Source organism: Zootoca vivipara, chromosome 13, assembly GCF_965207765.1.
Source record: "Zootoca vivipara chromosome 13, rZooViv2.hap1.1, whole genome shotgun sequence".
Lineage (NCBI taxonomy): Eukaryota > Metazoa > Chordata > Lepidosauria > Squamata > Lacertidae > Zootoca > Zootoca vivipara.
The window spans coordinates 36,981,663-37,125,841 of record NC_142596.1 but is presented as its reverse complement, the minus strand read 5'-3'; the positions used below and the strand labels follow the sequence as shown (position 1 = coordinate 37,125,841).

At 45.5% G+C, this 144,179-nt stretch overlaps 1 protein-coding gene across 1 annotated transcript; it reads right to left on the bottom strand.

Annotated features, from left to right (window-relative positions):
- Positions 1-24,946: 24,946 nt before the first annotated feature.
- Positions 24,947-143,473, bottom strand: NTN3 (netrin 3). Its single transcript, XM_035131239.3, has 8 exons — positions 143,343-143,473; positions 143,117-143,205; positions 107,914-108,925; positions 84,912-85,100; positions 56,966-57,115; positions 54,626-54,679; positions 32,394-32,468; positions 24,947-27,997 (listed from the first exon to the last, which is right to left on the bottom strand). Exons 3-8 carry the CDS (start codon positions 108,878-108,880, stop codon positions 27,669-27,671), a joined length of 1,764 nt encoding a protein of 587 aa, XP_034987130.1. The 5' UTR covers positions 108,881-108,925; positions 143,117-143,205; positions 143,343-143,473; the 3' UTR covers positions 24,947-27,668.
- Positions 143,474-144,179: the final 706 nt, after the last annotated feature.

Below are 144,179 nucleotides of genomic sequence, written 5' to 3'. Positions count from 1 at the left end.
CCCCCTCACAATGCCTTGGACTACATCTTCCATCAGCTCCAGAAAGTGATGGCTGTAAGAGTATCTATAGCCCTGGTCACCCTGTGCCCACCACATTGCTGACACATGCTTAGAGGTTATCACTTCTGACTTTAAACTTGGAAATTGCACTCCAGTCCTTCAAAGGAGCTAAACTGTTGACAGTTGTCCCCCCCCCACCCGAAACAGTTGATTCCCTTCAGAGACCTGCTTGAAATCTGTGTTTCAGGGAACCTCGAGTGCACTGAGGAAAACCTTCTGAGGTGGGCCCCTCTCCCAGCCGCTCCAAATATTCTTCCCAACGCCCTTTCCCTTTCCCATAAGAAACCCTTAAAAATGACACGCCTATCAGGAAACCTCAAATCAGGGCCAATGTTTTTGAAAGACTTGGGGGGGGGGGAAAGAAAAAAGAAAAATACACATCTGCCAATATAATCTGACTTTTCCAAATAAATAAAACCGGCTCTCTCCAACTTTGATCCGGTGTTCTAGCCTTTTTTATTTACTTAATTGTCCCATCCAAGTTCTGAACGGGCTGGTTGCCCACAGCTGCTGAGCCTGCATTCCTCGGGGCTTATCACGGGCTGCCTCACCTGTTTATTATTACCCCAGCAGGCTCCGGTAACTGAGGTCTGTCTGAACATTGCACCCCTGCCTGAGCACTCACCACAGGGGTTCCACCTGCCTCTGCTTTTCACAGCACACTCCATATTTGTTACCTGCTGGCCTCGCTGCTGTGCAGAGGTGGCTGTTGCCTGTTGGAACTAGTGGGGCAGAAGGCAGGGAGGCCAGCATCAAATGGTGCTGCAGCCAATGAATGGAAGAGCCAGAGCCAAATAATTCTGGTTTTGTCCCTATCCTCCTCCCTGCTGAGTTCTAGAGGGCATCACAGAGACTAAGGAGGAGGAGAGTGACAGGTAATGACACCCCACCCACCCCATACTGATTGCAAGCAGAAAGGCCAAAACGTTTGAGGTGATGGGGTAGAGCCCCCCTTGCCCCAATGGACCAGCCTCCACTGCCGCTCTGCCGCAACTGATAGAAAGGGGCGTGTTGCTGTATGAGAACACAGACCCATCATGTCTTGGGGCACCTTGGCATCTCCAACTGGACACCAGCACATTGAGCACAAACTGGGCAGGGGGAAGCAAGGTAAATTCTGAAAGAGAGGAAGCTGCCTTCCACCAGGTCAGGCTAGTCCAGTCTTACTTACTGTGACCAGCAGTACTTCTCTAAGATCTCAGGGAAAGAAGGTTCTCTCCCATCACCTGCTATCCCAACTTTCACCAGTGTGGAAGTTTCACCCATCAGCTCCATCCACACTTGGAAATGCACCAGAAAGTGTGGAATGAACCAAGGATGAATGGGAAGGCATAGAAAAAGCGCATCACTACTACATGTGCCATATAATGCCCATTCCGCATTTGTAAGAACTCAATTGATTCGTGTGGCAGCGCCTGCACTTTGGAACTCCCTGCCTATTGAGATGAAGTGGGTGCCTTCACTATACTCTTCTTGGTACCAGTTTTCATAGAAAACTGGCATATAGGGAGAGACCTAGGCTTTTTCTTTCTCCCCCTGTATGTAGGGTTGGGGTGTGTGTGTGTGTTTAATCCAAGGTATATTCATTTTGTATCCCACCGTTCCACTCAAGGAGCTCAGAGCAGTGTTTTAGCCTCATAACATAAGAACCCAAGAGCCTGCTGGATCAGGCCAATGGCCCATGTCATCCAGCATCCTGTTCTCACAGTGACTAACCAAATGCCTATGGGGAGCCCCTAGGCAGCACCTGAGTGCTCTCCCCAGTTGTGACTCCCAGCATCAGGTTACTTAGGGGTACATTGCCTCTAACAGTTGAGGCAGAACATAGTCATTTTGTGGTTAGTAGTCAGTGACATCTTTATCCTTCATGAATTTGTCTAATCCCCCTTTTAATCCATCCCCATTGGTGGCCATCACCAACTCTCGAGGAAGTGAATTCCATCATCTAGCTACCGTATGCATTGTGTGAATAAGTATTTTCTTTTGTCTGTCTTGAATCATCCCACATTCAGCTTCATTGGATGTCCAGCTTGACAAAATGGCTCCCGCCCTCCTTGAGGCACCTGACAATTTCAGGCCTACATCTGTATCAACTAACTTCAGAGAGATGGGGGGGGGGAGGAGTTGCAGGGCTAATAATTCCTTTCCTGACAGAGGTTTCCTGGGCCTTGAAACCATAAAACAGCTGCTTTTCATTTCGGTTGGGATTTTTTATATTCTTTTTAAACCGATTGCCTTCAGGATGAGGCAAGCTGCAGGGTTAAGTAAAGAAATAAAATAAAACAACAGGGAAACGGTCGACTGCTGCAGTTTTCCCTGTCATGGAGCTGTCATGAGGAGAAAAAATGGCACCTGTTGATCTCCTGGCTACCGCGCAGCCACAAAAAGGCATAGAAGCTGATTTTGAGACTGCGTTTTACTGCTCTTTGTCCAAGTAAATGTGTTACTTTACAGACATGTTTCTCATTAAAGTCCCTAAAATATCAGAATTTTGCAGGAATGGTGGAGGAAGTCGATTTTGTTTGCATTTTAATAAGAAACTACCCAATTTTCACTTCTCAAACCAATATGTGAACCAAAACACACCTGTCCTTCAAAATTTGCAGTGTGGTGGAGCTGTCCAACCAAACAATGTGTATGAAAATTGATATATCAGGGGAAATTCCTTGCAAAGATGTGTATTTTTGTCAAAACGTCATAAAAAAATGAGTTCATTAGAAGAAATTTGCCCTAAAATGCAAAAAAAAATCCATGAATTTAAAGCTGGAAAAACTAAAAACGCAGGAGAACTGCAATGGACAGATTCTTTCAGCCTTAATCAGAAGTCCATTCCATAGTAATTTGAGCAGGGGCCTCATTTGGGGCTACCCTGTTCTGTGGAACAACATCCCTGTTGAGATATAGTAGGTGCCCATTGTTTGAACTTTCCAGAAACAACAGATGACATTTTTGTTTTGACAAGCTTTCTGCCAACTTCACCTGGTGCAAAATTCAGTGGCCAGGTTGCTTATTGGGACAAGACAATCTGCACATATAACACCAATTCTGGTCCAACTGCACTGGCTGCCAATTAGTTTCCAGGACCAATTCAAAGGGCTGGTTTTGATCTATAAAGCCTTAAACAGCTCAGGACCACAATATCCCAAGGACACCTCTCCCCACATGAACCGAGCCAGATCCTGCAATCACCATTTGATGCCCTTCTTCATGTGCCTCCTCCATGAGAGGTCCAGGGGGCAGCAACATGAGAACAGGCCTTTTCTGTGGTGGCTCCTCGCTTGTAGAATGCTCTCCCCAGGAAAGCTCTCCCGGTGCTTTCGTTACATATATTTAGGTGCCAGACAAGAACATTATTCTTCTCCTAGACCTTTGGCTAATAAAACCATCTATGGCCTTTTAAAGTATACAGAGGATATTGTTTTTGTTTGTTACTATGGTATGCATTTTTATATTGTAAACTACCCTCTGCTCCTTGTATAGAAATTTAATAAATAAAATAATACAGTGGTACCTCGGGTTAAGTACTGAATTGCTTCCGGGGTGCCATTTGCTCCCCAAAAAGTACTTAATCCAAGCGGCGATAGCACGCGTGCGCAAAGCAGCGATAGAGCGCTTCTGCGCATGCGTGAACCACGCAGATCGCTTCTGCACATGCGTGAACCACGCAGATCGCTTCTGCGCATGCACGCGCGGGGGAACCTGGAATTAAACACTTCCAGGTCCGCGGAGTACTTAAACTGAAAGTACTCAAATCGAAGCATACTTAAACCGAGGTATGACTGTAATAAATTAGGTGTTCATTCTGTATAATTTAAAAATCTATCATTAGTTGTCTTTTTTGGTACAGTGGTACCTCGGTTTGCGAATGTTTCTGTTGATGAAAGCTTCGGTTTTTGAATGCCATAAACCCAGAAGCAAATGCTTCCGTTTCTGAACGTGCCTTGGAAGTCAAATGGCTTCTGCTGAGAGTATTTGTTATTTTTCTCAATTTTCTCTATTAAATTTGCAGGCCGCCCTTTGTTCCTCGGTTTCTAAACATTTCGGAACTCGAATGGTCTTCTGGAACAGATTACGTTCGAAAACCGAGGCACCACTGTACTGTTTTCAAAGCTTTCGAATTTTAAAATGGCTGTAGGTCAGTAGTACACCATCTGCTTGCATGCAAAAGATTCTAGGTTCAATCCCTGCCATCTTCAGGTAGGGCTGGAAGAATGAGCCCCAGAGGAGCTTCTGCCAGTATATGTAGATAATACTGAGCTAGATAGACAGATCCTAGTCTGACTCGATATAAGGCAGCTTTCAACCTTCCTGTGTTTTAATTGTTTTTACGTAGGTCGCCTTGGGACTCACATGGAAGGCGATGCGTAAATGAATAAGTAATAAAATAATAAAGAGGCTGGCAGGTAACCGAAAAATTCTTTTGTTGTTGTTATATCAGCCTTAAAAAAAGAAACCCAGGACATTTTGCACATGTGTGTATTTTATTGAAGAACATTGCTGGACAGTCCAGACAAGACTCAGGAGAGCTGGCACTGCTGAAAAGAAGGGAGGAAACAGCCAAGTCGAATTGGAGTTGCTGAGGCAGGCAAAGCATTTAGGAGGGCTGAAAGTCAGGTTCCCTGGGGATCCCGATTTCTTGGAGGCTGCTCTTGTGTGCTTTGGATCTTCCTCATAAGAGATGGCTGCTCCTGCGGTTTTCCTGACTGGGATACAGCTGACGAAAGACACAGGTGAGGAAAATAAATGAATGGAACTAACCAAATAAATGGGAAGCAAATTGCCTGGGGCCTTACCTTTGGAAACAGCAACGGTGACCACACCTAAAGACCCTTCCTCTCCTGTTTTCAAAGACTTGGGCATTGGGTGGGCTGTGCTTAGAGGCACAGAAATCTGAAGAGTCGAAGGAACGGCCCATGCTTATTATCCCCCGCCCCCTTATAGGTAAAGAAATTATAGCCCAGGGCCAGTGAAAAAGAACAACAACAACAACAACAACAACAACAACAACAACAACAACAAGCAGTTCCTGGGACACACCACAGACAGTGCGATATTTCTCCCTCTTCAGGGTGACTCAGCAAATTGCCACTTACAGTAATAGACAAATTGCTCATAAGATCTGCACCAAAGTTTTGCAGTATATCTCCACCTGCTAAGGGGAGCGGTCCAGTTCTGCAGAATGGTAGAGCTGACCCTGCAGAAGGTGGTGCAGTGAGTTGGTGCATCTGGCTGTTAACCAGAAGGTTGGTGGTTCAAGCCCACCCAGGGACGGCAGGGGGCAGGACTCCTGCATTGCAGGGGGCTAGACTATATGGCCCTTGGGATCCCTTCCAACTCTATGATTCAATGATTTCTATGACTTCTGCTGTCTGACATTTCAGTTGGTCCTAATGAAGATATTAGTTTGACATTCCTTTTTTGTATCTCAAGCAATGTCTTACAATGGGACTGAAACTTCTGAACTGCTGGTAGAGCCCACCAGATCGTGGGAGCTTTAGGGCCACTTTGGACCACTTCTTTTATGGATGGATTCACAAATCTACTTGTGGAGCCCATTTATTACTCGATGGCAAATCTTGTTGGAAGTGCAACAGCAGGGATCATTCAGTTTGTAACTTAAGAGTTAATTCTATTAATGTTTAGTTAACTAAGCCAAGAGGGGGATGTGTGGAGGTGTGGCTTAGCAACCAGATAGAATGGCATAATGTTTGCTGAGGTAGCACATGCTCTGGTTGGCTATATAGTTGCAAGGGAGCTTTTCCTCAGTATGTTTGGTTGACTATCTCCCTGTTATGTGCAAGGCCTGAAGTAAGAGAGAGAAACTTCTCTGATAAGTTCTTCTCTAATTATATACCTTTTTTTGTTCGATTTTCTGAGTAAAGTGTTATCAGGATATCTTTTCTCTCTGGACTCCATATGCATTATTGGCTTTGCTAAGATTAATTGCTCTCTTATTGCATTCTTGTCCAACTCCTTTTTATTTCAATAGAGCTTGCACCAAGGACTTCTGGATGAATTGTGCCTCTCTACCTGACTTCTCTTCTCATGAGGTGGCCAAAGTATTGGAGCCTCAGCTTCACGATCTGTCCTTCCAGTGAGCACTCAGGGCTGATTTCCTTAAGAGCCTATCCATTCTTAAGGAAATCAGCCCTGAGTGCTCACTGGAAGGACAGATCGTGAAGCTGAGGCTCCAATACTTTGGCCACCTCATGAGAAGAGAAGAATCCTTGGAAAAGACCCTGATGTTGGGAAAGATTGAGGGCACTAGGAGAAAGGGACGACAGAGGACAAGATGGTTGGACAGTGTTCTCGAAGCTACGAACATGAGTTTGACCAAACTGCGGGAGGCAGTGCAAGACAGGAGTGCCTGGCGTGCTATGGTCCATGGGGTCACGAAGAGTCGGACACGACTAAACGACTAAACAACAACAACAACCTGACTGCCTCACACTTCTTGCTTATTGCCTCACAAACATGAGGAGGTGATCCTTCTTTCTTAATGCAAAGCACATGTACCTATTTTTATCTGAGCAGCATTGGAGGCCATCCATTGGGTACAGATATTCATGTTTAGTTAATCCTTTCCTACTCTTGAAAATCTGGGCCTTCTTGCAGAGGAGACAAAAAGAGATGCAATGGGTGAGGAAGGAGCATTTATTGCAGGATGATAAACAGATGCATCTCAGGGCATAACGACCTATGATATTAATTATGTGATTAGCGATCACACCATCATGTGTTTTTAAAAAATTAAATACCAGGCATTGTTGGGAGATGTTATCAAGAAAGCAGCTTGTGTGGAGGAAAAGTTTATGATGTCCCTCCCCAGTTGCAATGTCCATGAAATCTACTCTTTCTGCAGTGCAGAAAACAGCATCGGGGGCAGCACTGGCACAAATGGGAGCTCTGTTTCAAAATGATAATTGCTGCACATCGAGAGGGGTGACTCTGATGGAGGTTGTTGCTGGGGAAGGAAGGTTTCAAGACATAGCTGCCAAGTTTTCCCTTTTCTCGCGAGGAAGCCTATTCAGCATAAGGGAAAATCCCTTTAAAAAAGGGATAACTTGGCAGCTATGCTTCAAGAGCCCCTAGCTACACAATGCAATCTTGATTATAGTTCCCACCCACAACGTCTAGTATTTAATACACACTGCATTACTGCTGATCATGTCATCATTAATGGCACTTGAAGTTAGGGCCTCAGACATAAATGTCTAATTTCTGGGCATCTTATTATTGTCCCCTTTTCATCTACAACATATAGGCTGCATGCAGGTGTACAGGTATAAACATAGGAAAGCCGCCAGTACACATGCCAGCCCCAAAGGAAATCAGGAGCTCCACTCTCACTTTCCAACCAACCACAGTTACTTGTTTAATTCAAACTGAGAGCTGAGGTTAGTAGTAATGATGGTTTAGGGGAACAAGAAACTAAACCACAGTTTGTCCAGGTTTGGATGTAATGAGAAACTGTGGTTAGTTGAAAGTCTTTTGATTTCCCTGCAGCTACACAGAAAAGTAGGGAAGATGGGGAGGCTAGAGCAGAGGCTTCCCCACATTTATTCATATAATGCTAACCTCTGATCTTCTTGAAGCAGTGCCAGTGGAGGGTAGCAGGAGGGCTAGTTCAGTGTTACATACTGTCTAGGCTGCAGTTTCTCTTTTGTAGCTTCCTTCCTCCTCATCCACAATTACCCTCTGCAATCTATTTAACTGTCCCTTTGATGAACACTCCTATACTCACCTTTTTTAGTGGCTCATAATTTATCCGCACAGCACACTTACATGTGAGGAGGGGTGGGTGGAGAGAGAGAGAGAGAGAGAGAGAGAGAGAGAGAGAGAGAGAGAGAGAGAGAGAACACCACACATTTCACTCACAGGCAGTTCTTGTGATGTTCCTGGGTGTGCCTATGCTAGATGATTGATGGGCACCATGTTGGGGGCAGATGGAGTGTGCCGCGGGTTCACCAAGAGCGCTGAGCTGTCCAATATGCTGACGGATGAAGCGTGTCCAGACCATGAGGGATGACACCTCCAGCAGCCTAGCCTCCTTTTGCGTCTCTCCCGCCCCCCTCGGCTGCTGTCACGCTGGGGCGGTAAAGGTGATGGAGCGTGTCCGCTCTGCAAAGGACGTCATTGCCTGTGCTATGCAGGAGTTTTTGCTGATGGACCATCTTTCTTCCACTCCCAGCATCTTTTCCACTCTCTGGGCCAGATCCACAGTAAGATGTAAATCATCTTTGCACACTCCGGCTGAAGGAAGTGAAGCTGCGCCAGTCTACAGGGACCTTGCAGTTTACCCCTGTGATTCTCTATTCCTGTCAAAATGTGATTCAGTGAAGCTGAGCTGCACCATGATGTGTTATCTCAGAGATGCCAGCTGCGCTGGGGGAGTCACCCTGCAAGGCAGGCAGCCTGATCTTGTTCATAAGCATATGCTGAAGCAGGCCATTAAATGCTTTCTTTAGAGTGGGCATAAGGAAACTTGGGCCCCCTAGGTTTTGTTGGACTCCAACTCCCACCAGCCAAGGATGATGGACATTGTAGTTCAATGTTCAGGGATGATGGGAAATACAGTCCAACAACATCTGGAGGACCGCAGGGTTGTAGCCAGTACTACCGTGTTTTCCCGAAAATAAGACACTGTCTTATATTTATTTTTCCTCAAGAAGACACACTATGGCTTATTTTCAGGGGATGTATTATTTTTATTATGCGTCCAGCCTCGCCTCTTCCTTGGTGCCCTCCAGAATTGCGCCTATCACTATGTCTTATTTTTGGGGTATGGCTTATATTGTGCAAATGCTTAGAAATCCTGCTACAGCTTATTTTATGGGTATGTCTTATTTTGGGGGAAACAGGGTAGTCCTTTTCATGACTTAGGTCTAGTAATTTCAGTGGGTCTACTCTGAGTATAACTTTGTTGTTGTTTAGTCGTTTAGTCGTGTCCGACTCTTCGTGACCCCATGGACCAGAGCATGCCAGTATAACTTAGTTGGATTCAACTCACAGATTTTGCACCCCTGCTGTAAACTTCGTCGAGCAGGGTTGAGGAACGTACAATCTTCTAGATGTTGCTGGACCCCAACTCCCATCACCCTTGATCATTGCTCATGTTGACTGGGGCTGATGGCAGCAACATCTGGAGGGTCACAGGTATATTGAGTAATATAAGAGGACAGTCCTCTTCAAAGGCTTATAAGCCTTTTTGAATGAATGAAATTACACACACACACCCCTCAACTTTGGATGGAGCCAATCAAGTGGCCAAGACAGGTCAGGCAAAAAAAGAGGAATAAAAGTGGTGTGAATGGAATTCTACATGTTGACATGTTCACAAGCAGAAGGCCGTCTCCCAACATCTGGGCTGGGATATTGTGCGTTGCCTAAGAGCAACTCCAGATGTTCCAAAAGCCTTTTATTCATTGCCCTTTATTCATTACATTTTCTTCCTTTCCTCCTTTTCTCTCCCCACCACTATTGGCTCACTAAATCAAGGGAGACAGGCTTTTTAAAGAAAAGCTGGCCAGGGGAAATAAATAAATAAATGGCCCAATGGCAAGATGAAATGAATTCTCTGGAACCAAATAAGCAGATGTGCCTCCCGCCCGCCCCGCCAAATGAGCTGAGAGAGGAATGGCGGGTTGCATCTGAACCTTTGAGCAAGGTTGATTAGCCATGAGCTGAAAGGAACAAACCGCAATCCTGATACTCCTGAGAAGGGATGGAAAGGAAAGGCTGGTGCTTGGGCAAGAGAGATGGAGAAAAAGATATTAAGAAAAGTGGCCTGGCTGGCTTCAGTGCATATCCCCACCTTGTCTGCTATTTCTTACCAACTCTACTTGGTTCAGAGGTGGAAATGTTAAAAAGAAGGAGGGGATTTTGCTTGTACATAGGACATTTCTAGGAAGCTGTGTGGGAGGCATTTCTTAAATTGATGCAAAAGGATTGTTGAGTTATCAGTTAAAAAGAATAATGCTGCCATGCTTTATTCCAGGGATCAGGAACCTCAGGCCCAGGGCTGAATATGACCCTCCAGCCACGGTCGCTCATACTAGTGGTCCCTACACTCAGGCAGTGGCCAGAAAGGTGCCTCAGTAAGGTTCACAAGCAGACCGTGATGGTGAGTTTCAGTGCTCAGGAATGTTAAGGCTAAGCATCTCATAGTTGGAGACTGTGAGTACTCTGTGCGTGGGAAAAAAATTAAAATGTTCCAAGTGGTTAACTGGAAATCCTGCTCAGTCAAGTTGTTTAGGGCTCTGTGCATAAACAAAAGGACCTTGAACCTTGCCTGGTAGGAAACTGGCAATTTGTGATTATTGGTGGTACAGCAAATGCTTGGAAGCTGACCTTTAAAATTATTATTATTATTATTATTATTATTATTATTATTATTATTATTCTATTTATCAGCATATCCACAGCTGAGCCCTTGCTTTGAAAAGCCCAAGGCTAAGTCCTGGGGAACTATGGCACAAATGAAACATTGGATTTAATCATGAGTCATCTACATCCAAAACCAACATATTATCATCCATGATCCCATGCTGACTGATGACACAAATCTTTCAGTTTGCTGTCATTGGGCAATTTGACAATCCTTGACATCCAAGTTCTTCAATGAGATCCAAGTCCTCTGCAAAAACGTTGGACATGGAAAGATACAGGCCCACAAAGCAGGCAGGTGGAGCCTGGCTGAGAGCAGACTCAAGTTGGTGGGGCAGTGCCCCATTTGCCCTAACAGATGAGTCCTTCACTGCAATTCTTGGGTATGGTTTTTTTTTCCTTTGTAAGCCTTTCCTGGCCAATTGCTTATGGAACCTCTTTCCTCTTAGCAATACACAACAGTAAGGACAGCAGAAAGTAAAATTCACAACTATGTGACAACCTTTCATAGAATTCTAGAAGATGAGATGTAATGTTAACATTAATTGCTTTGTCACAATGTAATATTAAATGCTTATTACAGTGTTAAAATGCAGGTGTTTTGATTACAGTAAACGAACATCTTTCTTAATTTGTATTGTTTATTTCAATTGTATTATTATGAAGTTGTACACAGGGTTCTGCATCTTTGATGAACTTATCTCCTGTAGATTATATCTATTCTTATTCTTCTTTGGCGATCACTCGTATCCGAGTAAGATTGTCTTCCATAAACACTGTTTTAAAATGGGTCTGTAAGTGACTGTGGAGGCCAATTCTGGATCCGCACGTCCTTCCACAGTGGGGCATAGGTTTCCGGGCGGGAGTTGATCACGGTGTGGATTTGCCAAGCGTGCGTTCTTCTTAGCACGTTTCTCCCTTGCGTCCTGAGATCGAGTGTCTTCAAAGCCCATGACACCTTTGGTAAAGGCTGTTCTCCAACTAGAGCGCTCGCAGGTCGGGGTTTCCCAGTTGTCAGTGTTTATACTACATTTTTAAAGATTTGCCTTGAGACAGTCTTTAAACCTCTTTTTGTTGACCACCAGCATTACACTTTCCATTTTTAAGTTGGGAATAGAGTAGTTGCTTTGGAAGATGATCATCAGGCATCCGCACAACATGACCAGTCCAACGAAGTTGATGCTGAAGAATCATTGCTTCAACACTGGTGATCTTTGCTTCTTCCAGGACACTGATATTAGGTACTGCCACCCCTTGCTTGCTCTGCTTACCAACCCTGTCTACCCCTTTGTACTTCTCCCATACCTGCCAGAAACTTTTTAAACCTCACCCACCCCCATACCCATACCCACCACAGTTTGCCCCCAACCCCTCCCCTCTGGCATCCCAGTGTGGGGAGGTCTATTAGGGTAAATGGGCACAGCCCCACCAGTCTTGGTCCAATCTCAGCCATCTCCCACCTATCTTCTTACTTACATCCAGTCATTGGGGGGCACTGGCTGTCAGCTTCCTTCTCCTCAAAGTGTTGACCTTGTAGAACCTGATACTACAGAGGATGGAGACACAACTAGAATTAGACCCCATCTGCAGTATAGATTTAAAGCAATATCATACACTTTTAAGCTGCCATGATTTCCCCACAAAGGATCCTAGGAACTGTGGTTTGTTAAGGGTGCTGGGAGTTATTAGGAGACCCCTGTTCCCCTAGCACAGAGCTACAATGCTCAGAATGGCTTGATGGTCCATCGCTCTTCCCAGGAAACTCTGTCAGTGGTAGCTCTATGAGGGGAATAAGGGTGTCCTAAAAACTCTGAGCACCCTTAACAAACTACACTTCCCAGGATTTTTTGCAAGAAGCCATGAATTTTTAAAGTGATGTGATACTGCTTTAAATGTATAGTGCAAAGGGGGACTTATTTTGCTCTGTGTCTGCCTACTGTTGATATTTGTTCATTTCCACTCTCAATGGGGACCAGATACAGCTGCTAAATAAATGTCATTCTCTCCAAGCAGCCAGAGCAAATCTTTGCTGATTTCAAAACCATAGTAAAAAGCTGTTGTGACAAACAGTGGTGGAAAGAACCTGTTGCAAGACATAGTTTTCAATGGGCCATAAGCCATCCCTTGTTTGGCTCAGCCTAGCCCATCACTGTTTGCATTGGCCATTTGCAACATAGTCTGACTCAGCTCTGGGCAGAGCTTTCCAGAATCTTGTAGGTGTGGGAGGAAGGATGAACTTATGGTCAAATCACATCATCATATTACTGGCATATCTGAAGAAAGTCTTTAAAGAAACAAGAAAAGGGCCGGATTTTCAACTGACTAGTTGTTGCAAAAGTGTTGTGGATGGCTATATTTTGGAAAAACCTGCCCCATTCCGTCTTTGGATCATTGGTTGTTTAAGACGTGGGATATTGCATTACAAAGCTGAATTAAAGTACCTTCTCAAATCCGAGAGAATGCCATTTATTTATATTTGAACTGATATCTATTTATATTGTAACTTACATTGGACAATGTAACTCCCCTTTCCACACACACATGCTTCTGTTCTGCCATGGGTCCTTGATGAAAGAAGCAGGAAAGAACAGCATGCCGGAATACTGCCCCAATTTTGGTCACTTTGCTTCTGCAATTTCCCCAGGTTATTGGGGCTGCTAACTGGAGGGAGGTACAGACCTAGGCATGGAAGACTGAGCCAAACTTTATTTATTTACTTTTCCACTGGTCCTTTGCATCTTGCCTTCCCCAGAACTGATGGCTACATAAATCCCACCTCTTTGGAGACTGCTACATTCAGATGGATATATACTCTGTGTGTGTGTGTCCCTCTGGTTATATTTCAGAGAAAGAGCAGGGTCTAACCCACCCACCTCCTTTAAAAACAAAGATGACCAAGTATAAAAGGTATTTAGTGCATAGCTGGCTCAGTCACCCTTCCCCGAGGTTCAAAATATATGATGCACAATCAGATCCTAATTTCAGGCTGCTCCTAAAATTCCAATTACATCAGAGCCACCTATTTTAAATGCCGTTAAAACTGGCTCGGCTTCCCCCATGCATGTTCTGCATGTCGCCACATGTGTTTGAAAGCAATGGTCAATGTGCTTTATGGCACATTGGGACGTATCTCCCACCCCTCCCTGATCTGCTTTTCCAGATGGGAGTTTATGAGATCTCCTCGTCCAGAATATTAATAATGGGACTCAGAGGAAATGTACAAACAGAGTCACTGGGGTTTATAGCCAAAGAGGATGCCAGTGGAGATGTATGGGAAAAGGTGAGCACGCCAGATGTTTATCTCTGGTAGCTGTTCTAAGCAAAAGGGAAGTCAAGGTCATGCAGGGCTGTAGCCCTTGGGCTGATGGGGTGACTTAAATGAGTCAGGCTTCTCAGAAATGTAATGAATTCATTAATTTACCGTAGTTTAATTTACATCCTATCCTTTCAGTTTTCAATAAAAATTTCAGGCTGCAGAATAAAATGAAATAACAGAAAATAAATGTGCTACCCCGTCTCCCAACTGTTAGTTTTGTTGTTGTTTTAAGTTTCTACACCCTTTGCTTGTGAAGATATAAGGCAGAAATGGACAGGAATATGCCACCCAATTGCTTCTTACAAAACAACCCATGGATATCGAACACAATCACTCCCTCCTTCTAGTATTCTGTCAATAATTGTCTGATTGATTGATTACATTTATATCTCATTCAAGGAACTCAAAGTGACATACAATCCCCATTTTTATACTGACAACCACCCTGTGAGGTAGGTTAGACTGAAATCCTATGATTGGCCCAATGCCACCCAGTGAACTACATGGCTGCGTGGGTCTCCCAGCTCCTGGTCTAACACTCTAACCACTACACCATGAATATTATCATCATCATCACCACCATCATCATGCCATTTATTTGTTGCTCACTATACAACTTTTTCTCTCTAACAAACTTACAGATCCATAAAAGATACAGAAGCTTACAAACATTTAAACACACATACAAATGAATAAAGAAAATACAATAAAACATGGGTTTTGTGGGTGTGGGTGTGTGCAAGTCTAAAACTGCTCACCCAACCATCCTATAAGAAGTACAAATCATACCCCACCATACTCAAAGATGAGCAACACAAACAGGTTGGAAATCGTACTGCAGAATGATCCCAAATCAACAATGAGGACAAAAGCACTATAATAACTGATAAGCAGTAGGTCCTTATTTTTATATCTTATAACATTTAAATGTTATTAATATTGAATGCAATCAAATAAATTTAATAGATATTAGTTATCTGTATTTCTGTTTTGCAATGATTTCTGCCTCCTTCCTTGGCAACTGGTCCTCCTTACCACAAAATCTTTGGCTACAGGCCTCTCGGTATATGCCTTAACTAAGACAATTTATTGGTTTGAAGATGGCCTCTAAACACTTCAATAAGTAGACTGAGTAGGTGGCAGGTTACGCATTGCAAAGGGGGGGGGCAGAGGATACATTTGCAAGTTCTAATTTATATGTACAGATGCAAACTGAGGAATAATTGTTGTTGTTGTTTAGTCATTTAGTCGTGTCCGACTCTTCGTGACCCCATGGACCAGAGCACGTCAATAATTACTATAACGTTTAATATGGCAGGAAGATGGCATAGTGGGAGTGAAGCTGTATCTGACTTCCCGGAAGGAAAGTCTTTGCTTATTACTGAGACAGGAAGGGGAGAGATAGCAATGAGGTCACTGCAGTACAAATGCACCAGTGGAGCCTGGTCTCTCCCACCTCTCCCCCTTGGAACTCGGCAGCAGCTCACTTGCCAGGAGGTCATAGAATCGTAGAGTTGGAAGGAACTTTGAGGACTTTGAGGATGCAGCCTAGCATACCATTAGCTTTTTATGCTGCCGAATCACACTGTTGACTCATGTTAAGACTGTGGTCTACTCAGACACCTACAACCTTTTCACATGTACTACTAGCAAGTCAGGTGTCCCCCATCTTACATTTGTGCAGCTGATTCTTCCTGCCTAAGTGTAGAACTTCACATTTGTCCCTGTTGAAATTCATTTTGTTAGTTTTGTCCCAGTTCTCCAACCTGTTAAGGTCATCTTGAATCCCGATTCAGTGGTGTTAGCTACTCCTCCCAGCTGGGTGTTATCTGCAAATCTGAGGGGCATCCCCTCAATTCCTTCATCCAAGTTGTTTATAAAGATGTTGAACAACAATGAGCCCTGTGGCATTCCACTTGTCAGGTAAGTGTCTCTGCTCCACCATCCCATCCCCTGCTAGTGACTTGTGCTAGTTGCTGATAACCAATTTCTCCCTTACTGCTAGATTAGATCTTTGGCTCTTCTTTCATTCTTCTTATGACTATCTTCCTCAAGATATGATCTGCGGCACCCACTGAAGAACATGCAGTTTAGCGGACTGTGCTGTGACATTGAACAGAAAAGTCTTACTACAGTGGAGGTCCATGCCATTGTCTCAGGAAGAAATATTTGGCTGGGTTTGGCTCTGTTCTTTGGAAGAGTTTTCATTTTCACTAATGAGATGAAATTGGCAACTGGGTTGTCTCTGAAAGCTGTGGCATTCAGGCATTCAAAATCATTAGCCATTTGGAGGGGGGAAATTAGGTCATGGAATAAGAGTGGACAAGAAGGGCAGACACAATAATGAAGTGAATCCAATAAGCAAAGTGCTTCCATTTGTCTTGGACCCTACAATGCTTTATTACCATTAACTTTCCTCCCTACGTGCTGTGCATCTGGTAGGCCGAAGCCATTTATTTTGCACTGTGTGGGTTCTTGAAAGGGGTGGGGGAACAGGCTAGTGTTTATTTTGACAACAGAAAGCTCTGCTCCTTGGAGTTTCTGGATAATGTGATTTGTCCAAGATGAAGGAATAAATGGTTTATTTTAATCCCTTGTATACATGGGCTGTTGTATAAATACAGAATGTGCTCTTACAAAGGCATTGTGGTTTATTACACTATTAGAGGGGCCAGGTTTGCCAGTCCCAGTCAGGGGGTCTTCAAGGGAAGATGGAAAATTTCACACGTTGAGAGGCGACTCACTGAATCCACCTTGTGGGACGATGCCAGGCTTGTCCCAAGCACCCATAAATCCATGGTTTGTATCTTTCTACAACTGCAGGAGAATCCAGGATTATACTTGATTATACTTGAGATGCTGCTGAACTACAACTCCCATGCTGGCTCAGGCTGATGTGAGTTAGGAGTTCAGAAACATTTTGAAGGCCACATTTTTAGGCCAGGGGTGGCTAAGCTTTCGACCTCCAAATGCTGCTGAACTACATCTCCCATAAACCTTGGCTATTGGCCATGCTGGCTCAGGCTGATGGGAAATACAGGTCCAGCAAAATCTGGTTAGGCTCCTTTGCCTCTGTTAGGCTGTCATTGACACTTCAGTTTGGTGATGTGCAGAATCATAAGAGATCAGTCTCAAATCCAGATTTCTGTTGCTCCAGAGCACAAGAAGGGGAAGAGGGGTAATGAAACCAGGACTTGGAGCTGCAGGCCAGTCCTACCAATTAGAAGGGAAGGAGAAGCCCTGTTTTAATTGGACTGAAATTCACTGCACACAGAAATGCATTCTGTCACAGGGAACCAGCCCTGTAGGCTCTTGCTCCCACCTGTGTTGCCTCATCCACACCTTGTGAAATGTGGAACACTCTGTCAGCATCTCTTCTGTGTCCTCAAAAGCTCAACCGTCATATGTTCGCACAGATGCAGCTTCTTGTAAGCCTTGGTGCTCTTGAGGAAGTATGTAAGAGCAGGGAGAGGTCAACCGTGTGCAAGTTGAGGGACAGGGAAGCATAGTTGAGCCATGAGGTAGCGTCAACTGGGACAAGTTGAGGTCCTATAGCCTTGGTCCCTTTAACCTCATACTCTCCATCACCACAGCACTGGGAAAACACTCACAGAAGGAAGCCAGCAGGTTTTGCCAGATGGCTGACCGCGCTGACCCCAACCATTCCCCCACCTTTAACTCTTCCTTAAGAAAACAAGGAGCAGGCCAACCAATCAGTTTATGGCTTCCTCTTGTTCATCCATGTTCTTTGGCTGTAAACTCCGTCTTGCTTGGCCAGCCTCCTCTATTTTGGCTGGACTGAGGGTAGAGTATTGCTTTTATAGGTGCCTATAAAACGGCCGGTAGAATTTGGATTATTCATGGAGATGGTGCAAAAAGAAAAATTATGAAAACAGGAAGAAGAAGAAGAAGAAGAAGAAGAAGAAGAAGAAGAAGAAGAAGAAGAAGAAGAAGAAGAAGAAGAAGAAGAGGAGGAGGGACGAAGGAAAGAAAGAAAGAAAGAAAGAAAGAAAGAAAGAAAGAAAGAAAGAAAGAAAGAAAGAACCAAACTCTTTCCTTGACCCTACAGCTGTGGAGGTAAAGAAAATACAGTATGTGTGGAAACCTCAACAGGTGGCTGGTCTACGTAGAGCAACAGCCATAACCACCCTCAGTTTTGCCCATAATTAGTAAACAGAGAAACAGGAGAATATTCAGTAGTGCTGCCCTTCAGTTTCTCAAAAGTTTTCTTCCCCCTACGATTGAGGCCTCTGTTTTCTGCCTAAATGGTAGGGCACTTCGGAATTTCTTTCAATTTTTAGTAGGTTTGGGATAGGAAATGGGCGACTCTCTCAATTTCTGTTTCTCTCAGTTCCTAATTTTTCCAGTCTTTAGTTCTGCTCTCCACATTTCTACATCAGTTTGCATTTGTTTAAAAAAGCCCTAGTGAAAATCCATCAGCATGTTAGTGCAATTTTTTCCCCATTGCACACATTTTTATATGCAATTTTGTCCAACAAATGCATTTTTTGCAAAGCAATTTCCCCAAACGCCACACTTTCCCCTAATGCCATGTTATTTCCACTAATATATACATCTTAATGCAATCTTTACCCTAGCATTTGTGTTTTTGTACACATTGCTTGGCTGGAGAATACTGTACACATTGCTGAATTCAGAGGAACTCAAATATTGAATGATGGCTATGTTTCAGTTTGCATATTGTTTCAGAAAGTGTGAATTAGGTTTGCCTTTAAATGCAACTGAAATACATGTTCTCCTTCACTACCACCTATGATGCAAGCCTTGGATGTTTAATTATCCAAGTTGCCAGTTAGTTGGAAGAAGAAAATTCAGGCAAGTCAAGTGAGGCTATTAACACCACAGACCAGAATGTGGTTGGTTCACTGGTGCCGTCAGAGCAGGACTTTGGTATGGACACGCAAGGCCACAGCCAGCAGAATGACACTTAAGACTCGAAGGTCTTACTGAGTTTCACTGGGGCCTGTTAATCAGGTCAGTCTACTATGTAGCTCCAATGACTACCCCATCCCATAGCTGCCAAGTCTCCCGTTTTTCATGGGAAACCCCCGTATTTTAAACCGATTCCCGCTGGCAGCCCGGATTGGAAAAAAATCCTGTAAATCCCCCAGATTTCAGTACCTGCCAGGGAGGCTCCTTCTGCGCATGTCTGGACATGCACAGAACTGATTTCGGCTGCTCTCCCCATGTCTGGGCAACAGAAATCGGGCAGAGCAGCACCCGAAGTTGCTTCTATGCATGTCTGGAAGCGACTTCCGGTGCCAGTGCTGCTGATCCCGGATTTTTTAACCGGGAGTTGGAAGGTATGCCCCATCCCCTTATGTTAGGGTATGTTCCCTCTCCCTCTCTCCCTGTCTCAACTGGTTATTTCTTATTTAGCAGGTATACATCTTTGAGAAAAGGAGAAAAACCAAGGGGAAGGGGAAATACACAGCATGGACATGGTAAGTATATAGAAAAGGTGGCATGAGTACAGATTTTACAATATTTTTGATATTGATGATCCATGGAATATTCTCTAATTAAACATTGGATATTTGATACAATTCTTAACCCCCCTCTCTCTTACACATGCATACTCACACACATACACACCTTGCTGGAACAAATGTGTTATAACATACACTTACTAGGCTCTTATAAATTGATCACCTGGAAAAACCCATTAACTTTTTTTTGCATTTCAGATTGAAACATGAAGGAGTTTTTATTTCGGTCATAAAAAAAGAAACATTTTTATTTATTTAATTCTCATAAACAAAGCAGGAGTTCTTTGCAAATGTACAATTACAAACCAGCACTCAACCTCATCTGTAAGCTAATAACATTAGCTTGCGCCCTGTTATTGGAAAGCACAGTTTTTCTCCATCTACTCCTTTGCTGATGGCTCATTCAAGTGATGAAATGGTTACTCCCACAGTAACTTGTCCCATAATTACTGTGCTCTTGAAGTGTGTGGCCCTGGATCGTGTGATAGAAGGATATATGTTTCCATGCAGAGAGAGGTGGCTTGCAAATAGGTTGCATTAACAACCTTAGAACGCATTCTCAAGAACACGTTGTCCTAAATGCTCTCAAATGCGGATTCCGTCCACATGAACCGCTGGAGTAAACGCACCACTATAAATGTCCTAAGGCTGCTGCTCAAAATGTATTGTCTTTTCTGGAATGGATATTCAAGCACAAAAGACGTGCCTACCTTATTAAGTTCTGAATGATGCATTCATGTTTCAAGTATGGCTTTTCTGTATAATAGTGACTGTTTTAGTTGCAGTATAACCAGCAAAGGGTCTTGTAGCATCAGCTTTATTGTAGAATAAACTTTTCAGGGACTTAGATCCCACTTCATTGGATGCATGAAGTGTTACCCGTGTGCATCAACTACACTTTTGAAAAGCTTTAGGAGCAAAAAAAGCTGGTACGATATGATCCATTAGAACAGGCATGTCCAACAGGTAGATCGTGATCTACTGGTAGATCACCGGATGTCTGTGGTAGATCACTGGTAGATGACCGGTTCCCCCCAAAGAAGCTCAACAACTTTGGCTTCCCTTAAAAAAGGGGGGCTTTCCTCCTCCCTAAAAAAAATCTCAACAACTTTGACCTGAACCCCACAAAATGGGGTAGATCACTGCCAGTTTTTAACTCTGTGAGTAGATTGCTGTCTCTTGGGAGTTGGCCACCCCTGCATTAGAACATCATGCACAAGCAGTGGGGGCTGGTGCCCATTGGGACTGGTGGGGCAGAATGCAGACAGCCCAACACTAGGTGGAGCCAGAGCCAATGATAGGTGTGGCCAACTAATTCTAGATTTGCTCCCATCCTCTTTCCTGCTGAGTTCTTCAAGGGCAACCATGTGATTAAGGAGGAGGAGGAAGCTGACAGGTACCACCGCCGCCTGTTGGACTGGTTGTAAGAAGGCAAGAAGCTTGGGGGCGGGCTGGGGGCAGATTGGGATTGGTGTAGCAGGGCCTCACCTGCCTCAGCCTCCACTGTGTGCAAGTCTAACAATATCATGTATACTGAATGCAAACATTCCGTGTGTGACATCTGGTATGCTTGAACAATAGGGCTTTGTAGATGATTTAGAACCCACAAAGAAATAATCCTTGACAAAGAAGCTCCAACAATCTATTTCAAAATATTTCAGTTTTGATGGCTGTCACCTCGTTGACTTGGGAAAATGTCCCTCTGAACAACCAACAAATCTGGAGGTATTTGAAGAGAGGGAAAACTTCCGGGCAGGGATGGAGGAATTAGTCTACTACTCTCAGTCCATGCCATTTTCACATGTGCCATTTCCACAAGGACTTTTGATCCTGTTATTTGCATTAATCTGCAACATTAAAAAAACTTACACAAGTTTGTGTTGAAAATTGTAAATATGTTTGAATGTATTCGCTCTCAAAATACACATTTCAAAATGTTAATTTTACCTCAAAATCAACATTTTAAAATGCTTGTGGGATGGGAGCAGGATTTGAGCCAAGGACTGTGTGACAATATTTGGGGAAAGGTAAAAATCTGACGAGCACCTACATTCAAATCTGCACATTTGATTGGGTGACTCCTTAGTCATCAGATTCCAAAAGCATCCATACTTCTGGATCTATAGACTTAACACACTAAGGCTGTAATCCTATATGCAATCTTCCTGGGAGTAAGATCCCTTGAACCCAATGGGACTTCCTTCTGAGTAGATAGGTTTAGGACTGCACTTTAATTTAATTTGAAAGCTGACATTTAATTATTTCCTTAAAACAAAAAACAAATAAAACACCTCTCATATAAGCCACCCTTCTTAGTAAGACTTTCCCCATCATGACTGTGTTCTTAAGACTGTCACCTTAGCATCCACTGCTCATTTGAAATCCTAGCTGGATTACCAAGAAAGACAGAAACCAAAGCTTTGAAATAAATAGCCTTACTATTTTATCTCTACTGGGATACCCACTTCTTTGCCTTTGGCAGTATACTTCTTAGATCTACAGCCTATATGCAGTGCTGGATTTAGGGTAGTGTGGGAGGTTGCCGAGCTGAGGGGATGCAAATAAGAAATATTTAGGAGGCATGCCAAATTTTGTCCAAGCTCAGGGCACCATATTACCAAAGTCCACCCTTGCTGTATGCCACAGTCAATCTATTACTCTTTGTTCCATTTCTCATTGGCATGGTAAGACTACTCTTGCTGGATTCAGCCACCATTTTAATCTTGTCTAGAGGTGGCTCTCCAGATATTTTGGACTACAACTCCCACCATTCCAGACCAGTGGCTAAGTTAGCTGGGGCTGATGGGAGTTTGAGTACAGCATCATCCTATACCTACTCCAACATTCTATTTACAACAGAGAGAAAGCCAATGTGTCTGGACATAAAGGAAATCTCTTCCCCTAGTTGTTCGTTCTGCTGAGTATTGAGTATTCATAGGTATATTGCTTCTGCACATTTAAAGTGAAGTAGGGTGAGCTATCCTTCTTGCTTTCATGCATTGCAAAGAAGAAATTGTGCCTGAAACACACATTATCATAAGCAAGTGAACATCAACAACATCTTATGAGAAGTAGCATTTATGGTTCGTCAAACAGTGATGCTTTACGCATCATAAAAAAATTATCCAATCTGGCATGGGGGTGAGTAGCAGCAGCGGGTTGTTTTTTTTGGGGGGGGCTGCATAGGGTGGGCTTTCAACCTCAGGAGGTTCTTTCAGAGCTGTGAAAGGAAATCCTTCCAAGCAGGGGGAGCTGGCTGGCTGAGTTACAGGTATGAGCAAGATGAAAATATGAAGGAGGATGTCACTGCACTAACCAGGAGACTTGGCAACAGGTGTGAGGGGGCTATGAACAAGCACCACCCCATAACTGATCTGGTGTGGTGTCTGCCCACTGAACTTACCAGGGGGCAGAAGGGGGGGGTGCTCCACAGACAAGCTACAGTCATCTTAATTTCTCTAGAATGCCCCTGGACTGTATGTTGATGCCCAGAGGCATTCTGGGAAAATTAAGGTGGTAGTATCTGCAGCTGCTTGGCTTGATGTTTCCTCAAAAATGTGTATGAATTTTTTAAAAATTCCCGCAAACCAAAGGGAGGTGTTGGCATTTGGGCCCTCTAAGATTTGGATGCTATCTCCCTGAACCTCCACTTGCCCCTGCAGCTGACAAAATGGTGGCCTCAGGTGCTTTAGTCATTCCCGATGGGCAATGAGGAGATATGCTCTTCAAGGAAAAAGCTTGGGCAGACCGGACATGGCAATGTTGTGGCCTTATGTTGCCTGGCTCCTATACGAAAGCATTCATGTACCCTGGCTGGACCTGCCTTGCAAGTCATATGGGTAAAACAACAATGAAAGTGCTTAGACTATGCTGAAACAGCAGCCAGATGGCTTTTGAAACTGCTGCTAAAAAGAATTAACATTGGCACTGAGCCAAGGTGCTCATCATCTCATTATGCACTTGTTCAAGCTGATGAAATCATCATTCTTTGCACCAAACAGATGGCAGGATAACCTTGTGTACCTACAAACCCTCTGCAGTGATCCGTTGGTGACTTTAAATAGCAGCTGTTATTAAACCAAAGTACTAAAAACAATGAAAAGGCTGGTTTTAAGAATTGAAAGGCATTGCTATACATGAGATAGACTGTTCTGTTTAAGTGTCTCCGGGCTCCAGAGTTCATATGTCATTATTTTCCCCACTTTCCACATGCAGTTAAATGTTTGGTCCTAAGTGTGCAAATCCTCTGTGACATTGGAGCACTTTCTGTGATGTTGGTGCACTTTCTGTGATGTCAGAAAAGCTGAGCCAATAGCAACCAGTAGGCAGTCATGGCAACACTTCAGGAAAACCCTTCAGTGACATCAGAACCATTGAGCCAATGGAAGCCAGAAGGCAGATGTGACATTGTTGAAGCAAGCCAATGACAAGACATAATGCCTTAGACCTTCTTTGGGGCCCCTGATATCACAGAAAGCTTGCAAGTACAGTGGAACCTCAGTTTACGACTACCTCCGTTTACGAAAACCTCCATTTATGAATGCCGCAGACCCGGAAATGTTTACATCCGGGTTCTGCGGCGTCGGATGCGCAGACACAATCTGCGCAGCTCGTGCATGTGCAAAAGCGATCTGTGCAGCGTGTGCGTGCACAGAAGCGCTCTATTGGTGCTTCGTGCACATGCAGAAGTGTGCCTTCGGTGAGTGAATGCCTCGACGAGCGAACGCCTCCGTGCAACGGATTGCGTTCGCAAACCGAGGTACCACTGTATAGGACTGGCTGGCAATTTCTTAGTCACAGTAAGAAAAGCTTACTGTCTAATCAGAGCAGATGAATTAAGCATCGGATGAGATAGGAACAGGCATTAAAAGATCCTTAGCTTGTTTGTGTGCAGCTCTGTGTGTAGGTCTATCTTCTGTTCAGTATTTGGTGGGAATGAGCTGTGCAGCTTACATGTTTTCAACCCATCCAAATTTATATGGCAGTTAGATACAAGATGCGGACATTCCTCGACAGCCAGAAGAGCTAAAAAAAGAGAAGGTTTTGTTGAGGCTGTCATGTTATCCCCAAGTGGTTCCTCAACCAACAACGCCAGCTCTACTATTAGGCAGAGCTTAGTCAAGTCATATTAGGTGCTGGGTGATGGGAGGAGGGGCAGGGAGTGGCGGCAAGGTGTTGAAGGACAACCTGCCCTGTGTCCCCTAAGCCAGCCTGCTCCCCTCAGGAAGACACTGTCCCACTGTCTGTGTCAAAATAAGTCTCAGCTGCTAGTTCAAACAGCTTCTGTATGTTAAAGAGGGTCCACCACCTTGTTGTTTGCTTCAGGTGGCAAATGTCTTGGGGTGGCACTGACCACCAAGAAATGCAAACTTTCCAAGGGCAGGCAGCTCAGGTTCCCAGCAAAAGAACTACAGCAACTGGTAGTCCTGAAAGCCAGGAGGCAGCAAGGCGAGACTGGAAGATGAGCATTAGCCCACCTCACAATTTGCATCTTAGGATGCCCTCCAACTAAGTTCTACTCAGAGACCCACTGAAATGAAAGAGCCTAAGTTAGCCGTGTCCACCGATTTCAATGGGTCTGCTCTGATTAGGACTAGCACTCAATACAACCCTGAGCAAAAACCAGAGCACAAAAGCGGGAAGGAGTCTTGTTTCACTTTAAAGACTAGCAGACTTATTGTGGCTTTAAGTGTTTATGGACCAGAGACCAATACATCAGGTGGAAAAAACAAGCACATACACAAGAGATACCCACACAGAGACACAGAGGTATAAGGGGTGGCAGTGGTGGTCAACAATGAAGCCCAAAGTTGGTGGAAGGCAAAAGGTAGAGTCTCTGACACATTTGCCCCATGTTTACAACCTATTTTCTCTGTTCTAACAGTAGATAGCAAAATTGGAGTAAGGTGCATTATGGGTATTGGGAGAGGGATCCAAAAGGGCACAAAATGGAGATCTTCCCACTACTACTTTTTCAATGACCAATGACTACCACAGCTGCTCCCTGTGGGGATGTGGAATGGGGTGAGCACTTGTCCCCATGCCCCTCCCAGCCTTCCCAAATTCAAACTGAAATTTCTCCACTGAGAACTCTGGGTTCAGCCTTAATCTTAGTCATCTGACAGCTTAAATCAGCCTCCCCCCAACCTACTGCTCTCCAGATTCTTCTTTGTTGTCTTCTTTACTTCAGTGCTTAACAGTCCCAGCCAACACAGTCACCGTAGTCCAGCCACATCTGCAGGCAACCAGGTAAGGCTGGGTTAGAGACATGAATCAACTGAAAATATGTTGAGCATCTGAAAAGGTGCCTACCTATATCACTTGTAAAAACCAAGCTAAACCCTGCAGATAGAAAGTGCTATCTGACATTTCTTCATGTGAGAACGAATGAGAAAGGACTGTTCTAAAAAGGAAGCCCACTGTGACATATGGGTACCACCTGTATTCAGTATTTCAGCTTCACTTTATTTTTAACTTTTAAGCCCCACCCACTTATCCTCTGACCTCGTCCATTTGGAGTCTTGGCCAGGTCTGAAGCCTGTCCTCAGGCTGAAAGGTTTTCCACTCCTGATCTATGAAGAAAGTTTATTTGGGACACTTGCTTTTCTCATATGCAATTTTGTGCAGATTGAATTGATGGCTCAATTAAAACTTATCTGATTGAGCAAGGGAAAATTTATCAGTGTATGTGCGTCAGAGAGACAGAGAGAGCAATGAGGCAATACTTCTCAGCAGACCATCTTCATTTTTGCCTGTCCCTCCCAACAGAGGGCCATTTTGATAAAAATTCTCTGTCGCTATTTCATGAGGGCCTCCACTCCCCCCGCTGTCACCCCAAACCACAAAACCCTGGGACAATGAGACCATCCGGGGCATTATGAAGGGGTACCAGGATGTCATCACAGAAGCTCTGCTCTTGCTGCTCTTGGTGCTTGCAGAACAAAAGAAGGAACCGCGCTGTCCCCCCAAAAAATCCCGATCCCCCCTGAGAATGTTTGAGGAAACACCCCTTTTTCTGCCTCTGTGAACAGGGTGGAGCTTTTTTGGAAGCCATTCCAAACTGATGATAACACCTCCGAGTTCCTGTCACAATCCTACCACAGATCTGTTTAAGGTATCCCAAGGTGGGTTTTCTGTGGGGGTGGGGGGACATTCACACCATACCTTTAAGGCGCTATCATACAACTTTAAACCATTATGTCTTCCCCCAAAGAATTATGGGAGCTGTAATTTCTGAGGGTACTGGGAGTTGTTAGGAGACTTCTAGTTATCTCACAATTCCAGGGTGGTTTAGCAGTCAATCCCTTTTCACAGGAAACTCAGGGAATTGCAGATCTTGGCAGGGGGATAAAAAGGTAAAGGGACCCCTGACCATTAGGTCCAGTCGTGACGGACTCTGGGGTTGCGGCGCTCTTCTCGCGTTATTGGCCGAGGGAGCCGGCATACAGCTTCCAGGTCATGTGGCCAGCATGACAAAGCTGCTTCTGGTGTACCAGAGCAGCACATGGAAACGCCGTTTACCTTCCCGCTGTAGTGGTACTTATTTATCTACTTGCACTTCGATGTGCTTTCGAACTGCTAGGTTGACAGGAGGGCAGGGGGATAGAGGCCTTCTAATGATACTCAGCACCCATAACAAACTTATAGCTCCAAGATTTCTTGGGCGAAAGCCATGGCTGTTTAAAGTGGCATGATAGTGCTTTAAATGTATGTTGTGAATGTGGCCTGTGTGTGAGAGAGAGAGAGAGAGAAAGAAAGAGAGAGAGAGAGAGATTACTGTTAACAGACTTAATACGACTATCTAGGAGTGATTAGTGGGAAGAGGCATCACTTCCTGGAAGTAGGAAGCATAACATGGCAGTAAGGGCAACGATTTGTGGGTGTGCAGATGGGAACACCAGATTGGCTCTGTCGGTGCACATGTGCCGTCCTGACCTCCCCCACCACCTCGCCCCTTCCCAGTAAGTGACAGCTCCTGTGGTTGTCCCTCTGGAATTTGGCAGGATCAGAAAAACACTGTCATTGTTTTGTTTTTGTTTTTTTAAAAAAAGAAAAACAGGGTGGGAATTATGCTCCTGCTCAGAGACATTCTGAGCTGTCTTCTTCCAAGTCTCTTCAGTTCACACCGGCCCCACCAGCCTTCTCCTTCACTTCGCTCCTTGTTAAAGGTTTGTCATTACTGTGTTACTCTTAATAAACTTTTTTTAAAAAAAGACCCATGCACGCAACCCCCACCCCCAAAGAATCATTGCCAAAATATACACTATACACAGGCGAGTCCATCCATTCACATGATATGTATATGTACAGAGTCTCTAGGAACAGTCTGCTGGGTGCAGTGCACAGGGGACGAGAGAGAAGGGAGGCATGTATTAACAGACACGAGCCTAAACCAATCACGGTTTCAAGCACTTCCCCTTTTTCTCCCGCCGCTGCAGTTTCCTGAGCCGCCGAGTCCAGGCATCCCTCCACTGGATCACCAAGCTGTTCTTGTCAGCCATTAGTCCTGGCCGGTCAGTGGGGTTTTCGCTGATCCCCATGACCAAGTACTTCCTGCTGATTTGGATCTTGGGGCATTTGCACGCCAGGTCTTTCATGTGGATCCACAAGAAGTTGTCGCCCCTTTTCACCCGTTCGTCTCTGCACTTGTAGACCGAGAGGATGTTGACAGTGAACTTGGCCCAGTTGGCCACCGTCTCCATGTCTAAGACGTTGACTTGGACAACTGCAGGGCAAGAAAGGAGAGAAAGTGAGGCCACAGGTGGCAAGGAAATGATGCTGAATATGTGAAGCTATGTATTAGAATTAAACTTACAAAGTGTTGTTGAGCAATCATGAGATTTCATAGTCATGCCCCATACATCAGTTTCTTATGCTGTTTCCAAACGAACTGCACCGGCTGCCAGTATTTCACCAAGTGAAGTTGAAAGTCTTATTGTTAGTGCATAAATCCTTAATGGCCCAGGACCAGCTTGCCTGAAGGTTACCTGCCTTGTCCCTTCTAATCTGGCCAGACGACTACAATAATTTGGAGAAGCCCTCCTGACTGTCTCACACTTATCTCTTTATTTGTTTAGTTTCTACACAAATCAAAGCATTTAGCAGCATAGGGGCACAAGCAAAGATGCAACTCTGTTCCTACTAAAGTCAGACAGGTGTGTACAATCCAGACATCTCATTGCCCACCAAAACTGCATTTGTTTTTAGATAATTAGTTTGAATAAATTATTCTGGATTTTATTATTTTATAGTTCGCGGGTGGGACTCAATTGAGTCCCATCAGCAGAAGATCTGAGTGAGAGGAAATGTCCACCTAGCCCACCTTCTTGTTCTCACAGTGACCAAGCAGATGCCCCAATGGGAAGCCCTACTGATGGCTCTTCAACTTTATACAGGGTTTGCACTGACCAGCCCATTAAAGCACAGAGGTGGTCAACGATGCAATAGCATAGCAACCTGCAATTCGCAGTAACTTGTTCTTACTGCATTCATGGTCATATCAGAGGCAAGCATTACAGGTTCCTGAGATTTGCACTCTGAGTCAAGGAATGCAGCTTTGGGTGACCTTCTCAAGGTGGTAGATCATCATCTCCATGTATCTACACCAAACACTCCAAGTGTCCCTATTTTCCAGGGACAGTCACAGATTTACAGATTTACATCCTGGTTTCTAATTTGATCCTGGAATGTCACGCTTTTCCTTAGGTCATCCTTATTTTCATTGGAGAAATGTTGGAGGGTATGCTACACTACTGTTGTTACTAGCTTTTCTGTGCCACAGCATTGCATTTTTTTAAATTATGGGTTTATATGTTTGGTTTATATTGATGCCTTGTAGATCCTGATAGACCAAAAAGCAGGGAACACAAATGTATTTAAATGAACGATCTCTGATCACAATTATCTAAAAGGTTAACTGCCTTTGCCGAAGATCGTTTAAAAGCCAAAACACTTCTCGGCTACCACCCCGTCTCACGTCCATCTTCCCGTTCCCTTCCACCTTGCCAAAAACATCTTTTCTGTCTGAGCCAAGGAGCTCCTGTGGGAGATCAATCACAAACCACAGCCTCTTTTAGGGATCCTCCCTCTGTTCCAAAGAGTGAATGTGCTTCTGTCAGGGTGATTTACAACCTGCTGTCAGGATGTCCCCGAGTCCAAACTTCACACACATCCCATCCCATTCAAACCCTCTCAACCCACACACCTTGCAAAACAAGGGGATTGGGAAGAAGAGAGAGTACTTTTTAACATATTTGGCAGACAGGGAGTGACTGTGGGTTTAGGCAAGGAGGGGAGAGGGTCCAGCAAGTTTTCCTAGTTGTGTGTGTGTGTGTGTGTGTGTGTGTGTGTGTGTGTGTGAGAGAGAGAGAGAGAGAGAGAGAGAGAGAGAGAGAGAGAGAATTTCAAAGTGGAGAAATAGGGCAAGATCGGCAGTCCCTGAAGCCAGGAGTGGATAACAAGCAAAGGAAACTTGTGGATGCCGTCCCCTACTAATTTTTTTTTGTCATCTTTACCATGTCACTCTCGTTTTGTCCATCCCTGTTTGGAATCTGATCACTGGGAATCAGCAAAACAACTTCACTCGTGTCATATTGCTTGTGTAACAAACAGCAGGGCACTGGTAGGTTTGGATCCACTGAATTCGGTGCAGATCCCACTGGGAAGTGGTTAATCTCCAGGGCCCAATCCTCAGAGCCCTGTAGTTTCTGTAGCAACCATCCCCCCTCCTCTGCCATGACTTTCCACCATAGTCAACTTGAGCCAGCAGGGATATATGGGGAGGAGGGGAGGAGGGGAGTAGTAGTAGTAGTAGTAGTAGTAGTAGTAGTTTGGATTTGATATCCTGCTTTATCACTACCCAAAGGAGTCTCAAAGCGGCTAACATTCTCCTTTCCCTTCCTCTCCCACAACAAACACTCTGTGAGGTGAGTGAGGCTGAGACACTTCAGAGAAGTGTGACTAGCCCAAGGTCACCCAGCAGCAGGGGCGTAGCCAGGATCAAAATTAGGGGGGCAAGGGGCGGGGCCAAGGCACAGGAGAGGGGCCACAGTGGGGCAAGGAAAGCCATGGTCGTTCAGGGGCGAGGGGGCGCCAGGATCAGCCCGAAATCGGGCTGCTCCGACCCCCTCCTCCCCCTCCTCGACAGGCAGGGGCGAGGGGGCACCAGGATCAGCCCGAAATCGGGCTGCTCCGATCCCTCCTCCCCCTCCGCGATCGCCGGGGCGGGTGGAGGGAAAGCTGGCTTTCCCTCCGCCCGCCCCACAGCCAGCCAGGGAGAAGGGAGACGTCCCTTCTAGCAGGCTGGCTGTGGGGCGGGTGGAGGGAAAGCCCCAGAGCCGCGCAAAGCGTTTGGCTGGCTTTCCCTCCACCTGCCCCACAACCAGCCGGCTAGAAGGGACGTCCCCCTTCTCCCTGGCTGGCTGTGGGGCGAGCGGAGGGAAAGCCAGCCAAACACTTTGCGCGGCTCTGGGGCTTTCCCTCCACCCACCCCACAGCCAGCCAGGGAGAAGGGAAACGGCACCGGGTGGCGGCGGGCACCGGGGCAGGCTGGCCAGTGGCCCTGCTTCTGGGGGGGGCAACTGCCCCCTCCTGCCCCCCTGCCTACGTTCCATGCCCAGCAGCTGCATGTGGAGGAGCGGAGACGCGAACCCGGTTCACCAGATTACGAGCCTACCGCTCTTAACCACTACACCTTTGGTGTCAGCATTCTGAGCACCCAAAGGCCACACCTGAGCTTGAGATACAGTCTGCATTTGCACAATACATTCGAAACAGTCATACCACATTAAACTGTTATGGCTCCCCAAAAATAATTCTGAGAACTGTAGTTTGTTATGGGTGCTGTGAGCTGTTAGGATACCCCTAGTCCCCTCACAGAGCTACAGTTCCCAAAGTAGCTTAACAGCCAATCTTCTTCTCAGAGAATTTAGCTTTGTGTGGGGGAATAACACAACTCTTGGCACTCTTAACAAACTACAGTTTCCAGGTTTGGGTGTGTGTGTGTCATGATTGCTTAAAGTGGTACAATACTGTTCTAAATGCAGATGGAGTCTAACATATCTAGTAAAAAGGACCTCATGAAGCAAAAGGCAGATTTCAGTGATCTGGTTATTAGTGCCCACACCTCCACCACAGAGGTTTGATCAGCAGCTTGTTCAAAGACCTGAATCAGAAGCCAAATTAGTACTGTATATGGTAATCTGGGCTCTTTCTGACTTACTTAAGGCAGTAGAAGCCAGTCCATTATAACCCAACCGCTATCCTAAGCCACCCCCCCCACCTGCCAGCCTTCCTTCCTGCTTAGAACCAGTCCATCAGGTGGCACTGCCTATCGTCTTCCTCCTCTTTAGTCTCACTGTTGCTGCTGTAGAACTCAGCAGGGAGGAGTATGGAAAAAACAAGAATTAGCTGGCTCTTCCTCTCTGCCGTTGGCTCTGGCACCACCTACTGCCGACCTCCCTGCTTTCCATCCTCCCACTACCAATAGGCAATAGCCACCACCTGTGCAAGATGGTGCCTAAAATTTGTGCTCAGGATCTCATGCAAATTTTATTTAAAATTTTAATAGCGGCTGTAGGCCCCCTGAATAGGAACAGGGATATGGCAATAGGCAAGAAAGGTTATCTGTCTGTTTTGTCTGTGGGGTGTTGAGGGCAGGGGTTTGTTTGGGTAAACAGTGTTGTGCTGTGGCCCCAAACTGATTAAGGGCCCTTTGCTACATCTATTATCTTTAGGTGAGAGAGCTCGAGGTGCTGATCTCATCTAAAGTGGCCCTAACATGTATCAAGAGGACTTCTCAGAGGCGGAGCTAGCTGCTCCCTCACCTGAAGCGGCACACACGCTGGGGCGGGGCTGCCCATGGCAAGCGTCCCGGGGGGGGGGCAATGTCAACCCCCTCAGGGATGACACCCAGGGCAAGCTGCCCCCACCACACCTCCCTTCCTCCGCCACTGGGACTTCTGAGCCCAGAGATCTTACAGTCTGCAGCTGGTGCTTCTTAAATACTTATTTGGAAACCACTGACCAGAAGGTAAGGCAAGTTCCCAAATAGGAAATTCCTGGTTTGACCTTTACATTCTGAGAATCCCTTTTGCATTAGAGAAAGGAGAGCTGCTCCTTACCATAATCTTTCTTGCAGTACTTTTTCATGTTAATTTTGTAGTTGCCTTTGGCTGGTTTGCAGTAGGAGTCACAGTCTGCAGGAAAATACAAGGGGAAAATACAATTAGGATGACAACTAAGAAGTCAGCGGGGCGGCAGCAACGTCATAGTGAGGGGTGGACAAAATTATCAATTTCTGTTTCTCATTCTTTCTAGTTATTTCCACAGTTCTCTGTATTGCTGCATCAGTTGGCCTTAAAAAGAATAAAATCCTCATGAAATTTTGCCATCGCCATCTTATTTGTATGCCACCTTTCACAGTTAAAAACAATGCTCAAGGAAGCTTACAACACAACAAGATTTACATAATTAGAAAAGTCATCAATAATAAATAAACCACATCAAAAAAATACACAACCAAATGGAAAACAATTTCCACATAAATCAAAATCTAAAACTAAGAATACTGTACAGCATTAATATCACAGTTTAAAATGACATAGGTAAAAAATAACAGCAATTAAAAACAAACAAAAAAATCCAAAAACATTGCCAACATTTTACTGCTAATTTTTCCTAATAGAAGCATATATATTTTTGGCTCCCACTAGAGATAGATATGGTGCTGGAGGAGACTCTTGAGAGTCCCATGGACTGCAAGAAGAACAAACCTATCCATTCTTCAGGAAATCAGCCCTGAGTGCTCACTGGGAGGACAGATCCTGAAGCTGAGGCTCCAATACTTTGGCCACCTCATGAGAAGAGAAAAGACCCTGATATTGGGAAAGATGGAGGGCACAAGGACCAAACTGCGGGAGGCAGTGCAAGACAGGAGTGCCTGGCGTGCTCTGGTCCATGGGGTCACGAAGAGTCAGACACGACTAAACGACTAAACAACAAAAGAGATAGTAATGGCCGCCAACTAGGATGGCTTTAAAACAGGATTACACAAATTCACGGAGGATACAGTTTCAATGGCTGCTACCTATGATGACTATGTTCTGCCTCCATTGTGGGAGCCAATATGCTTTTGAATGCCAGTTGCTGGGAATCTCATGTGAAGAGAACATTGTTGCGCTCAAGTCCTGCTTATGGGGTTCCCATAATGGTCATCTGGTTGGCTATTGTGAGAACAGGATGCTGGACTAGATGGGGCTTTGGTGTGATCCAACAAGGCTCTTCCTATGTTCTTAGGTTTAAATGCCAATGTTCCATGCCCCCCCCCACCATTCCCCATTCCCTCAGCACCCATGGGATTGGGAGTACAGTGGTACCTTGGTTTACAACCATAATCCATTCCGGAGGTCCGTTTGTAAATCAAAACAGGTTGTAACCCAAGGCATGCTTTTGTCAATGGGGCCTCCAAAGTTTTTTTGTTCGTAATACAAAAAATGGGTTGTAATCTAAAAAAAGTTCGCAAAACGGGGCACATACTTCCTGGTTTGACATATTTGTAATTGAAAATGTATGCAAACCAAGGCGTATGCAAACCAAGGTACCACTGTAAAAGGAAATTTCTGCTTTGGACCCCAGTCATGCTAGGTCAAATGCCCTTGTAGTTGAGACTACACAGTATTAATTAAACAAGCAAGCAAGCAAGCAAGCAAGCAAACAAACAAACAAACAAACAAACAAATGATATTTGGAGACATTATTATTTAGAAGTTCAGCTTGTAAAATCCATTGAGCTTCAACAAAAGCTCTTCAGACCGCCGAAATGCAGTCTTTAGGGTGATGTTCAACTAAGTTTTTCTTCAGAGTGGACCCAACGAAACATGACTAAGTTAGCTCCATTAATTTCAGTTGGTCTACTTATTTGAAAACCACCCTTCATTTTTAGTTATAAAAGCAAACAATCTTAAACTGTTGGCATGAAGTAGGAGCCAAATAAAATGAAAAGGAGTACCCAGCTTTTGCTTGATTTTTAATCATTCTCTTGACTTCCTGCACTAAACTTTCATTAAAAATAGTATAATTTGAAAGCCTCGTCATCAGCTCATTCCCTTGCCATAGCAAGGATAGTTCATCAGTTGCTCTGGTGTTTTGACAGACAACATCACCTCTGAATAAAGTTCCACAATGGCAGTCCATCACAATGCATATAGCTAAGTGCTTCTAAGCTGGAGCTCATCTGGGAAAGCAAGCTTGTGGAACACTTTCCCGCCTCTCTGCCTTGACAACAGGAGAGCAAGGAAAATTTAGCATGCTTCTGCTTGCAACAGCCTTCCTGATGTGGGCCCTGCTGCCTCACCCACAAGGTGGGAATTAAGGAGGCAGTGGTTTTGGTCCCATCCTATGTTTGTCGCAACCAGTGCCGCTTCTGTTCTGCTGCAGTTCAGCTTCTGCTAAAACCTACATTACTCTATTCACTATCCAATATGGCCGAAATGAATTACGTCATTAACTCAATTGCATTTCAGTGGAAGCAAAGTATGTATCAAAGTATCATGTATCAAAAGCAAAGTAGGAAATTATCTAATTATTTATGCAACATTTGTGGACTAAAAAATCCCACCACAACAGTGACTATTGCTTGTATTCACTTGCGTGGTTTGCGTTTCTGTCCTTGGGTGAACATGTGAAATGTTACAGGCACCTGGCATTAAACAGCCTGTCCATGTCAGGATCCAAACTCCCCTCCTTTCTTGGCCAACCCCAAACCTCCCCTCCCCCCCTCCCTCCCCCCATAAACATTATTTTAGTAATAAAAAGCAGCGCAACAGAGACATTTCCTCCCCCTTATCCTCCCCCCACAATTCCCTGTCGCCTATCCTTTGAATGTCTCAATTTGCCTCTCTTCAAAGGTTCCGCTTCTTTGGCTGTGCTTCACCCCTCCCATCTTTTTTCTAAACCCCATTTTTCTTCCTTCTTTTCTTCCTCTCTCTCGGGTTCCTTGGCCAGCTTGGCTGTGGCTGGCACCACCTCCTCTGGGACGGCTGGCACCACCTCCTCTGGGATGGGGGACACAGTCAATGAATTTCCCTTTCGGGGTTTTCTTTCTTTTCTTTTTTTGGTGCTTGTGAATTGCCAGAGGCTTTGGAGAAAGAAACTTTGCGGGGGGGGGGGGGAGAGAGAGAGAAAATGCACTTATCTACATACCCACAACCTCTTGGGCATGCCAACTTTGTTGAGGAGAAAGGGCAGAGTCCCAGCAAGAAATGCGGACCCAGCTGGGCCTCGGCTGCTCTTGCCATTTCCACTTTGCTCCCTTTTTTCATCCCGGTTTTTATGCTGCCTGCTCCAAATTTGTCTTTGCTAAAAACCACTCAGCATGGAGCTAATTCTGCCCCAAAGCAGAGTGAGCAAAGCTATACAATCCAGACTGCCCCTTTCCCACCTCGGCCAGGCCTGCAACGGCCAGCCCTTTGTTTGCTTTGTTTTCCACTCCCAGCTCCTGCTTTCATGGGGCAAAAGTGCCGAGCCAAATGCCAGTGAGCTGGATGACGGTAGCTGGATCAGTGCACTGCCTTTTCTCCCTCCCTCATTCTCTCATAGCAGTTTCCCCCTCTTGCCTCTTTTAAGGGATGCAGCTGAGTAGCAAAGCAACTGCTTTGCATGCACAAGGTCCCAGGTTCAATTCCCAGCATCTCCTGGTAGGGCAGGGGAAAGACCCACATCGAAAATCCTGGAGAGCTGCTGCCATTCAGCATAGATGATGCTGAACTAGATGGTCCAAAAAGTTGACTGCCCCCTCCCCATAATCCACCTGTCACCATCAAGATCTTTTGAAGTAGTGCCCAGAGATTTGGAAAGTGAGATTAAAAAAAGAGGGGGAGGAAGGTGGGGAGAGAGAAAGATGAGGGGGAACGAAATGTTTTCTTTTAAAAGCATTAATTGGGGCAGTCCAAAAGTCATAATCCTCCACTCACACACACTCCTCCTCTGTTTGAAGAAGTGCTCAGAGATTTGGAAAATCTGATTGACAGAGAGATGGGGGAGTTGAGGCACAGAATCCTGTGAGGCTGACTATCTTTCAGCAGGCCCACCTACAGTACCTTCAAAGTGGTGCAAGCTTTCCAAGTTCTACAGAAGTCTTTGTACAGCAAAGTGGCAACGGGGCACAAGTTGTTGCTGTCTTTGAAACTCCTGGTTGGGACAGTGAACTACCAGCTCCTTGCTTCTGTTTCAGACTTTGGCTGTTTCTTTGATATGGCCAGGAAAGAAAGAGTGGCTGAGTTCCAGTTCCTGTTGACCTACTCCATGAGATTCTCACAGTCCCTGAATAGACCTGATTGCTGCTGCTTACTCAGCCACTATGCCAAACCCCTCATTCTAGCCCAGCCACTGCATGTAGAGCTCCTTTGATATGGTCAGTCTTAGCTGGAGTGAAAAAAAGCTTTGCGATGACCCAACAAGGAGGGCCTCATGGCCCTCCTGTGGGTCCCAACCCACTGGTTGAAGACCTATGTTTTAGAGAAGCATTGTCAGGCCTGTTAAAACCAACAATTATATCCTTCCTCCTTTTGATTTAAAAAACTTAGTGCTGTTGCCTACATAGGGAGTCCCCCAAGAATCTAGAAACCACTTGGTCTTTTAAATGGCCTTGGACCAGAGATTGCCATTTGAATTAGAGGATTCCTTCATGAGGACTGTCCTCCATAAAGTAAGGAGGCCTGCCCACACGGCCCTACAACAAGATGTTCTTCTGACAGGGGGTAGGAGAATGAGACGGTTTATGGAAGACAGTAAATGCAGCTTCAGAGTAATTTTGTCGGGAAGAAGTTAATCTCGCCACAGAAAGGATCCACGTTATCACAAATGAGAATACGTCTATTCATATCCACCAAGTCATTGATAAATGAGTTGATACATTCGTGGCGCCCTTGAGCTGTGGGCTGCTACAGCATGATCAGGACAAGGGAACGTGTCTAGCATAAATAAAGCCTAAGTGAAGAGCATAAGAAAGGGGCTGTAGGCACTGCAAAGGCGAGGTTATGTTTTGTTGAGTCTCCATTTGCTATGACTAAAATTTTTCTTTTGAACGGCTGACTATATTTGGAGTTACAAAGATAGTTGCTTAGTCTAGTTTTGCAGGGAGAGGGAGAAGTTCCGAGCCAAAGACGCCCAGATAGAGAAACCATTTTTCATCGTTTTTATTTTGCATGTCTCTGAAGCGGCAGAAGATGTGGGTGTCATCAAACAGATTTCAGAGCCCACAGCAGCAGTGGGGTGGGGGGGCACCTTTTGAAGCCTGAGGGCCCCCTTCCCTTCTGGGCAAACTCCAGGAGCGACACATGCCAGAGGCAGAAGTAGGCAGAGCAACAGGTTTACTCTCACAACCCTCTCTGTCCACACAAGCAAAAAGCATCACCAGAGTTCAAGGACGCATTATAGCCCAGGAGAAACACACCAGTTGCCCTCCATGAAGAGATATCTCATAAACTAAAAGTATCTATAACGGCCAGATTTTACTTCTTGCATGAATATTGAGGCACATGGTCAGTACCACTTGTATATGCAAACATGTGACTCAATGAATGCCTTATGGAACCTTTATTCTCAATAAAGATGGAATTCCCAGGAGAATAAGGTAAAGGTAAAGGACCCCTGGATGGTTAAGTCCAGTCAAAGGCGACTTTGGGGTTGCTGCACTCACCTTGCTTTCAGGCTGAGGGAGCCGGCATTTGTCCACAGACAGCTTTCTGGGTCATATGACCAGCATGACTAAACTGCTTCTGGTGCAACGGAACACCGTGACGGAAGCCAGAGTGCATGGAAACACCTTTTACCTTCCCACTGCAGTGGTACCTATTTATCTACTTGCACTTTGACGTGCTTTCGAACTGCTAGGTTGGCAGGAGCTGGGACAGAGGAAGGCGAGCTCACCCTGTTGTGGGGATTTGAACTGCCGACCTTCTGATCAGCAAGAGGCTCAGTGGTTTAAACCACAGTGCCACCCGTGTCCCTAGTGAATAATACATTTATTTCTATAGAACTTTATTCTTTGTAAAGACAATATTTGTAGGCGTTAATATTTTATTATCCCTTTGAAGCTGCACTGTATCTCTGAACTTTTGTCCTTCCAGGCTGTGTTGCTTTGTGGTTTATATTTCTGGATCTTTGTTTTATTTCTTTTTGTTACGTTTTCACTTTTTAAACACACACACACACACACACACACACACACACACACACACGAGTAAAGTATTAAATATATAAAAAAGACACAAAGAGGGTGCAAAGCAGGACTGGTGCTGGGACTTGGGGTGGGAGCTTGGGGAGAATCCCAAAAGGCAGACAAAAAGGACTGGAGGGCCACATCTAGCCTCTGGACCTGAGGTTCTCCATCTCTGCTGTAGTAGAGTATTTGTCCAGATACAGCAGCTTCCTAGGACCACAGTAAACTGTGACCTAAATCGCCTCCTTTTGGATTTGCCAAAGCTGGAAAGTGTGCACAGGTACTGTCAGAACTCCCTGCTCGAAGGAAGATGTGCAGAAGGTTAGAAAGAGGGAGCAGGAGAAAGACAGACCTGGCAGTTGAAATGGTTCTTTCAGAAACCAAAAGACCAAGCCAAACTGAGTTGCCAGCAATTCAAATTGAAGAGACGGTGCCAGAACTCTTTGCGACCATAAATCTTTGTCCCTGTTTTGTATAGTTTTTTTAAGTGCCACAAGATGTAAACTAATCTGCTCAGTTAGAAAAACATGGGTTTTTAAATATATATATGGGGAAATATATATATGGGGCAATCTTTGGCAAAGGCTTTCAGTGGGGGGGGGGATTCTTAAAAGGACTGGAAATTATTACAATGATTATTTATAAAAGCTATAAAAATCCCCCCCGTGAGTGTAAAGTCTGCACCACCCCCTCCTCTCCCCCAATCCAGAGCTCTGCATTGCCTTCCTATTCACACCCTCTCACCAGAAATGAGCGAGTCTTCCCAACAGACAGCAGGAACGTGGCAGTGAGGAACATAGATGGTCCTGACAAGAAGGATGACTACAATCGCAAGGACAGTTGAGGGAGTGGGGATCAGGATCGGTGAATTACTTTCACCTGCTACAAGAGAACCAGGGCTTCACTTGAGCCTACCAGCACCAAGGTAGGCTCTCCAACCCTGCTTTCAGTATGAGGCCTTTGCCCCTGAACTTCTTGTGTCAGATTTTCCACATAGTTCAGGAATAGCTCTCAAGTTATCTGTTGGACTCCAACTCCCATCAGCTCCAGTCTGCATGACAGATTGTCAGAGATGATGGCACTTGTAGTCTAGCAACATTTGGAAGCACCATGTTGGCTGTCCCTGATGCATTTCTGTCCAACTCTCCTGCAGAAGAAGACTGTACAACTGAATAGAAAAGCAGAAGCAGGCAAGTCTCCCGTGCACCTGTCAAATGCCTTCTGTGCCACCATTCAATAATGATAATGGTGGAACATAGAGCCCCTGTGGACTACAGTACCTATCAGCTCTAGCCAGCAAGGCCAATGGTCAGGGGTGGCAGTCCTGCATCCCAGCCAAACTCCAGCAGCAAAGGTCACGACTGACTGGGTTTTGTGATTCTACAACTGTACTGTGCAACCACAGAATTTGGTAACTGGCGCTACCGTATATAGCAGGCATCCTCAAACCTCGGTCCTCCAGATGTTTTGGACTACAATTCCCACCATCCCTGACCACTGGTCCTGTTAGCTAGGGATCATGGGAGTAGGGATCATGGGATAGGGATCAGGCCTATCACTATGGCTTATTTTCGGGGTATGGCTTATTTTCAGAGAAACATGGTAGTCAAAGGCCCATACATAAACTATCAAGCACTGCAATATACATTGAGAGTTCCTTGTGAAGAAGGATACTTTGGAAGTACTAACTTTGGAAGGTCAACTTCACGTATCTTGACAGACAGGAGACAAGCCACACCATCAAATTTCTGTTGTAGCCTGCCTCTTTCTGTGACGCTTGCTCATATGATGCTTTGGGGTGACCTTTGGCTATGGGGTTGGGAAATTTCTGAAGTCTTTAAAAGTTGTCACACACTTTTGTTCTGGGTCATCACTCTGTTGCAACAGAAAATAAAGACCTGCCTTGCATTCTTCAACTGGTTCCTGCCTCTAGTCATTCTTCTCCAGCTGATAATGAACTTTGGGGATACTGGGCTGTAAAAGCCAACTCCATTCCCCCCCTCTTATATCAGTATCAATCCTTGGCTCTCAGGTTCTGTATTCTAAGAACGCAAGAACCCTGCTGGGTGAGGCCGAAAGACTCATCTAGTCCAGCATCCTGTTCTCAGTGATGTTCAGCAACTAGTATTCAATATCATACCTTTACTTCCTTCATTTAGGTGCTAAAAAGCAGCTCCGTGTGTGTGTGTTTGTGTGCTGTGGAGGGGGGGGGAGGCAATAGAGACCAGGAAAATCGCATGGGGAGAAAGGGTTAACCCCCTTCTCTAGTTGCAAAGTTCTAGATGGGTGGCATCGGCTCCGGTTTCATTTACTATTAAAAACAATGACCCATGGATCTCTTAATGTCATCTCGTGTGGGTTTAGTCCCAAGGCCCTCCTTTTTAGGAAGAGCTTTTTTTGAGCAGCTTACTAGAGCTGGCTATGTCTTATAGTGATACTTCAAGCTGCTGTTTTATTTGTCTTTGGTGGCTGTTCCATTTCTCTGTTTATAAAGTTTGTATGTATTTTATCTTAGTGGACTGTAATAAGCCTTTGGCCGGGAATCAGGATCTAAAAATGAACAGGGTCTAAAAATGAATAATAAAATATAAATTAAAGATACGGGAGCCCTGCTCTCTCCCCATCTACCTCTCTCCCTCTGTGTTGGCTATGTCCACACGTAGACTAACCATAGAAGACCATCTTCCAAACTGGGTTGCTTGCAAACCAACTTGATTTGTTTTAAGATAAAACATTTGCCAAAATAATGTGATCTTTGTGTGTATTTTTAAAAAGGCACATTGCTGTGGAATTGGGATGGAAAAGACTCATGAATGAACAGAGATGGTATGTTTCTGAATACAGTACCAGTTGCTGGGGGTCACAAGTGGGGTAGATGCGGGGCTTTTTTTCCCCAGCCGGAGCTCAGTTTTGGCACCTCTCAGGTGGATGCCATTACCAGTGCTTTTTTTCCTTTAAAAATGTTTAGGGGTACTCTCATTTTCCTACTCATATTGAAATACTGCCCCTCAATGAGGCCAAACTTAGATTCACAAAATGTTTAGGGGTATGCGTACCCCTGCGTGCCCCGAGAGAAAAAAGCACTGGCCATTACCATTCTAAGAGAAAAAGAGAGGAGTTTATGGTGAGTTTTTTTTCCCTTGAAAAACAGAACTGGGTAGAAGGTTGTTGCATTCAGGTTCTGCTTGCAGATTTCCCATTAGGGCATCTGGCTGGCCACTGTGAAAACTCGATGCTGGACTCTTTCTCTTTTTGTGCTCCAGAGCTTTCCCTGTGAAAACCTGCTCTTTACCACTGAATCAGAGCAAATGGGAATCCGTGGAAACCATAAATTGCCATTTGTTCCAATTCAGCAGTAAAGAGCAGGTTTTCATGGGGAAATTTCCAGAGCAAAAAGAGTGCTTGGACACTGAACCTGTGCCTGGAAAGCATGGGGCAAAATGTAAGTGTGGATAAGCCCTGCCTCTCGCATGCCTGGAAGGAGGACGGAGATGTATGGTGTGTTCAGAAACCTCTGCTTTTTGCATGTCTGGAATGCAACCTACTGTACAAAGGTAAAGGTTGCAGCCATTGGCTCTGTGCATTCTTGATTCTGGCTCTACCCACCACTGGGATGCGGCCCCCAGAAATTTGTCCATGAGGAAATGTTCCCCACTTTTGTGCTGTAGAGATGAGTGCTAAGAAGGAAGGAGAAGGATGAGGGAGGGAGAAATGGTCTGGGATTTGGAAAGGAGGAAGGAAGAAAAGGGGGAATGGAAAAATGGAAAGAATGTGATCAAAGGGGAAGGAAGGAAGGAATTCAATCCAGGATTTGGAAAGGAAGGATGTTGAAAAGGAAGGAAAGAAGACTATGAGAGCAAAACAAGGGGGGAGGAAAGAAAGAAAGAAAGAAAGAAAGAAAGAAAGAAAGAAAGAAAGAAAGAAAGAAAGAAAGAAAAAGGTCTAATGATTTTCAAAACCCAGTTAATAAAAATATGCCTATGAAAGGCAGGAAATAGTTTGGGGAATTAGTAACGTAAGGAACTTTTTTTTTTTAAAAAAAAAGAAGGCTCAGTTTTGTGCAGTGTACCCTTCTCAGGCTGTAAAATTAATTTCACTCCACATTTTTGTGAAGTGCAGAAAGAGAAAACGGAAAAAGAGCAACCAAAATTCATCTGATGTGGCCGGAGGTTGAGGGTAGTAATAGTTTTCCATGCAAGACAGTTTGAGGCTGGTGTGTTCACATGTATTCCAAGTATTCCAAGTTCCAAGTATTATATGGAATCCCTTGATCCTTGGGTATTTGAAAATACTTGCTCAACCATACATCTGAAAAATGCTCCCTGAATTGTTTTGGGGATGAATCTAGGGTGAGATGGGTTAATTGCTCTGTTTCAGGGGCCACATTTCAAGGCAACGGGATCCCCAGAGAATGCTGTGCTTTGCCAGGGAGATTCAGAATTTTAGGTTTTCTCTGGCTTTACATACTTTTATTCAGACTTCTATAATTTCTATTTTATTTTATTATGAGACTTTATTTCATTTTAGTCACTCTAATATTTGCTAAGAGCAATAACCCCTCCCTCTTAAGGGACAAGGTGTGATTTGCCCAGGAAATTCAGCTTTCTATGTTTGTTCATTCTGTAGTTTTTTCTGGCGCCCTCCTTGTGGAACGCACTCCCATCAGATGTCATGGAGATAAAGAACTACACAACTTTAAGAAGACGTCTGAAGGCAGCCCTGTATTGGGCAGTTTTTAAAATGTTTGATGTTATATCATGCTTTTAGACATGTTGGAAGCTGCTCAGATTGGCTGGGGCAACCAAGCCAGATGGGCGGGGTATAAATAATAAAATTATTATATTTATTTCTGCTAATGTTATATTGTTAAACTCTGCATTGCAGTGCTATAAGGACTAGAAACAAAGGAATCTGAATGTCTCTCATACAAACCAATTCTGAAAGAAGGAGAAGGACCTGGGATTGTGCAAACCAGGGATGTGGAACCTCTGGCCCTCCAGATGTGGTTGGGCTTCCATTCCCATCAGCTTTAGCCAGCATGGCCAATGGTTAGCAAGTGTGCAGGGCCGGATTAACCATTAAGCAAAATAAGGGTGTGCTTGGGGTATCAAGGGAAGGGGGGCAGCACAGAATTTTTCAGTTGCTGGATTTTTAACATGGATGGTCATGAATTGCTCAGTTGAGCATTCATTTTCTCAGCAGAACTATATAAAAAACCCCATGCAACAAGGCTGCCTGCCTGCCTCATCTCTACTGAGTATAGAAGCAGATGGGTTACGTAAGATTAGTCTTGAGGATCTGTTCAAAGACTTTCGTATGGTTTCATTTCAAAAAATAAAATATTATTTTGTGGCTTATTAGTGTTTATATTTTGAATTAGATATGATATGGGGGCACCAAAATCTTTTAAATAATAATAATAATAATAATAATAATAATAATAATAATAATAATAATATATTATTTATACCCCGCCCATCTGGCTGGGCCTCCCCAGCCACTCTGGGCGGCTTCCAACAGATTAAAATACAATAATCTGTTAAACTTTAAAAGCTTCCCTAAACAGGGCTGTCTTCAGATGTCTTCTAAAAGTCTGGTAGTTGTTATTCTCTTTGACATCTGATGGGAGGGTGTTCCACAGGGCGGGCGCCACTACCGAGAAGGCCCTCTGCCTGGTTCCCTGTAGCTTTGCTTCTCGCAGTGAGGGAACCGCCAGAAGGCCCTTGGTGCTGGACCTCAGTGTCCGGGCAGAATGATGGGGGTGGAGACGCTCCTTCAGGTATACAGGACCGAGGCCATTTAGGGCTTTAAAGGTCAGCACCAACACTTTGAATTGTGCTCAGAAACATGCTTAGGGCCTCTAAAGGTCTTAATCCAGCACAGTCGTAGCCAACATCCAACATGGTGCCTTTGGGGAAGTTGTTCAGACTAGAGCTTCCACCATCCCTGATCATTCAGACTAGAGCTTCCATCATCCCTGATCATTGGCCATGCTGGCTGGGGCTCTTGAGAGTTAACAATGTCCAATGACACCTGAAGGGCACAATGTTGACGAGTCTTCTCTTAGCATATACATGTGGCTCTGTTTACAGGCTGCTTGGCTGCTTTCAGGTATGATGGACTGACTCACCGCTGTGGGCTTACTGCGTTGCCAACCTAATCAAACAGCTTGCTAACTAGACAGAGGATTTGTTCCTTTCATTTCCTCTGGCAATTTCACTTTGGCCACCTTGGATCTTGGCGGGCATCAAAGGTGCTGCTGCTTTAAGAACTATACCTGAAGCAATGCAGGAACACCAAGCCCAGGGGATGGAGATGGGGATGAGTTCACCTGCTGCCTTGTCTAGGTGCAGCAGTAGACAGACAGGCGCCTCTGTGCTAAATGAGACAGATTTTTTTTTTGCACCAGCATCGAAGGCCTAAGACTGCTTGAATGTGAAGGGAAAGGAGAAGAGCAAGAGTCTATAAATTAAGAGCAGAGTCCATAAAAGAGCTAAAGGGGCAATGCAATGAGATTGTAAAGGGAAAGCTCAAATCAAATAGATTTCCAAATGTGGAAAGCTGAGGATCAGCTCACTCACGCTAGCGTATCCATCATGAGGTACAACCCTATAAAAGTGTCAAATGGGGTTGGACGGGCATCAGAGAAGCTGCTTCGTAAGCACCACAATCCCTTGCCAGCTGCTGGTCTGGCGATTTCCCCCTCCCTGCCCCCACCCATGATTCTTTCAAACTTTCAGAAAACCATGCCATTGCTTCAATTCTGCAAATTCTATCCTGCCATTTGCGGCAATTCCAATGCAATGGTTGCCCGGTTGGAAGATTAAGAAAACTGATTCATTCATTCAAGGTGATCTGATACTGGGCTCGTCCACACTTCCACTTGTCCTGCTGCTTTCCCCCCAGGGAAAACCTTTCTTTACCACAGAATTGGAGGAAATGTCAAGCTGGGTTTTTCGTGGTTTGACGTTTGCTCCGATTCAGCGATAAAGAGTGGATTTTCCTGGTGAAAGCAGCGTAGCCAACAGAAAACCACTCAGACTTGTGCCTAGAAAACACAAGACAAGCAGAAAACCTCTTGGACCCATGCTTTCTAGGACAAGCAGAAGTGTGGACAAGCTCATTGTTGGCTAATTTAAAGTTGTCTTCTTGGTTCCAAAGGATAACATAGCATTGTGGGCATCACCTTCAACTCCTGGTGTTATGGCCTGGCTATCTGAAGCACCAACAACTTCTATAGGGTCCTTTTTGAAGACTCCAATCATTAACTGAGTCCCTGCTCAGATCCTGTTGCCTTAGGAACATAGAAAGCTGCCTTATACTGAGTCAGATCCTTGGTCCATCTAGCTCAGTACTCCCCACACTGACCAGCAGTGACTCTCGGGGATGTCAACCATGGTTTACTCCCAGTCCTACCCGGAGATGCCAGGCATTGAACCTGGGACCTTCTGCATGTAAAGCAGACGTTTTACCACTGAGCTATGTTTCTTCCCCAACCTTGCGAGACAAAGCACGTGTTAACTAGGCTTCTGCGGAATGCCCTGTCAAGCAAGGTGGATTTCAGGCACTTGGTGAAGACATGACTCTTTAATAAGGGTGATTAAACAACATTTATCCTGCCATAGGTTGTGTTTGCTTTAATGACAGCTCAATATGTTAATCTGTGTTTTATTGAGGTTTATTTTTTCTATACAGCAACTAACAAATGTAATAAGTGTTATTCATGAATCTGTCAATTTTGCTTTCACAGTTTTTCGTTTTTTCTAATCTTAAGTCCAGTTTGCCCTATTTCTGCTCGTGCATATATTTGCACTAGCTTTTTTAAAAAAACTGCATAAAAATTATTATTTCTGCCTATTTATATGCGTTTTTGCAAGCCATTTCCCCTTAACTGCATCCATTTTTAAATGTTATTTCTATTAATACACACTTTTTTTGCAAGCACTTTCCATCAATATACACATTTCTGTGCCCACTCTTCGGTAAGAGAACTGCACTGCAAATTTCAGAGAAGTGTGGGTTTCGAAAGAGAGCTGTGTTTTGGCTTGTGAATTGCTTTGCAAAGTGGAAATCTGAACAGTAGCACTGGGGACAACATGACACCAGATTATATTCTGGGCTCCTATATAATTCTTCTTACGTTCAAGGTGCCCTATTCATTTTTTCCTCTTCAGGGAGGGAACCCCCCCCCTCCAAGAACACACCAGAGAGGTTGTATTGGGGTGGGGGGTGGGAGCTCTTTAACATTTGCTAAGTCTGTGCTGCTCACCTGTATTGTAACATAAAAGCTTTATTGGAGCAGAAGGGGAAAATAAGATTAGAAACAGACGTCAATAAAACGGCTGCCCTCCCCTACCTCACCCCACCGCCCCAACTCTTTCCTCCGTGAACCTACTGCCAAAGCAAGCCTCTCCCAAATTGCTTTTTTCTCTCCACATCTGCGTCTCTCCCCCGCAACCTGCCTAGCACCTTTATTCCATGGCACCCAAACTCCTTTTTCCACTTAAGCAAGTCTCAGTGGCCCAGCTAGGCACTTTCACCACCACCAGAGGAATGATATGAATGCACCACTGCGCTTGGTGGGGGGGGGGACCCATTTTGTGGCACGCATCCAGGTGGGCACTGAAAGGAAATAGGTGCCATTTGGTGTCAGGGTGTATGAGCAAAGAAAAGACAGGCAGAAGACTGGTGTGTGTGTGTGTGTGTGTGTGTGTGTGTGTGTGTGTGTGTGTACACTTTCTTTTTCATACATAAGGCCTGTGTGAGTGTGCAAGCTGGTGTTTGAGAAGGACATGGTGTGCGAGATTGGGTGCAAGAGAGAGAAACTGTGCACAACCTTTTTTTTTCCCTGGGGTGTGTGTGTCCTACCTATGGCTGTCCTGCAGATTTTAAACGTGTCTTTATTGTGCGTTTGTGTGCAAGCCGTTCAACAAGGTAGAATGAGGTGGCAGACTGAGGTTGGTTTGTGGGGGACTTTCTCAAGACTTCTGAAAAATTCAGATTCCTAAGCAAGCCTTCCTCTGTGGGAAAAGTCTGTGCCGGCTCAACAGTCGGCAAGCTAGTAGCATGCCCAAGTGAGCATACATGCAGGTGGGGCAGATTGAAAAGGTGAGAGGTGGAGAGGCCTAGCATGTGTATATCAGCGGCAGCTGAGTAAGTGTGGATGTGAAAGAGAAAGTGGAAGAGATCCATAGTTGGCATAACAGGAGGGCTGCTGGGCTCCACTTCCATTAACTTTCATGAAATGTTTTTCACTCTTTGAACTTGGCACCGGCTCTCTATGTGTGTCTCTCCTTTGCTTGTATAATATGAAAGAAGAAAGTCCGAGTGAGTTTGCACATCTGGTTTATTTCTCCTGCCTTTTTTCTTTTAAAGGAATATTTTGTTTTAAAAAGAGATGTAACTTAATTAGGTGTTATGGCTGCAAATCTTTTTACTGCCGAATTCCTTCTAGAGCCATACACAGTAGAATTGTGGGCATAACAAAGCATTGAGGAGTGTGTGTGTGTGCGTGTGAGAGAGATCCCCATCTGAAATCCTGGAGAGCTGCAGCCCTTCAGTGTAGACACTATTGAGCTAGACAGAGCCAATGATCTGACTCAGTAATTAGTAGAGCACGCAGCACTTAATCTCAGAGTCGTGGGTTCAAGCCCCACATGGGGCAAAAGATTCCTACATTGCAGGGGGCTGAACTAAATGACCCTTTCAACTCTACAATTCTATGATCCCTGGTCATCCAATTTGGGCCGATGCAGGTAGTTCATGCAAATTTTACTCCCTGTTTAACAACAACATCAACTTCTTCTTTCTATTGTTGTAGTTGTTGTAGTAGTTGTAGTTGTTGTTGTTGTTGTTGCTGCTACAATATTCAGTTTCTTAGTTGCCTTATAAGGGAAGTCAGTGATCTTTTATACCTACCTGCCCTTGTGAAATGGGAGTTCTTACTTCTATTTGTGGTTTATATTAGACAGAAATGTCAGGAATCAGAGAGAGAAAGAGATAACGCTGGAGAATGCAATGGAAGATGGTCCATTAGGGTGAAATGGGGCACTGCCACACCAATCTCAGGTTGCCTTCTTGCTTTCAACCAGTCGTGTCAGCTTCCTCTTCCTTGGTCTAAGTACTGCCCTTGCAGAACTCAGCAGGGAGAAGTATGGTGATAAAACTAGAATTAATTGTCTCCACCTGTCATTGGTTCCTGCTCCATTTACTGTTGGCTCCCTGCCTTCTGCCCTACGAGTCCCAAAGGGCACCAGCTGCCAACGCTGGAGTTTGGAGGTGGGGATATATTGTTGGACCCCAACTCCCAACAGCTCCATCAACGTTTAAAGGTAAAAGGTACCCCTGACCATTAGGTCCAGTTGTGGATGACTCTGGGGTTGCGGTGCTAATCTCGCTTTACTGGCTGAGGGAACCGGCGTTTGTCCGCAGACAGCTTCTGGGTCATGTGGCCAGCATGACTAAGCCACCTCTGGTGAACCAGAGCAGTGCACGGAAAAGCCATCAATGGTAGAGGTCCACAAATTCCCCAACCCAGATGTAGATGAATACAGGAGATGGCATAGGAGAGTGATAGATGGCTCTCCCTACTGTGAAAGACTCACCAGCAGTGGTTTGTGCTGGCACACTGAGGCACCTTTTGGCAGCAGAGCTTGCTGTAGTGGCAGAGGTGGTGGATGCAGGCAGGGCTGGGTGGAGGGACCCTCCGGCCTCATCTGCACAATTTCTAGCCTGACGGACTAGAGCAGGCATCCCCAAACTTCGGCCCTCCAGATGTTTTGGCCTACAACTCCCATGATCCCTAGCTAACAGGACCAGTGGTCAGGGATGATGGGAATTGTAGTCCAAAACATCTGGAGGGCCGAAGTTTGGGGATGCCTGGACTAGAGGTTTGAGTTACAGCCTAAGAGACAAAAGGGCACTTTCCTTAACTAATCCCAGAATTGCAGAGCTACCACATAAAAGGTCATGTCCTGGCTCTCAACCTGCTTAACATCTGATGGGGGAAACAGATGTGACCTGACAGAAGAGGTTCCTATGGAAGATACTGGTAAGGCATGACCATCCCTCTGCTCACTGTGAAAGGTGCACAATCTTCTGTGTGCCCTATGTGCTAGAGTTTACAAAGGATTCCTCCTCTGTACACACTGCTCACTAGTGATCAAAGTGACCCTGCCACTGCCTCCCACAAAGGGCCCAGAAGCATTATCTGGGGCAGGCAGCACAGACACCCCCCAACTCCTCAGGGGAGCATGCTTCCACACCAGGGAGGAGACAGGGACTTCATAAGCTAGGAAGGACCATAGCTCTCCGCCTGCAGAAAGTCCAAGGTTCAATCTCCAGGTACGGCTGGCAGATACCCTTGCCTGAATCATTGGAGGGCTGCTGCCAGTCAGTGTAAACAATACAGAGCTAGGTGGACCAATGACCTGACTTGTTATAAGGCGCCTTCCTATGTTCCTAAGCCCCACCATTGCTGGTGGGGAAATGATGCTCTTGTCATCATTTTCCACTGGGGAGAAGGCCCTCCCTTTTCTCTGATTGAGGGACAGCCGCCATGGTGCCTCACTCTTAAAGTGGGGGACTACAACTCCACCATCCATTGCCCATGCTGGCCGGGGCAGTCCAAAACATCTGGAGAGGGCACAGTTGCCAGCCCTGCCCTGTAACTTGACATTTACAGAGCAGGAACTAGACGTGCAGCTTCCATTTTCAGCCATAAACATTTATAGTCAGATGGGGCCTGAGCCTGAATAGACGCCAAGGTGGGTGGTGTTGGGAGCCCAAATCATTCCTCTTCATCCGTGCAGCCCTTTCCCCTTATTAAAAACCAACCCCCCCAACCCCCCCCCAGTTATTTCATCTCTAAAGGCTTTCTAAACATACAGCAGGTGTGTCAGATTCTTTGAGGTGTCTGGTAACAGTGCTCTATTTGTTTCAGTTCCCTTGCCTTTCAGGTGTTCAACTCTCCCCCTCCCTCTCCCTTTACTAGCCCCACACTCCACATAGACCAGCCCAAGCAACAACTTTCTCCCTCCCCCTCTCCTTATGTTGAGAGAGAGGAGAGAGGGAGGGAGGGAGGAGAGAGAGAGAGAGAGAGAGAGAGAGAGAGAGAGAGAGAGAGAGAGAGAGAGAGAGAGAGAGAGAGAGAGAGAGAGAGAGAAAGAAAGAAAGAAAGAGAAAGAGAGAGAGATTCTAAGTTCAGACAGCTCTTACTTGCCATTTTGTTGTTGGTTGTTCCAGTCACTCTCTCTCCAGACTTAGGCCACATTCACACCACACTCCAAACCACTATGATATCACCTTAAAATTAATTAATTTGTTAAGGGGTTCTTAGGAGACCCCCTATTCTTCTTCCAGGGCTACAGTTCCTACAGTAGTTGCTAACAGTCAATCCCTCATCGGATGGAAGCCAGCTGATTTGCGCAAAACAAAAAAAAAAAATTTTTACGTCCTGCGATCTGGTGTGAGCCAGCTGACTAGCGCCAGAGCAAAAAACTGGACATTCCAGGCTCTAATCAGAAGCAGGGATGGCTTCTGTAATTCCCGGATGTCCTGCTTAAAATACTGCGGGTTATAGCCAATATTAATCTGCCTCAGAGTAGACCTCTTGCAACTAACTGACAGGCCTAACTTAGGTTCTTTCATTTCCCTGTATATAGCTTTTCATTTCTGTATATAGCTCAGGATACAACCCTGTATTTTTATTTATAATTATTATCTCTAAATATGAATATGAATCAGCAGCATATGGAAATCTTGCAGAGCCAAGTTTATAAACAGACTTTTAAAAGATTATGTCTTTGTCAGATACTGCAAATGCTTGGTATATAAATAAACATTTCCCAGTTTGAGCCTGAGGGAAAGGAGCATGGAAGTGGAAAGGATTCAGCCTTAATATCTAGCTGATCTCAGAGCTCAAAGAAAGGGCCCAAATATGATGATGACACTCAGCATCAAAGAGGCTCCCCAAGTCACCTAGAGAAATTACACCTCCATCTTTGGGAAATGAGTATCATACTCTCAGGATTCTGTTCGTATTAGATGTTTTGGCACTAGTTCAGCACAGCAGAGGCAAGGCAATGATCTTGGGGGGGGGGGTTGGCCTAGATGACCAACCTTAGCGTCCCTTTCAACTCTACAGTTCTATGATTCAACTCTGCTGCTTCCTTCAAGGACCTCAAGATGGTATATACATAGTTGTCCTCATCCCCCACTTTTTTCTCAACATCAACCCTGTGAGGTTGGTTAGGCTAAAACTGAGTGACTGGCTCAAATCTACCCAGTGATTTTCATGGCTGAGTGGGGATTTGACCCCGTTCTCCCAGATCGTAGCCCAACAATCCAACCTCTGCACCTCTGTTATCAACAATCTGATTAAGTACACTGCTTAGATAGTTTTGTGATTACCGTAAGTTGTCTCTAAACCTTTCTAAAAATAAACAAATGACAGCACACATACACACACCTTCCCAGCAGAGAGTTAGGCTGCAACCCACTTACTTGCAAGTAAGCCCCATTGGATCCAATAGGTCTTACTTCTGCGTAGATATAGTTAGGAATGCAGTGTAAACTCAGCTACTGCATATCTCAGGAGAGTGGGCACTCAGTGCCTTTTCTGAAAGGGACCTTGCTTAAAATTTCTTCAAGAAGCAGGCCCCCCACCCCTGCCTTGGTTTTCCTGTTCCAAGTACCCAGGTTCTCCCAGGGTGGACCCGGAATATGGCTCTTCAAAGTGTATTCTGGGGAACAGCAACATACTCTGCACATAACTGTATTTGAACTAGAATCAGGCATTTATAAAAAGAAAACCACAGATAATTCTATGGGCCACTTAAGCAGACTTCCTCTGCTGAAAAGTAAAAATAAAGAGCTGAGGTTTTTCATCAAGTTCCTTTTATATTTTTCCAACTAAAACTTTTCATAAGAGCCCTCAATATATTTTAAACAAAATCTGAATCTTTCCTTCCCAAATGTATCTTGGAATGAAGATATACAGAAACTTGGTCCACACCTCCACCCCCTTTCCTGAAGTGTCCCTTCTTTGATGTGCCTACTTAAGAGGCCTAACAGCCAAAAAGTGGCGGGGGAAGGAGGGAGGAGTTTCATTTTGGAGGAAAGTAGAGAGTTGCCATGATTTTATTCTCTGGATTTTATTCCCTCAGGGCATAGGACATGCAATGCAAATGGGGGGAATGTAGTCAATTACATATCATTTGCAGACTGAAAACAACCACAACCGGATCGATTTGCTTTCTGGACATAGGATGAATATGCAGACGTTAGCAATTTCTGCCCCCATGGCCATTTTCATTGGAATTGTCTGACATTTCTGTTCAGGGGTGACGACGAACTCCCTACCCTTGTATCAAGCTGGGAGGGGCGGGCAAGAAAAGCAGAAGAGAATGGCAAAGGGAAAGTTTTCGCAAGCAATTCAGCAAGAAGTCCACGCAATGGGGCAAAGCGAAAGAACATTCCCACTGAATTCCTAGCACAAAAGAGCAATTGTGCTAAAGGGTTGGAGAGAAGGGGTGGAGGATAAGGAGAGATTGCTAAATGCAAGTGGTGGTTTTTGGTTTGTTTGGCTGTTGTTGTTGTTCTAGGTAGGATGCGGGGCTGTATGTGTGCCCAGATTGGATATATGGGGCCTGAGAAGGTGGCCTAATTCAGAAGGACTGCAGGTCTTTTAGAGCTCTGTGACCCCGCTTCTCACCCAGTCTCACCCACCACATTGTTCCAGCTGCACCCTCCACCTGCAGTTTCTACGCACAGGTCTGATTTCATGTCCCAAGTCATAGACAAAGAGGCCCCCATGGCGCATCATTCTGTCCTGCGGCTTGGGGGGGGGCAGGCTGAGGGAGATGTCTGATTTGGTTCGCATGTGAAAGCCAATCAACCTAATTCACAATTTCTAAAAACAATATGCAAACTGAAACATAGCTATCTCCTATGAAATTCACACTTCTCTGAATTTTTTGCAGTGCAGTTCTCCGTTCGATTAACGGGCACAAAAATGCACATAGTAAGGTAAAGCATGCCTTAATAATATAATAATAATAATAATAATAATAATAATAATAATAATAATAATGACTGCATTAGTGAAAATAGCATAGAAAAATGCACGATGTGTTTTCACAAATGTATAGTTTGCAGCAATCCGCCTGATAGGAGCCGAACAGCATAAAATTTAACTTGAAGGCACAGAACAGAGAAACGAGGATCCAGCCATCCCTAGTAGCAGCAGAATTTTGAGACAGAAATATTTTCCCACAGGTAACTAATGTAACAGCCAAGAACAAAGAGGAGGAATCTCTTGTGCCTGGGAAGAAGCATTGGGTGTGATGGAAAACACTTGATCCCCAGAAACGCAGCCGGGGGCAGTGGATTTACAACCACATTTGCACCTATGGCATGTGATTTAGTTGGTGGAAACCTGGTCACTTTTGCCCTCGAGCAAAATCTGAGGCTAGGAGCAGTTTTGGCATCAAAATTCCAGCAGACAACCTGAGAAAGGGACACAGAGCCTGTGGCTCTCCAATACTTTTGGTCTTCAGCTCCCATTAGCCCCACCCAGCCTGACCTACATAGGAAGTGGCCCTGTGATGAGTCTGACCATTGTTCCATCTAGCTCAATAGTGTCTAAAAATGCAATAAATAAATAGTTTATGTGGAGGCGGTGATGGAAAGATACAAAGGGAGCAGAGGAACAACCGAAGTGAATAGCTGTACTGTAGTTGCATGGAAGATCATCTGCCTTGCATGCAGAAGGTCCCAGGCTCAGTCCCCAGCATCTCCAGCTGGGGATAGGAATGCACCGTCTGAAATCTGGGAGAGCTGCTGCCAGTCAGTGTAGGCAATGCTGAGCTAGATGGACCTACATTCCATAACTGAAAGCTATAGGAAGTTCTGGACACACATTTGGAGAGAGAAAATGATGGAAGAGTTCCAAGTGCATCAGTTCCACTTCAGAAACAAATCCAGGTTGTTCAAATCTCCAAATGTCCAAAATCTGGGCAGACATTTATGCAAGTGTAATTTTGTCATTGGTATGAGCTTTCGTGTGCATGCACACTTCTTCAGAAAATCAGGACAGTCTTCCCATTTTTGCGTTTCAACAGAATAAACACTCACCTGCTGGTTCTTCCGTGCTAGTGACCACAGAGGTGGGATTGACGGCAGGAATCTCTGGAAAAGAAAAGGTGAAATTTCTTAGTTGGCTTGAGCATGTGTGTGCTCTCCTGGCCACTGTCCCTTCCCACTTCCAGCAGACAGGTTTGAGAACTACACCTGCAGAATCCAGAGGAGTGTGGCTTTTGAAGGGCAGCTGTGGTTCAGTTTGCAAATTTGCACATTAGCTGCAAACTGATCCAAATTTCTCCTGTATCGCTAGGAAATGCACAGTTCCTGAGGCAGGCTCCAAACCTCAGGATGAAGGGGACCCATGCAAAGAAAATGTCAAGGAGGATACTGAAAACAAAAACAAGCCAAAAGGCAGGTGATATAGCCACCACCTTGTTGAAGCTAAGGAGATGTAGGTCTGGTCAGTGCCGAGATAGAAGGCTGTCTGAGGACTTTTTTTTTTTGCTACTGTGGGTAGTGGTGGGGTTTTTTTTTTTGTTGTCGATGCTTGTGGGTAGCAATTTAGGTCCCTCAGAGTGAGTGCCTGGGTGGTTTGGAGGGTGGGGGTGAACAGAGTGAGAGTCTGTTGGCATAGAGTAGGGGCCTCTCTGTCTCTCACACAAAGAGCACCCCACTCTAGTGGACTCCCATAAGTGAAAAATGGGTTGGATATGGTTGTTAAGATCACTGGTTGTTCAGCTGTTTCTATACAGTGGTGCCTATACAGTGGTGCCTCGCTTAACGAATGCCCCGCTTAACGAAATTTCCGCTTAATGAAAGGATTTTTCGAGTGGAGGTTGCCTTGCTAGACGAATTCGTTTTATGAAAAATTCATCTAGCGAATCGCAGTTTCCCATAGGAATGCATTGAAATTCAATTAATGTGTTCCTATGGACAAACAAACAAACAAAAAAAAATTCAATGCATTCCTATGGGATTCGCTAGACAAATTTTTCGTTATAAGAAAAGACTAATTAAATCCGTCTAGTGAGGCACCACTGTATGTTTGAATGTTTCGTTTGTTTTTGCCTAGGTATTTGGTTTAATTGGAAATATTAATTTTTTGCGGCAGTTTTGCTTGTTTACCTTATGATGGAGTTGTTTATTGGATGTGTTTATATGATTTCATAATTTTAGTAGATTGCTTTTCACTGTTTCTTTTTATTACTTTGTTCCTTGCTCGGGGATTGGAAACATTAAGTGAAGAGCAGGCATTAAATATAAATTATAATAAAAGAAATGTATGCCACCTTGAGTTCCATGATGAAATAAACATCTGAAATAAGTGGCTCTAAAATGTCACTTTCTGGTTGAATGTTTATCCTCAGTAACAACCTGTCAGTCTCTATTACATTCTTCTGGCATTCATTGGCTGCCAATTAGCTAACGGGCTATGTTCAAGATGCTGGTACCATTGTACCTTGGAAGTTGAATGGAATCCATTCTGGAAGTCTGTTCGACTTCCAAAACATTCAAAAACCAAAGTGTGGCTTCTGATTGGCTGCAGGAAGCTCTTGCAGCCAATCAGAAGCAGTGGAACCCCATCAGACGTTCAGCTTCCAAGAATAGTTCGCAAATCGGAACAGTCACTTCTGGGTTTGTGGTGTTCAGGAAACAAAACGTCCGAAAGCTGTTCGAAAACCAAGGTACAACTGTATTGGTGTACAAACTACACAGTGATATACTGCTTGGGACTTGGCTACCTAAAAGATCACCTCATCCCTTACATACCCAACCAATCACTTCATTCTGCAGGAGAGGGCATCCTGCAGAATCTACCCTATCAGAAGGCTCATGCCACACAATGTTGGAATCAGGCTTTAAGCATTGCAACACCTGCCTTCTCTTGCTTCCTCCCATTACACAGACACTTTCTATTGTTTTTTCAATACCTGCTAAAGTCTTTCCTCCAACAAGCCTTCTAAAAACTTTATCCCAGTTGGCATCTGTCTTGGATTTTAATTGGTTTTAGATATGCCCTGTTGCTTTAAACCATATAATAGGCAACCAGTTCAACTGTTTTATAGATGTAACTTTTTTATATATACACATGCTATTACAGTGTAAATCACATTGGCATAACTGATGGAATGTGGTTCATAAACAAAATAAATAATGGCGATGCTAATTATAATCCTTTTTAAAAAATGTTCTTAAAACGTTTTTAACTTTTACATTTTATTTTTAGTTTATTTTTAATTGTATTGTTTTATCACCAATGTGTTTGATGCCATGGGTGGGATAGGCATCCAACTGATTAATTTGTCATCGTCGTCCGAGCTGCAGAAGCTGTCATTGCCATCGGAGAAGCCCATGACAGAAAAGCACGAGAAGTTTGACGGCAGTACTCACTGATGCATGGTGCCACTGGTGATCGGCTCTGTTGGTAACCTTTGGCACAGCGGTTGCAGGTCAACCCCGTCACGCCATCTTTGCATGGGCATTGTCCAGTAGTCTGGTTGCAAGTTTTTCCAGCTGCGCCAACAGGGTGGCAGTCGCAGGCTAAGAAGGCGGGTGAGGGGGAGGAGAGGGGGAGAGCAGAGAGAAAGAGGAGAAAAGGTTAAAAGTTGCAAGTTGCAAACATACAAATACATTTCATAATACGACATGCCAGGGGAAGCAGAACTATGCATGGACAAAATGGCAATTCAAAACACATGTAACAGTAAGCAAAAACTCTTCCAGATTCTCCAGACCTAGCTCAAACTGCCGTGGCACAACAGGGCAGTTATATGCTACGGGGCAAGAGTTATGATCCCAGCCCATCAGGGATCTCACATAACACTACATAGCCGATCATCTAAGGACAGACACAGCCTATTCCAAGTGATAACAGGGCTTCCTGAATAAACAATCCTGAATAAGCAATCCCTGAAAAAAAATCGCTAAAAGGAGACGTATCTTTCAAATTGTTTGCAAAATCATTCCCCCTCCTCACTTTCAGCTCAGTCCTAAACATGAATACAATGCAAGGGCTAAATAACTGTTTGTGGATCAAATGCAAAATACTAAATTATTACCACGGCACTGAATAGACTGCAGAACCAAATGGAAGACAATAGCTTATTGTAATAAAGGAAGCTGCTCTAATCTTGCAAAATACAGTTAGATTTATTAGCAAGCTCCAACTCTGCACCCTCTTTCTCCAAAAGATTTCTATTTTCTCCCTCTTTCTTTTCCTATATAATTGCACTATCACACATAATTTGACTTAATACTCAACTCTTCCCCAAAGGAGTTCTGTAAACTTGTGTTTTTATGACCCACTTTTAGTCACACGCAGTAATTTGCAACATTTGCATTTACCAGAGTTCAATGCTGCATTTTATGGATGCCTTTAATAATGCAGTGTTGAGTATATTAACTTCATAAAGTTTTGTTTCTGTCTTTTCTGAACACAGTTTAATGTGGGAACTTGGAATTCTTTAAGAAGGATCCTTTGCCCAGGAGTAGCCAACATGGCACTCTCCAGAAGTGGTCAGGCTAGAACTCTCATCATCTCTGACCATGGGCATAGCTAGGAGTTTTGTTGAGGGGGCAGAACTGACGTGATTGGTCAGTTAGTTAAGTATTTCTATTGTTTTACTTGATCTAGGGGGAAACAGCTGCCCCCACCCCACCCCTTGGCTACGCCCATGTCTCTAACCATTGGCCATGTTTGGCTGGGGCTGAAGGTCAACACCCTCTGGAGTGCTTCAAGCTGCAGAAGTCTGCATAGACTAAGCTGAGATAGATGGACAGGTTCACATATTTACGACAAAAGTGGAGCCATAGTATAAGACTTGAGTTTGGAGAAGGGAGGTTGGCCAAGGAGGAACAAATGGTCCTTCTTGAAAGCTTAGAAGTTCCAGCTTGGGTACTACTACTACTACTACTACTACTAATAAATTTTTATTTATACCCTGCCCTTCCCAGTGAAAACCGGGCTCAGGGCGGCCAAAGGCCAGGCATAACAGCTCCGTCTTGCAGGCCCTGTGGAAAGATGTCAAATCCCACAGGGTGCTGGTCTCCTGTGAGAGAGCGTGCCACCAAGTTGGGGCCAATACTGAAAAGGCCCTGGCCCTAGTTGAGACCAATCTAGCCACCTTATGGCTCGGGATCTCCAAAATGTTGTTATTTGTGAACCTTAAGGTCCTCCACGGGTTATACCAGGAGAGGCGGTCCCGTAGCTACGAGGGTCCTAAGCCACATAGGGCTTTAAAGGTCAAAACTAGCACCTTAAATCTGATCCTGTACTCCACCGGGAGCCAGTGCAGCTTGTAAAGCTAATCATGCACCGTGGACATAACCACTACAGTAGTTGTTTATGAGATAGCTGTCCTATTTCAGTCCTTTTGCCTTGGGGGAGGGAGGCAGAGACAACTTTCTAACTTCTAAGCATTCAAGAGCACCAGCAAAACTTGGTAGCAAGCCATAAACAAATTTCACTCAAAGCACCCAAGTCAGACTTAGTGGGTAATCCAAACCTGAGTTCTGCCGGGATGAGCAGAGTTTGCAAAAGGTAGATCTCCAGCTGAGCCTGCACTAAGCCAGCTGATGTCACTCATCCCAGTTTATCTGCAGCTGGCTGAACTGAGGCCAGGGTAAGTCCCCCCCAAAGGAGTGCATGGTGAGGTCTGGGGAAGACTGGCCCCTATTCTAAACTCCTTGCATCTCAGATAGGTGACCAGCAATCCAGTGGCTCTTACACTGGCACTAAGCTATGCTATGCTAACATCATTCCCATCACAGGTAGGTAGCCGTGTTGGTCTGAGTCGAAGCAAAATAAAAAATTCCTTCAGTAGCACCTTAAAGACCAACTAAGTTTATATTTTGGTATGAGCTTTTCGTGTGCACACGAAAGCTCATACCAAAATATAAACTTAGTTGGTCTTTAAGGTGCTACTGAAGGAATTTTTTTATCATTCCCATCGTCTTCAATGAGTCTTCCGGTCTGCTCAGGCTATTTCTTGTATCTGTTAAACTTCACTGTTGCTTGTGAGACTCTTGCAGAAGCTGGCCCTTAAGGAATCACCTAATTATAGACTAACACGCAGCTGTTCCTTGGAAATGTAAATCTGCCATAATGTGACAATACAAACCATGGGAACCTCTTCTTACTTTCTCTTCCCCTTTCAGTCGCAAACTAACCTTGACGTTTGGTTCCCCCACTCCCCTTCCCTTGCTGGCTTTCAAAAAGCTTGACAAGTCCTGCAGGAGGATTGCATGCAGCCTATCTGTGATATGTTTTCAGTTATGCAATTTACATCTGACTCTGCGCTCTTTCAAAGCAGGAGAATAATGGATAATACATGGCAAAGAGTAAACAGATGAGTAACAAACAGGAACGGGGGGGGGGGTGTTGAAGAGGGGGGAAGAAGAACAGCCACCCTCTGAGTTGAAACACTCAAGTGCACATAGAAGCCTGTTTGTGCAAATGAGGACTCCTGTGGGACTTGCAAGTGGGCTGGAGCAGGAGCCAGCGTGATGGTAACAGCACCAAGGAGCAAGCAGCTTCTCCTTATATGTTGCACTTTGGGCAGCACTTATAGCAGCCCATAGAGACTGGTGGGGTGGAAGGCAGGGAGCCCAACAGTGGGTGGCGCCAGAACCAATGACAGGTGGAACCAATTAATACTAGACTTGTCCCCATCCTTTCTCCCTGCTGAGTTCTACAAGGGGGCAGCACTGAGACTATGCAGGAGGAGGAGGAAGCTGACAGGCAGGGCCACCCATGGGATGGGTTGTAGGTCAGACAGGCAGGTAGGTGGGAGGGCTGGCTGACAGCACACTGGAGTTGGTGGGGGCACTGCTGCATTTGCCCAAGTGTATTGGCAAGCCATTGGCCGTTTTATCACATGTGGGTGTGTTGGCACAGCCATGCATCACAGTTGGTACACGCCTTTTCCCCCCACTATCACTGGGATGTGAGGAGTTTGCTGCCATGGGGCAAGGGTGTGCGAAGATGAGGTCTGGCACAAGCACCCAGCGGTCCTGGGCATCTGCTTGGGGCATATTGGGGGAACCCTGGGTGTTTTGCAGCGGACCTCCATTTGCACCATACACTTAAAGCTGCATTACACCACTTAAAACAGAGTGGTTTAACAGGGAACTCTGGAAATTGTAGCTCAGTTAGGAGAATAGGAATCACACCACCCTTAACAAACTAGAGTTCGCAGGATTCATTGGGGAATCCCAAGGCTGTTTAGAGTTGTGTGATACTGCTTTAAATATATGGTTTATATGATGCCTCAGATGTCCTGCCTCTTCCCCCACTTAAAAAAATCCCTATATTATTTTCAGTTTCTATTTATTCACACTCACACTTTGCCCTGCCTGAGCCTCAGCTCCTTGGGTTAAGCTCCTGGAGATCAGACTGTTTGAAACCAGTACACACAGCTGCCTTCCAGCATTAAGCTCTGGGCACCCAGAAACAGCCAACTTTCCTTTCTGCCACCCCAGGGCTTAGTAAGCTGCATCAGGGGGACAGTCTGTCTCCTACGGAAACTGGAAGGAATTTCCACGCTGCTCTCAGCGGTCTGCCGATCACAAGCAAGTGACAGGGCAGAGTGGAAGGGAAAGTGTGTTAAGGCTCATTAAAGGTAACGAACTGCAACCTTGAGAGAGACAGAGAGGGAGAGGGAGGGAATCCAGAAAGAACTACAGAGTGTAGCTTCCAGTGGGGATTCTTTAAATTTGGAAAAAACGTGTAGTGAAGGAGATCTGGTTTATGTCAGGGGGGAAAGGGGCTAAATTTATTTACAATGCTTTGCTCATTTTTATTGTCAGAAAAGCAAACAGTGAGGGTGGTTTGCACAACCAAGTCGCTGGGGCCAATTAACCAATCTTGACGGTCCTTGGCCAGAAAGGAATCAAGAGCCTTGGCTTCTTCCCGCCATGAAAAACTGTGCATTAAATAAGATTCATGTTAACCATGTAACTGCAGATTAATAAAATAGAGAAATATTATTAAGACCACATTTATTGCACTGCAATTGTGGTGGACATGTCTGTCGGCCCCATAAATATATAATCTGCAGTTTGCAACCACCAGGGGCTCTTAAAGCAGAATGGTCAAAATTAGGTCAAAATGCAATGGAGGCATGTCCTCTGTCTGGGCCATTGATGGATGAACACACAGTGACCACTGGGCTCTGGGAAAGAGAGAGGAGGAGCAGGGGACAAATGGAGGCACAGGGTAGCTGCGGCCAAAGCCCAAGGGTATGTGGCCATCATGATTTGAGCCTGCTCTACCCATGAAGTGAAATGAGACGGTAGGAATGATGGTGCTGACCTTTAAAGCCCTAAACGGACTCAGTCCAGTATACCTGAAGGAGCGTCTCCACCCCCTTCATTCTGCCCGGACACTGAGGTGCAGCGCCAAGGGCCTTCTGGAGGTTCCCTCACTGCGAGAAGCAAAGCTACAGGGAACCATGCAGAGGGCCTTCTCGGTAGTGGCACCCGCCCTGTGGAACACCCTCCCATCAGAGGTCAGAGAGATAAACAGCTACCTGACATTTAGAAAATACCTAAAGGCAGCCTTGTTTAGGGAAGTTTTTAATCTGTGATATTTGATGTATTTTAATGTTTGTTGGAAGCCGCCCAGAGTGGCAGGGGAAGCCCAGCCAGATGGGCGGGGTATAAATAATAAATTATTATTATTATTATTATTAGGCAGAGTAGACAGTCAGGGGATACCATTTCTGAAAGCTAATGTGAAGGAAATAAGGATCTCAGCTGTTTTGTGCTGGGTCTTTGGTTGTGACACTAGGCTTGTAATTTTTTTTCCTTTAAAGGCTCTAACATACAGGAAAGTCTAATGTGCACAAGAAGGTGAAGTGTTTAAGAAGGCATGTTTTGCTCAGGAAGTTTTGCTCAAAGGTTCATTCTAGAAACCTGGCAGTGAAGGGGAAATAGGAAAGTACCCAAGACTGTGCCCTTCTCCTGACTGGCTAAAAAGTTGGAAGAGTGTGTGTGAAAATATTGAATATGTTAAGCTAGAAAATAAAGATAGGTGGTCAGAAGTTGGAAACCTGAAGAATTAGAAAATGGTCTGAAACACTTAAGAGAGCATTAAAACATAGTAGAGATCACAGCTGCGCACTTTAGGAGGAAGGCACCGGAAGAGGACCACGAAGGGACCAAGAATCTAAAATGAGGGATGTAAACTGATAAGTATTTGCATGATTAGGGAAGCAGTCTTGAAAAGGTATAGCTAGATGGGGTTGTCTCTGTTTATTTATTTGCTCTTGTGGGTTAACTACTCAAAGGACAAAATTGCTTTGTTTCTAAAACAATTTTCTCAAACACTTCCTTACCAAACCCTTAAGTAAAAGCATATTTTGTTTTGGAAAACTTTGGTCTGGGGCCTTGTTATTTACCCCACATGTAATTGTCATACTACTCTACCCAGTGTGGGGAGTGGGTTGGGTCACTTAAAGTTCAGGCGGTTAAGGGGCTGCTTAGAGGAGGTGGGCAGAGAAACATACAGTGGTACCTCTACTTACGAATAACTCTACTTAAGAATGTTTCTACTTACGAACGGAGCTCCGTCCGCCATCTTGGATGCGATTTAGATAGGATTTTTTCTACTTACGAATTTTTAGATAGGGTTGCTTCGACTTACAATTTTTTTCTCCCAATGCATTCCTATGGGATTCAACTTACAATTTTTTTCGACTTACAAATGTGCATTCGGAACGCATTAAATTCGTAAGTAGAGGTACCACTGTATAGCTATCCCCTTGAAGGTAATGGCTTGGCTTGGCTGGTTTTCTCACCAAACTTTCCTCTTGCAGTGTAGGGTACAGCTCATGATATGCGAGAATTTCCCATAAGTAGAAAGCGGGTGTATCAAGGACAAGTATTCTAGCTAGGGTGGCCACTCAGGAACCATCACTAAAAAATGTGTCATATCGTACAAACATTATTGTAGCCCTTTTGCTATAGCACAACAGCCCTTGCGCCAGCAGTCTGGGAACACTGAATCTGAGTCTTTACCTTGGACCTGGATGAGCCATCCCTTCAGACAGAGTACACTGTCAAATTGAGGAATGTCATTTGCAAAGTTGGATGCATGTCTGCTCTGATTCTAGCCCAGCTTGCCAGGCCACTTGCTTCCTGATGTCCGGGATTAAATCTTGCACCTTTGGTATGCATAGCAGGTACATGTGCTCATTCAACTATGGTGACATTACACTAGGTCAGTCTGCCTACCTTGCCCAGTGCTGTCTACTCTGAGTGTTAGCTGCTCTTCAGGTTCACGGACAGAGATCTCTTGCTTCCTTATTCTTTTAAGCGAGTGAAGTTAGGCCAGGGACCTTCTGCATGGCCAGCATGTGCTCTACCACTAAGCTAAGGCCCTTGCTCCCCTCCTCTCCTTTGACCACATGAGAAGGTGAGGCCAAAGAGCAGGATGGGCTTCGCCTCTCCCTGCTACTGGGATCCTTGCTACGCCCACAAACGTGTTCAGGATCCACCCAGAGAGTGAATAAAATGGCTAGCAGATTCACAGCCCTGAGTCCAGGGTACCATTACTTTTGGCATCAGTTTTTGGTGGATGAAAGGAGGGAGAGAAGCAGCGAAGCGTGATGAGTGTTCCATCAGCAAGTCTTGGACAAGGGCCTGCTTAAAAGATGGGGGGGGGGAAGTATCATGGTTTCCATCAGTGCAACAGTCAAACATGACTCCAATGCCAAACAAAAACACACATATGCGCACATCCCCCCCCCAAGAGAGATGTTATCGTTTCCCTAATTTTCACCAGATGGGATCCTGCCAATGCGCCATGTCCCAGCGCAACAGGCCCTCTCCAACTCAGCAAGAAGCAAGCACACAGCACCTAATGGGGAACAGATGCAATGGGCCTTATCAGATCCTAGCCGGGATTGGAAACGGACGTGTTTCTGATGAGGGTATTTGAGGGGCTCAGCTGTGATAACACATGGCAGCGGGTGGCGGAGTCCTCAGATGATGTTGAACCTTCCCTCAGTCACAACATGCTTTGATGCTGGGAAGCTGCGCGTAACACTTCTCGGAGCGAGCTGAGCTGCTCTCTTCCTCGTAGAGCAGCTTTAACAGGGTCACAAAAAACAAACCAAAAATCCCACCCTTCAGAGGTCCCAGCAGTCAGTCTGCATGATAACACCAACAAGGATGACTAGGTAGCCACAAACCAGGAGTGGGCCATATCTGTCTGGGGCAGCACCCCAATTCTAGGGGGGGGCATAGCCAGTGATGGGCAGAAGGACCATAAGTGGTTGGAGACGCCCCTTTCCATCCTTCTGTCACTTCCTCCCCACCCCCTCTGTTCTACCCCTTTTCTCCCTCCTTCTCAGTCTTCCTCACTGCCCTATGGACAACTGAGGGAGGTCCTTTCTCTCCCTGTCTCCCACTTTTAAATATTAATAATTTCCCAAAGGTCTATGGGTGAGTTGACATTTAAGGTTGGTTTTTATTGCTGGTGGTTTACGAAGTTTATTGCCAATTGTTTCCCCCTGCTGTTTAGTGCTGATCTTATCTGCTTTATCTGATAGTTTTAATTTTAAGACAAACCCCCCTCCCACACACACATTTTAGCACTGGGTTTCCTAATCACTTTTATTTACTTTAAACAAATATCAGCAATCTGAGCATTGAACTATAACAAATATAAACAGTGGGTAGAAACAAGAGAAATATACACCACGTGACTAGACTGCAATAGATCTAGATCTAAATCATAACAATGGCTTAAGGACTGGCAATTTGATACAAAACTTTCCCTTCCCACCCCCTCTCATGCTTCAATCCTTATTGAACTCAGGTGGACTTACTTCTGAGTAGACCTGTATGGGGACTGCACTGTGTTAGAAACTGATATATGAAAGCTAGGAGCTAAATGGCACCTTAAACCTAGGTTATGCGTGCAACAACAGAATGTCTAGGCACACTTTTTATAACAACAATACAAAACTGAAAACGAATAAACTGTAGTTAAAATATTATGTTCATTTTTCACATGGTCTAGTCCTTCCCCTGCCCATCCCCCTAATATTCTTAAAAGGATCTCTTCTCCAGTTTTCACAGAGTAGCTGGAAGTGGGGAGGTAGAAAAAGGCCCTCCTTTCCTTCCACTCTGCAGTTTTAATCTGAAATCTTAGGCTCAGTACTGTGCCCCGAGCTCAGAAACTGCTCGTGTTAATGAAATGCCCTGTCTCAAAATGTGCCTTAGAACCATGGGAGTTTCAGACATTGCTGTTAACTGCAATAATTATTTGTAATACAGTCAGTTTAAGTACGCCTTGGTTTGAGTATTTTCAGTTTAAGTACTCTGCGGACCTGTCTGAAACGGATTAATCCACTTTCCATTACTTTCAATGGGAAAGTTCGCTTCAGGTTAAGTATGCTTCAGATTAAGTACGGACTTCCGGAACCAATTACACTCATACCTCGGGTTAAGTACGCTTCAGGTTGAGTACTCCGTGGACCCGTCTGGAACAGATTAATCCACTTTCCATTACTTTCAATGGGAAAGTTCGCTTCGGGTTAAGTACAGACTTCCGGAACCAATTGTGTTTGTAAACTGAGGTACCACTGTACTTCTGCAATTTCCCATCCTTCCCCATCCATAGATGGAACCTTAAAATACGTGTTTAGGAGGAGCAGGGAGCAGCGACCAGATTTTAGCGGTTATTTTATCTTGTGAGTCACCTTGCTGAGTGGTGGTTTTAAGCAGCTGAGTTAGACTGTTGGTTTAGTTTTATCATTCTCGGAAATGGGACATGGCGCCACTAACCCAAGTGTGCCACCACTTGCCTTCCTTCCGAATTACAACCAGTCTAGAGGGTGGGTGGAGCTGCCTGCCAGCTTCCTCTTGCTTGGTCTCATTGTTGCTCTTATGGAATTCAGCAGGGAAGAGGGTGAGGACAAAACGAGTTAGCTGGCTCTGGCTCTTGTTGCCTCTAGCGCCACCTGCTGTTGGTCTCCCTGTCTTCCGCCCTACTAGTCTCAATGTGCACCAGCCTCCACTGGGCCAGGTGAACAGGCAGGCCAGAGTGCCAGAACAGGTTTTGGCATTGGTGGGCTCAGCAGCTCCCCAAGGGTTCCAGGTTCTGACACCATCCCTGGGTATGAATTATAATGCTGTCATGAGTCAACGAGCCCCCTGAAAGCCAACTGTATTCAAAGCACTGATGTGGGTTCTCTGGAGGGGGAAAAAAACGAATCAGGAATTTTCCTGGTGCCTTAAAGCTAGCATGTTAATTTTATATGCTATATAAATATCTCAAATATTTTTCCAATCGTCAAAAGTAGTTGAACTATTTCATTTGGAATTTAAAAAATCAATTAAATGTAATTAATGTGGTGTAAAATCTTATGTTTCAAAGCTTTACTTGGAAATTACTTTTATTGGAATACTTGTAAATAATTTTTAAGACATGACAATCTAATAGCATGTACTCTCCATATATAGTTTAAGTTTCAAGGGAGAAGGGGCAATGAGAACACTCACATACACAGAAATCTCTCACACACTTTTTACGGATAGTAGTCTGAAAATAATTAATTACATCTTTGAAACAGCTCAATTTGTCTCATAGTACACTAGGATCCATTTGTTATGTTACGAATTTGTTTTTGTGAACAAATATATTTTTAGATGTTGAAAAATTTCCATGGAAAAAGCGGGTAGTGGAAAATTCTCTGGAATATTATTTTGTTGCAGGAAATTTTGCAACCCACATCCCTGTACAAAGGCATTTCAAAAAGACAGCAACTTCTGACACTCAAAAGTTTGGCATTTGGATGCTTAGGCAGGAATTCAAGCAAGCTGGTAAAGTATCATCAAAAGGACAGATGTCGAAGCATCGATCTGATGGCGTGGGGGGGGGGTGTCAAACTTTCTCAAGTGCTCAAATCTAACCCTCACAATGAAAGGTTGAAGGGTGTTTGCTACAAACACTGCCAATGTAATCACACAGCAAATTATGGGATGTGCTAAGAGGTGGCTTCCCAGACTGGACAAAGCTGCTACACTAGTTTTGTGGCAGGTGGGTCACTGTTGCTTAGTGGGATGAGAAGGTCTGGCTCTGCCAGTGCATGTGCACCGTGCTGACTTGCTTGTTTTCACCCTTCTCCCTCCCAGTAAGAAATGCCAACTCACCTGCTGGAAAGCCAGTGTAGTAGATCTACTGGATTTGCTACAATGCATGTGGTGACTGATGCTGAATCGGGTTCTTTTAAAGAGGAATTGGACAAATTTGTGGAGGAAAAGGCTATCATGGCCATGCACTACCATCAGAGACAGTGTGTCTCTGAAGGTCAATAGAATGGAAATCAAGCAAGCAAATACAATTAGTATTTGTTGCTTTTGTTTTCAGTTTCCACAATCAATATATAACTGATTATGTCCCCACCACATTTGCAATGTGTTTCCTTTGCAGTGGAATAAGGTAATGGCAACAGAGAATCACAGAATTATAGAGTTGGAAGGGTTATCTAGTGCAACCCCCTATAATATATAATTAATTATCTAAGCTACTTAATTTGCCACACAGGAACAGAGGGACAAAGATTGTCAGTTTTGGCAGAAGACGAACTGCAGCAGAATGGAAACAGGGCTGCATGCAGCAAAGAGGGGGGGAACAGAAAACGATGCCATCTTACAACCCTAGTGGAGACCCAACCGAGGCTAGAGCTCTCTGTGCATGTGGATGATTTAGGCTGGGTAGACAGCTCTGCCTCTGGACATGCCCCTATAACAGCAATACCTTGGATGAGGCCATTAAGTTGCCAGCACAGACCTTAAATCATCACGTTTCATTTGCCAAAGAGCCTGCCCTTGCGCCTCGAAGGGAGGATATTTTTGCTTCTAAGAGCTTAGCTGCTGCTGCTTCCCTGGCTTTCATTGGGTACTGTACACTTTTTATGGCTTTGCTTAAATTATGGGGATTAATATTGAGACGTGCCTTAGTTGGCTTTTCAGTTACAACCGTTCAATTAACCCACCCTGAGCATTTCTCCTGTGTTTTCCATATGCTCTGCTTTTCCATATTATCAAGTTCACTTCATACTTTATCCGTTGGCAGAGGGATCATTAGAGGCATTAGCCTGTCAACTTTAATATGGCCTTTGCCTTCCAGACATCCTTGGGATGCTGTACAAGTGCTCAATGGGATGCTGCCTGTGCTTTGGGTGTGTGATTATAGAAAGCTTGTAGAAAAGCACATTTTGGAACTATCTTCAGAGTAGATTGAGCTCCTGGCTCTAGCACAGAAAATGCATTAGAGCTACTATTTGAGAAAGACATTAATGGCATTAGGAACAAATCAAAACACAAGCCCTGGTGCCTTCTTGCCCATACAAATCTAGTTGCCCCCCTTTATTTGCACATCTATTTACATTTATTTAAATTTGAAAGAGCCTTTGGTTCCTTTAATAGTTGCTCAACATCAAGAAATTTCAGCTAGTATGGCTTCTCTGATCTTCGCCTAACAAACTGAACCTGCAAGGATCGGACAAGGATTAAAATATACTCAGTAGGGTGATGACTTTTTTACAACCTCATTTCCCTATATCATAATTTGATGAGCTTTCATTAAAGATTAGTCAGTTTTTTGACCATTTTTGAAGTCACTGTAAGCAGATATAAAATTGAACCCAAGCTTTAGAGTCGCATATATACAACATTATATAGGGTCATCAAACACACAAGGAAGCTTTTTTTAGCTGCAGTAACAGTATAGACGCCGCTAGAGGATGTTGTTTTGCTACCTCTCCTGTAGGTTGTTTCCCCAGCATGTCCGGCAGGGTCTGCTGGCTGAGTTTTGAGGTCCCAAAAAGGGGCTTTTAACTTGCGCAGGTGTGACATTTGTATACCCTATGTTGCTAAGAACACTCCCCATTGTGGAATTGTGGAATGTGGTGTTGTGTCCAAATTTGATACGAAATATGTATAGAATTGTTAATACAATTTTATGAAATGGTAAAACGGCATACAAAAAAATTAAAATCGGTTTGTGCATAACCTTTTTTAAATATTTCAATGGAATATACTCCATTTTAGTCATTAATAGGCAAAAGTTCATCCATTTGTGCTACAGGATATAATTTTTGAGAAAAAAATGAAAAAGTCATCACCCTAATACTCAGTATCCGGGGAGCCATTTGGTTGATGAGCAGTTTATGCAAATGTATAAAACAGGCAAGCATTTTTTCTCCCCTTTTACTCCTACAAAACACCGTCTGAGGTGAAGCAGGGGATCACCACGACCCCATCTGCAGCAGTAGCATGGACCAACGTTTCTCAACCGCTGTTCCGCGGCACACTAGTGTGCTGCGAGACGCTGGCTGGTGTGCCGCGACGTGCAGCGACGAGAAGGGCGATTTGCATTGTCACGTGCCTGGCGGCCGCCAATAATCAGCACTGACCCGCCGGAAAGCAATATTTCTCCTCCTCTTTCCCAAAGCTCAGTGCAAACGAGCCTGGCGGCCGCCAATACACAACGCTGACCCGCCGGAAAGCAATATTTGGCAAGTGTTTCTTACAGTCATAATTATAATATAGGGCGGCACAGAGTTAATTTTTTAAACTTTTTTAATGGTGGTGTGCCTCGTGATTTTTTTCACGGAACAAGTGTGCCGTGGCCCAAAAAAGGTTGAGAAACACTGGCATGGACCATAAGAAGACAATGGAAGTGGTCTTCAAAGCACCTTACATAGATCTGGCAAGCATCCTAGTTAGATAACTTGCACTTAAATATTAGTAAGACAAAGGAGATGGTGTTGGACTTCCGGCGGAAGAGAGGGGAACCTGCCCCGTTGTATATCGGGGGGGGGGCTGTATGGAGAGAGTCTCCTCCTTTAAGTTCCTGGGAGTTTACCTTAGTGAGGACCTCACTTGGAAAACCAACATAACTCAGGTGGTCAGAAAGGCCCAACAGAGACTCCATTTCCTCAGAGTCTTGCAAAAGAATAATGTTAAAGAACAATTGATGAACTCCTTTTACTGGTCCACAATAAAATAAAAAAATTCCTTCAGTAGCACCTTAAAGACCAACTAAGTTTTTATTTTGGTATGAGCTTTCGTGTGCATGCACACTTCTTCAGAAGAAGTGTGCATGCACACGAAAGCTCATACCAAAATAAAAACTTAGTTGGTCTTTAAGGTGCTACTGAAGGAATTTTTTTATTTTACTTCGATCCAGACCAACACGGCTACCTACCTGTAACCTGGTCCACAATAGAATGTATAATGCATTCCGATGGCGCAGAACTTTGCCACATTGATGATGATTTCGTTAGTCGAGTCTGACAAAAGGAAGGAAGTGTAAAAATTGTCTAGTGCGCCTGGGAATTTGATTAAAATTGGTGTGACGAATAAGGAACAAATGCCCTTATACTATAAGCAGTATGGTAAAATATGCCAAACTCTTTCAATGCTGTATCGACAGAAGCAGACCTGTTGGTTGTATGGAATTCCTTTCAGTAAAGCCGGTGGTCTAATAGGATTTGGGTCTCAAATCCCAAAAGGTTGCCCATCCTTGCTCTTGAGGGATCCCCATTGAGGCTCCTCTGAACCTCCCAATCTTTCTTGCTGGGACAATGCAGCAAGACTGACAGCACCACCTGCGTGCTGTGTTTACATATCCCAATCACTTCTTCACCTTCAGGTCTCCATTGAGGCTTCCACAAAATAGCGAGCAGCACCCTTTGCCAGCACCCAGGAGCTCATGGAGAACAATGGTGGAGATCCACAGAGAAAAGAGCTAAACAGGGCAGGGGGCACCAACATCTTTCTCTGGCTCCGTAGGCAGGTGACGAGCGGTCGCTCAGGGCTACAGGACTGGCTTATCCTGGTAGAGAAACAGTGGCAGCCGAAACACCACTGTCCCGCCTTGGTTTGTGGTTTGGCCATCCATCACAGTCGTATCACCTCTTAATTGAGATGCTTCGTAACTTCCTAATGCTCTGCATTTACATTCTGGGAAGATCTCAAAGGAAGGACTTGCCTCGACAGACGCCTGGCAGCGATAGAGATTAGAGAGTTCGAAACCAGAATATATTTTCATCTGAGGAAGGGAGGGTGGGGGGAAGCGTCTTTCAGTGCTCTCCTTGCAAAGGAAAGAAGACTGAACGGCTGCCAGTGTCGGGCTGGGGGAATGAGTGGGTGGGTGGGAATGTGCCCAAGTCTCCTTCCCTTTGACTGTATTCCTGCACAGACAGCCCTGAAGTCTCCCTGACTGGATTCCTTGACACTGCCACCCCTCCCCACAAACAGCAGCTTGCGTGTGCGTGTGTGTGGCATAGGATAAAGAGGATCTCTCTTAGGAAGACTCCTAAATCCCGAGCAAAGAACATAAGCTAAGAGACAAGAGCTTCTGTTTCCACTGCGCCTGGCTACAGTGGTGCCAAAAAGATGGGGTGGGTGGGAAGGTAAATAACTGATTCAGAAAACTGCTGGGACCAGAATGTATCTGACTAACCTACATCCAGGAAGAACGCATGAAGTGCTCTGCTGGATAAAGCCAATGAGAGATCCAGTCCAGCATCCTATATCTAGTCACTGTAGCCATTGGTAGCCTTATCCTCCAGGAATTTGTCCAATCCTCGTTCCCCTCCCCCTATTTTTATTGTTTCATTGTGCTTTGTTGTTTAGTCGTTTAGTCGTGTCCGACTCTTCGTGACCCCATGGACCATAGCACGCCAGGTGCTCCTGTCTTGCACTGCCTCCCGCAGTTTGGTCAAACTCATGTTCGTAGCTTCGAGAACACCGTCCAACCATCTCGTCCTCTGTCGTCCCCTTCATTGTGCTACAAATCACCGAAAAAGTGAAACAAACCAAATCACCCCACCCCCTTTCCAGTAGATGAGATCACAGATTATTGTGAAGTCAGCACTACCAGAACAACACAATTCCAGTCACTTACTCAAATGAATGAACGCATTGCAGCTTAAAAGTACACTAGCCATAAAGGAGTAAAGGAGGTTCTGCTGCATCCCCTTTAGCCGTATACGATCACCAGTGTTGAAGCAATGATTCTTCAACATCAACTTCGTTGGACTGGTCATGTTGTGCGGATGCCTGATGATCGTCTTCCAAAGCAACTACTCTATTCCAAACTTAAAAATGGAAAGCGTAATGCTGGTGGTCAACAAAAGAGGTTTAAAGACTGTCTCAAGGCAAATCTTTAAAAATGTAGTATAAACACTGACAACTGGGAAACACTGGCCTGCGAGCGCTCCATTTGGAGAACAGCCTTTACCAAAGGTGTCATGGGCTTTGAAGAAACTCAATCTCAGGACGCAATCTCAGAAACGTGCTAAGAGGAAGGCACGCTTGGCAAATCCACACCGTGATCAACTCCCGCCTGGAAACCAATGTCTCCACTGTGGAAGGATGTGGGGATCCAGAATTGGCCTCCACAGTCACTTACGGACCCATTGTTAAAATCGTGTTTATGGAAGACAATCTTACTCGGCTACGAGTGATCACCAAAGAAGCAGCAGAAGATACATAATAAAGGTGTACCAATCCATTGCAAATGTGCCCTTTCGTTCCAAACCTTTCAGAAACTTAAGTCAATTTGCTAGTCAATTTTTCTACCAAAGCTAATTGCCATACTTCCTTTACTACCTGCTTTGGAAGTGAATTCCGTGGTTTAACTATGTGCTGCATGAGGCAATCATAGATGGTCCAAGCCAGGTAGGGGACCTGGGGCCTTCTATATGTTGTTGGACTCCAACTCCCATTATCGCCGACCATTGGCTGTTCATTGGCTGGGGCTGATGGGTGCTGGAGTCCAGCAACATCTGGAGGGCCACAGGATTTAAAAGGGACTTTAAGCAATATCTCCACATTTGAACAGGTTGTTAACTTGCTCCATAATAAAAATACTGGAGCACAATCGTCTCCAGACCTTTTGAAACCCAGAACAAAAATATTAGAACTTCTCTTGCCTCCTGGTAAAAAGTACAGTTAAAAAGAAGACACAGGGCTGTCTCCACCTCATCCCTGTTGCACATGCAGCATCTATCATTTGCCGGGACGCTGTTATATCTGCCTTCTAAAAGCTTAGAAGGCAAAATGTTAAACCGTGCCAAGGGAAAAGACTGCCTATATTTGAGAACAGATAGCCAATATAGATAAGACATCCCATTGCTGGAGTCGAAATGTGGCAGACTCAATAACCAGGGGGGATGCTTGATAATAACTTTGGCCTGCTCCCAAATTATCAATAGCAGATAAGAAAGAGATAGCTCGTTTGAACTAATTCCTTGCAGATTGCCCGGTTGTCTTTCCAGAACCTCAGGCAGACTTGGAACCACCAAGGTAGACACCCAGGAAGCCTGGGAACCGCAGTACTAGGGTATTGATCTGCCAGAAGGGAAAGGACCATTCTCTGTTTGAAGGGCTGTCTGGGTCAAATCTGGTTTGAAGATAAATAATTCTAAGAAGTGAGAGCTGCAGGTACCTTGAAACTGCCAATCCATCATGAGTACCTGGACAGCTGACTGAGCAGGCAGGCACAGGTGCCTCGTCACAGTCATCTTCTCCAATATGGTAGAATGCATTGTATTTCTGTTCAATCGTAGCAATGATTTCTACACATATAAATCAGCACATGTACATTTTATGCAAATCTACACTCGTCTTTGTCCTGTTGTTGTGGGGAGGCAGGGTTAACATGTCAGTGGCCATCCTAACCAGGTACCACTACTCGGACTTCTGTGTCTCTCAAGTTGACACTTTGCTACCTGCAACCCAATTCTATTCCCTCCCCACTTCCAGGGATCAGGCTGAAATTAGAAGTACCTAATCTGCATTTCCTGAAACACACAAACTGGGATGCAGATAGCTTTTTTAAAAAATGGACACTTTTCTGAATTTTGCATAGAAAAATGTGCATATTAGAGCAGGCATGTCAAACCTGCGGCCCTCCAGATGTTTTGGACTACAATTCCCATCTTCCCCAACCACTGGTCCTGCTAGCTAGGGATCATGGGAGTTGTAGGCCAAAACATCTGGAGGGCCGCAGGTTTGACATGCCTGTATTAGAGGAAGGTGTATAGAAGAATGTGTACATTAGAGGAATGCAAATATTAGTGCAAGCAACAGACAAAAATGCATTACATTAGGGGAAGTTCATTGGAAAAATTTAGCAAAATTGCATTAAGCAATGAGGACAAATGTACACTAAAATGCTTAGGAGTTTTCATTAGTAGACACAAAAAATTCAAACAGACGCAGAAATGGAGTGAACTGGGAAAATGAGAATTTGAGTGAAACCAAAATTGACTGATTTATCCATCCATATGCACTATTTACCTGCAGGTAGACCAAATACATAAAAGCAGCAGTGGTTGGCATCCATTAAGACTGGTGGGGTGAAAGGCAGGGAGCCCAACAGTAGGTGGAGCCAGAGACAAAGGCAGGCAAAGACAACTAGTTCTACTAAGGGCAACACTGAGACGGAGAAGGAAGCTGATAGGCAGTGCCACACCCTAGACTTGTTGCAAGGAGGCAGGCAGGTGGGAACTGGCAGTGGGGTAATACGTAAGAGCATAAGAAAAGCCCGTTGGATCTGACCAATGGCCCACCTAGTCCAGAATCCTGTTCTTGCAGTGGCCAACCAGGTACCTGTGGGAAACCTGAGAGCACACCCAAGATCACTACTCCATCCTGTGGCTCCCAGAAGCATTACTGCTTTCAACCATGAAGCCATTACAGTAGCCTTATGATCCATGAATTTGTCCAATCCTCTTTTAAAGCCATCCAAGTTGGGGGCCCTTACAGTTTCCTTTGGAACAAAATAAAAAAAATTCCTTCCAGCAGCACTTTAGAGACCAACTAAGTTTGTCATTGGTGTGAGCTTTTGTGATATCAGATACCAGGTATCTGAAGAAGTGTGCATGCACACGAAAGCTCATACCAATGACAAACTTAGTTGGTCTCTAAGGTGCGGCTGGAAGGAATTTTTTTATTTTGTTTCGACTATGTCAGTGCCCCATTTCCTCTAATAGGACCAGCCTCCAATGCACAAAAGCAGAGGAGGGGAGGGGTTGGTGAATGAAAGGTTTATAGCGGGAAGCCATTATTATTATTATTATTATTATTATTATTATTATTATTATTATTATTTATACCCCGCCCATCTAGCTGGGTTTCCCCAGCCACTGTGGGCAGCTTACAGCATATCTAAAACCATAATAAAAACATCAAACATTCTCCCAATACAGGACTGCCTTCAGATGTCTTCTAAAAGTTGTGTAGTTCTTTATCTCCTTGACATCTGAAGGGAGGGCGTTCCACAGGGAGGGTTGTTGTTTAGTCATTTAGTCATGTCCGAATCTTCATGACCCCATGGACCAGAGCACGCCAGGCACTCCTGTCTTCTACTGCCTCCCGCAGTTTGGTCAGACTCTTGTTGGTACCTTCGAGAACTTCGAGGGTGCCACTACCAAAAAGGCCTTTTGCCTGGTTCCCTGTAACTTTGCTTCTTGCAGCGAGGGAACCAGCAGAATACCCTTGGAGGAGGACCTCAGTGTCCAGCTTGAGCTATGGGGGTGGAGATGCTCCTTCAGATATACTGGGCCGAGGTCATTTAGGGCTTTAAAGGTCAGCACCAACACTTTGAATTGTGCTCGGAAACGTACTAGGAGCCAAGGTCATTTCGGACCAGTGTTATATGGTCCCAGCAGTCACTCCCAGTCACCAGTCTAGCTGCCGCATTCTGGATTAATTGTAGTTTCCGGGTCACCTTCAAAGGTAGCCCCACATAGAGCACATTGCAGTAGTCCAAGCAGGAGACAACTAGAGCATGCACCACTCTGGCAAGACAGTCCACGGGCAGGTCTCAGTCTGTGTACCAGGTGGAGCTGGTAGTCAGCTGTCCTGGACACGGAATTCACCTGCACCTCCATTGACAGCTTTGAGTCCAAAATGACTCCCAGTCTGTGCACTTGTTCCTTCAGGGGCACTGTGACCCCATTCAGGACCAGAGAGTCCTTCACACCAGCCCACCCCCTGTCCCCCCAAAACAGTACTTCTGTCTTGTCAGGATTCAAACTCAATCTGTTAGCCACCATCTATCTGCCAGCCACCTCCAGACACTCACACAGGACCTTCACTGCCCTCACCGGTTCTGATTTGAAGGAAAGGTAGAGCTGGGTATCATCCCCATACTGCTGAACACCTAGCCCAAACCCCCTGACGATCTCTCCCAGTGGCTTCTTGTAGATGGTAAAAAGCATAGGGGGAAAGGACAGAGCCTCTGAAAGGTGTGTGTGGAAGGGGGGGAGAGAGAGAAAGTGCAAGCAAAGGAAGGAAAAGAGGGAAGGGGAAATTTCACAGCCGCCGTGATTCCAGGCTTCCAGCAACTCCCTTCCCAGCCCCACAGAGGAAATGACTCAGGGTTTTTTCGAGAAACCGCAAGCTGACAAGTTCACCGCCTGCCCTGCCACTTTTGTGCTGGGTTGCAAGATTCAGGGCACATGTCTCCCTCCCAGCTGCTCTCCAGGAAACACGGTGGGTCGAAGGAAGGGGGATCAGCACAGCAGGCTGGGCTTTGCAATGGTCGGGGTGCCTGCAGATGGTAGGAAGATGCCCGGCGTAGCTGCCCGGCTGAGATTAGACTTCAGCAATGAAGAAAGTGGGAAGGAAAAACTAGGTTGAAAGCACAATGGCTATGGCAGCATTGCCCAAGCAGTCAGGAAAAGTGGAGGAGTCAGGGGAGGGGGCGAAAAATCCTCTTTTCAAGTAGATAGCTATGCATCTCTATCTTTCTCTCCTAAGTAGGATGGGTCCAAAGGGGTGGGTGGGTGAGAGGAAGTAGGAATGGGCAATTCTGTGAGTTCCACTTTCTCTCGGTTTCTCATTCTCCCAATCTTAAATTCAATTCCTCATCATCAGTTGGTGAGTTTCAGGGTTGTTGTTTTTTAGTCCTCATGAAAATTCATCAGCATTTCCATGCAAATCTCTCTGAACATACACGTTTTGTCCTCAGTTTTGCCCCATATACTCATATTTGCAGAGTACCTTCCCCTAACAGTGCATTTTTGTATGTTATGTTCATGAATATATGCATTTTTATGCACCTAGCATAAGGATTTTTGTACACATTACTTGGCTGGAGAACTGCATTGCAAAATTTGAAGAAGGGTGAATCTGAAAGGGTGTCTTTGTTTCCGTTCGCAAATTGTTTTGGAGAATGCAAATTAGGAGGGTTCACTTTTAAATGAGAACCAAATTGAATTTCTTTTTCATCCCTGAGAGGAAGCATCATGTACAAAGACATCATGTCTCTTCATCTTCACTCAGACTGGGCTTACTTCCTCCAGGTTTGTTCCGAGAATTCTCAGCAGGGAGAGATAAACCTGGGTTTCTTTTCTTAAGAGTTCTCTGAAATCTCAGGAAGATCTGTTTCATCCCAAGTTAACTAACTAATTAATTAATGATAATTTGTTAATTTATATTGCGCTTGTTTGCCAAAATGGCTTCTCAGTAGTTTACCTACCGTAATTAAAACAAACAATTTAAAAATCAACTTGGGCATTAAAATATCCTCAATTAAAATACAAAATAAAAAAGACAATTTAAAAGCATGGTTAAGAAACACTGACAACATTGATGGGGCCTCTCGTATTTCATCAGGGAGGCCATTCCACAACATTGGCACCACCAGTGAAAAACCTGAATCCTTGTTACCGTAAGTTGAAAGGCCGTGGCAAAACCAAATGGTTTTCCAAATGGAGAAAGGACACATTTCCATGGTAGAGCACATGCCTTTGTTACAAAAGGTACCAGCTTTAGCCACCACCTCCAGATAGGGCTGAGAATGACCACCTGCTTGACCCCTTCCGCAGTTGGGATCAGACACTGGATTCACCTGGCAGGCCATAGCCAAAACTCTCTCTCACCTGTCCCAGGCAGGTCAAGCGCATGATGTCAGTTGAATCAACTTCAAAGGAATTACCAGGCCCTCACTCTGAGCCAAGGCTTGAACTGAAGGCAGAGTGCAAGCAGGGGTGGTGTGTCCCATTTCACCTCATTCTGCCCTGCCCCTACCGCCTGCGCCATCTCCACCAGCATTGGAGAAGTGGTGCCAACATCAGCACTGATTTTCTGGGTGAGATTGCCCCGATTTCTAGCGATATAGCTCACCAAAATTGTGCAAGGTCTCTCCTGCGATTTCATGGAGATCTTGCTAGAAAGTGGCACAATCTTGCCTGAAATCGGCGCTGGCTTCTCTGCTGGCACTAGAAGTGATGGGGGCAGCTGGGGTGGCAACATCAAAAAAGTTTGCAAACTGATACAGAAACGCAGAGAACCAAGACTAGAAAAAGGAGAATCTGGAATCAGCAGAATTTGACCATCTGTACTCAAGCAGCTCATGTGTTGGGCTGCCATATTCCACCCTTCCCTGTGGCAATTTCCTGCTGGAGACTTAGCTTCCTGGAGACATCACCCACCCTGCTTTTCATAACCCATCACCCAACCCGTCCCAGGCAGCTCCTGGAATGTCAGAACCTGCTTGTTTCCAACGCAGCTGCCATGGCGAGACTACAAAAAGCACATGGTCGCTTTGGGGGAAGAGTGTGAACTCTTCAGGCTACGGGGAGACGGGATGGTGTAGAAGCGAGGCACACATGAATGGGATGCCTTGCCAACTCAGCTGCTTGGGTGATTAAAAATGATTAGCTCCCTATTTCCTAATGACCTGGCTGGGAGGCTTGGCTCGCTCGCCTGGCTGTGCCAGACCCCTGCTACACGCCGTCTGCCAGCTCTGCCTTCAGCTTTATGAGGCACTTGTTAAAACTGTGAAGTTTCTCCTCGCTGCATCATCCACGTTCCATCTAAACCCCGAGGGCAGGTCGGGATTTTTCTAGGTAATGCAATCAGGCAGAGTGGGAAAGGGGTTTCCAATGCAGCCAGCGCAAGGCACTTCTTCAAAGAGAATGTGTGCGGCTCCTTTTGGCCCAGGGTGCGTCTCAGCTACAGACTGTTATGACCTGCCAGAGAATTTCTTCCAGGTGCAAAACATCCATAAACTAAAATATATTCGGTTACTGCAAAAATAACACCGCCGCACCACCCACCCCAATCCTACAAAATCCGACTAAGGGTCAATGCTTATACACTAAGAGCATTTAAAAACAACAGCCTATGACTGAAATGCTCTTTTGCATACAGTCGTGCTTTGAATGTTGAAAATTCACGTTTTGACTTGCGAGACAAGCGAAAATGTAGAGTGCGAGACTGAAAATGCAAACAGAAAACGTGAGCATCAGCCATCATTGCTCCTTCCCTATGCATACTGAGAGCAAAAAAACCCCCTCTAACCGTTCACTTGCTTCACTGCTGTTTCCCTATTTATTTATTTTTTAAATGCTTTATTCATATGGAACTTTTTGTGGACTGCAACAGGTCGAGGAGGGAAAATTTAATACTCATACCTTGCAGCCATCATCCTGATGAAAACTGGCCACTCCCTCTGGGGCATTAACTGGCATTAATGGAAGTGTCCCTCTGGATGCAAATAGCAGCTTCAGGGAGGAGGGCATCCTTAGCAGATGCAGAGGCTTGGGAGGTAAGCTGTGCGCAGCTTCCCTCCTAAGCCTCTGTGGGGATCACTCTCCTCCTGCGGAGGCTTGGGAAGGAAGCTGCACACCCGCCAGCCATATAGTTGGTGGGGCGCAGCTGGCAGGCATGCAGGGGAAGGGGAGGCTGCCAGCAAAGCTGTGCAGCTCCCCCACTCGCTAGGGTGCCCCTGAGAGGCTGGCGCCCTGGCGCAATGAACCACTAGGACCAATGGGAGAGACGGCTCTGCCATTCATAGTAAACATAAACACATAAAGAGAGACATGGACCCTCCACTAATAAGCTGTGGAATCTCAGCCACCTGATTGTGACAGTGAAGAGAGGAAACTGTCTCGCCGGAAACACTCTTGGCTCATATAAGGACTTTTGGGTTGGAGAACATGCGCCCAAAGTCTGCTTCCTGGTCCAGCTACACATGGCCCGGCTCTGACAGCAGTGATGTGGGTTGGAAAATTGTTTTCAGAACCATTGCACTCTTTTTCCATGGAATTTTTCACCCTATTTTTAGAAACGTGACACTCATAGAATTAATTAGTAACATAATGAATGAACACAAGACAAGTCAAGTTGGTCATCTGGGATGGGTGAAATGCCAGTCAAATATCTGAATCAAAATTGTAATTATTGACAAGGGGGGTGACCTTAGGAAGGGTGCAGAGTTATGTAAAATGAGGATGTTAACCATCTTCTTCAGTGCTTTTATGGACGCGGGTGGTGCTGTGGGTTAAACCACAGAGCCTAGGGCTTGCTGATCAGAAGGTTGGCGGTTAAAATCCCCGCGATGGGGTGAGCTCCCGTTGCTCGGTCCCTGCTCCTGCCAACCTAGCAATTTGAAAGCACATCAAAGTACAAGTACCGGTAGATAAATGGGTACTGCTCTGGAGGGAAGGTAAATGGCATTTCCATGCGCTGCTCTGGTTCGCCAGAAGCAGCTTAGTCATGCTGGCCACATGACCCAGAAGCTGTACGCCGGCTCCCTTGGCCAATAAAGCGAGATGCACGCCACAACCCCAGAGTCGTCTGCGACTGGACCTAATGGTCAGGGGTCCCTTTACCTTTAAGTTTGAATAATGCTAATGGAGTGCAGGCTATTGATATGGTACTGCAAGTATTTTAATAAAAATAATAATTTCTGTGTAAAGTTTTGAACTTGTTTTAATATAGCATTTTGACATCAGGGCTGTGAACTCTATGTACACTAACCTGGCAGCAAGTCTCACTGAGTTCAATGGGACTTATTTTGGAGTAGGTATGCACAGCATTTCACTATGCATACCTGCCAAGTCTCCCACTGAAAAATGCGGGATCAGCAGCGGCGCGGCACTGGAAGTTGCGTAGAAGCAACTTCCGGGGCCGCTATTCCCATGTGTGGGCGCCGGAAATCGGGTGGAGCGGCACCGGAAGTCACTTCTACGCATGCCCGGTGGCCATCTTGGTGGTGGCCGCATGGTGGCGGCCATCTTGGTGGTGGCCACATGCCGGTGGCCATCTTGGTGATGGCTGCCGCCATGCGGCCACCACGAAGATTGCCGCCGGGCATGCATAGAAGCGACTTCCGGTGCTGCTCTGCCCGATTTCCGGTGCCCACACATGCGAAGAGCGGCACCCAAAATGGAGGCTCCCTGGCAGGTAGGAAATCCGGGGGATTTCCGGGATTTTTCTCCATTCAGGAGAACAGCGGGAAACGGATTAAAATCTGGGGGTTTTCCGCGAAAAACGGGAGACTTGGCAGCTAAGCACTATGTGGCTGGAATCCTAACATACTTCCTAAGGAGCAAGTCCCACTGAAAGAGTAAATATCCACAGGACTGCACCAATAGAGTGCTTTACTGAATTTCCTCCCTCACCCCACCCCATCCCTAAATTAAATATTTCATTCCCCTTCTTAATGGTGCTGGGAAACTTTTGATATTTTTAAAGAGGACATAATATTAGCTTTTCAGTTTATTAAATATTATTTAATTATATTGCTATACCACTCATTAACACGATCCTCTGGCAGTTTTTAAAGTCATTAAAAATACAAAACAATATATAATAAAAAATGAAAACAATTGAAAAAGCTATAAACAGTGCAAATTGAGACATAAAAGTCAGCACAACCACAACAGCATAAAATCAATTGAAATGCAGAATAATAACAGCAAGGGGAAAATAAATTGGTGTGAGAGTTTTAAAATGCCAAATTCCTGTTGTAAAGTAGAAGGCCTGGAAGTGTGCAGAGATCTCCACCTCACCCCGAAAAGTCCATAGAGTGGGCACCAGGCCAGCATCTCTGTGGATAGCAGTCCACATATAGGGAGCCAGCACCAGAAAGCCCCCCTCCCACTTCACCACTCTGGTGCCCAGTGGGACTGGTAGGGAAGTAGGCAGGGAGACCAAGAGTAGATGGAGTCAGAGCCAATGAGAGGCAGAGTGGCAGAGCCAAATAATTCTAGTGTTGACCCCATCTTCCTCCTCCTTACTGAGTTCTAGAAGGCCAATACTGGGACTAAGGAGGAGGAAGTTGACACAGCCTGTGTCACCCCCTGGACTGGTTGAGAAAGAAGGCAGGCAAGTGGGGGCTGGCAGAGGCCAGAATGAGACTGGTGGGGCAGTGCCTCATTCATTCCAATGGGCCAGCCTCCACTGTATTTACCAATCCCCACGAACCAGCTGAGCTTTCAAGTCCATTTTCAAAGGGACCTCATGCATAACCCATGCAATAATACTACCAGGTGCTTGCTAGATTGTGCATAACTGTTGCATGGTGAGGTTGTAGTTCATAGATCTACCTATTGGCTGAGCCTGATAAAACATCATCTGAGCCACCAAGGCCACCTGAACCTCAAACCAGTCATGAAAGAAGATTCCAAACCGTGAGCCTGCTGGTTTTGGGAGAATGCAAGCTCCTTTCAGAGCAAGCTGAACATCACCTAATTGGCAGATGAACCATCCACTAATAATACCTGTCTTGCTTGGACTGAGTCTCAGTTTATTGGCCCTCATCCAGTCCTTTACTGTGCCAGGGGCCTCACCTGAGTTAGATAAAAGAGAGATGTAGAACTGGGTGTCATCCGTGTATTGGTGACACCTCAGGCTACACCTCTGAAGAACCTCTCCCAGTGGTTTCATGTAGATATTCAATAGTGTGGGAGCCAAAACAGAGCTCCGAGGAACCCTGTACAGTGGTACCTCGGTTTAAGAACAGTCCAGTTTAAGAACAATTTGGTTTACAAACTCCGCAAAACCGGAAATAGTGTCTTGGTTTGAGAACTTTACCTCTGTCTAAGAATGGAATCCAAATGGTGGAAGGGCACCGGCGGCAGGAGGCCTCATTAGGGAAAGCATGCCTCGGTTTAAGAACGGTTTTGGTTTAAGAATGGACTTCCAGAATGGATTAAGTTCGTAAACCGAGGTACCACTGTAGTGTAAATTGCAAGGGACAGAGAAACATTCCCCAGCATCACCTTCTGGAGTCATCCATCTGAGTACAGGCAGAAGCTAGCACAATGCAGCCCCCCCCCACGTCCCATGCTAGGCACAAGGAGGGCATGGCTGATGCTTTCAAAAGGCCACTGGGATGTCCAAGAGGAGCAATGGGGCTGCAGTCCCCAATCTCTCTTTCAGCACGGGGTGACTGGCTTTTTTCTGTTCCTAAACCAAGTCTAAAGCCCAAATGAGAGTCCAATAAACATGTTCAATCACATCTCAATGCATTTAGGGCAACAGAAGAGAGTACTCCTCTTTATCACATTGCAATAATACGATAACTTCAGATGAAGGGTAGCTAATCATCATCATCTGTGGACAGCCTAGTATAAACCCACCACTAATGCACTAAAATTGTGCCAACTGCACGTTGCAGAATACACCTGCCAGTCCGGAAGGTCCCTGAGTGCAAAACCATCCTTGAGAGCCAGTGTAGTGTAGTGGTTAGAGTGCACCTTTCAGCTGTTCTAACAAGCGTTCCAGAAAGATATATATTTTGAAAGAGGATGCTGAGAAGCCTGAATGAAGAAAAGAAATGCTAATTGCGGTGGATACACATTAACCCAGGGATAAGCTATACTGTGGGTTAAAAGCTGATGATGCATGGAAGAAGCCTGCTTCTCATTTAAACCCAGACTCCAGATTAGTATAAATAAACCATGACGGGGGAAGGAATTATTCAGTGCTGACAGAGCCATGGTTTCTTGCCTGAGAGAAGCACCAAACTAGGAAGTGTGTCTGCTTCACCTTTGGCTAGGAACTCAAACGTCCATTCTGAAATTAATTAAACTGGATTGTAAAGCAGAGAATGTTGGGTTTGGTCAAGCCACTCGCTTGTTTGCACTGGGGTCACTTCTTCGCTCTTTGGGGTGTGTTTCTCAATGTAATTTGACCTTCGCAACTATCATTAACAACAGTACATTTTTTATTTCCCATTAGGGCAAATCCCCCACCAACCTCAGTCTGATCCCAGCCAGCCCTCACTTACCTACCTTCTTACACCTAGTCCACGGATGGACCAGTCAGCCAGCTTCCTCCTCCTGAGCCTCAGTGTGGTTCTTGTAGAACTCAGCAGGGAGGCAGAGGACAAAACTAGGTGAGCTGACTCGGCCTGTCATTGTCCCTGGTGCCACATGTCCTGCCTACGCTCGCTGACTTCAGCAGTACCAGTCCTAATGGTTGCTAGCCATGACTAAGTAAACTGGCAAACTCCTAAGGGACTTAACCTCATCCTTTCTCACAAGGAAGGTTGGGGGATGTTGTTCCTTACCTTTGCAGGCTTTTCTGTCAGTGATGGATTTGCTCATGTCTCGGTAGAAGCCCTCTTTGCAGTAATGGCAGTGTCGCCCAGCAGTGTTGTGGCGACAGTTCAGGCAAACGCCCCCACTCTTCCGTCCTGAGAGTTTGTAGAGCTCCATGTTGAAACGGCAGCGACGGGCATGAAGATTGCAGTTGCAGGCTGTGCAAAGAAGAGATGGGACAGGTCAAAGGAAGAACTGAAAGACCTACTCACTCTCCTCTTCTCTATCGTACAAGTCCACTCCTCAATTTGCTGTTATGTCCCAACTGAGCAAATTATGGCTTCTGTGGCCTACCATTTGCCTCCAGCCAAATCTTGGCATCCCAGTGAAGGCTGTGGTTCCCAATAAGCCAGTGGGGTGTAGTGGTTAGGGTGCTGGATTCGGACCCGGGAGACCAGGGTTCAAATCCCCACTTAGTCATGAAGCTCACCAAGCGACTTTGAGCCAGTCATATTCTCTCACCTAACCTAACTCACAGGGTTGTTGTGAGGATAAAATGGGGAAGAGAGCAACGTTTGCCACATTAAGCTCATTGAAGGAAAAGTTGGATATACATGTAATAAAAAATAAGTAAATCTACCATTTGTAGTAACCATGGTTTGCTCTGTTTTGACATCACACTAAACTATGGTTATTGCCAACCAGAAAGTGAGGGAGGGAACTACAGAGTGTGAGAGGAAGGGAAGAAAGGAGTGCAGAACTCCAAGGCACAAGTGCCTGATGCCTTAATGCATTGTTGGGATGGGGCATCTGAACCGAGTCTTTATGTTAAAAAGAAAAAAAATCATAAATTTATCCCATTGATCAAAACTATCCTTATTCTAACCCATCCCAGGCCACCAAAAATTCACTGATAGAAAACACTAAGTTCTAATCAGATGGAATCCACTGAAATTCATGGGCCCAAGTTACTTATGTCCATTGATTTCAATGGGTCTACTCTGAGTAGGATTAACATTGGAAACAACTTTTAGAAGGGGAAAAGCTCCTCTCTTATACACTTCCTCTGAACCGGCCTTCATTTTATACACCTCTATCTCCCCACCCCCAAAAATAAAACGGGGAGAAAATGGTCACTCCACTCATCTTGGCTCCTGCATCTCCCCCACCCCCATGCAATACCTGTTCCATCCAATGTCCCTGCCCAGTGCCCGTGAGAAGACCACCCACCTTGAACTGGGCTGGGGGGCGGCAGGGACATTCTCTCTGCTACTCACTGCCAGAGCTATTAAGGAGCACGAACTGTACCAGGTGCGACCAGGTTATGAAATGGGTGGGTGGGTGGGTGTGCACGCACACACACACAGTGTGGGGGGAGAGGCAGCAGTAGCAGCAGTAACAACAGAAAAAGCTGCTAAACTCATTTTGCTCCTTCTCCCTCCTTCTGCACCCCTGGTCGCTCTCCCCATTAACCACAGAAACCAAAGTTGGGAGGGGGGGGGGAAACAGGATTCTTGTGTGCAAACTTTTTCTTCTTCTTCTTCTTTTAAAGGGAAAACATACTGCCAGCTCCTGTTCAACATAATCACAAAAAGATAATGGGAACAAGGTTCCCCCTGGCTATACCCCACCGCCGTCCACTGCCCTTGGGGCCCCTGCCCTTATTCCTCCCTTCCCCAAACGAATCCTGGGCAGGGTGAGAGTTTTTCCAGGCGTGCTGTGAAATTCATTAATGTGTCAGCCCAAGATTTAACTGCTGGGCCTGCTTATCATTTGCATGAAATTTCCTCTCGGCTAACTCACTGCCCCCCCCCCCGCATCCTGGCATGCTTTGCAGATCTCCATGTTTCTCTTTGTAACAGAAGAAAGTGGGGAGGGCCGGGGGATGGGGAACCCCTTGAAGATCAAACAGCTCCGAAGCACATGGGGGAAGACTCCGGGAGCTCAAATAGCTTCACGCTGGCTAAGAGCAGTGTTCCCTGTATCCCTTCCCAAAAGCCTTTGCTCCATCCTAACTACAGAGCAAGATTTGCCTGGAGAATAGCAATAAACATATTTTCATAGTGCATCTACCCACCTGCCCGTATATATATAAAAAACACCTCCATAAAACCCATAAGGCAAATCAGAAAGAACATGACAATAAATTCTCCTAAATGTCAGGCTCTAATTGGTGCACTAGGACCCACAAGGGGATTCAATCCTGAGCTGGCAGCAGCAACCAGCATTTTCAGGTTGTGCCCGGGGCTTGGCAACACTCTGCTCCTGGTCATGCCTGCCCTGGGTCACCCTTTTCAGGGACTCCATTGAGAACCGGGGCATGCTGGAACCACCATTTAAATTCCTCTGGGGCATTGTGGGAAACTGATTGAGGCTGCCATTTTCCTTTCCCAAAATGTCTCAGTCCAACGCATTGCAAAACATTAGAAGGGCAGCTCCACCAGCTCCTAAAGCCAAAGTTATGGGGCAGAGTATGAAGGCTTAACAAAGGAGAGGATGCAAAACAGGGTCCCTAGAGTTGACCCTGATCTCAAACCATTAAGGCACCTTGCAGCCACTAACACGTGTCCAAGAAGGAGGACAAAGCAACACATCGCCCATCTACAGGGAGCACAACCTGGATAACAGAGTGAGCAGGCACATACTGTAGGTCACCGTCTTCCCCACTATAGTAAGCTGAATTGCATTTCTATTTGACTTACAGAAAGCAGGTTATATCCCGTGTTATTCCTACTCAGGGTAGACCCACTGAAATTAATGAGCATGAGTAACACGGGTCTATTAATTTTAAGGGTTTTTTTTTTACTCTGAGAAGGGCTTAGTTGGTTACAACTCAATAGTTCCCAGTTTGCAACAATTAGCATGTGCAAATTTTATGCAAATCTGTGTCTTCTTTCATCCTGTTTTCCTTTTGGCAATGCATTTTTGGGTGATGCATAAGTGGCCACCATAGCTGCCAAGTTTTCCCTTTTCTCGCGAGGAAGCCTATTCAGCATAATGGAAAATCCCTTTAAAAAAGGGATAACTTGGCAGCTATGGTGGCCACTCTAGCTGTGGCTTGGGAGAGGCTCCATGCCTACCTTTGAATGGGCCTGGATTTTTAAAAAGGGAGAGCTTGATTGGGAAGATATAACAGTGTCACTCACAGATACTTGGCTCATTTCAGATTTTAATGCGGACCCACCTAATCAGACTTCCCAAGACGATACATGCAACTACCCTCTGAAATTTGTACTTCTCTGAATTTTGCGCTGCTATTCTCCACTCCCAAAATGTGTACAAACCACACATATTAGGGGAATAGGGGAAGGTGTCCATAAGAATGTATACGTTCATAAAAATAACATACAAACATGCATTGTATTAGGTGAAAATTGCTTGTAGAAATGAACTTTAGGAAAATTGCATTCTAAAATGTGTTTATCAGGAAAAATGTGCACTAAAATGTTGGTGATTTTCACGAGAACTAAAAAAAATAGCAAACTGATGCAGAAATGTGGCAAACAGAACTTAAGGCTGGAAAAATGAGAAGCTGAAAAAAGCCAAAATAGACAGATGTGTCCATTCCCACTGGCACTTCTGGCTCACCATTGATTTATTACTGGGCATACATGGTTCTCTCCCTCCCCTACTTTATCTTCACAGGAACCCAGTGAAGTAGGTTAGGCTGAGAGGCACTGACTGGCTCATGGTCAGAGAGCTTCATGGCTCAGTGGGGATTTGAACCCTGGTCTCCCAGGTCCAAGTCTGACTCTCTAACCACTACACCAGGATGGCTCCACTGATGGCTTGCTTCTTGCTTGGGGAGTGGCAGCTAGCACATCCCTACTCCTGACCTGCAGTTCCCATGTACAGGACATTCCGCATTCTGCTCCCTTTGTTAGGGAAGCCCTCAAGGACTATTCATCAGAGGTGAAGAGGTGAGATGGGAAGGAAGCATGGGTAAATAATTGCCCAGGCTTGTCTCATTGCCTCTGATTTCATCAGTAACAGTTTAGCTTAGCAAGGCCAGAGGCCAAAGAGAGGCTTAAAACTACTCACAGCAGCACCTAAGCAACAGGAGCACCATTGCAGTTGCACCAACAATGGAAGGTGCTGCCTCATACCAGGTAAGGACATTTGTCCACGATAGCTCAGTATTGTCTACTCTGATTGACAAAAACTCTCCAGGGTCACAGACAGAGGTCTTCCAGCCATCCGCTATAACCTGATCCTTTTAACTGGAGAGACAAGGCATTGAACTTGGGATCATCTGCATACAAGAGAGGTGCCCTGACACCACTGAGCCATGGCTCTTTCCGTACAGGCTACTTAGCTTCCTCCCAGACCAAAGGAGTATCTAGCCTGAGATTCTGTCCCCCCAAAGTCCCAATGAAGAGACCACATCACAATCACATAAACCTTTGCAGGAACAAGGTATTTCTACTTCATCAAGAATGTAATTCTTAAACTTTGGTGCCGCTATTGACAAGTCCCAGCACCTCCTAGACTTATCATCTGCTAGAAAAGAAAGACAACCACTTTATGAGGACAGTCCTCTGCTTGGAGGTGTCCGCTACATGAATTGTTGCCCAAGTCCAGTTTAAAGATAAACAGTTGGAGGGACCTTGAAGTTGCCTATCAACAGGGAGCACCACCAGGGCAGCAAACTAAGCAGGGACACACAGGTCCCATCATCAAAGTCCTCCTTAAAAAATTTGCACATACCCATAAAAAAGAGTAACTTTTGGGCAAGCTTCTGCCCTCTTGTTCAGTGATACATTCCTTCTTTTTTTAAAACATGTTGATGGCTACTCTTTGAACAGGTGAAGGGTGACTATGGAAGCAACTAGACTGTGCTAGAATTCACAACTTTTATATATTAATATAATAACTTTAATTGACACCCAGGTTGTGGCCATCTACTGAATCAGACCATTTTGCTCAGGATTGTCCAGGCACTGGATCTCCAGGGTGTCAGATGGGCATTTGTTCTCAGACTTAGCTGCAGATCCTGGGGACTGGACCTGGAGCCGTCTGTGTACAAATCAGACACTCTACTGCTCATCTAAGGCCCCCCTGCTCCATGTTAATGATCATGGATAAAGTAAACGAGTTCATCTGATTCTTGAAGACAGATTATACAGATCTGCCTGGAACAGAAATAAAGCCAGAAATAAAGATATCCAATTTACTTTCTGGATCCACTCCGTCTGGACAGCTACAAGTATTTAGAGCTAACTAGAGCTCCCGCTGTTTCGGTTTGCACTGGCAACCTTTGCATGTAACCTGTGCAGGAGATATTTTCCATTTTGGCTGCTACTCTCTCCCAGAGGGGAAAGAAACTGTTCCAGAAAATTACTTAAGCTTCTGCATATGGCCTATTCTGCTCACCCCCTCTTGTTTTCAGACAACGACAGTAGCCAGGGATGAAATCATGAGTCCCTCAAAGGAACCACAGTACCATCATTGGAAGATACAGAGGCCAGTTCTCATGAATGGTTATCAATGGGAGTCTTACTCAAGCATTCCTCAGGCCTTAATTGAATATGCAAGAAGGGGTGAGAATGCATGAGGGTGCGAGCTCCATCCCCATCACTAGTGCCCTCCGTGTGTTTAAGGGAGACTGTCTAAGGCAGGGAATCCTCCTTTACTTGTGGAGGTTCAGGGTTACAAAATGTGTGGGAGCCTCATAAGTACAGGCAGTTGTGGCAGGTGCCCACTGGAACTAGTAGGGATGATGGTGGGTGGGAGGGAGGGAGGGAGATGTGGATTGGCTGAGGGCAGACTGAGGTTGGTGGAGCAGTGTAACCATTAGTCCTAAATGGAAACAGAAGTGGAAATTGCCAATGTTCCCTTATTGGTCCCATGTCCAGAATGGAAATTAATCCACCGAATGGCAATTGGTATTTGTTTTTTGTTTTTTTGTTATTGTTGTTCAGTCCGCAAATATGTGATTGTTAAACCCCCCCCCCACTTCCAGTTTAAATTGTGTTTGCATTTAAATGAATGACATGGGAATAATTAAATCATTACTTGTAACTTACGTAAATAATTCTGAAATTATGTTAACAGCAGACAGTAAGAGATTAATACTGCAGTATTTGGCAGAAACTGAACTGTAGTGGAACAGAAACAATCCCAATTGTGCCAAAGAGACAGATCTGAATGGAAACGGCTGCTTTCGGACATTCTTTTCCCCCACCTACTTGTGTTTCCTGAATAAGATGAAAGTGATGGGTTGAAAATGGCCTGATTGTAATGTAGGGAGGTGAAACTAGGAAGGAGTGGGAAAGAGGAGTCTTTCTTGGGATGTACATGTTCATTACTGCTTATTGTATAAGAAGAGAGAAGGGTGTGTGTAAAAATCAAGTCTAGTTTAAAAATTGCACATATTGCTCTGCTCACTTTTGCCTCTGACTCCTCCCACCAGAATGTAGCTCTCAAACTGGAAAAGGTGCTACAAACCCTGGGTTGGGTGAACCTTTGGTTTAATCCAGCAGAGAAGTTTCCATGCATCATATTGGTCATTAACCACTGTTTTGCTCTCTCAACAATTGCTATCATTAAACAGTAGATTCCCCCCTCCCCCACTTTTAAATCCATGAATTTTGATGGGGAAAATATAAGATTTTAGTCCACATCATGTATGTGGCCACACTGGCAGTTAAAAGGTTGCCACTGCTAAACCACATATACAATTGATAACACCTGGGGAGCAACACTGTGGCGGCTAGCAGTGTCGAAGCCAAAGTATTTAAGATATCTAGTAAATGCCAAACAATGTGGGAGGCATTGTTCAAAAGAAGCACAAAGCAGCCAGATTCTGCCATCAGTGAAGTCAAAGGCTTTTTGTTCGGGTGTCTGTTTTTTGAAAGATCACTCCCAAGGCTGGGGTAAAGCCAGTAGCAGAAAAATAACTTTCCTGCTCTAGCATGTGCACAGATATTAATACTACTAGGATTTTTTTGGAACTCAAGGCCTAATGAGACCCTGGAGAGGATGTAACGTACACACGTATCCTTTCAAGAATTCAACTGCTGCATAGAAGATTGATGGTTTTGCAAAGACCAGCTACAATTGCAAATGATACGGGCAAAAAACCCTTAACAAATAAAAATGAAGGGCAGAATTAGGTTGACCATGTCTCCTTCTTTACAGACCACAGTTCTCTGTTTCAGAGGTGGGAAACCTGCACACAGCAGATGCTGCTGATCTTTGAGCATCCCTGACTATTGGTGGTACAGGTGGGAGCTGATGGGAGTCGTAAGCAAGCAACATCTCTGCTTGAATGGCTGCCTGGTCCAAGTGTGGTTTAAATATAACGATCCATAAGAAGGGAGAGCAGGAGAGGGCCTTGTTGTTGCACCCAGAGAGCAGCTTGATCAAGGCACACAGGTCACCTGGGTCATGCTATATCCCTCACTTATTGCGAGATGCATGATCTTCTCATTTAAATGTTAGTCACTATTTTTGAAGATGCATCATTTGCATCTGGTCCTGCCATAGGAGCCAACGCCTAGGAGCTGAGGGGTCTTCAGCCACCCCAATAAAATATTTGAGGTGGCCCGGCCCCCCAAACGTTGATGGGCATTGCCATTCAAATGGTGTGTGTGCACTGCATCATGTGATAAGATTATGTGGGGTGTGACTTACCTGCCCCCCCATATTTTATTCAAGTTATTCAATATTTTATTCACCACTGGCATGTGTGAGTGACCCTCATGAACTCTTCCCAGTAGGCAGTATGGCCCTTGTGTCTGAAAAAGGTCCCCCGTACCTGGTCTAGACCACCAGACCCGACTGTCAGCATCCAAGAGCAAATTAAATCCCAAGGCAGATTGCAGAAGAAAACAAGCAGCCTACGCGGTAGGGTTGGCATGTCTCCCTCAGATCCTTTCCTCAACATGACTGCGCTTGATCTTCCACCACGAAGCATGTCGTTTGCATATTCTTCCCTTTCCCTCCCAAGTCGAGGGGAGGAAGAGCAGCTAAAAACTTGTGCTGCAACCACGAGCCAGTTTTTGTTACAGCTCAATCTCTCCCTCTCTCATGTTAATCACTAATTAAAGGCCTGAATGGTCCCTGCTGTTTGAGGGTATTAATAAGAATTTAATTGCATAGTTTCAGGCTAATTATATAGGAGCTCGCTTCCTTCCTCACACAAGGGCAGCCAATTTCTCTCCACCCCACCCCGCCTTTCGAAAATCACATGACCAATTAAACAATCACAGGTTCAATTAATTTGTAAATAATGGGCCAATTACATAACGCTGCAATTCTCCGCTCCGTTTCTAAAGGCCACCGACGTCCGCCACCCTCCTCCCGTAGGAATCTGTAACCTGCTGTCTTCCTCTAAGCATTACCGAGCATTAAGCACACTTACTGTCTGTGAATTGGCTGGGAGCAATTAGTCAATGGAACAGTCTCCATGAAATTCTAGAGCAGACGTCAATGCCAAAGCCACAACAGATCAGAGCTACACCCCATGCCTTCACTGGAGAAGTGCCTGGCTGCAATGCCTGCAGGGCAGGGTTGCTACTTCCGCCGTGTAGGAGGGCAATCCAGGTCCTGAAAATGCCACCACTCCCTCAACCACCCAAAACCATCTTAATGAAACCATTCAGTAATAAGCAGGTTCGAGCTGCACACCATGTTTAGCTTGGCCCCTTTACCAGGGGCTGCCTTGATTGCATCAGTGGGCGCAGTCATCTTAGGGGTGGCGTTGAAGTGAGGAGAGGCCACATCCACACCATACATTTAAAAGTGCCATGATACTATTTCGAAAGGGCATGGCTTCCCCTGAAGAATTCTGGGAGCTGTAGTTCACTAAGGGTGCTGAAAATTGTTAAGAAACCCTCCTATTTCCCCTACAAAGCTACCATTCCCAGGATACTTTAACAGTTAACCCCTCTTCCCGAGGAACTCTGGGACCTGCAGCTCTGTCAGGGAAATAGGAGCCTTCTAACAGCTCTCAGCACCCTGAACAAACTACAGGATTGGCAAGCTGTTCTGTTTGCTTGGTTTTTGTTTAAACCTATCAAGAATGTAGACGCAGTTGCAAAGCATGGAACCATGGTTGGAATGGGAGGGAAATGTTGTGCGCCTCCCCATGCCCATGGTTTTCTATAAAGGAGACACTCATAAGAACATTAAGTCCAGGGTCTAAAATAATTTGTTGTTAGTTGTATTGTGCTTTGTCTTTTGTTCTATTATGTGTGTCATTATAAAATGAATAAAAACTTTTTGGGGGAAATAATAATAATAAAATAATCTAGTTGCATCACTGGATGGTCCATTTACCACTGTTTCCTATAGTGCTCAATCAGATGCCTCCAGGACCCCAAAAGAAACACCCCTCATTCATTCATTGCCCCCAGTTGCTGGTAGTCAGAGTAGCGCAGCCTCTGACCAAAGGAACATAGGAAGCTGCCTTATACTAGGTCAGACCATTGCTCCATCTGGCTCAGTATTTTCTACACCGACTGGCAGTTGCTGTCTAGGATGTCAACCATGGTTCTCTCCCAGCCCTACCGGAAGGTGCCAGGGATTGAACTTGGGACCTTCTGCATGCAAGACACTGAACATGAAGGTTGCAATTACTGCTTACCTCTACTTCCATACACACACTATGACTATGAGCAGGGCATCAGTGGCATGGAAGATGGGGCAGAAATTGCACAATTAACCCAGAGATGAATTTTAAATAAAAGCACACATACTACTCATGTAAAAACATGCTGATTCCTGGAACGCCCGCGGGCCGTATTTAGAAGGTTATTGGGCCGGATCTGGCCCCCAGGCCTTAGTATGCCTACCCACGCTGTAAACCACCTTGCAATCTTTGGATGAAGGATGGTATATAGATTTAATACATGATGACGATGGTGATGAAGATGATGATTCAGGAGTCCTGTCCAGTTTCACACTTGACAACTGCTCAGTATAAGGAAGCTTTTTATGTCCACATGATTCTCCACAAAGCAAGGGCTTGTTGTTTAGTCGTTTAGTCGTGTCCGACTCTTCGTGACCCCATGGACCATAGCATGCCAGGCACTCCTGTCTTCCACTGCCTCCCACAGTTTGGTCAAACTCATGTTGGTAGCTTCGAGAAAACTCCATGGACAAAGCAAGGGCATGAGTAACTAAATTAACAGACCTGCCAAACTGAAAGTGAGGGAGATTTAGGTTCTGTCTCTGACATGAATGTTTTCACTGTATGGTCAACCTGTTCCTAAAGGACGGCCAAGAAAACTGCAGTGTTTTAACATTTGTATTTTGATGATATTTCTAGATAACTGCTAGGCACAAAACAGGCTTCATCTTGCCCTATGTCAATGTTGATTAATAGATTAAATCTTTATGACTTTATTCTGTAAACTTTGAGCTACGCATTTCCAGCAACTTTTGCTTGCAAAACAGTACATGTGAGCTATCTAGCAGCTCAGATTTAACAATGGCTGCCATAATCATCTGCAAAGTATCTCACATCTTGTCAAGCACCCTGGTTAAGCACTTCTGGCTCTGCAAACCTTACAGCTGTTTTGGTCCAGAAGCATCAGAATGAAAAGTCACCTGGTGCAGGCTGAGTTTGGACATTGCGGCTGAACACATTCTGAATGGCTTTCAAAGAGCGATGTTGCAAAGTGCTTTGCTTTGATTCAGGAAGCTCAGCACCCCAAATAGTTTAGCTGCCAATTTAGAAATATTAATGAATACCAGGATGACATCAACCAGAATTAAAATAAAGTTGAGGGATCAGATATCAAAGCAGGAGGCAGATCATACCTAAATATAGGTGTCTGACTAGAGTGAACAGTCCTGACTTAGTAAATTCATTCTAAATTATTTTTAACCCTCTAGCACAGCCCAAGTTGCATTCTGAAACCATGAGTGAGATTGGGCTGTGCTTATGTGTGTAATAATTTCTCTGGCTAGCTCTGTGCTGTATCCCATTCCTTCTGAATTCTGTTTTAAGTGGAAAGATTCCTAAAATCAATATTTAAAGCAGATCATGAAAGACCACAGCTTCATTTGCACTTAAAAAAAACATTTCTTGTACTACATTTGTTACTTGTGTTGTTTTGCTTTTGCAGTTTAATCATGCTTATACTGCAAATGATCCTTTGAACTTTACTGGACAGGGCAGTCTCGAGCAGGTCGGGCGCCCTGGCGCTGAGGGGTGGAGATCGCTCCGGCGCCCCCGCCCTCACAGGGCGCAGCATGGTTTCCGGGCGGCTTTGCCGCACAGCGCCCCGCCTACCAGCCCGGTGCCCTGACGCACCGCACCACTGGGACTCTACCTAGAGCCAGCCCTGTTACTGGAAATTCCAGGGGTATCCCTGTCTTACCTCTATGTTCTGTGCATCTTGACACTAGTGAATACACAAGCCCATAAAGGCTGAAATCTTATCCACACTTATATGAGAGTAAACCCATTGAATTTAGCTGGGCTTACTTCTGAGTAAGGACCCAGGTGGCGCTGTGGGTTAAACCACTGAGCCTAGGGCATGCTGATCAGAAGGTCGGTGGTTCGAATCCCTGTGATGGGGTGAGCTCCCGTTGCTCGGTCCCAGCTCCTGGGACCGAGCAGTTCGAAAGCATGTCAAAGTGCAAGTAGATAAATAGGTACCACTACAGCGGGAAGGTAAACAGCATTTCCATACGCTCCCCTTTCTCCCAAAGGAGCCCTTTCTCCCAAAGGAGAATATCCTCCCCTTTCTCCCAAAGGAGCCCATGTGTCAGGGACGTGCCCAGCAGAGAGGAATCTCCAGACGAGGAGGAATTGGCTGCACCTGAGTCGCCAAGGAGGTGTGGGAGGATGTGGCGTATATCTGGCCTTGGGAGGGATCAGAAGCCGGTTGAGTCAACTGAGAATGATTAAACCACAGAGCCTAGGGCTTGCCGATCAGAAGGTCGGCAGTTCGAATCCCTGCGACAGGGTGAGCTCCCGTTGCTCGGTCCCAGCTCCTGCCAACCGAGCAGTTCGAAAGCATGTCAAAGTGCAAGTAGATAAATAGGTACCACTACAGCGGGAAGGTAAACAGCATTTCCATACGCTGCTCTGGTTCAGCAGAAGCAGCTTTGTCATGCTGGCCACATGACCTGGAAGCTGTACGCAGGCTCCCTCGGCCAATAACGCGAGATGAGTGCCGCAACCCCAGAGTCGGTCACGACTGGACCTAATGGTCAGGGGTCCCTTTACCTTTACTTTTGAGTAAAGCTGCAGAGGACTGTGCTACAAGGTGAATGGACTTTTGGACAAAAGAGTCAGAGGTGTGCAAAAAAGAGGAAGAAGATGTACAGAATACTGTTCCCCCAGTGGGAGAGGGGGAACAATACTTGTGTTTTATTAAAGGAGTCCTCAAAGAAGAACCAGCATGGATTAATGTCCTCCCAGTGAGAGAGGGAGGGCAGGATCCATGCTGGGGCCTGAGCTTAACTGGGGAAAAAATTGAGATAGGGCTGGAAAGTGGAAACATAGCTGGATCGTACTGTGCTACAGTTAGAAAATTGGGGAGGGGCAGCAGGAGACAAAGAAAGGAGAGTGGTGGACAGGTTGGCGAAAGAGTGGGAATAGGGCGAAGAGTAACAATGGGTTATTTTCTGATTGATTAAGATGGTCCGAAACTGGAACGTTTTATGGAGCTGGTTGATACATCTGGGAGACCCGAAGTCCAGGGGAAGGGGGGTAGAATTAGACAAATGTGGTTAAAGGTATGATAGAAGAAATAACATTTGAATGTATGAAAAAATGGGGTATAAAATGTGAGGCTAAAGGAAGAATAAAAGATGGGTGGGGAAATAAAGTTAGATTTGGATTAATTAATGAATTATAGATTGAGGATGCAGGGACCCAGGTGGTGCTGTGGTTAAATCACTGAGCCTAGGGCTTGCTGATCAGAAGGTCGGCGGTTCGAATCCCTGTGATGGGGGTGAGCTCCCGTTGCTCGGTCCCAGCTCCTGCCAACCTAGCAGTTCGAAAGCACGTCAAAATGCAAGTAGATAAATAGGAACCGCTACAGCAGGAAGGTAAACGGTGTTTCCATGTGCTGCTCCGGTTTGCCAGAAGCGGCTTTGTCATGCTGGCCACATGAGCTGGAAGCTATACACCGGCTCCCTCGGCCAATAATGCGAGATGAGCGCGCAACCCCAGAGTCGGTCACGACTGGACCTAATGGTCAGGGGTCCCTTTACCTTTACCTAGATTGAGGACAGTCGATGTCTATTTTGTTTCTTTGAGTAGATTAGAATTGGTTGGGAAATAATGGAAAAATTGTGTCAGAATGATTTAAGATGACAAAAGAAAACTGCTTAATTTAGATTTAATAAATGGACCCAGTGTGGGGGGAAACGAGGAAGTCCACAATGTCAAGTTAATGTACTGAATTGATATGTTTTTTTCTTTTTTTTTGATTATGTTTTATTGTTGCTTTATTGTTTTTGTTTCTGTGTTAAAGTGTTTGAAAATTAATAAATATTATTTTTTGGGGGGGGAAGAGTTAGAGGTGTGCTAAAGGAGAATAATGAGATTGCAGAGAATCTGAATGAATTATTTGCACCTGTCTTCATAGCAGAAGATGTGGGACAGAACCTGAACTAACCTGTACCTGAACTAACTTTCTCATTAAGTAAGACTGAGGAACTGAGACAAATTGTGGTGGTAAAATTTGAAGTTCTAGGCATTATCAACAAATCACTGCATTCAAATGGCAAATATGTGAGAGTTCTAAAATAACTCAAATGTGAAATTGCTAATCTGCTAAGAAAAATAAGCAATTTGTGCCTAAGATCAACCTCCACACCTGAGGACTCAAAAGTGGCCAATGTAACATCAATTTTTTTAAATGATCCAGGAAATTTCAGGCTGAGTAACTTAACACATGTTTCAGGAAAATTGGTAGAAAGCACTGTTAAAGATACAATTACCAAGATCAGAGAAGAACAAGTCTTGCTGAAGCAAGATGGCTTCTGGAAGGATAAGTCCTGTTTCACTAACCTTCTTACGAATTCTTTAAAAGTGTCAACAAGCATATAGATAAGGGTGGTCCAGTCAGCATTATATATTTAAGACTTATATATTTAAAAACTTTCAATAAAGTCCTTCATCAAAGGTTCCAGAGTAGCTTAGCACTCCTCTTACATAAGTAACTTTATTATGGAACAGGAATCAGAAAGCAGGAGAAAACAGACAGTTCTCTGGATGGAGGGATATAAAAATCAGATTCTCCCAAGTATTGCTACTGGGACTGATGGCTCTTCTTTTTAGCTTCTTCAAAAATGATCTGGAGGTGGAGATGAGCAGTGAGGTAGACAAGTTATTGATGAGTCCCAATTGATCAGGGTGGTTAAAAAAAGAAGAAATTGTGGAGAGCTCCAAAAGGATCCCTCCAAACTCAGTGAATGGGCATTGAAATTGTCAGAGTGATTCAATATAAACAAGGGTAAAGTGATGCCCACAGAAACACAAAATCCTATCATAGGATAGAATTCAACTAGCTTTTACTTAGAGTAGACCCACTGAAATTAATGGACCTAAGTTAGTAATGTCCATTAATTTCAATGGGACTAGCAGGTGATTCCCTCCACAAATTCACTAAACTAGCAGTGACCGGCCAGGAACAGAAAACCTTGGCATCATGGTCGGTAGCATAACAAGGAAGCAGCTCAGCCTGGGAGCCTATGCAGGCGCTATATAGCCCATCCTGGCTCTCATTCAGGCCCTGATCCATGCCGGTGTTTCCATGCACTTCTCCCTTCTCTTGGTACTACACAAGTGTGAATCTCTTGTTTTTGTGTGGCTGGAATGTAGCCTGCAGTTATAAAGAGTTGTGTATGTTGCCCTGCCTACCTTTTGCCCCTGGCTCCCCCTGCCCCACTATATGGCCCCCAGAATGCTGTCCATGGGGTGCTTTAGGAGGGAAAATGATGGATCAGGTCTACCTTTTCTTCAATTGTTGCTTCTGTATATTCCTTGACTCCATTTACCCCGGCTAAATGGTGGTGACCTTGCCAATGGTGACATTTCCCCACCCCACCCGACCTGAATTCTGACTAGAATAACATTATATAATCATGGACTAACATTATGTGATCCTACAATACATGGCCTTGTTCATGGAGGGCACCCCAGGATGAGAATGGGAAACACCCATCTTTGCCACCAGCAAACGAACCAGCGGAAATGAGGTGACCTGGGTTATAAATGTCTCCATTTTCATCTGTGAAATGTCTGAAGGTATAATAGCTGTGTTTGTTCTTAATTTTGCAGCCCCATCTACAAGCCCTTGTTTCACAGAAAACAGGGAGCATCAAACCGCAGTGGAAAAGGCTGTTTTTCTTGATACGTATCTGGCTCATGCCGTAAGTGTGGAGGAGGAAAGCGTGTTCTTACAAGACTTAGAGGTATATTATTAGGTGGCAAACGAATGCTGCATTAGGGGAGGTGTGTTATTGTTCAGTCCCTGCCTCTCCAGTAGTCCCTAATTTCTGTTGTCCCTGTTAAATTCTGCCTTTGTTCAAAATGTCAGCCTACATACATACATACATACATACATACATACATACATACATACTCACACACAAACATCCATCTCTCCCCCATCCAGGCAAGCAAGAGGGATGATCAGAGTTCAATGACCCATTCCAACCAGGCAAAAACACTCAAGGAGGGCATGAAGCAGAGCTAATGAGAAGTGTGGCCTGGGGAGAGTTCTGAGGGCCAGACACAGAGGCCGAGGGGGGTGGGCACATTCGTCCCCTAGGTCTGAGATTCCCCACTCATATAAAGGCCCCCTAAGGGACACGGGTGGCACTGTGGTCTAAACCACTGAGCCTCTTGGGCTTGCCAATCAGAAGGTCAGTGGTTCGAATCCCCACAATGGGGTGAGCTCCCATTGCTCTGTCCCAGCTTCTGACAACCTGGCAGTTCAAAAGCACACCAGTGCAAGTAGATAAATAGGTAGCGCTGCAGCGGGAAGGTAAACAGCATTTCCATGCGCTCTGGTTTCCATCACGGTGTTCCATTGCGCCAGAAGCGGTTTAGTCATGTTGGCCACATGACCCAGAAAGCTGTCTGTGGACAAACGCTGGCTCCCTTGGCCTGAAAGTGAGATGAGCGTCACAACCCCTTAGTCCCTTTTGACTGGACTTAACCGTCCAGGGGTCCTTTACCTTTACCTAAAGGCCCCCTTCTCAGGTAAAGGTTGGTCACTCAGCCAGCCTCAGATTTGAGGCTGCCCTGGTTGAATGTTCTCTGTTGGTGGACCCTTGTGGACCTACCTGGTGGTGGTAGTGAAGCAACTACTCTCTGAAATGCTCTGAGCAGTACCAGAAAACTGGCTCTGAACTGCCATTTTAATTTCCTCTCAATTTCCTCGACATACCACTCCAGGGTATTGTAGCCTCAGAGAGATGCTGGATCCAGCTATCTGGTGTTGCTCAGAGAGGCAGGCCACAAATTTTACACACACACACACACACACGGGTGGAGTGAGGTTCCAGTGCAGACATCCTAGGACCAGCATCTGCCCAGAGATGCCAGCTGCTGACACCTGCCCTGTAGTTTTAGCATCTCTCTTCTCTGCCTGCATTCATCTCCTGGTGGCAGAAAGTGTCTCCACCATATTTGTGGAGCAAATCCCATCTGAACTTAGCACTCTTCCTCAATAAATATTACCTTCTATTATAATGATCTGAGCTGACCAAAATTTTCAGAACAAAAGAAAATGCATCTCTTTAAAAAGACATATTCCATTGGAACATCTTAGTAAGTGATTTGGAGGGAAGGGAAAGAGATTTCTAAAAAAGATTCTGGCAGAAATAATTCAGGCATCCTGACACGAAGAGACAATATGATCACCTAGACTATCCCTTGCATGGGCAAGTTTCTTTAGCCCTAAATGTTCCCAGCTGAACAACTCATCCGGTCTTCCTTTTTTTCAATATAATAATAATAATAATAAAAGAAAATTAAGCTGCAGACAACCAAAGGTTTGTGCCAAACACACTAAACCCACAACTTGGAAATGTGCCCAAACCACAAATGTACTGAATCCTGAAAACTGTTCAGATCCAAGTTGTGTTTTTTTGTTTCAGTAACCAGACACATTTTCGTTTTAGGAAAACATGCACACAAATATTCATTCATGCCACCCACCAATCTTTGATTAAATTGGGACGGTCTCTCTTTGACACAGAGTTTGCCATGCTGTCCCAGAAGAAAATAATGAGTCCTCTCTCTCCCTCTTCCTCTCTCTCTCTCTCTCTCTCTCTCTCAGAAACCTCACACAAACACCATCCCAAAGACCTGCAAATGATAAATAATCACAGTTTGCTGTCCTACAAAACCTGGTGACCAAACCACATCTCCATGCATGAGAGGAAGAGGCTATGACTAGTTGCGTTAATGTCCTGTCATGAGCCACAGTGTTCCACTGCTGCACTGAATGCTGTGAGAATGGAATGCTGCATTACATGGGCTTTTGGTTTGATCCAGCAGGGTCCTTCTTATGTTATTTATTAATTTTTTAAAAAGTACACACCAATTGATTGTTAAAAAACAAGCACAAAGTCGTTTACAAAAAGATAAAACAATAAAACCGGGGGTGGGTATCACCACCGTAGTTTAAAATACTGTAAATACCTGAAACAGATGAATGTTACTTCAGTTACATTCTTTTGTGAAGAAACACAGGAACACAGGCAGCAGCAACCTTATAGCAAGTCCAATCATTGGCCCATCTAGTTCAGTATGGTCTACACTGACTGGCAGCAACTCCCTAAGACTTTAGACAGCGGTTTACTCTCAGCTAGGGATGGATTGATCTGCAGATTTCAGTTTTCTCCATTTCTATTTTTTCTAATCTTAAATTCGGTTCTCCACATTTTTGCAGTAATTTGCAATAAAGAAATGAATTTAATCTTCACGGGAAAAACCCAGCATTTTAGTGTTAATTTCTCCTGATACACACGTTTGTATGCAATCTTGCCTATTATACACATTTTTGCAAAGCAATTTGCCACAATGTAATCAATTTTATTAATATACGCATTTTTACCCTCTGTGTGCATTTTCTTATACATTACTTGGCTGCAGAACTGCATTGCAAATCTGAAGGAAGGTGAATTTTAAGGATGCCTGCACTTTTGTTGGCACATTGTTTTGGAAAGTGTGAATTTGGTAGGTTCACCTTTAAATGCAAACAGAATCAAATTTATCCCCCATCTTTTCTCTTGACCCTACCTGGAGATGCTGGAAATTGAACATGGGGCCTTTTGCATGCCAAACAGATGCTCTACCACTGAGTATCTTTCTTTCGGAGAGACAGAGAGAAAGAAGTTGTACAGGTCCAGCAACTCAGGATTTTGCAACTGTACTGACACATTTATACCAAGTCAAATGCAGACAGAGAGGGTGTGTATGACAAAGGCAGGATAGGGGAGTGCTGAGACTATCCATGTCAACAATCCTAACTGTGTTGACAGGATACCTCAACCTCTGTGCCCAGCCTTAACACCTTTCTTTATAAAGTGTCTCAGTTGTCTAGATTCTGCACAAGGAATAAGGAAATGCAAGTGTCTCTGTCTGCAGGTTTATGATTGGCAAGGCAAAGAGGACAGAGAAGGAAAAGGCAGACAAGCAAATTCACCCTTCCACCAGTAGCAACCCTAAAATATAAATATAAACCACAGAACATGAGTGCCAGATTTCAAGGATCATGGTCCAAAGACTCTGCATGGAGTGCAAGGGGCAGTGTTGTGGCAAGCAGAAATCAAGCACACACAGAGAGCATTGCAACTAATGCAGGTCCTCTTGATGTCCACTCCAGAATGGGGAGGCTGCGGCTCTCCATTCCTGATGTGGAATGGTTGGAGGAATTGGGTATGTTTAGCCGGGAAAAGAGGAACCGGAGAGGAGCTTGTTTGGAGGTTCTAGCAGGGGAGTGCAGCTATCGTATACCCTTGACCGAAGAACGGTACACTCCTTCCATCTGGGATGGTCGTCCTCTTCCACCAAATGCACAGCTTCAGGTGGGACGCACATGGAGCGGTGAGGGAGGAAGGGGACACCCGCCTAGCCAGCCAGATCAGCCAAATCAACCCTGGCGATCAATGGGGTGACAGATGTCACAGCCAGATCGCCCTCACATCCACCGGATAGGAGATATGATAGCAATCCTCAAATATCTAAAGGGCTGTCACATGGAAGATGGAGCAAGCTTGTTTTCTCCTGCTCCAGAGTGTAGGACCCAAACCAATGGATTCAAGTGACACAGAGATTCTGACTAAACATCAAGAAGTAGTTTCTGATGGTAAGAGCTGTTCAACAGTGGAACAGACTCCCATGAGAGGTGTTGGACTCTCCTTCCTTGGAGGTTTTTAAGCAGAGGTTGGAGGGCCACCTGTTATACATGATCTAGTTAGTTGAGATTCCTGCATTGCAGGGAGTCGGACTAGATCACACTTGGGGTCCCTTCCAACTCTACAATGATACGATTCTATGAATCTGCTTCCTTCCAACCAAACAAGAAACTATGGTTGTTCTTGGAATTTGGAATTCATTTCACGCTAGCTGTGATCTGTGAAGGTCTCTCCTCCAATTTCTTTTAAATTGAATTTATGATTATGCACGTTACATGAGATAATAGTTGGAAGCATCCACCTCAGCCTTGAGAGTGAAAAGCAAGCATCAGTGACAACAAACAAACTCCAACAATTAAGTGTGGAATACACAAGTCAGAAATTAAATTATGGTGGAATCAACCAAGCAAGTGTGGTTGAGGGAAAAGGAAAGTTTTAGACATTCTCATTGCTATGGAAGATGGATCTCCTCCAGAATGAAAGTTGGGTGATCGGTGTGCAGTTGTTCTAACAGTTCCAGGTAGAGTTGGAAAAGACTACCTGCCTGAAAATCAGGAGAGCAACTGCCGGTCAGTGTAGACCAGGCATCCCCAAACTGCGGCCCTCCAGATGTTTTGGCCTACAACTCCCATGATCCCTAGCTAACAGGACCAGTGGTCAGGGATGATGGGAATTGTAGTCCAAAACATCTGGAGGGCCGAAGTTTGAGGATGCCTGATGTAGACAATACTGAGCTTGATGGACTGATGGTCTGCCCCAGTATAAGGCAGCTTCCTACGTTCCCTACCCCTGACCCCATTGCACCATAGCTGCCAGGTCTCCCGTATTCCCCGGGAAACCCCCGTTTTTCCAGCTGTTCCCAGCTGAAAAAAATGGATTTTTTGGTTTCCCCCCGGTTTATTCTGGCGCGGCGGCCATTTTGGAACTGGGCGGAGCATGCTCAGAAGCGACTTTTGATGCTGCTCTGCCCAGTTCCAAAATAGCTGCAGTGTGACTTCTGGTGACTTGGAATCACTGGTGAGGGGAAGGGCTGTGGAAGAGGATCAATGGAAGAGGACCCACCTTGCGGGACAGAATGTCCCAGGCTCAATCCTCAGCATCTACAGTTAGGGCTCAGAGAGACACCTGCCTGAAACCCTTGAGAACTACTGCCTGTCTGCCTAGATTGTTCAGTAGTCTGGCTGCATGAGGCAGATTCCCTCCTGTAGACTCAGCTTCCTGGCGCTGCTCAGAGAGGCAGGCCACAAACTTTTTTTAAGGATGGGGATCTACAACAAGCACCAGCACTGTGCCCTCCTGGGGAAGGGGGGCCCCAGCAGCCGCCTGAGGGGTTAGATGCTGGCAAGAGCCCTGCAGCCACAACATCTCTGTAGTAGCCACACCTGCAGAGTCACGCAGCTCTTTGTGGCAGAAGTGTCTCTGCCCACATCACATTTGTAGAGCAATCCCCATCAGTTTGCCTCCTTGGCTAATAAAAAGGGCAGGCTAATATATTCTGGAACCCTGAAGGCAGCTCTCAGAATGTCCTGCAAGGTCCACACAAGCTCCCTCAGCCTGTACAGTGTGTGGCACAGGGTAGCCTGGGCTAGCTGTAGAACAGTGTTATGGGGTGGGGTGGGGGGACTTCCCAGGCGGGCCCTCTCCCTTTAATTGGTGCTAATTGCTGCGTCTGTTCCTGCTGGCCGGGGAGATGTCATGGTTGAAAGGCACAGAGGGGAACGCTGGAGGAGCTAATCCGGCTTTCAGCCGCTAAGCCCCCTTTCGGAGGCGTGTGATAGAGGGGCTCTTTCACAGAAGGCACAAAGCCTGCAGGAGGAAAGGGAGAAATAGGAGATGGAGCCGACAGGAAAAACTTTCACACGGCAGCTCCGCTAAGCCGCCTTTGTGCAGGCGGACTGTCAGAGGTGTCTTAAAGGGACACTGCCTCCCTCCTCCCCAAAGCCCTGCGCCTGCATTCCTTTTTCTCTCCTCTTGTTCGCCTTTTCAGTCCCATCTGCCAAAGGGTTGACCCCCATAGGAATGCTAAAGGGGGAAATCTCCCCAAAGTGTTTGTTCAACTAGCTAGGAGGGGCGTTCGAGGGAAGCGCCAGTGACTTCGAGAGACTTTGGGCCAGGTCTCTGCTGAAATTTATCACACTCCTTGGCCTTCCCTGCATTGAGGTTGAGTTTCCTGCAGTTTCCTGAGCTGCTTTCTGCTGAACCGCTTTATTGATTTGTGCAAACAGGGTCATTTGAGAGCTGAGAGAGGTGCAGGCAATACTTAGTACAGTTTCGCGCCACCAGAGTTTCCTACTGTTGATTCTGCAGTTCAGTCCTCCTCAGTACTGTACTTAGCAGTCTGGACAGCGTATCTAAGACTCAGTTGGGCAACCTGTGGTCCAAGGGCCTGGTTTCCATGCAGATCCTGGTCTAATTTCATTCAGGTGGCAAGGAAGGTAAATGGAGTGTCACCACTGCCCTGTCACTTACCCACCTGCCTACCTACTGCCTACCTGCTGCTCTCCAGCCCCCAGGGGTTGAGTATTGAACTTTGATTGCTGCCATTCAGCAGATGCTGCCATTTTGGTTTTCCTCCACAATGAACCAGAGGTCGCCTCAATTTGGTGCATCATGGGATATACAAAATGGCAGCCACCCAGGTGCTAGGCTACTCTATAAAGAAAGAAAGAAAAGTTGTGGTGGTGGGGAGCCTGTTGCACCACTGAGCTACAAGAAAAGCCCTCACTGTGAGCCTTCAGGAAGGCTATAGCAGGGACCTCTCAAATCTGGAGCCAGCTGTAATACTTACAGGTCCCCTAACGGTTTTAAAATAATCTGTATTTGTTGAAATATCAAAGAATAAAAAACCAGTCCTTGCCATTTCTGTGGCACCCATTACTGAATTCATTTGGTTTCAACCTCCTTTGTACCTCTCCCCATTTCTAGGTACTATTTCTCAGGGCTGTTTAGTTCACCATACACAGGGGTGACAAGCATTCCTCCAGGCTCCTCTACTGGGCGCTTGGGACTCTCTAAAGGCCACACCCTCTCCCCAGACGACACCTTTCACCATCCTTCTTACCATCCTTTTGGGCTGGAATGTGCCCTTGAACTCTGGTAATGCATCTGGCTTGTCTGTATGGAGTGTTTACACACGTTGTTTGGGTCACTTTTACATCTGGCCCTGCCCAGTACTGATATGCAGCCTTGAAAAGCTCTCTAGGAAAGCATGGGGTCCTCAGGCTGAAAAAGAATCCTCCCTCTCAAGATAGATAATTCTCACATGTACCTACTAAAGTCCAGAGAGGGGAGTGCAGGTGTGTGCAGAAACTTGCCTTTCTGTACTAAGGTAGAATGTACATCCATTACTCTGCCCACTTTTGCTTCTGGCCCCGCCCACTGCTGGCATCCGGACCATGGGAGGTCTGGAACAGTTCCCCACCCCTGACCTAACAAAATAAGCTGAGGGCTCTTGCGTACAACAGCTCATGTCACAAAAAGACAGGTGTGCAACAAGTTGGGTTTTTTGCGGGGGTCAGGGTAGGGGAGATCAGCAGTATTTGTTCCTATGTGATCTCCCCAACCCAGGTTTCCCCGCCCTTTGTTCTGCTTGACCAGAAGACTGGCTGCAACAGTTCTAAACCAGATAGCAATGTACAGCACCAGGTCATAGGAGGCAACGGGACGCAGAAAGATAGGAAATTCTCTTACCTAGGCACTCGTTAGCCTCCCTGGCAGTGGCCCTCTGCCACGGACGGTCATAATGGAATGGTTTGCAGCGGTCGCACTCAGGGCCCTCCGTGTTGTGCTTGCAGTCACACACCAGCTTGCCTTCTTTGTCTTTCACGCAGCGTGAGGCATGGCCATTGCACTTGCAGCGCCCCCCGACCTGAAACTCGCCCACGGCATAGTAGTACGAAGAAGAGCTGGCCCCGCCATCCTCGTCCTCATGGTCCCGGCCCCCTAGTTCCCGGAACAAATGGGGGCGGCTGAAAATGACCCGGATGTCAGTGGCCGTCACCCAATCCTGAAGGACGGGGCTGTTGTCAAAATCTTGGGCTGATGGGCGCCCGTCCAGAGTGCTGAAGGCAATGAGCCCTCCTGTCAAGGGGTAGAGGTCTGTGTGCCCATCGGTGCACAGAGCCTCCTGCTCGTTCTGTTTGGTGACGGTGGCTTTGTTGGGCTTGCCGTAGATCTTCCGGCACTGAGAAGAGTAGTACTGATAAGGCACCCATGTTTTGCCGTAATCCATGGACTTGAAAACAGCAGCTGACTCTGGACGGGGAGAGCAGAACTGCAGACTCACATAGATCACCTCAAACTTCTTGCCCAGGGAGAGGGTGAGGGTGATATTCTGGGGCGAATGGTGCAAGGTCTCTGAGCGCCAGCAGGTCATATTTGCAGCAGTGTTCAGGTCTGTGAGGTAGGATGCCGGGTGAGCTTTCCGGGGGTCTGAAGAGTCACAGTGGCGAGTCGCTGGCTTGCCGCATGTGCTGGATGCATGGACCTCCTTCCCAAAGGCGGCGTTGACAAACTCTGGGATGCAGCGGCGGGGTGCTCCTTTTTCGTCATAGCAAGGGTCAGGCGGGATCTGTTGCACCGCAAAGGGGTTCACAGCCTGAGACAGGTCTAGCCCACAGGCAGTCAAGAGCAACCACAACATAGAGAAGGGGTCCATCCTCCCAGGGAGAGATCTTCAAAAGTCACAGAAACCAGCTTCTCTCTAAATGAAAAGCAAATGTTGTGTTAAAATGGTTCCAGTTGTTCACTTGGGGTGGGGTGGGGGGTGAGAGGACAGGAGCTCAGGCTGCAATATGTCTCTGGTCTAGAGGAAACACTAGAGAGGAAGTAAGCCAGGCAAGCTTGCAAACATTTTCAGCTAATGTCAAAGATTTGGAGGAGCAGCTGATGATCTTCTGCTGCTTAGGATAGGACAAGAAGCAGTGGGTTCAGACTAGTGGAAGGTTGAACATTTTTTAAAAATGCTATGAACCTGCAAGGGCAATTCAGCAACATCACAAAGAGCTGAACCCCCTTCTTTTGATGTCCCCCCCCCCTCCTTGGGATGTTGCAGAACAAAAAGGATTTCCTTTTTGGAGTTTCTCTGCATAAGCTGCGGGGGGGGGGGAGTCTTTGCATTCCTGCTGTGAGCCACAGTGGGAATGGAAGAAATCCTACTTCTTTGTGAAGGGACAACTATTTGCATCTAGCTTATCTGTTTAACTGAGGCCAGGATTGTCTCATAGCCAGTTATCTATCAGAGCCAGTTTGGAGTGATTAGGGTGATGGGCTGAGGAGAACTGTGTCGGTGGTGCTGTGGTCTAAACCACAGAGCCTAGGTCAGCGGTTCGAATCCCCGCAACGGGGTGAGCTCCCACTGCTTGGTCCCAACTCCTGCCCACCTAGAAGTTCGAAAGCACATCAAATGCAAGTAGATAAATATGTACTGCTCCAGCGGGAAGGTAAACGGCGTTTCCGTGCGCTGCTCTGGTTCACCAGAAGCGACTTAGTCATGCTGGCCACATGACCCGGAAGCTGTACGCCGGCTCCCTTGGCCAGTAAAGCAAGATGAGTGTGCAACCCCAGAGTCGTCCGCGACTGGACCTAATGGTCAGGAGTACCTTTACGTTTATGCCACAAAGTGCAATTGGGACAGTCACCTTCTCCCAGCCCGGCCTACCTCAAAGGGTTGCTGTGAGGACAACATGAGTATAGGGGAAGGAATGAACCATGTACACTGCCCCAAGTTCCTTGGATGAAGAGCGAAACAAATACTAATAGAAATAAATAAAATACTATAAACTTAACTTTGCTTTTGCCAAAAGATGTAGGCTGTGCACAGCTGAACAAGAATGTCTACATAGCATAGGCACAAGGTGAAGCTGGGTATAATGTGGATTGTGGGGATCAGAAGCAGATCAGCTGGGATTGCCTCAGCAGTTGGCATTATAGGGCCAAGACTTAAGACTCACATCTCCAAGTGTGGAAGCAGAGGCATGCCTTAAAATGAACAACTGCTACCACTATCCTCACTCTCTCATTCTGGATAGTAGCATAGTTTGGACACACACACACACACACACACACAGAGAGAGAGAGAGAGAGAGAGACAGACAGACAGACAGACAGACAGACAGACATGGCAGTGATAAGGTGGCCCAGCTCAAGGCATTCTGCCCTCCTGCCGCAGTTGTGGGTGCACCTTTGATCCTGTAAAAAGGTCCTTGCAAGTAAGCTCCTCAGTCCCAAGGTCCAACTGCAAGGCAAAGTGGATGGTCCTCCAGTCAATCGTAGCTGGAAATGTTGGGGTAATGGGGGCCAACAAGAATCATGAACAGGTGAGGGAAAGAATTGGTACAAAACAATAAAAACCCACTTACAGGCATGTAGATATGCGTGGAATTCATTGTGTATGACCCTTACAGAAGCCCCAAATGTGGTTCAGGTCTGTGCCTCTGACTGCAACCTCAAATAATTGGAAGAAGCATAGCTCGATAGTCTGACTCTGTATAAGGCGTCTTCTTTTGTTCCTGCATTGTCAGTGCTGGAGAGCTGCTGCCAGTCAGTGCAAACAGTGCTGAGCTAGGTGGACTGGTTCAGTAAAAGGTCCCAACCCCTGTCTTGCTATCTGCATCTGGCTTGCTCCTTGCACAGGGCTCTAGTTAAGTGCCTCCCCCCCTTTTCCCTCCCCCCTCCCTGCACATTCCTTTCCTCGCTTTGCTTCTTTTTAACTCTCCCGCCCTCCTCAGTTCCTCCAGGTGCCCTCCTCCTCTCCAGAGGACAGTGTGTTCCTGCCACATGCCGGGTGAAAATTCAAAGGTTTAATTAGCTCCTAATGCCCCCAGTAGGGAAGCCAGCCAGCTTCCAAAACCCAGCATCCCACATCAAAGGCCGAGGGGGAAGGTGTGAGCCCAGCGGGACTGATCCAACCCCACTGGGCAGCTATTCTCTGGAAGGAGCAATGCTTGTTCCCACCCACTGCAAAGCCAGGGCAAGAGTTTACTCTCTGAATGGGATGCTAATCAGGCAATTTCCCGCCCGCCTTCATCCTGCTTCGGGTTCCCTTTGAGCGGCTTGTCCCTTAGATTATGGAGCAATGACAGTTACTAATGGAGGAGGCTGGGTTGGGTGGGGAGATCCCAGGCTTCCTAGCAGCAGTTAAGAAGACGGCTTCTGTTGTTACACTGTCTTCAACCTGAAGTTATGAGGCAGGCTGTGGTTCTTGCCTTGGGCTCAAAAAATAAACAAAAAGGAAGGAGTTACAAAGCAAGATGTCTGCAGACCAGCCAATACCCTCCAAGCCTGATGGGTTTTTCAGGGGGAATAAGGCTACTCAGTTGGCTTCTAGCTACTTCTAATATGGCGAGTGGGAGAGTCCAGTTGCTCTCGGGTTCTGCATGCAGGTTCCCAATAGACAACTGTACGGTCACTGAAGGAATAAGACACTGGGCTAGACAGGCTTTTGGCTTGATCCAGCAGGACTTTTCTTATGTCCTGAGTAACAGTGAGAGGGGGGTCTTGCGTTCCTTCCTTGCATGTATGCTTCCCGGAGGGATCTAATTGGCCACTGTGAGAACAGGATGCTAGACTAGATGGGCCTTTGGTCTGATCCAGCAGGACTCTTATGGAGGAGGAATATTGCATCCACATTTGATTTCAAGCCATAGTGGCTTGGCCCACTGAGCAGAGCCAGGGAAGCAGAGTGAAGGATGAGCAGGGGGCGGACCCACACTGACAAACAGAATCTACCAAGTCATGGGTGCATCCCAATTGGTCCAAGAAAGGGGCGTCAGTACCAAAATACAGTACACTTGCCAAATGCCTACAGTCTTTTTAACCCCCCCCCCCCGATGTGTGTTATTTCCAGAATGCAGTTTTCAGGAGGGACTGAAATTGTTCAGCCACCCTGGAAATTGTTCAGTACAGGAGGGACTGATTGTTCAGCTACCCTGGAAATGGAAGCTCGGGGGGGGGGGGGAGAGAAGGGTCTCTCAGCACCTGTAACCAACCACAGCTCTCAGAATTCTTTGGGGGGAAGCCATGACTGTTTAAAGTGACACCATAGTGCTTTAGATGTATGGTGTGAATGTGGCCCTAGTTAGATACAACTCGTTTTCACTTTGGGGCACTGTGGGTGATTAAATATCACAGCTTGTAGCCACCAGGCAAGCACCCACCACACCACAGGGACCCTGGCAGCAGGTGTTGGCTAGCCTGTGGACCCTTCCGAGGTGCTAGCAGGTACCTGAGTGTGTGTGAGGTACTGATGCCAGGTTTGGGCCAGCCACTCTGTCTAGCCTAACCTACCTTGCAAATTTGTTGTAAGGGGAAAATATTGGATTTCCACAGTCTACGCCCTGAGCTGAGACAGTAATCTGATAAATAAATAAAGAAAAATGAATTGCACAACCTAACACGACCTGAGGCATGCTGCCTGCCTGGATTAGGAAGGAAGGAAGGAAGGCGGACAGCCAGTTGGAAAAAAATTGTCTGCAATTTATTTATTTTTCATTTGCAAAAGAGAATTGTTGTTGCAATTTGGGTACAGGTTTGCTCTCTTCTCCATGCCAAAACCACTAATGGCCTTGGAAACGCCTCCCTTACTAGACCCAAGATAGGGCAGGCATTTGGGCTGGCTGCTTTGGATCACACCTGATCATAACAACTGAGAGTGTGGTTGGGGGTGGAGAACAAGGACCCAGGAAGTGACTAAGTTGTCCTATCAACCATGTTCAGTTTGCTTCATTCAGCAGCAACAAAAGAAGGTGTGTAACACTGAGTCAGATTCTTGGTCTATCTAGTTGTTTTGTCTATCCAGTTGTTTTGGGGACACCCCGAAACCACCAAAATTGTTGAGTTTTTCAGTTCACTTGCCTAAGATCCAGGACAAAGCACCGCCTTTCAGAAATCCCCCCTGGACATAAATTCTGCCTTTGAAATCCTGGTAATGTCCGGGAAAATCCAGATATAAGGCAGCCCTATGCTGACTGGCAGCAGCTGTCCAGGATTTTGGGCAGAAGACATGCTTCCAGGTCTACCTGGAGATGCTGGGTATTGAACCTTGGACCTTCTGCATGCAAGGCAGATGCTCTACCACTGTGTTACAGCCTTTCCCCAAATGCAGTCTGTAACTAAATCTTGCAACGAAGAGCTCTTGGATTCCAGAACCCAAGTGCTCTATTCCATCGCAATCCAGTTCTGTGCGTCTTGTACATCAATCAGTGAGTGTTCTGTTTAGAGGTTCTTGCCCTCCCTTAGAGTCACCCTCCTCCTAAAGTTTTGCTGCCCTTCTGCAAACCTAACCAGGCCAATTCCTCCCTCTTGGAAGGTGCCATTTTGGCTACAGAAGCACCAACACTTGGAAAATCTCAGTTGATCTTGGTATATATGTTCAGAACATGCAATTATTTTTTGCTTCACGTGAAAAATTTGTATCCCACCCTCTTTCCAAGAAATTCAAGGGGATGCTTCCAACCCTAATCAGAGTTGACCCACTGAGACCTACAATTCCCAAAGTTCTCTGGGAAGAGGGATTGCTAAACTACTTTGAGAACTGCAGCTCTCTGGAGGGAATAGGGGTCTTCTAAGAACTCTCAGCACCCTTAACAAACTACAGTTCCCAGGATTCTTTGGGGGAAGCTATGGCTGCTTAAAGCGGTACGACAGTACTTCAAATGTATAGTGCATGTGGGGCCACAATTGAACTAGATGGACCAATGATCTGTTGATATAATGCAGCTTCTTGAATTCCCATTGAGTCACATATCTCTCTCACACACAGAGAGACACATTAGTCTGGCAACTTATTCAGCAAATCTCTGTGCAGTTGGTGCAGAATGTCATAACACATAAGGAAATCAGCCACAGCTTTGTTGGCTGAAATAACAACTAGCAACGGGTCTACAACTGTTGCTCCAGTACCAAAGCGGATAGGGAGGGAGAATGGGGGAAACTACATCCAGCCCTCCTCTTTTATAGTTTGGGTCTAGGCAAAACGTCTCTCCCTGGCGCCCGGGATGATGTGCATTCTTGGCCAAAGGATGCCCTAAACTCTGGATGCGCCAGATTGCTTTGCGCGGTGCTGAATCAATTCCAACAATTTGAAGGGGGGGAATAGATACACTTGTTTTATATTAAATGAACAAGGGGTCCTTAGTAGAGAAATGAGCCAGCCAAGTAAGCAAGCCACTGAGCTGGGTTCTGTGCCCAGCTCCGCCAGAAAAGTATTTTTGAAATATTAATTTCAAAATATACATTTCCCCCTTTTAAGCCAAGAAAGTGTGAGGGATTTCTTTCCATTTAGCTGTCACAAATGTGTGCATTCTTATGGCCACGCAACCCCCCTCACTCCCCAAAGATGAATGATGCAGAGCTTAAAAAGTCAATACCGGCTAACAAAGTTAGGCGACATCCAACTCCCTCCGCATGGGCTAGTTCAATAGGTATGGGAGGAGGCAGAGCCCCATTCAGGCACCCTTTATATTGTGCATTCATGATGAGTTGTGCTCATTATCGTAACGAGGCAGTTATCCTGCGATTCCACTTTCAATACTGTGCTATTCCTCTCACAGAGCTACATTTCCCAGAATTCCCTGGGAAGAGGGACTCTGGATGTTAAAGCACCCTGGGAACTGTTGCTGTGTGAGAAGAATAGGGGTCTCCTAACTACTCCCAGGCCTCATGAAGACTTTCAACTGTGCCGCGATTTGCAGGCACAGGTCTGAGCATGTGCTTCCCCCCCCCCTTTTGTCCCACCAGGAAAACCTACTGTTTACTGCTGAATCAGAACAAACGTCAACCAGCTTTTCCATGATGCTTTGGAGGAAGCCATGAAAATGGTATTGTAATGTTTTGTGGTGCAGATGTGGCCCTTGAATTGCCTTGATCTGACAGCAAGGTGAAGCAGGAAAGAAAGAAAGAAAGAAAGAAAGAAAGAAAGAAAGAAAGAAAGAAAGAAAGAAAGAAAGAAAGAAAGAAAGAAAGAAAGAAAGGAAGGAAGGAAGGAAGGAAGGAAGGAAGGAAGGAAGGAAGGAAGGAAGGAAGGAAGGAAGGAAGGAAGGAAGGAAGGAAGGAAGGAAGGAAGACTAAGCACCAGCCCCACTGAATTCAAGCACCAAGCGGACACCAAACTATGAATTACTCAGTGCCAGATGTAGAACCATGTAGTCAGACGCCTGAGAGCAGAAGCAGCAAAATAAAACTAATCTGCAAGTGACTGTGGGTTTTTGTTTCCAAAAGCTTTCCAGGAAACAATGACTGAGGTGGTTCTACACATACCAGTGAGAAAGTTAGTGTGTGCGTGTGCGATCGGGGCTGTGTACACACTCCTGTTGACCCTGCATTTAATGCGCTCCCACCACTCATTTGTAGGACTAACTATCCACATCTATCCTACAGTTCCTTGAGAAACATTGGAGAAGAGCAGATAGTCTCTCAGGCTCTGCATTACTATACTGCAGCAGCAGCTAGATTAGGTGTAAAGAGATTTTGATCGTGTTTGCCCAGGTCTAGCAGCAGAGCTTCAACCTGGCTATATAGCATTATTTCACCACTGGTTTTTTTTTTAGTTAAAGGTAAAGGTAAAGGGACCCCTGGCCATTAGGTCCAGTCGTGACCGACTCTGGGGTTGTGGTGCTCATCTCGCATTATTGGCCGAGGGAGCCGGCATACAGTTTCCAGTCATGTGGCCAGCATGACAAAGGCGCTTCTGGCAAACCAGAGCAGCACACGGAAATGCCGTTTACCTTCCCACTATAGCGGTTCCTATTTATCTACTTGCATTTTTATGTGCTTTCGAACTGTTAGGTTGGCAGGAGCTGGAACCAAGCAACGGGAGCTCACCCCGTCACAGGGATGCGAACCGCCAACCTTCTGATCGGCACGCCCTAGGCTCAGTGGTTTAGCCCACAGCGCTGGCAGCAAATGGTGTCTGCGTTTGGGTCTCAGAGAGAGCAGCAAGTGAATGGCAGAGCATGGAGTTCTTGTCTTTCCTCCTCCTTCAAAACTGCTCCAAGGTGGGTGTGATGCTGTCTCTGTGCTTTCTGCCCCATGTTCCCTGGGAACTGTCCAGCAAAAGAGCACAGGAGAGCAGTGCTGAATCCTAACCCCAGGACACTGTGGAAGGGTCTGCCAGCTGATCCTCCTCTCTCACCAAGGTGGACAGGAGCAGCTTAGACCTCCAATGGCAGAGGTTTCATGGGAACCACAGCTGACTTGCGAAAAGCTTAAAGTGTGCACTCAAGCTGTTACAGGGCCCCTCCAGACATCCTTTTTATTCTGCATTCATGCTGATTTGTGCTCAGGATAGTATTGGGGCAGTTATACGTAGTTGCGCTTTCAATACTGTTGGCAACCGCAAAACTTTCCAGGCAAAGCTACTGTTTCATTTCCAATCAGTGCATGTCCCAAAACTCCCTGCTGAAATCCTGCAACTTGTTATATTGCAAATGCTCTCCCAGACATTTCTGCCCCACATACAGTATGTTGTGCTATAGCACTGGAGCGTCCCTCCCAATAGCAATGATGCTGTAACATTGGAGAAGCATCACAGAACAACTAACAAAGTAGAATTATGTCTAGCCAGTCCAGTCAAAATCCACCAGTAATGCACTATTATTGCGACAAGGACAAGTTGCAGAATGCTGCACACAAACCCTCTGCACGCGTGTGTGCACATGCACACACACAAACCCCCCTTCTTTAGGAGGGCCCTAAAGAAATAATTTGATTTACCCATGTTTGTCCTACACCCCTTCCCTCTGGTTTACATGGACACATAGAGATAAAATGTCATCCACAGCCTGATGAAAAATGAGTAGATGAGCCTCTTACTTTGCACCAGGCTAGGAAATACATGGAAACAGCAAAAATTGCCATTTCTGAATATTTTTCCAGCCCAGTGTGAGATCAGAGGTTGAGCTCCCCCTCTGGAAAACTGGGGCAGAGTGGGGAGGAGAAAGGATATGGGTGATAACCACAAACGACGTCTGGCTGCTAAGGACAGACAATATTTATGGACCCCAGAATGCTGAAAACATCCAACACACACATAGGCCAGAGGCTCAAAGCCTAGAGCGGAGATGGGGAAGCTGTGGTCCTCCAGATGTTGTTCATCTACAACAGGGCTGGGGAACCTTGTGGTCAGGGATGGTGGGAGATGGAGTCCAGAAACATCTGGAGGGCCACCACCATCATCAGGATGTTTATTTGGCTTTACGCCCATCATAAAACACAACACAACAAAATAAATCAAATAAAACAGCGGACTTGTTCAAGCCACAAATAATATAACACAATTCACAGCTCACAAGGACAAATATTAACAATTAAAAAAGAAAAGTTTAAGATTATGATTAAAAACTTAGGTACTACGCTAAAATCAATATCTGATGTCATTATAGAAAATTCTTATAACTATAAATAATCTGCTAACATTCCATTCCATCTCTTGTACGAGAGGACGGCTGTTAGGAATTTAGCAACCTGTAGAGTAATATAAGGATCCACATCTTGACGAACCCAGGCAAGCTGTAGGTCAACTGGTTTGTCAGCCATAGGCTGGATTATGGAATTTAGTATACTAGCACGAGCCGAACTGTACATAGGGCAGATAAACATAACATGATGTAGAGATTCAGATGTTTTAATTTCACAAGCACACATTGAAGAGACTTGGCCCTTAGTAAATCTATGTCTCAGCACGTTTGTTGGAAAAACATTGAACCTAGCTTTAATGAAGGCTTAACGGTGAGACGCGGCCACCACTTTCCCACCTCTGCTATAAAAGATGTGGCTCCAGCATTGCTTTAGCTATGAAGGGGCAGTTTTCATTGACTACTTTAACCACTATGCTATGCTCCAGTGCAGCAAGATCTCAGGCTACAACTAAGCATACTTTTACTGGAAGTGATGACATCCAGCTTTGGCATGAAACTGCTATTCTATCACCATCCCAGTCCATTGGTTATGCTGGGTGGGGCTGATGGAGTTTCATGCCATATGTGCCCATTTTGTATGAGATCTGCATATGTGCCCATTCTATATGGGGCGGGCGGGCTTGAGGGCCACCAGAAGTCATTGGACTTGAATCTCCATCATCCTCAGTCCGCATAACCAATGGGCTGTGGTGATGATGGGAGTTGTAGATCAGCCACTTATGGAAAGACACAGGTTTATAAAATTAGGTGTGGCATAGAGAAAGTGTTCTTCTCCCTGTCACATATGACTAGAACTTATGGACATCCAATGAAGCTGAATATTGGAAGATGCAGGACACATTACAGGAAGTACTTCCTTATGCAGTACATAGGTAAACTATGACACTCGCTCGCCCAAGAGGCAGCAAAGGCCACCAACTTGGATGCCTTTAAAAGAGGACTGGATAAATTCATGGAGGGGAGGGTCACTGAGGGCTACTAGCCATGATGGTAATGCTCTGCCTCCATAGTGGGAGACAGCAATGCTTCTGAGTACCAGTTGCTGGAAACCATGGGAGAGCAGAGAGGGCTCTTGTGCTCAGGTCCTGCCTGCAGGTCTGCTGCAAACATCTGGTTGGCCACTGTGAGAACAGGATGCTGGACTAGATGAGTCACTGGCCTGATCCAGCAGGCCTCTTCTTATGTTCTCTACCTCTATTATATGAGGAGAGGCGCTCAGTTTATAAGCGAGGAAAGGGCCAGCACTTCTCTAGGGGTATTAATGTCAGAATCTGAAGCAGAGGTTCTGGCTTTTATCCTTGGGGGAGCTGAGTGACCCTCAAGGAGCCCAGTGCTTCTTCCTTCATTCTCTCTCCTGTTGTGTCTCTCTTTCTCTTTTAGTTGAGTCATGTTATGTCAATATTTTCTCTGTTAACAAAGAAGTGGCTTTTTTTAAAAAAATATATATAAAATCCCTCTGTAGCGGGATGATGAATCAGCAACAGACTTCGAGCCCTTGGGGCCCCAAAATTCCTGCTGTTTTGATTCCCTGCTTCTGTTTTTATTACCCAGGTCTTGGCCAATGAGCCAACAGATGGGGACCAAAATATCAGGGCTGCCAATGCTCTACATAAGCACAAATCATTGCTGGGCATATCTTCCTGGGGTGGAGCTTTTGAACAGGGTTCAGATATGCAACCAAAGTAACCATCGATGTGAAATAAAATCCCTGTGGCATTTTTTATTTTTATTTTTTTGGCGGTGGTATTCTAAGAGGAAAGCTGCTTTGGGAGGGAGGGATTTGGACAGAGAAGCAATGCTGTAGGTATTTAACTCTTTCCTCCTGCCACTTCTCCATTCCATTCTGCCTTCCCCCAGCCAAACACCCCAACTAAGGTACTAAACACATTTACTCTCGTGGGTACATGGCTAGATTCCTGCAGGGGCAAAGGGTGGTGAGTTAGAACAGATAAATGCCACTTGGAGAAAGGATTCAACACACCTAAGATCATAAGAACATTTGAATAGCCACTGGATCAGGTTAAAGGCCCATCTAGACCAGCATCCTGTTTTCACAGTGGCCAACCAGATGTCTATGGGAAACATGCAAGCAGGATGAGAGCACAAGAGCCCTCTCCTCTCCTTTGGTTTCCATGAACCTCCAACTGTGAAAAAAGAGCATAGCCATTGTGACTAGTTCATAGCCTTATCCTTCATAAATTAGTCCAACCTTCTTTTAAAGCCATACAGGATTGGTGGGATAGATCAGTCAGTAGAGCAAGACTCTCTTAATCTCAAGGTCATGGGTTTGAGCCCCATGTTGGGCAAAGTTTCCTGCCTTGCAAGAGGTTGGACTAGATAACCCTCATGCAGTGTTTGAAATTAGCTAGGCGCCAGGCACATTTTGCTATCGGCTACTTGTGACCAAGTGAAGATGCCTAGGCTCCAGGATGGCGCCTGGCATCTCCACCATCTGGAAGTGCATGCCTGGGGGTCATGGGGTCTGCACTGTTTTCACACACTAATTCCACATCCTGTAGGAAAATGTCAATAAGTATGTGGACTGTCCCTTGATAAAGCGACTTTTCTTCTTTTAGGTTCTCAAAGTTCTTAACCTAGCTCAAGGTTGTCGTCTGAACTAGCCAGATGTTTAACTGGTAATCAATCACAGTCAGTCCATCGTTTGAAAAATAAGACTATGATTCTATGAGGCTATATGCCATCACTGCCTCCTATGGGAATAAATTCCATTTCCCCTTTGTTAAGAAATCTTTTCTTTTATCTGTCCTGAATCTTCAACTCATGTCCACAAGTTCTATTGTTATTGGGGGGGGGGTTACTCTCTCCATGCCATGCATTGTTTTATAGACTTCTGTAACCTCACCTCTTATTTTTTTAAAAAAAAATATTAAAATGTCCTAAATGTTGCAAATACACACACACACACACACACACATACCAGTAAGGTACATCACCACAGGGATGAGTCTGTAATAATGTGATCCTGGGTAATTAACAAAAAACCAAAAACCAATACTTGAAGCAGTTGGGGTATGACTGAGCTGTGCACCTATATTGAGCAGAAGAGATCTGGCTACCTCAAGTACCCCACCACCACCCCACACCACCCACACCTCAAATACCAAGGTCTTGCTTGTATGTAGCAGTGAGTTAAGGGCAGGACTTTGGGGCTACAAGTTCAGGGACCAACACAGCAGAATGCCCATGAAAGGTTCCAAACTCAGCCGAACTGGCTTATCACATTCCAAAGACAGTCAAATAACAGGCATTACCATCTTAATCAGGTCTCCACTTAAGACTGTTATGAGTCTACAATTACCTAATTACATCACTGTGCCTGGATTATCATTTGAGGTTAGGCAAGTGGTACCTGGCGGAAGGGCCTTTTCCTATACCACAGCGGAATTTGAGACAGGATGCTTGGAAGAGAGAAGACGCATCCCTCTCCTTGCACCTTGAACGCTATTTCCTAATTGGAAGGATGCAGAGAGGAGAAAAGCTTGCTCCGTGGCTCCTTGGCTCCTTGCAACAGTGCCAGAATCACAGGAAGGGAAAACGGAACAGTAGTATCAGACCCAACATGTTGGAACACAAATGGGTCACTAATAGGTGGTGAAGCTGTTGAACCCGAAGGCCGAGTCATGTGAAAAATAGGTTCTGCACGCAGCCAAAGAGCCTCGGTTGGGGATGCTAGCTTAGCACCACCCATGGTATCTTTGAGTGAAAGATTCTGAATGATGCTCAGTCCCCACCAACAGAAAAGAAGTCAGAAGGGGCTGATTTCCCAGATAAATGAGCATCGTGTGAGGATGCCAAGAACCACTGGATCTAGAACAAGGAACCTCCAGCTCAGTGTTTGCCTGTCCCCATTTTAGTAAGACATCAAAGCTGTGTGGTTTGGAGACCCTTTCAGTGAAGTGAGGCACACTGGACTAATCCTATCCAAGTCAACCAGTGGGGCTGCCTCAACAGCCTTTCAGTTCAGGCTGGGACTTTTCCTGAGCAACAAAGGGTGGGATAAAAAAATATGATAGAAAACCACACCTTCAGCACGAGAGCAATGTGAACACTCAAGCACAGTGTCTCTGCATTTGTATCATTTATAAACACCACAGAAGCATCTTAACTCTGCAGCTCTCGTACAGTGGCAAATTCAGAAGCACCGTGTCCTTTCACAGTAATCACACCCAGGCCCCCTGACCATCACACCCCTCACAGCTACATCCCCTTCAAAGATTATGCAACCTTCTAAAAAATACAACAATCTTATGCATTCCAATGATCAATGCAGACCTCATGTGTTGTGTTTCATCTAGATCTACTATTTTCTGTGCACATATACTAAAGCAATGCAATTAAAACAATTTAAACCAGCAATTTACACCCCCACCCCCAAATCCTCCAATATTTAAGGAAAGAAAAATAGTGCACTTGTTGATACTTTAAGGGAATAAAGTTCACTTCAGTTTCCACATGGTCTGGGGTGGCACTCCTTGCTTTAACAAGTTTTTTTTAATGTTTTGGCAAGGTATTAACTCCAAAAATATACATTTCCTTGAAATCCACCCTGCGTCTACAATCTGGCATCACAGATGTTTGTATTTGCATTGCTGTGCAGTTCTTCACAGCTGAAATACTTATTTTTTTAAAAGAAACACACACACACACACACACACACACACACACACACACCAATGTTGCAAAGTGCCAAACGTGTTCCAAGCAAGGCAGATTGTACAAAAGGTACACTTGGCAAGCAAATTCCAGTGCCGAGTACAGATTCTCCAGACACCAGCAACAAGCTGGGAGCAGTAGCTAATACCTCAGAAGACTGACTCAGGATTCAAGATGACATTAAATGAGCTCAGTCCTCCAGTCCTTCCAGTCCTCCAAACTAACAAAATGAATTTCAATAGGGACAAATGTAAGGCTCTGCACTTGGGCAGGAATAATTAGGTGCACAAATATAGGATGAAAGACATCTGGCTTGACAGCAATACATGTTAAAAGGATAGGGGGTCTTGGTAGACAATAAGTTTAATATGACTCAACAGTATGATCCAGCAGCTAAATAAATAAATAAATAAATAAATAGCTAAAGCAATTCCGGGCTGCATCAACAGATCAGGGGAAGAAATAGTGGGGGTGGTGCTGTGGGTTAAACCACAGAGCCTAGGGCTTGCCGATCAGAAGGTCGGCGGTTTGAATCCCTGTGACGAGGTGAGCTCCCGTTGCTCGGTCCCAGCTCCTGCCAACCTAGCAGTTCGAAAGCATGTCAAAGTGCAAGTAGATAAATAGGTGCCACTACATTGGGAAGGTAAACGGCGTTTCCCTGTGCTGCTCTGGTTCGCCGGAAGCGGCTTTGTCATGATGGCCACCAGGGCCGGCCCTACGTCCAGGCTGGGTGGCGCAGGGCACCACGCGCCGGCCCGCCAGGGGGGCGCCGCGAGCTGCGCCCACCCACTGGGCGGCCGGTCCGCCGCGCAGCTGCGCCCACGGCACCCGCGCTGTGCGTGCCCGCCCGTCGCGCAGCAGCGCCTGTGGCAGCCGCGCTGCACGCTGCGCCTGCCCACCCACCGTGTTGGGAAACGGGGCGGGGGGGGGGCGCCGGAGGGATCTGTTGCACCACGGCGCCAGGGGCGCTTAAGACGGCCCTGCTGGCCACATGACCTGGAAGCTATACGCCGGCTCCCTCGGCCAATAATGCGAGATGAGCACCGCAACTCCAGAGTCAGTCACGACTGGACCTAATGATCAGGGGTCCCTTTACCTTTATTCTGCCTTGGTAAGACCACATCTGGAGTACTGTACTGTGTTCAGTTCTGGGCACCACAGTTTAAGGATATTATTGACAAGCTGGAATGTGTGCAGAGGAAAGCAACCAAGATGATCAAGTGTCTGGGAACAAAGCCTTATGGGAACAGTTGAGGGAGTTGGGTATGTTTACCCTGCAGAAAAGAACACTGAGAGGTAATATGATAACCATATTCAATATCTGTAATGTTGTCACACAGATGATGGAGCATGCTCCCCCCCCCCCCTGCTGATCCAGAGGGTAGGACTTGAACTAATAGATTCAAATCAGAGGAAAGGAGATTCTGACTAAACATTAAGAAGAACTTTCTGGCAGGAAGACAGTGGAACAGACTGTGTCTCAGAAGGTGTTGGACTCTCCTTCATTGGGTTTTTTAAAACAGAGGTTGGATGGTTACTTGTCAGGGACTCTTTAGTCATAATCGCTGCATTGCAGGGGATTGGATTGTAGCTTCCAATGCTACAGTTCTACGATTCTATAAGCAATCCAGACCTGTGGTGAGAAAATAGCTATTCTTCGAACAGGTACTGCTGCTAAGAGGCCAGATGAATTCTCAATCAACCAGCATTCTTTTTTCAAAAAAGAAAAGAAAAAGGGAGGGGTTTTTTTTATCCCAAGCTGTAGAAAAGAGTTTGTGGCTGATTATTAATAAAAGATGACAACCCGGACAATAACAGAACTGTTAAGTGATACCAGCCTAGAGAGATTCCAGATGGAGAAGGCCACTGTGTGACCTATATGCATCCCAAGTGGATCAGAATTATGCCCTACAACATCATTTCTAATGCTCTCTGAGTGCAATAGCCACGGCCGTCCCCTTTCCTTCCTAGTCAGCTGGGGAGGAAAGTTCAGTTTCCTGTATATTTGCACATCTACATCTCCCTCCCTGTGTCTCTCTTGGGAGACTCTTTGCCTTATTTGGAAATGATAGAGAAGAAGAAAATAATTTGGCATCTCCTCTGGCAATGCACCCCTGCTCATCTCTCTCTCCTCCCCCCCAGCCCCCTCACAAGTGCAACAGATGAATTTCCAAGAAACACTGCTCGATAGATGCTAACTTGCTCTGCACGGTGGCAGAATTAAATTTACAAAGAGAACGAAAACATGGCACTGCGTAGCTGGAAGCCAACTCCTGTCTATCCCAATGGACTCAACGATTGCCAGAGATGCACTTAACCATCATTTCAAATACTCTGCTGGGGCAGCAAACATGAGAACTGAAGAGCAGCTGGACGATGGATGATGAGAAGAGCCTGGGGTCTGTAATGGAGAATTAAGAGATGCCTTTGTGTGTATTATGAAGTCTGGTGGGCATGGCGTAATTGTATACATTACACAGAGTGACCTGGAGGTGCTCTTGCCTACAACTACCGTATTTTTCGCTCCATAAGATGCACCTGACCATAAGACGCACTTAGTTTATTGCGGAGGAAAGGGGGAAAGCCCAATTTTGGGGGGGATCAGCTCACAGTTGTGCAGCTTCTTTTGCAAAGAGGAAAAGCCCCATTTTTAAAAGGATCAGCTCAAAGTTGTTGAGTTTACTTTGCAAAGGGAAAAATCCTGTTCAACTCCCAGTTCTGCAGCTTCCTGATAATCTAATCAGACAGATAATCCAATCAGCCAGTCACATGTTGCTGGGGGAACAAACAGCCTCCCTCTGCAGAACATTCAACAATGGAGGCCTGGGCAAGGGGCCGGGGCGGAAGGGAGCTAGCGTCCCTTATCTCCCTCCCCGATCTCTTGCAATCAGCTGCTGAGCGGCTTTGCTCCATAAGACGCACAGACATTTCTCCTTACTTTTTAGTAGGAAAAATATGGTACCCCCCTGGGCTGTTTGCACACCATACATCTAAAGCACATCTCCCCAACACCAAAGAACTGGTAACTGTAGTTTACACCCTCACAGAGCTGCAATTCCCAACACCCTTAACAAATTATTTTGTCCAGTTTTGAAGTGATCCAAGTAGGCAACCCAATGTTCTCTTGTTGGATAACAAGAGCAAAACGAAGAGAAGCAATGCTAGAGGCAGACTCTGTGCAAGGCAGAGAAGATGCACAGATTCCACCTTCCCCTCTTTACCAGATCCAGGGGCAGATTTAGAGGCAAGTAACTTAGGCAGAGGCTGGGGTGGGTGGAACACTTAGAGAGGGTGTATCTACTGTCCCAGGATATCTATTCAACTATTTGTCTGTTTATTCATTCTATTTATCAATTGCTCAATAACAACCATGCTCTTCGGGGGGGGGGGGAAGAGAATGATTAAAGATGTTTTTAAGACCACAAAATTCACATAAAGTTCTAAAGAGCAGCACTTTCACTAAAAAAGAATCCTTATAAATCATAGGAGTAAAAAAAAATCATGGCAAGCAGCAATTAATACCAGACCTGACAAGTTCCACAGGATTAAGCAATTTCATTAAAACACAGCAGTCATACCAGAGATTAAACATATGAAGTTTAAGATGCTTGTGTGAAAATTACAGAGTGTCATGCCTCGTGCTGAAAATATATTAATGTAGGCACCCAGAAAGCATCTCTGGAGAGGGCAGTTGACAATGGAGGGGCTGCTACTAATAAGTCCCTGTCTCTTGTGGCCACCTGCTGAATCTCAGCTGGAAGAGACACTCAGAGAAAGGCCTGCATTTATAATCTCTGGACCTGGGAATTGTCCATCTCAGGGGCTGGGATCCCTTTTCAGCCTAAGGGCCACATAACTTTCTGGACAACTTTCTGGGGGCCACCTGTCAGTAGTGGGTGGGGGCAGATGCAAAAGTGGTAAGAGCAGTGGATATGAAGTTTACCTTTGTACAGTTGGCAAGTTTCTGCACACATTCACACACACATATAACTCTCAATCTTCCAAGCGAGAAGCACCATCAGTTTTCCAGCCAGGCAAAAACAGTCAGGGTACAAAGCAGGGACAGTGATAGATGTGGCCTGGCGAGTGTTTTGAGGGCCACATTCAGCCCCTAGGCCTGAGGTCACACCCCCTCCCGTGCACCTGATCTATCAGCTCAACAGCCGAAGCAAATAGTATTAATGTTTGTTTTCACTTGCAAAATAGACAGCATACTTTCCCTTTTAATACAGGGGGGAATTATTTACATAATCAGCGCCCATCTTGCAAACAGTGTGCGTGCAACTGACCACTATTGTAATGAGATCTGTACATGCAAATTTCCCCTCTAATTTAACAGGGCTAGATCATGCGTTCAAGTCATACCACAAAGCTAGGGAATGAGGTAATCAAAAGGCAAGGTGTTCAAAAACTGAACTAAGGAAGACGTTCTTCTCCCAAAGCACCATTTGGTTCCTGTCCCAGGTAAACCAGTGCCCTTTAATCTGCCTTTGGGAGCAATTTTCAAGATGTCTTGAAATTTAGAGCATGAGCACACACTCCTCTCCCCCTTCTTCTATAACCATAAATGTCATGGAATGCATTTGATTTGCAGCTATTCTACAGCAGAGGCAACCAGGTCCATGGTGAAATTAAACATTATAGTAAACATTCTTGAGTTTTAAAAGCCCGAGTCTGCAAATGGAATACTTACAAGGAAGCCAGCTGCCCTGAACACAGCGGGACTTACTTCTAAGCAAGCATGCATGGGATTGCCCTGTTAAATCCCTAGAGAGCTGAACAGTGCAAGTATAAATATAGTTACTGCAAGGAAGATATACACTCAAACTCTTAAAATAGTCGCCACCGTTCCATGAGGCTATTTCAGAGTTGGGACTGCAGGGCTTCTCCATCAGCTCTGCGGAAACACCCCCCCTCTCAGGTACTTCCCCCCAGCTAGCATCAGATATGCCACCAGGCCCATAGCAGAGGGAGAGGTGGGGTAGGAGAGCCTCTCCATTGGCTCAGCTGAGAAACCAGCACCTCTTGGGCTGCTCCTCTCATTGAATTCTCTCCGTTCCAGATGTACTCTGTAACTAAGATCTAGGTACTGGAGGAGGGGTTCCTTCTCCCTGCCAATCCTTCTTTCCTTTTCTTCTGTGATTTTAGATGGTAAGCCTGATAGCAAGGGGGGACAGACCTTTTAGTGATATCAGCAAGCCCCTCTGAGGGTCTTTCTGATCTCTCCCCAAGCTCCAGGTCTGAAGAGTGGAGGAAAATACCTTTAAATAAATGAACAAACAAAATTTACATATTTTAAAGAGGTTAACCTTCATTGTTTCAGGGCAGAACTTTCACTATCACTCAATTGTTGTGCGCCTGCAGCTGTGACATGGTGACTCCAGCAAGGCCTAGGTGCTGGTGTGCACCTAGCATCCTGGACTCCACATATATAGCTGGCTACACTAGAAAGGACATTATTATTATTATTATTATTATTATTATTATGCAAATATATATCCTCCCCTTTCTCCCAAAGGAGCCCATGTGTCAGGGACGTGCCCAGCAGAGAGGAATCTCCAGACGAGGAGGAATTGGCTGCACCTGAGTCGCCAAGGAGGTGTGGGAGGATGTGGCGTATATCTGGCCTTGGGAGGGATCAGAAGCCGGTTGAGTCAACTGAGAATGATTAAACCACAGAGCCTAGGGCTTGCCGATCAGAAGGTCGGCAGTTCGAATCCCTGCGACAGGGTGAGCTCCCGTTGCTCGGTCCCAGCTCCTGCCAACCGAGCAGTTCAAAAGCATGTCAAAGTGCAAGTAGATAAATAGGTACCACTACAGCGGGAAGGTAAACAGCATTTCCATACGCTGCTCTGGTTCAGCAGAAGCAGCTTTGTCATGCTGGCCACATGACCTGGAAGCTGTACGCAGGCTCCCTCGGCCAATAACGCGAGATGAGTGCCGCAACCCCAGAGTCGGTCATGACTGGACCTAATGGTCAGGGGGTCCCTTTACCTTTACCTTACTTATACTGCCAGTGTTCCGTGTCTTGTGTGGGAGAAGCACTAAACCTGACACCATGGCAGCAAACACAAATTCTAAAGAAATTAAAGCATCTAAAAACAATTCCAATACGGATGCAGACTGAGAAATATCTCTCTTTGTCTCTCCTAGCATGAGGTTCCAGCTCACTGCAACACCAAAAACCTTCTTGTTTCCTCTGCTGGAACCATAGTTCAATTGTGGCTCCTTTACATGAGGACTGGGGAAATGCTGCAGCCATAGCTGCCAAGTTTTCCCTTTTCTCACGAGGAAGCCTATTCAGCATAAGGGAATTTCCCTTTAAAAAAAGGGAGAACTTGGCAGCTATGGCTGCAGCCCTCCAGATGTTGGTGAACTACAGCTCCCAATATTAGGCTGTACTGGCCGGGGCAGATGGGAACACCTGAGACAACCCAAGGTTCACATGTCCTGCTTTACATTTTGATCCCGGCACCAGCTGGGGAATGTTTCTACCGTCATCTAACCATTTGCCAAGACCAAAAATAAAAATAAAAATCAGCTGTGGACATGGATAAATCATTCCATGTGTTGCTGGTGGAAAAGAAAAGAAAAAGCACCCACACAACATGGACAAACAGCTAAAAGCAAACTGTGTGGTAGAGAGGGGGACCCACACAGCAAGCCATAGAAATGTGTCTAAAGAGGTCTGCAGAAGGCCCCAGTTTCAGGTCCCTGGCACTGGCAGTGAAATGCATCTCAGAAAGTCAGGAAATATCGCTGCCCGAGACCATAGAGAGCTACTGCCCGTCAGAGTAGCCAATCAGGCTAGATATATAAGGCAACTTCACCCGTTGTGTGACAGCAATGCAGGAAACACCTAACGCACATACACCAAAGACTCAAAGACCAGAGCGGAGGTGGGGAGCCCCCCCCAGTTGCCGGACTCCAATTCCCAGCAGCCTCAGCAGCCTGGCCAATCTTTAGGGATGGTTGGGGGTCCAGTCCAGCAATATCTGGAAGCTCCCCAGATTTCCCCACCCTGGCCTAGAGGAGAAAGCTAAGCAGAAATGTGGGTATGAGAATGAGCCGGGTCAAAACAGGCATCCATGGTTCTTAAGCCAAAACATGGTCAGGCAACTTTAAAGCCATTGATTCCCAGTTAGAGATAACTGGATTGTGCATTTAAAAAAAAATTCAATCCAGTGTTCTAACCACTGCACTATGCTGCCTGTCAAACCCTTGTTCTGGGGCAGAACTGTAGCCGTTGCCCGACTGCCCCGGGGGAAGCCACATGTTGTGATGGAGCTGGACTCAAGGCCATACAATGACCCAACTGCTTGCAACACTGATTAGTTGTTTCTAATAAGGAAAGGGCAGATGTGCCCTGTGCAACTTGCCACCGAATCTTTGCTTTGGCTAAAGCATGAGCCTTGAAAATCTGCCTATTGTATTGATGTAACTTCAACCCAGAGCCTGACCCTATTGTCTTAGAACCTGACTTAAATTAACATCATCCTCCGCCCACCCTCAGTGGGGAGAGGAATTAGCATCTTCTGAAAAAGAGGCCAGATTTCTTGACTTACAAAACACAAAGGAAAGAAATCAGAATCAACACAAAGGCACTGGGGGGGGGGGGGAATAAAGCTGCATCAGAAAGGGCTGTCAATGCTCAGTCCACTTGCCATTCTGTGCTTTATCTTGGAAGGAGCAACTTTTTCTCCCTTAAAGCCACAATTCAGCTGCAGCTCCCATTCATTCAGCAGGGTTCACCCAGAAAGGACCTCGCCGAGGAATCAAGCCTTTAGCTGCGTGCTTCTGTAACAGCAACAACACAGTCAGGCACAAACCCACAGCACTCATCTGCTGCAAACCACAATAGCTGTCATGAATCTGGGGCCTACTGACTCAATTTTTGCTCACCAGAATGGAAGGCAAAAACACCTCCATATATGGTGCAGTGTGATATGATTTATCTGCCCTTAATGCTTATGGGGACCCACCACTGCGCTGCTGAGACTATTTGACTTCTGACGCCCCGTTTATTGCGTCTGCTCCTTTGGGCACAATCCTTGTTTACTCAGGTCACAGAAATCCAGTTTTTCTGCTGGAGAGCTCGGGGATGAAGGTGGTTCGTTAAAGCTGGAAAAGGAGATGAGTGTTGGCATTTGGCTAGTCAAAGAAGAAAAAAGAAGAACACTCTTGGTCAATTAAAAGCATAATAACAGCCCTGCTGGATCAGGCCAATGCTCAGTCTAGTCTAGCATCTTGTTCTCACAGCAGCTAGCCAGGTGAGCCTGTGGGAAACTTGCAAGCAGAATCCAAGCACAAGAGCACCCTCTCTTCCTGCGGTTTCCAGCAACTCGTACTCAGAAGCCTCTGACTGTGGAGGCAGAGAACAGCCTCCACTATGGCTAGTAGCCATTGATAGACTTATCCTTCAGGAATTCATCTAATCCTATTTCAAAGCCATTCCAATTGGTGACAATCACTGCCTCTCGAAGGAGTGAGATCAATGGCATACCCTCCAAACTTTTACATAGGAAAGCAGGGAGATGGATGCAGCATTCGTCTCCTATCACACACATACACACCATATGCTTAACCTACTCTTGTACCACTTTCACAGTCATGGTGTCCCGTCCCGCCAAATAATCCTGGGAACTGTAGTTTGTTAAGGGTGCTGGGAACTGTAGTTCTCCAATCCCTCTTTGTACCCTTAACAAAACACAGGTGCCAGGATTCTTTGGGGAGAAGCCATGACTGTTAACGTGGTGTAAGAGTGCTTTAAATGTATAGCATGGATGGGATCTTATTCTTAAGCCAAGGATCACTTCCCATCCCCTCCAGAATTACACATTACTCTGTGGCATGTACTATTCATTTACACTGCAAACATAAAAGTCAAAAAGCTGTTAGTTCTTTTGGGGTAAAGGTGTGCTAGGAAAACATCGTTCTTCTGCAAGAGGTGTGGGGAACTCCAGATGTTGCTCAGCTAAGCATGGGCAATGACCAGGGCTGATGGGAATTCTAGTTCAGCAACATCAGGAGGCCCAAGGGATCCCTGTACTGTCCTACAATAGGCACCAACAACTAGGGTGACGGGACCTTTTTTCTGCCTAGGGCTCAATTCCCTTGGGGGCGGGAATCCGTTGGGAATCCATTGGAGTGCATGGGGTCATTAGTAGCCCTCCTTCTCCTCCTCTCTCTGCCTTCCAGCCCCCCCCCAGCACCCTCCTTTTTCTAAAAGTCCTGTTTATTGAGCATTATTTTGATTTTTTACACAAATATCACATTCACCAAATACATTCAAAGCACATGCCTTTCCCCAAGGAATCCTGGGAGCTGCAGGATTCTTAAGGGCTCTTGGAATTGTGTGTCTGTGAAGGCAAACTACAGTTCTCAGCATTCTTTTTGGGAAGCCATGTATTTTTAAATATGCTTTAAGCATATGGTGTATGTATGGTATGGATGCGACCTTTGTGCAGACAAATTAAGGGGAGGTTAAACGGTGTCAGCCATTTACAGAGCATCCATTATGATCTACCATAGTTTGCGGGGAAGTTGTATGACATTGCATCAAAAAATTATTAGCCCATCCTTTCCAGTGCATTTTCCTATCACTTTGCTTATCACAAAAAGTACAAGTATGGTAGCAAAGTAGGGGGGGGAGGGTTGTGCAAGAGCACCAAATCAGCTTCAATTGCATGAAAAGAATTTGCTGGTATAGGACTGAATCCCACCTGAAATTAGCAGCAGTCTGAAAGCACCCTCTTCCTCTTTCAGCTGCCCACTTTCCTGCCATTTCCTTTCTCCTTGCCACCCGCAAAAAATTAAATTAAGGGCTGCTTGAAATTAGCCTGTGGGCTAACAGAACAGATGAGGCAGTAGTTCTGGCTCCTAGATGCTTTTGGTTACCATTATGATTCACCCCCAATACACACAAACACACACACTGATGCTGGCTTATGTAGAATTTGAGACCCGGTATCTAAATTTAGTAAAACTTGCTAGTAACATCTAGGGCCTGTATTTCATGCCGTGCAGCTAAACCTACATTTATGCAGAGTCAGTGATTTGGGGTAGAAAAATTTTCCAAGGAAGCTTGTCAAGAAATGGAAAACTTTTTCACTGGGGAATTTCCCCCATTTGAGTGCATTATTTCATAAGATTAGTTAGTAACCTAATGAAGGATTACAAGTCAAAATGGGCAACGGGAATAGAAACCATACCAGCCAGATCAAAAATCAAAGCCGTAATTGGTTTTCACGTGGTTTTTTTCACGTGGTTATTCCGAAGGGAAACATTCATTTATAGGCTTCACCCTATAGGTATGCTAAAAATTAGTATGTTTAACAGTTGTCACTGGATTCAATTTATTTCTTAAATTCCAAATAACTGTGAGGGAAGTATGTGCTATTGAGTTGTCAAATCTCAAAATATTTAAAAAGATTCCAAGAAAAACAATTTACAACTGAAGTCTGAATTTGTTTGAATATAGCGTTTAAAATCGCACTCATCCACTCTTCCATTCTGAACAGTGCAACAGTTGCTGATGTAAGTGCCTTTTCCCCATGGAATAGTTGAGGGAAGTGCACTCACCATACTGTTTTGTGGCCCTCTCTTTTTTCTGCCATTTTTGTTGTGGCAGCCATTTTGTCTTCCATCACACTCCATGGCAGCCATTTTGAGACTGGTGCCCACGGAACTCTCTCAACATTCCAAATGTGCCCACTGGCCCAGAAAAGTTGGTGACCCCCAGTATGGAACACTGAAATGACACAGTTCCTGCCAAAATGATGGGCATTCTTGCTGTAACTCCACATGGCAATATGAGGGGGGGGGGCAGTTCCATATAAATGTATATCGCCTCCCTAAACCTGTGCTCTCTCTGTTTTAGCAATGCATAAATAGTCACCATATCATGCAGGAAGCAAGCCGAAGGAGGTCTTGCAGGAAGCGAGTCCCACAATCTGTAACACGGAATAGAGAAGGTTCTACGCCAAGTACAAGAAGACCCACCCACGGGAGGAATATGGAACAGGACCTCTCCCAAGTATGACTGCACACAGGCAGGTTCATATGGGAGCCTTTCAGATATCCATTTCCCAAACTATTTAGGACTCCTCCAGATAACCTGCTTTCATTGCGCATCCATCCCAATTTCCTTGCACAAAGATTCTGCAGAGGTTAGACTGTTGTCGGCCTTTACTGAGTATTCAATAAGCTTCATCCTGATTTGTTTGCAGGATGTTTACATGCCTTCTCAATAATCATTTATTCAGGTCACATTTCTCAGTGCATTTCTCCATCACTTTCCTAACCACAAAAGCCCACTGTTTAAAAGAGGATTTGTTGAGCTAGGACAATATATTTCACAGAGAAGCCTTTGGCCCTCCAGATGTTGCTGAACGACAAAACCCACCATCCCTGACCAGGCTTGCTGGGGCTGATGGGAGTTGTAGTCCAGCAACATCTGGAGGGCCAAAAGTTCCTCACACGTGGCCTATGGTGACAGAGTACCGTAATCCACTTTAACTGTGCAAACATTTCAGGCAGCCGTTGCACAGGTGCAGATGACAGCCTTAGTGCGGAGAAACGAATCAGGCAATGGCCATCGAGCGAAGACATGCCCACCTCTTCTCTGAAAGCAATGTAAGAAAGCAACTTGAAACGCAGAGCAGGTGGGGAGGAACAACTTTGCTGTGTTTCAAGCCACTACTGCACCTGTACCCTCAGACAGCAAGCAAGGGGGCTTTCCTTTCCCTTGATCATCTGCATTAGCCTAGAAATGATGAAGGGCGCAATGCAGGATGTGGCTTTACAAAAGAGGATGTTTTTCAGATCTAAGCCCTGCTGCAGTTTGCGGACCGAGGTGCCTAGCAGTCCAACGGCAGCCCACGGAGACACTTGGCGATTAGGTACATTTAAGAAACCTGGTCTGGAATGGCACATCCACCCCAGCCGTAAGCCGTTTATTAACATTTAATAGCATCCAACTTGTTGCTTTACAGGACCTTAATCCCTGCCTAGGCATCCTAAACCCCTTCACACATTCCTGCTGCATTGTCTGGCTGCCTCACATGTTCTGGGGAATAGCACTTGGTATGCAAAGAGCTTTATTGCCACTGATCTGATTCCACATGGCGTGGCTGAATGTGAGGTTTGTTGGGGGGGGGGGTCTTGTTTTAAACACAGCCCTACAGAACTCCTGTAGTGGTTTGCCCTACCGTCCCAATCCTGGAACAAAGCAATCTGCTTTATAACAAAGTCCCTAGTGCTATTTTGTAAATTGTGAGGATAGGGTTTTTTGTTTGTTTGTTTATTTTGAAGAGGAACAGAATTAATGTTTTGCAAGTTTTGAAAGGGGCATGCCGCAAACCTTATTTGCAGAACACAGCAGCACTGAGCTGGTAGACAGAGACAAATGCTCATATGATGCAGTCCAGTTCTTGGCAATGGATATCACTTAAACTATACTGCTAAGCTTTATGTTGTGTCTGAATGCCAGCCAAGACTGTAATATCCAGAATATATTTCACCGAGAAATCATGCACTTTTTTTACTACAAAAAAAAAATCAACTGTGGCAGAGAGATTTGTTAAGTGCTGCAGAATCTGGGAATGGTCCCTTATCCACAAAATTCTACACAGTTTTAGAAGGGTTGGGGGAGAACAAAGGACCAAGTATCTCTGAGCACATACAGAGTCCCTTCCTCCCACACCATGCAACTAGCATTTTAATAGCAGAGATGGGGAAACCTCTGGTCCTCCACATGTTACAGGACTCCAACTCTCATTGGCTGGGGCTTATGGGAGCTAGAGTTTTAAATTTTGGTTCATGATTTCTGTAAACTTTATTAACATGTTGATTTTTTAAAAAAATGTAAGCTGCTCTGAAGTCCTCCCTGATAAACAGCAGGATCCCAAAACACCAAATGAACAAATAAAGACTATCTGGCGCACCACAGGTTCTACATTTGTTGATTAATCAAACCTGTGACTCTCCAGATGTTGGTGAACTGCAACACCCATCATCACTGCCCATAGGCCATGTTGGCTGTTCAGCCATATCTGGAAGGACACAGGTTAGCCATTGGGCTTCCAGGTATGACTGTGAAATTCCCTAATGGGATTGTCCCTTCTTTGTGCCCCCCCCCAAATCCCACCTGCAAGTCTATTGACTTAAAGTCTAATCTTAAAGTCTATTGACTCCTTCTGTTCTATAAAAGCAGCACTATAGGAAAACCTCAAATCCCAAATCTGCCTGCAAACCTCCTTGAACAACCCACTTAACAGGTGCAGTCCCTGGGTGGACCTTTGTGTGTCCACCAACATCACACCTGACACATACCTGAGCAGCCCTATTATCAGACACAATGTGGATTTCTGTTGCCTCACCTAATTAGATTGATTTATTACGGTTCTTGACCAGCACACATAAATATGCAATACATAAAACAATAAAAGAAAAACAGTAATAATCTAAAAATAGGCAATAAATACAGGTTTTAACAATTGTTTAAAAGAAAACTGATTAAAAGGAGTGTTACTACTTAGGGAGGTAGACTACAGCAATTAATAACACTGGGTCCTCTTGTGGATTTCTGTTTTTAAAGGGCTGTCACATATAAGACAGAGCAAGCTTGTTTTCTGCCACTCCAGAGGCTGGGAAAGATCTTTCCTCACGTACATACATACATACATACATACATAACATACATACTTTTATTTTTATCCAGCCTTTCCACAGTTCAAACCATGCTGAAGGCTGCTTGCAACATGAAAAATACATGTAACTGCAACATAACAAAAGCAGTCATAGACTACATAGAATAAAACATGGTAAAAAAGCAGCACCAAACTGAACAATATCCGCAAAAATCACAGTATCTAAAATAAAGATACAAAAAAACCAGCAGCAATAACCCCCCCCCCCCCAAGAAAAACCTAAGCACTTGTTCAGCAGCCTCAATTTTGTAGCTGGAGTCAGTCAGGGCCCCATTCTCCCAGCCAGGCTTGCCTCCTCATGCCAAGGATGCATATTTCTCATGGACTTTGCATCTGCTAACAGTTCTGAAACAGACTGCTTGAGGTATAGAGTCCCACTTGACTAGCAGCGCCTGCACATCATCACCACGATGATGTCCTGAGGTCTCCTCACTCTCCATCAGCTTTGCTTAGTAACTCACCTGTCCCTACCCAGCTATTTCCATGTGCAAAACATCCCTCCTGTGCCCAGAGCTTTATTAATTACAAAGTTCAGTCCTTTCCAGGTAGGGATGAGAAAGTCTGTCAGTTTTGGTTTCTTGGTTTTCTAATCTCCAAGTCCATTCTCTGCATTTCCACATCACTTTGCGATTTATTTATTTTTTAGTCTTCATAAAAATGAATCAGCGTTGCAGTACAAATTTCTCCTAGTGCCCTTATATCCCTATGCTGTTTTACCTAATATACACACTTTTTTTGCAAAGCAGTTTCCCCTAATGCAAGGCTTTACGTTATGTTCTTTTCTCCAATAGAATGCATTTTTATGCACACTTGACCCTACTACATGGATTTTTGTGCCCATTATTTGGCTGGCAAACGGCATCGCAAGGTTTGGAGAAGTACGGATTTTGAAGGATGGCTGTGGTTCAATTCACATAATGTTTCGGAATGTGCTGGTTAAGTAGGTTGGCCTTTCAATGTGAACTAAACCAGGTTTATCCCCCATCCCTAACCCCCACCCCACTGGATCCAGTTTCTGAAGTATCTCTGTGCTCCAACAGAGTGTTTTTAGCCTAACACCATGCAATTACAACCAGCCTGCCATTCCCCACTGATTAGAGACTTCTAGAAGAACAGGTGGTGTGGTTCTCAATTTAACTCAAACCCCTTCACTCCCCCCCCCCCCGCTTAAGTCACACTGCTGATACTCATAAAGCCCATTGGCTCCCTCTGTTTTAAGAAAGACATATTGCAGGGAAATAGGCAATCTCAAATCAGCCAGTGAACTGACTACCTGTTTAGCAGGTGCAATGCCTTTGTTGACATTCACATGCCAACTCCTGCACGGTGTCCACAAAAATTGCACCAAACACACCTGCAGGCTGTACACAACTGCATCCTTATACTGAGTCAAGTCATTGGTCCATCTAGCTCAGTGGTGTCTACACTGACTGGCAGTGGCTTTTTCCAGGGCTTCAAGCAAGAAGAGCCTTTTCCCAACCTAACTCAGAGATGCCCGGAATTGAGTCTGGGACCATCTGCATGCGAAGCATGTGCTCTATACCCTTTCCCCTAAGCGCTTATCTTTGTCAGATGGATCAGCACCTGGATTAGTGCCAGGGGGGCCTTTTCCATCCACTTATCTCGCTTCCAGATGCAAGGACAACTGCAACAGATGCTAGCTCAGGTGGTGGATGCATCGCCAAGGGCTCGCTTGGCTCTCTTAGGGTCAAAGTAGATATTACTTTAATTGCATAGCTGGCAGCTACATCTGGGTTTTGTTTTTGTTTTTTAAACCCAGATGTGTTACTAAAAGGTGTTGGTACTAGTATGTAAAGCCCTTAATGGCACGGGACCAGTTTGCTTGCAAGATTGCCTCACCCCATATGCAGCCACTCAACCACTTCAATCTGCAGAGCTGACACTGTTACAAGTTCCACGTAATCCTCATTCTGTACTTGCAAGAAATCGATCTTTTAGCGTTGGTAGAGCCCGCACTTTGGAACTCCTTGCCTATTGACATCAGACAGCTGCCTTTGCCGCACTCTTCTCAGCACCTGCTTAAAACACTTTTGTTTAGGCAACCCTATCCTGAGATGCGGAATTTGGCATGTGTTTTTAGCTTTCTGTTAATTTAAATGATCTTTTGAATGTTTTAAAATACAAACAACTCCCTGTTTGTGTGGGGGTTGCGTTCCATGTCATTGCACATGTCAGAGGTCGTGTGTAAGCCCATTCTGATCCATTCCAGGGCCACAAAGGCCACGCATGTCAGCGGTTGCACATCAATGGGACACACGCAAAACTGTCCCCGCCTGCACCTGTTTTAACTGTGTTTTATTGATCTCTCTCTCACACACGTATAACCACATAGAGGTTTTATTGCCGTCATGCAGTATATTAATTTTGTTAAATAAAATAAAATGCATACTGTATTTCTTTTTCTTTAAATAGTACTAGGTACAGAAGACCATAATCTTCCCCAGGACCACAGATCATGGGGAAGGAAGTTAAGAGTCCAACACTATCTGAAGGACTGCAGAAACCTCACCCTGGCTGCAAAATGTCCACCTTAAAATTTTAATGTGTGAAGATTTTGCTCTCTAGTTCAATAACCACCATTGTTCACCCTTTTAGGAAGAGGGCAGCACTCCCTGTCAAATCCAAGAGCGTCACTCCTCAAATGAGGCAAACAGGTTGTGATGAGCCTTCCCAATAAAGTGTTTGAGAATAAGCAATGAAATCAGTCTGCAATAATAAATATGAGAAACACATGGAAAGAAGAGGGGTGATTATGTTCAACTGGTACTTACTGCCAGCAGGCACACAAAACAAGTTATCCCAGAAGGTGGCACTGGCAGTATCAGAAGCTGGAGCTCAGCTCCAATCTGCTTTGGCAGGGACCCTGAGAACCTAACAAGAGCCGAAGGCCCATCTAATCCATAGGAAACACAGGAAGCTGCCTAATACCAAGTCAGACCACTGGTCCATCTAGCTCAGTGTCATCTACACTGACTTGCAGCAGCTCTCCAGGGTTTCAGGCAGGGATCCCTCATCTCCCAGCCCAACCCAGAGATGGTGGGGATTGAACCTGCAACCTTGTGCATGGATGGAGGATCTGCTGCTATTGAGCTATGGCCCTATCCCCTCTCACAGTGGCCAACAGACTGGAGAAGCTCCAGCTGAAGGGACCTTGTAAAAGAACTGCTGTTTGGGGCAGGTGGAGTTGAAGCTTCGTAGGATGCCATCTGGTCTCATCTAGACAAGCTGCCCCTAAGCCCACATGCGCTTGAGGATAGGTTTCCTGTTTGTGGGAGAAATGCACTCTGCACATGCTCAGAAGTACCTCAGTTACTACATTGGTAGCCCCAGGGCTGAACCCTGGCTTACATTAAACCTTGCTGGCTGCATTTTGAGGCAGACGGGGACAAGCTCCTATCTCCAAAGCAGCACAAGCCCATTTGGCCATGTCTAGCAAGAGCTGGACCATAAAGAAGGCTGATCGCCAAAGAATTGATGCCCTTGAATTATGGTGCTGGAGGAGACTCTTGAGAGTCCCATGGACTGCAAGAAGATCAAACCTATCCATTCTGAAGGAAATCAGCCCTGAGTGCTCACTGGAAGGACAGATCGTGAAGCTGAGGCTCCAATACTTTGGCCACCTCATGAGAAGAGAAGAATCCTCAGGAAAAGACCCTGATGTTGGGAAAGATGGAGGGCACTAGGAGAAGGGGACGACAGAGGACGAGATGGTTGGACAGTGTTCTCGAAGCTACGAACATGAGTTTGACCAAACTGCAGGAGGCAGTGCAAGACAGGAGTGCCTGGCGTGCTATGGTCCATGGGGTCACGAAGAGTCGGACACGACTAAACGACTAAACAACAAACAAAGCAAGGGAATGGAGAACGCTTTGACCAGCAGAATGATGAGGCTGAGTTCAGGGGAGTCAGATCTAAAATCCTTCCCTGCCAAAAGGACACATGAGGCAGAGCAATGTATTAGCTCCTTTGTGTTGTTGTGCACCAGCACACCTCCGCTGCAAGCCGTAGCATTTTCTCATCCCAGCACAAGTTTCCAGGAACTCTGCAAGACTTCCTTCCTTTGCTCTGCCTGCAGAACGTATGGGTTTTCTCTTCCCATAATACAGGCAAAACACAACCCAGGTGGGGTTTTTTTTGTATTTTTGTTTTGGGGCAGGGTTTGTGCCTTTGTCTTCTTCTCTTCAGCTGAGCCAAATCTGCTAACATCTGGCTATCTTTGTACTTGTACAGTAAGTTTCAACTTTCATCTGCTGAATCCTGGCGGATGGATGGGTGTGGATTCTTAAAGAAAGATGGGTAACAGGGAAGAAAATGTGCAGAGAGGATCTTCATTAATGATCCATCCACATGCACTCATGAACATTAAGATGCCACATATCTTGGGTTGCGGCCAACTAACTTTTACTCAGAATAGACCCACTGAAAATAACAGCCATGGCTGAGTTAGGGCTATTAATTTCAGTGGGTCTACTCTGAGTAAAAGTTAGTTAAATACAAGCCCTTTTCATTTCAAATGCTGGAGAGCCTGATTTTCAAACATTAAGGAACAGTCTGCAGGGTGTTTATTTTTCTTCTAACATCTCTTTGACCTAAAGAACACCCCTTCTTGTCTTTTGAAACCACACAGTGCAGGCTACTGAGTAAATAAGAACAGGAAGACTGCTAGTCTACCTGTCAGGGATGTTGTGAGGGCAAACACAATGATGCTTGTATAGCACTTCTGCCAATTAATAGCAGCATCTTGGGGGTGGAGGGAGAAAATCATTGGAAAGAGCATTCACCTTGCTGGGGGGTTCATTACTCTAAAGAATGATACTCAACATGAAATGCAAAATAATAAATAAAGTGGATGCAGCTGCATTTGGTCCAGAAGAAAGAAAAGACCAAAACCAACAATTGAGTAATACCTTTAATCAGACCAACCAAAATGTCATGAAATAGCAAGCACATGCTCTCCAGAATTCTGCATAAGGTTTTCACCCCAGACACAACCTCAGAATAACGTATGAATCTGAGCGCACTACAATCACAGAGAGAGAAAAATAGAGCCTCTTCACAAAACGCTTCATTTGTAGAATTCACTGCCACAGAACGTTGTGGCAGCGACTTAGAGTGCCTTGGAAGGCGACAAATTCATGGTCCACCCAAAAAGCAAAACCATTAGCCATGATGGCTATATGGAACCTCCATTATCAGAGGTAGTCTCTCTGTGAATATCAGATTCTGGGATGGTGAGAAACAAGGGAGGGACAGCTTTCTGGTGTCCTTCATAGCTGCTTCTCAAAGCCCTCTGACTGGACACTCTGGCCAATGGGGTGCTGAATGGGATGAATTCTTGGTCTAGCCCAGGAGGACTCTTCTTATGTTCCTTATTCAAAGAATGGCAGTAATATTTTTTTTAAATGCAGGCTTCATATGCCAGAACAGCAGATACTCTATTTGGGATTGGGGGGGGGGGTTTGCACATAGCTTCAGATGATGCCTTAACTCTTTAGAAGAAAAGAAAAATTTCTGCCAACTTTCTGGTGCCAAAACACACATGCTAGCAGTTGCTTATTAAATCAGCACTTCACTTCATCTGGGAACAGTTTTAGAGAGGAGAAATCTCTAAAGCGTTAAGCAGCAGATGGAAGTGGGTGGGTGGGGGGCAACAAATCCAGTAGCCACTTGCAAAAAAGCACAACTCCCTCCCTCCCTCCCGCATATACTTTGAGATGCACACCCCAAACATTGGGATCTGAATGCAGAGGGTTAGACGGACAACCCTTAAAGGGCTGCTTGACCCACCTGCTTCTGGTTGAACTGGAGTTCACCCAGTCGATGCAGAAGAAAGCTGGGAAGTAGAGCAGAGCTCTGGGTAATGAAATTACAGCTGAAGCATCAGAATGCCAGGAAGCCATTAAAAAAAAAAAGCTCCAAAGTGACTATTCTCTGGGAAATATATGGGATGGGTATTGTTTGGAGCAAAAGGGTACCTCTTAGGCACCACCTACCAACTATGTCTCCAGGAGAAATTGATGGAGCTGGCACAAAAATCCACAAGCCCTTTCACCCAAGCCTTTATCCCTGACGTGGGATGTCAGGGGTGGGCTTTAAAAAAGACACCTGGCAACCCTGCGCAAATCCCACTTTGCAAACCCAAAGTCAATATTGTCATGTGCATGCACAGCAGCATAGATTTTGAAGCTACCTCAGAGGTCATTTAGGCTGACCCCTTGCCTGTGCAGGAAAGTTGATGCTACAGCAACCCTGATAGGCAGCTGTCCAGTCTCTGCTTAAAAAGAAAAAGTTCTAAGGAAAGTGCCACCTTCTTATACACAATCTTGCAATACATCTGTCCCAGGATTCTGTCTCTAATGTCCATGTAAAATTATGCCCTGCTCAGTCTCAAGGTCTAACCAACTTTGTACCCTGTTGCAGCTGTTGAAAGCCAGAACATGCACTCTCTTCCCACCTGCCTTCCTGGACTCATTATTCTGAACACACCCACTTCTTGCCGCTTCTCTCCCTCATCCAGAATGAACCAGCCGATTTTCCTAAGGACCCCCTGGCTCTCCCTTATATAAAAACTGTCCATCAAACTGAGCAGCGGGGCAGTTATTTTAGTCGACAAATTGCTTAAAGGTGCCAATTTGTTATATAATACTAACTTTCTCACACACACCATAGGGACCAAAAGTTCGTGCAGGATTTATCAAATGGAAAGGTTTTTTAAAGTTCTGTCCCTCGATTGAAATTCCAAGAAGCAGCTCTGAAAGGATTAAACAGGAAATAAAAAGGAAAGGTGGAGGGGGGGGGAAGAGAAAAATAGATGGAAAGAAAAATAAAAAGTCCCATTAAATACTATTTACCTTGGACAGGGCTGAATTAGCAGAGGGTGTGTGTAAAAGTAGAGGGTGTGTGTAAAAGCGGATCCTTAATCTATTCACTAAGCAAAAATGGAAAGAGAGATTTTCTCCCCCACTTCCAGATACAAATAGGCTAAGAAAGAACGAAAGAACATATTTTCTTGCCTTTTTAAAAAATAATAAACATTTAGCACTGCGGGGCGGGTGGGGAGGGAGGGCAACTTACTGCGACAAGAACAGGTAGAAAGTTCCACTCCAACGCCCAGCCGAGAGATGTCAGCGGAGTGTAAATTCCAGACACCCAAATCGTCTTGGCTAAGAAAAGGAAAATAAAGAGTTTGGAACTCTGGAGAGAGAAATTCTGCTGGTGCAGCTGGTTGCAACAGCAGCACACGCACACACACAAAAAGGTGGTGGAGGGGGTAGGATCAACAAAGCCAGCCCCCACCCACCTCAAAGTCAGCGTGTTTGCTGCTTCAGCGGCTCGGGGCAGCTCTGGGTTCTTCGCCCACTGGCACCCGGCTGTGTGCTGCTGCTGCTGCTGCGTCTCCCTCTCCCTCTCGCTCTCTCGCTCTGAACTACCCAATGAAGGGCTGCTTCGCTGGGAGGGACCGAAAGAGCGGCGAGGGGGTGGGAAGAGAGGGGGGGTGGGAGAAATGCAACAGTGGAGAAACTGAGCCTCAGCGTCGGGCTGCCTTTAAATGGGAGTTTAAAAAAAAAAAGGTTTCAATAAATCCGGGGGGGGGGAGAGAAGGAAAAAGTCAACTCCCCGAGGAAATCAGAAGCAGATTTCAAGACATTTAATCACATACAGGGAGGTGTGTGTGTGTATGCATGTGAGTGCGAGAGAGAAAGTTATGCCCTGCCTTCCTGGGTTCGCCTCCCTCCCTCTTTTTCTTTCTCTCTCTCTCTCTCTTTCCCTCCTTCCACCTCCTTTGCTCTGCCTTTTCGGTCCTCTCTGTGAAAGGGAGCTCCTTTTCTAGCCGAGGCTGGCTGGCCCACCGAACCCCCCACCCCACCCCCAGCTAAAGGGAAGGTGGAAGAGGAAGGAGAATTAGGGAGAAAAGTGCAGCGCTGAGCAGCCAGAGGCGACACGCAAGGCAGAAAAAAGAGAGAGAGAGAAAGGGGGAGATTATAAACTATTCTTGCAAGGATGTGAGGATGGGGAATGGAATTTGGAAATTAAAACAGGGAGTCTCGGGGGAAAGTGAATTCAGGGGCTGAGAGGGCGGGGGTGGGGGGCTTGTCAGGGACTGCTGCACTTCCAGATTTTTGGAAAGGCAGAGAAG

Excerpts from the sequence above, each read along its gene's own strand:
- NTN3 (XM_035131239.3), bottom strand. The coding sequence starts at position 108,880 with ATGGACCCCTTCTCTATGTTGTGGTTGCTCTTGACTGCCTGTGGGCTA. Across the intron at positions 54,680-56,965 it reads ACCAGTGGCACCATGCATCA|AGATTCCTGCCGTCAATCCC; the intron begins GTGAGTACTGCC and ends TTTCTTTTCCAG. Across the intron at positions 27,998-32,393 it reads GTACTGCAAGAAAGATTATG|TTGTCCAAGTCAACGTCTTA; the intron begins GTAAGGAGCAGC and ends CTTGCCCTGCAG.